At 32.7% G+C, this 121,346-nt stretch overlaps 12 protein-coding genes, 2 non-coding genes and 1 pseudogene across 26 annotated transcripts; 4 read left to right on the plus strand and 11 right to left on the minus strand.

Moving 5' to 3' along the window:
* Positions 1-5,822: 5,822 nt before the first annotated feature.
* On the minus strand, positions 5,823-7,742 carry LOC7454532 (uncharacterized). Its single transcript, XM_024582050.2, has 2 exons — positions 6,663-7,742; positions 5,823-6,257 (listed from the first exon to the last, which is right to left on the minus strand). Exon 1 carries the CDS (start codon positions 7,689-7,691, stop codon positions 6,729-6,731), a length of 963 nt encoding a protein of 320 aa, XP_024437818.2. The 5' UTR covers positions 7,692-7,742; the 3' UTR covers positions 5,823-6,257; positions 6,663-6,728.
* An 11,255-nt stretch (positions 7,743-18,997) lies between these two features.
* LOC18103804 (malate synthase, glyoxysomal-like) lies at positions 18,998-21,301 on the minus strand (annotated as a pseudogene).
* Positions 21,302-21,745: 444 nt separating this feature from the next.
* LOC7484460 (cyclin-dependent kinase G1) lies at positions 21,746-26,783 on the plus strand. Of its 8 annotated transcripts, none has more exons than XR_008057004.1 (8): positions 21,801-23,710; positions 23,825-23,960; positions 24,065-24,153; positions 24,259-24,370; positions 24,473-24,579; positions 24,717-25,111; positions 25,735-26,358; positions 26,459-26,783. XR_008057004.1 is itself a non-coding variant. In XM_024582499.2 (6 exons), the coding sequence occupies exons 1-6, from the start codon at positions 22,257-22,259 to the stop codon at positions 24,877-24,879; spliced, it is 2,061 nt and encodes a 686-aa protein (XP_024438267.2). In that variant the 5' UTR covers positions 21,801-22,256; the 3' UTR covers positions 24,880-25,158. The 8 variants fall into 8 exon arrangements, 1 of the variants encoding a protein (XP_024438267.2); XR_002977083.2 differs by having other exon boundaries at positions 25,735-25,840; positions 25,920-26,783; XR_002977085.2 differs by having other exon boundaries at positions 25,735-25,840; positions 25,970-26,783.
* A 1,230-nt stretch (positions 26,784-28,013) lies between these two features.
* LOC7484461 (uncharacterized) lies at positions 28,014-32,024 on the minus strand. 2 transcript variants are annotated; one of them, XM_052446112.1, is made up of 5 exons: positions 31,595-31,742; positions 31,410-31,482; positions 30,007-30,438; positions 29,300-29,606; positions 28,014-28,526 (listed from the first exon to the last, which is right to left on the minus strand). In XM_052446112.1, exons 2-5 carry the CDS (start codon positions 31,446-31,448, stop codon positions 28,384-28,386), a joined length of 921 nt encoding a protein of 306 aa, XP_052302072.1. In that variant the 5' UTR covers positions 31,449-31,482; positions 31,595-31,742; the 3' UTR covers positions 28,014-28,383. The 2 variants fall into 2 exon arrangements, with proteins under 2 accessions (XP_052302072.1, XP_002318706.4); XM_002318670.4 differs by having other exon boundaries at positions 31,410-32,024.
* A 3,002-nt stretch (positions 32,025-35,026) lies between these two features.
* On the minus strand, positions 35,027-35,098 carry TRNAK-UUU (transfer RNA lysine (anticodon UUU)). Its single transcript has one exon. It is a non-coding gene; the product is annotated as a tRNA-Lys (tRNA).
* A 1,335-nt stretch (positions 35,099-36,433) lies between these two features.
* Positions 36,434-36,505, minus strand: TRNAK-UUU (transfer RNA lysine (anticodon UUU)). The gene has a single exon. It is a non-coding gene; the product is annotated as a tRNA-Lys (tRNA).
* Positions 36,506-38,375: 1,870 nt separating this feature from the next.
* LOC7454535 (4-coumarate--CoA ligase-like 9) lies at positions 38,376-42,921 on the minus strand. The gene is made up of 6 exons (XM_002318672.4): positions 41,794-42,921; positions 40,829-41,018; positions 40,375-40,520; positions 40,197-40,264; positions 39,384-39,486; positions 38,376-38,815 (listed from the first exon to the last, which is right to left on the minus strand). The coding sequence occupies exons 1-6, from the start codon at positions 42,811-42,813 to the stop codon at positions 38,690-38,692; spliced, it is 1,653 nt and encodes a 550-aa protein (XP_002318708.4). The 5' UTR covers positions 42,814-42,921; the 3' UTR covers positions 38,376-38,689.
* A 7,145-nt stretch (positions 42,922-50,066) lies between these two features.
* On the minus strand, positions 50,067-55,099 carry LOC18103805 (4-coumarate--CoA ligase-like 9). Its single transcript, XM_006376832.3, has 6 exons — positions 53,957-55,099; positions 53,648-53,834; positions 52,909-53,054; positions 52,721-52,788; positions 51,124-51,226; positions 50,067-50,204 (listed from the first exon to the last, which is right to left on the minus strand). The coding sequence occupies exons 1-6, from the start codon at positions 55,001-55,003 to the stop codon at positions 50,079-50,081; spliced, it is 1,677 nt and encodes a 558-aa protein (XP_006376894.1). The 5' UTR covers positions 55,004-55,099; the 3' UTR covers positions 50,067-50,078.
* Positions 55,100-60,937: 5,838 nt separating this feature from the next.
* On the minus strand, positions 60,938-65,371 carry LOC7454537 (4-coumarate--CoA ligase-like 9). The gene is made up of 6 exons (XM_002318674.4): positions 64,325-65,371; positions 64,012-64,198; positions 63,277-63,422; positions 63,089-63,156; positions 62,237-62,339; positions 60,938-61,213 (listed from the first exon to the last, which is right to left on the minus strand). Exons 1-6 carry the CDS (start codon positions 65,369-65,371, stop codon positions 61,088-61,090), a joined length of 1,677 nt encoding a protein of 558 aa, XP_002318710.4. The 3' UTR covers positions 60,938-61,087.
* Positions 65,372-70,441: 5,070 nt separating this feature from the next.
* On the plus strand, positions 70,442-76,284 carry LOC7454539 (uncharacterized). 4 transcript variants are annotated; one of them, XM_024582171.2, is made up of 12 exons: positions 70,442-70,730; positions 70,821-70,933; positions 71,180-71,209; positions 71,332-71,459; positions 71,566-71,745; positions 71,840-71,930; positions 72,028-72,135; positions 72,541-72,694; positions 74,178-74,267; positions 74,401-74,456; positions 75,133-75,190; positions 75,885-76,284. In XM_024582171.2, exons 1-12 carry the CDS (start codon positions 70,649-70,651, stop codon positions 76,094-76,096), a joined length of 1,302 nt encoding a protein of 433 aa, XP_024437939.2. In that variant the 5' UTR covers positions 70,442-70,648; the 3' UTR covers positions 76,097-76,284. The 4 variants fall into 4 exon arrangements, with proteins under 4 accessions (XP_024437939.2, XP_024437940.2, XP_024437941.2 ...); XM_024582172.2 differs by having other exon boundaries at positions 70,444-70,730; positions 71,843-71,930; XM_024582173.2 differs by having other exon boundaries at positions 70,446-70,730; positions 71,840-71,906.
* Positions 76,285-77,030: 746 nt separating this feature from the next.
* Positions 77,031-78,734, minus strand: LOC127904063 (mitochondrial pyruvate carrier 1). Its single transcript, XM_052445740.1, has 5 exons — positions 78,568-78,734; positions 78,029-78,153; positions 77,849-77,903; positions 77,633-77,768; positions 77,031-77,222 (listed from the first exon to the last, which is right to left on the minus strand). The coding sequence occupies exons 2-5, from the start codon at positions 78,122-78,124 to the stop codon at positions 77,180-77,182; spliced, it is 330 nt and encodes a 109-aa protein (XP_052301700.1). The 5' UTR covers positions 78,125-78,153; positions 78,568-78,734; the 3' UTR covers positions 77,031-77,179.
* A 7,414-nt stretch (positions 78,735-86,148) lies between these two features.
* LOC7454541 (probable aspartyl aminopeptidase) lies at positions 86,149-91,179 on the plus strand. The gene is made up of 11 exons (XM_002318083.4): positions 86,149-86,378; positions 86,524-86,659; positions 86,778-86,856; positions 86,984-87,186; positions 87,340-87,412; positions 88,102-88,221; positions 88,358-88,513; positions 89,371-89,544; positions 90,038-90,112; positions 90,186-90,326; positions 90,828-91,179. Exons 1-11 carry the CDS (start codon positions 86,297-86,299, stop codon positions 91,047-91,049), a joined length of 1,461 nt encoding a protein of 486 aa, XP_002318119.4. The 5' UTR covers positions 86,149-86,296; the 3' UTR covers positions 91,050-91,179.
* A 504-nt stretch (positions 91,180-91,683) lies between these two features.
* LOC7484463 (adenylate kinase 4) lies at positions 91,684-95,675 on the minus strand. Its single transcript, XM_002318678.4, has 6 exons — positions 95,486-95,675; positions 94,174-94,319; positions 93,945-94,064; positions 93,620-93,787; positions 92,895-92,984; positions 91,684-91,987 (listed from the first exon to the last, which is right to left on the minus strand). The coding sequence occupies exons 1-6, from the start codon at positions 95,598-95,600 to the stop codon at positions 91,886-91,888; spliced, it is 741 nt and encodes a 246-aa protein (XP_002318714.1). The 5' UTR covers positions 95,601-95,675; the 3' UTR covers positions 91,684-91,885.
* Positions 95,676-102,161: 6,486 nt separating this feature from the next.
* On the minus strand, positions 102,162-105,880 carry LOC7454542 (nucleolar protein 56). Its single transcript, XM_024582940.2, has 8 exons — positions 105,499-105,880; positions 104,636-104,850; positions 104,360-104,517; positions 104,077-104,264; positions 103,738-103,990; positions 103,405-103,553; positions 103,181-103,315; positions 102,162-102,905 (listed from the first exon to the last, which is right to left on the minus strand). The coding sequence occupies exons 1-8, from the start codon at positions 105,701-105,703 to the stop codon at positions 102,553-102,555; spliced, it is 1,656 nt and encodes a 551-aa protein (XP_024438708.1). The 5' UTR covers positions 105,704-105,880; the 3' UTR covers positions 102,162-102,552.
* Positions 105,881-107,787: 1,907 nt separating this feature from the next.
* On the plus strand, positions 107,788-113,319 carry LOC7454543 (GDP-Man:Man(3)GlcNAc(2)-PP-Dol alpha-1,2-mannosyltransferase). Of its 2 annotated transcripts, none has more exons than XM_002318084.4 (7): positions 107,788-108,252; positions 108,425-108,711; positions 111,020-111,206; positions 111,283-111,351; positions 111,469-111,662; positions 112,518-112,627; positions 112,809-113,319. In XM_002318084.4, exons 1-7 carry the CDS (start codon positions 107,944-107,946, stop codon positions 113,051-113,053), a joined length of 1,401 nt encoding a protein of 466 aa, XP_002318120.4. In that variant the 5' UTR covers positions 107,788-107,943; the 3' UTR covers positions 113,054-113,319. The 2 variants fall into 2 exon arrangements, with proteins under 2 accessions (XP_002318120.4, XP_024437587.2); XM_024581819.2 differs by having other exon boundaries at positions 108,178-108,305.
* Positions 113,320-121,346: the final 8,027 nt, after the last annotated feature.

Genomic DNA, 121,346 nt, shown 5'->3' on the forward strand with positions numbered 1-121,346 from the left:
AATTATTCCTCAGTTGACTTGATAATAACAAAAATATCATTCTAAGAATATTAAAATAGCTGCCGATTTTAATTTTTTTACTTTCAAAAGTACATTTCTCTTTTCACTTTACTTTTGAAATGAAAAAAATATTTATTTGTAAAAAAATATCAATTCCTCTAACAAACTGTCTAAACCTTGGGATAGATCATGAACACCTTTACGTTAAAAGAAGGGTTTATTAAAAAGAAATGGAAGTTTTTTAGCACCAAAAGAAAATATAATAGACAACAATGAAGTTGTGATTCTAGAAATTGTATGATTCGCATGCCCTTTAGATTTCAACTAAATTGCATGCTTGTAATATGCTGCGAGGGGACAAAGTTGTAAAAGAAAATTTATGCAAGTCTCAGAGAATTGTTTATTATTGTTACTAAACATGAAAATAAAGTTGTTTGAATTTATTTTTTTCCCCTTCTTGATTTGATCATTTTGAAGCTAAATTCCACAAGATAAAGTTTTTCATTGAATTAGAAAGATAAATTTAAAGTGAGAGGAAAACAATATATATATATATATATATATATATATATATATATAATGCATAGCCAATTTTAAAGTTTTTAGATTTTTCATATTGATTTAAAAGTTTATATTACTAAACATGAAAATAAGTTTTGGTTTTTCTCTCCATTTAATTTTAAAATTTTTGATAAAAATAATTAATTTAAAATGTTGTAAAAAAATAATTTATCAAAATTTTGGATTAATTAAAAATATATTTTAGATATTGTTTGACTAAATGCCATTTGAATTTTACTTTGATTTTTTTTTATAATAAGAGCACAACAATCTTTTTATAGTATTAGAAGTTTTTTTTAGGGACCATCATTGTTTTTTAAAAAATTTATGCAGTTGCTTTCCTTGCTACTTTTTAGTAATAATAGTATATGTTTTTATTATTATATAATTAAATAATATTGTTTTAGAAAAATAATATTATTAAACCAAATCGGTCCATAACTCAAAACAGAAGGCCAAAAAGGGTTTAATTGAAAAAAATATAAAATTGATAGATAAAATTTTAAAAAGAAAAAAAACCTCCAACTTAGTACATTAATCTTGAAATATCTGGATCTAATTTCAGTTTAAAATTAAATTGTTTATAACGTTTAGAAATTATCTCGATTTTATTTAATCGACTTGACAGAAAAAAGTGTGATTTGGGCTATATAAAAAATTCAACATGACTTTCTTTAAATATTAAAATAATAATATATTTGAATCCTTAGCCGTGTCAATCCAGAGCTAGTTTTGATAGACCATGATACTCGGAGCAAGGTATCCGACCGTGGGCTACTTGCTCCAATGACATTAGAAGTAGACCATCAGCTGGATTTTAATGGACCAAAGGCCCAACCCATAAATCGTCAGCGCTGCTGTTTCATAAGAAGCCCACGCGAATCAATCCCGGTAAGCGTCCACAAACTGCCCGCTCATGGAGCTCTTCAGAGTTCAGATTTAAAAAACCTAAGTACATTTGAAAAATGTATTAAGTACTTGTCAGGCATGGGCCAGGCCGACCAACATGTTTGGTTGGATTCACAAACATCACATCTGTAGTCCAGCCATATCAAGGATGTCTCCATTATTAGCTCCTTCACTGTTCATGTGAGCTGGCTTCCATCTTTTTTTTTAAAAAAAAATTTATCTTTCATTCTTATCTTTTAATATTTCATTAATTTAAATTTAAATTTCATAATTTATTTAATTTATAATGTTATTATAATCTCAAACAGACAATCCCAACATTTGATTGATTATCAATTTTATAAGTATCTATTTTTATTGTCATATCATTAAGTAAGAAATAATTTTAAAAAATTGTTAAACCTAATGATGTCCATGATTTAACTCGTGGGTTAAACCGTGAAACCTGAGTTGATCTAATATGTTGTCATCTTAATATTAAAAAAAACGATATCATCTTGAATTTCTTTTTAAAAAATACAAACAATGTTTTTTATTAGTCGTCCATGTTGTCTTCAGGTTTTTCAAGTTAATTGGGTCACGTTGGAGTAACAATCATAAGGGTTAATTTTAAATCCATGTTAAGCAAGGATTCGGGTCTAGAGGTTTGAAGATTAGCCTGTTGAGTTGAGCCCTTTTTTTTTCCTTTTCTTTTGTAAAAGAATTCCATCTTCCAATTCTTTTTCATTTTTTTTTAATTTTATCCTTCAATATTTGGTTGTTTTTGAATTGATCTTCATAATTTATTTTAATTTCTTTCCACAAGGTTATCATAATCTCAATCAAACATCTTGGTATCTGATTGATACTCAATTTTATGAATGTTTATTTTTGTTAATATATTATTAAGTAAAAAATAGTTTTAAAAACAAAGATGTTAAACCTAATGGAGTCTATAATTTAATTCACAAGTTTAACGGGTTAAACTCTGAAACTCAAGTTGATCTAATATATATCTACTCAATTTTAGAAAAAAAAATATTATCTTGAAATTTTTTTAAAAAGTCAAACAACGTTTTTTATAGATCATCATAATTGCTTTTGGAGCTATTAAATTAATTATATTATGTCAAGACAACTTCCATACGAGTTAGTTTTAAACTCGGTTAGATGCATAAGTGTATATTTAATATTATGTTGCAATATACTCTTTAGAAGTACTTTTCATTTAAATAGATGTTAAAATATATATTTTTTCTTTCAACTCACACATAAATAATTTCAACATAAAAACAAAAACTATGTGGTCGTGTCACCAATCCAAAAGCAATCATTCTGCAAAATGTTCTTCGTATGCCTGAGTGTAACGTCATCCTGGCCGTCAATATCCATGAGTCACATTTAAAATTGCGTGATACCATCATTGTCAGTACACTTCTTTAGCTTGCTCAAGTTTAATTCCAAAACGATCAAACTTCAGAGGGAAAAAAAACCAATGTTACTGCCCTGCGTGCATCGATTGCTTCAGGAGAGACAGCTTGCAGAAGACAGAGACAGTTGTAGCGTAGACACTACTGCCTACGGCTCTTCGTCTCGGTATTCTCTTTGGTTTTGCGATTTAGTTATATTTTAAAAAAAAATTATATATTTTTTTTATTTTAAATTAATTTTTTAATATATTTTTTAATTATTTTCATGAGCTATACCATAAAAAAATTCAATTTGATGTGTTTTTTAGCAGAAATATTTTTTAAAACTACAAGAGAATTGACCTAATATGATTTGACCGACTTGGCAAATTTAAAACAAACTAAATAATTGATATATAATATAGTTTGACTAGTAAAAAATAATCAAGATGACAAATTTATTTAAATATTAAAACAAAAAAATTATTATATCGACTCGGATTAACTCGATGAACCTGTCAAAGCTGCTACTCAGGTCATGAAACCCTGATAACTTAAAAAAAATAAATAAAAAAATTTATTAAATCTAATTCTCAATCAACCCAATACTAAAGAATGTAATTCAAAACAAAATATAAAACTCAGTTGTCAATTAACCCAATGTTGAATAATGAAATTAAAAAAATGACATAAAAATCAAACAAGTCAACTAACAAAATTCGTTATTTGGGTCGTGAAACCGAGATAATCTCATATAATGCAAACAAAAAAAATATGAAGCACAATTCCTAATTGGTCTAAAATTGAATAATAAAATTGAAAAAAACATCAACAAAAAAAGAATAAAAAAACTCAAGTCAACCGGTCTAACTTGTGACCTGAGTCATAAAATCTTGATAACCCCATATAAAGCAAATAAAAAAAATTATTACGAAGCCCGATTCTCAATTCAATCAATGTTGAAGGATTAAATCGAGAAAAAAAATAGAAAATGACAATAAAATGACATGAGTCAACATTGGTTAACATATCAAACTTAGGTTAGGAAACCAAGTAACTCCATAAAAAGCAAATAAAAAAATAATAAAATTCAATTTTCAATTAACCCAATATTGAAGGATGAAATTGAATCTAGTCAATCTAGTTAACCCGTAAAACTCGCGACTTGGATAATGAGACCGTGATAGCCCCATAGAAAGCAAGTCAAAAAACAACTATGAAGCCAAATTCCTGATCAACTCTATATTGAATGATGAATTTAAGAAAATAATTAATTTAAAAAAAGATAAAAAACTTAACCCGAGTCAACATTATTAACCCGCATAACTAATGATCAGGGTCATGAGATTGAAATAACATCATAGAAAACAAATGAAAACAAGTTATGAAATTCAATACCCAGTAAACCGAATGGTGGAGGATGAAACTAAAAAAAAACTAAGTTTTAAAACTAAAAAAATAATTAAAAAAATGCCCTAAAAAAATTTGAGGAGCAAAATGTAAAAGACTTTTTATTAGATGTTAATTAGGTACGCATCCTATTCTACGTTGCGAGCTACACTTAAAAATTATTTTTTATTACAAAAAATTAAAGTTATGAAAAAAAATTTGGTGCTCAATTACTCATCATTATAATCTTCCTACTTATCTCCATACTTATATATAAATCAAATCAAATAAAATATCATAAAACTAAAAAAAATGTAAGCTTAGAAAAATAAAACAAATGAGTAAACTTGGATGAAATTTCTAAATATAGATTAATCCTCCAAGCTCGTAACTCATGAAATTCTAAACCTGAACTCAATTAAGAATATAAATTTCAAACCAATTTAATGTTGAATGATAAAATCTGTAAAAACAAATATCAATTTAAAAAATCACCAAAGTAAAAAAAAATAACAATTAAAAGAATGAAAATCAAATTTTATAGTAAAAAAAAGTGAAGGAGGATTAAATCACAAAAAAAAATTCATTTATAAAAAATAATTAAAATAAAATAAATAGCAATCAAAAGAATAATGATCAAATTTGATAAATAAAAAAAATTTAAGAGATGATGAAATTAAAAAGATAATCAATTTTATAAGTTATTATAAATAAAACAAATAATAATCAAGAGAACAATGACTAAATCTAAAGGTAAAACAAATTGAATGGCTGCTTTTAGAACTTGAAGTGCAAGCGTGAAAATTAAGGGGGAGAGATTAAATAAGGTGAGAGAAAAGAAAAGGTAGCTGATGTCAAATTGAAGTTCTATTGACCACACGTGCTGTCTAAGAATGAAGGGGTCATCAAAAAGATTTGAACATCGCCTTTTAAAGGGGCGTGTGATTGTCGGGCAACCCTTGTTGTGCCATTCGAATAGCGCGACACCCACCACGCGTTGAGACGTGCAATGCACTTGCTAATTAGTTTTTTTAAAATATTATTTATATCTATATAACCTGAATGAAAAATATAAAAATGCTTTTGGGTATCTAATTCATTTTACCGTGCTTGAAATATTAAGAATATATAAAACACCCTTGAACATCAGTCTTAAATGTTCTGATTTCAAGGATAATATAATTATTTTACCGTGCATCATTAATGTGAAAAGACCAATTTATCCCTCATCAATACAGTAATGAGCAATAGATCCTTATGAAAAAGAACATATTACTCAAATAATAAGTTATTTGGTTTATATTAAAAAAGAGTAAAATAATCATTTTGGTATAGATCATTATAATAGTTTCCCACGTCATTTAGATTTTCTTATAATCATTTAGATGTTCTTATAATTTGATATTGTGGTGGATATTATTATTTTTTTTAAAAAATATCATTTAATTAACCAAATAGCTTTTGTCTTTTAAAACCTAGGTTTTGTACAAACTAAATAGCCTACTTTTTATTAATAAAAACTTATTTTTTATTTATTTTACATTCAAAAATCTATCTTAGAACAATTTAAATGTATAAATTTTTTAAAATCACAACTACAATTACTTTTCTTAAACTTAAATTAACCTTTTAAAATCACAACGGCAAAAACCACTCAATACCAGCACATTAAAGGATAAATTCCAAAATTTCAAATTATTCCCCCGGGTGGACGTGGAGCCCTGTATCCCAGCTCATGTCCTCACCCTTGTCTCCGAGCATCATCTTTTTTCTTCTTTCCGCCCTGTACGAACATCCCCACTCTCTCTCTCTCTCCTCTTGAAAAAGACCACGCCACCCTGGCATCCTCCACCATCATCATCTCTCTCTCTCTAGCTTACTTTTTTACGTCCAAACTATCTCCTATCATACACATGTTAAACAAACGTACGGGAAACCCAATCAAAAGCCGTGCAAGCACCACCTCAAACGCTAGCCCACTTCCAAGCAACTCCCCCGCCTTCTCCCGCTCTGCTACCATGGGAGATCGTAATATACGACAGGCGACAAAGATTTAAACAAGCACAAGAGAATAATTAATGAAATGATTTAAATTAATCTTTTATTACATGAAGCTCTGCTTTCAAAAATGTCTTCCCGACAAATTATACTTGAAGAGCGAACATAAAACACCCAAAGCAAGTAAAGAGAGATATGACATGATAGGAACATGGGGGAACAGTAAAAAGTTCTAAAAAAAGCAAACACTAGGTAAGCTGGACCAACCAAGAATATCCACAATTTTAAGGTTATAATCACCATCATCATCATCATGTCCATGCATGTTAAAGCATCGTTTTAAGGTAATTAACAAAACTAATACATCTACTTAATTAGGTCATAAGATATTGATAATGATAATAATAATATAAACACCTGCACAATCCAACGTAATCACAAGATAGGCGCCAGCTTAGTTTTCTTTGATTTAATTTCTCTTCTTTACCGGCCCAAACAAAGAGCAGTCTTGACGTCCAATCTCCATGCAAAACAACCACTGTCCATTCTCCACACATCACACGGCACCGTAACGATTGAAATCTTCTCCTTCCCATTAACCCTACACGTGTCGTGCTTCTGGTACTGCACCTTAACCCTGCATGTGAAAGCCTTATGACCTGCTATGGTGACCTTCATCGGCACTTTCTCCTTCATCGCCAACCACACAAACACCTGATGATCTCCTCCCTCCCCTTGGCCCACCATCTTCCTATAAGCCTCATTTTCCCACGTCACCCTCCCATAACCGTCAGATATAAACCCTGGGCACGTGTCCTTCTCCATATTAATCTTCTTCTCATCATCTGTACGCCCTAAACCATCCAAATCCACCCACGTGTCAGTTACGCATTCAACTGTAACACACGATCCCACTATATTCACCACTCGTGGCATCACAACCGTCTGATCCGCTGACACACCAAAGCCGACCGTGTTCTGATGGCCAGCTTGATCTTTCACTTTGCCATCAAAACTAAGCCATTTACTTTTTACTGGCTTCGGCGAAACGGAACCCGGAAACACTTCAGTCTTGAGTTCTTTCGTCCCGAAATCTTTCCGATCAGGTGTTTCCGGCAAAAGAGGCAGAGTTACGACAGAATCGACCACCGCCTTATTCTCTTCACCTAAAACCTTTCGTTTTCTATTACCACCACTATTACACTTCTTGCTATTCGTACCCTTGCTGGTATTATTGTACTTTCTCTTGCCTCTTCCAGACCTAGGGCTGACGTCACTCATTTCTGGCGATGACCCACCACCTGAAACAGATGAACCAGAGGTGGCCGTGGCTGGTTTAGGCGCTATTGGCCTGAACCTTAACATGATTCGGTCCACCTTTGACATGCCGTTCTCTCCTCCAACACTTGAATATCTTGCAATACAACACCCTCCTCTACTATCCATCTCTCTCTCTCTCTCCCCTCGCTTTGTTTATCTTAAATGGAGGTACCGAATGCAAGGTGGTGTCGTGGTGGTATTTTATAGGGACTGTGGACACGCATGAAGGAGGAAGACACGTGTGAAGACAGTGAGTTTAACAGCACAGGAAGGGGATTGGTTGGGATTATCAACGTGGCGTTTGTAGGGGTTTCTTTGGGCCCCACTGAATTGGGCCCAGCTTATTATCAAATCAGAAGGCGAGAAGTTTCATGCTCAAGAGCTAAAATAGGGACACGTAAGTTTATTGGGTCTTGTGCATGGACGGGTAAGGTTAAATTTTTTGACCTTAATAAAGTTATTCTAGGAGCAATAGTTTTTTTAGTTGGAGATAGAGAACTCGTGGACCAATGGAGTTTCGATAGAAATGAAAGAGGGAGCGAGACAAGTTTCTATAAATAGTAGGGGAAGATCTTGCCAGGTGCACGGCGGATGTAGACCAGGATCTTGCTGTCGTCTTAGAGAGAGAGAGAGGGAGGGAGAGAGAGAGAATCTACAAATTATAGTTTTAATGATTGACCCGCAGCTGGGCCTTGCGTTGAGCTGATAACTTTAACATAGATAAAAAATAAATTTTTTTATTGGAATTGTTCATCATAGAAAAATGTAAATTTGATATACTCAAATTTTTTATTAATTTCTTTTATTTGAATACCCAGTTATTTTATCCATTTGAGTTATTTTAATTTTGTTACCGTGCTATCTAATATGTTAAATGATAGCATGTTCGTTATTCAATTTTGCTACTGGGTTTAGATTGAAAAAAAAAGAAAATCTTTTTCAGTACCTATGTTTTTATTAGATTTTAAGAGCATCAGTTTTAAAAATTTGAATACATTAACTTTTATTAACAAAACCTATTTTGCATGGAAAAGTATTGTCTAAATAGACGTGATTTATTGTGGATTATAATAGTAAAATTATATTTTTACCCCTAAGAAAAAAATCATTTGAACTAACCTCTAGGGGTAGATTGGTATTTTTATAGGGTTGATCATGTCATTTTGCAATTGTTAAGGGGCATATTTGTCATTTCATAAAATTTTTATACAATAAAATTATTTTAGTATCCTGAAAAGCGAAGCTTACCTTAACTTAACTTAACTATTCGTAGGGGCATTCTTGGTTTTTTACTTTGTTTAAAACACTGCAATAACTCTGTCACCTTTGAAATGAAAATTCTCAAAGCATCTTTGTGGAGATGAATTTGTCATTTTATAATGGTTTTTTTATCAATAGCTATTTGGTTGTGGGGTGATGTTGTCTTTTGACACTTAGAAAAATACGAAAAGTTGTTGACACTTGTTGTGCACCCGTCAACACATCAGCCACTCCATCGTCTTCGTGTGGCAAGTGTGTCTGATTGCTGTGGTGTAAAAATTGTTTCGTCATGTCATTTGATGCGTCTCGATGTTCTCTTCGTTTCTGGGTGGCCCATGTATGAAAATAATATCTGGTTTGACGCCAATTTGATTTTCTTTTTTCCCTTCATTTCTCTCTCATCTGAATCAATTTTCACGTTGTCTATGGAATATATCACAACAACCCTTAAACTTCTTTTCTTTTTAGATTCAATCTCTGTTTTATTTCAAAAAATCACTTCAAATTGGAAAGTTTTTTAATTTTATATTTCTTAAGTTTGTCATCTCTCAAATTTAATCCCTACTCTTTTGAATTTTTTTTGGAATGACCAATAGATTTTATTTGTTTCTTGCAATTTCATCCTCATTCTTTTTTTATTTTCATGTTTGGTCCGATTTCTTTTATTGCTATTTTTTTTCTTCTAATTCTGTCATTCAAAATTAAATTGGTTAAGGATTGAGTTTCTTGCTTTAGCCCAACTCTGGGATTTCATAGGTTGTGATTTTAAAAGATTAACCTTAGTTTGCTTGGTTTTTTCATGTTATTAAATTGGGGTTTATATATATATATATATATATATATATATATATATATATATATATATATATAAAAGAGAGAGAGAGAGAGAGAGAGAGAGAGAGAGAGAGAGAGAGAGAGAGAGAGAGAGAGAGAGAGAGAGAGAGAGATTTGCCCGAGTTTCAAATTTCTTTCACTTATTTGGAAATCCTAGCGTTACCTTAACTTCTGTTCTTTTTAAGGTTGAAAAATTTGTCTCGGCGTTGCGCATACCATTGATATAGGCTTACTCAATTCATTTTTCGTTGTTCCGTTTTATTTTATTTTTCACCTTTTCCTTTCAATATTTGGTTTGTATTAATTGGGCCTTCTATTTTGTTTCGATGTGGGTTCCATAATTTTATCATTGTTTCATATCCACGTTGCGAGTTTCGTAGGGCAATCATGGTCGGTCTGAGTTAATCCAGTGTGTTATCGTTTCAATACCCTTTAAAAAAATATATCGTGCAATGTGTCATCATTTATATATTCGAAAAGTGTTTTGGCCAATATGAATTAAATTTTTAACTTTCTAACATATTTATATATTTTTAGGTTAAAAAAATAATTCTACACGCGGCGAGCATGAGCAAGGAACTAGTTTTTTCTATAATTGTCCTCTTCATGTTAGGTTAGGGAAATGAAAAGAAAAAAGTAACGGCATGTCATTATATCTCCCATTAATTATAACAAGAAAGAGTGGGCCTCGATCACAAAAATTAGAATGAATTAACATGAAGGAAATGAGAAAGTATTATAATTTTTTTAATCAAAAGAATTTTTTTTACAAGTTAATATACATTCATGGGACTTTCTCATTATGGTAGTCAAGAGATCCAGGCCGATTCAATTTTTCCCCCCTCTTTTTTTTTCTTAATAAATGTTATAGACAATTTGACCTTTTAAAATAATTTCTTATCTCCAACAAGGAATTTGAAAAAACTTCGTATTGGATTTGGGCTTTTCATTATTGTGTTTTGAGCTTAAAGTGTTTGGATTTGAATGTAGCCTTTATTCTTGGACTTGATTTCCCCTACAAAACAAATCCCATATAAGAATGAGAGATCATTCGATGCTTAAGTTAGTGAAATGTATAAGAGAAATAATGTATAAGAGAGTATAAAAGGTGAGAGACTATATTTGTGAATGTTGTATTATGTCTAAACTTAATGAATGCTTAAGAGATAATGTATGAAATAGTAAAAAAATGGTTGTGTTCTGTTTGAACTCATTGAATGAATAAGAAAAAAATAAAAAAAGGAAGAGAGTGTATTTGTGAAGTTTGTGTTCGATCTAAACTTATTGAATGAATTTGTGTTGAATAACTTGTTTACCTAGTGACCCGAGATATTTATAAATATTTTTCATGATAGCTTACTTTACGGAGAGTGATTTAATAATCAAGAATAATTATTTTTTTTCCAGATAATTTAAAAAGAGTGAGTTATTGGTAGTTGTATCGGATTATATCATTGGTGAGAAGCTTGACGCTTAAGGGTAATTGTTGTGAAAGATATATTGGCGATCTTTGAGGAGAGACGTCAAGAGGTTGGTGGGAGAATTTTGTGATTGAATGTCATTGATTTTTTCTTGTTGAAAATTTTGTGATGTTGCCATGCGTAACTTAATTAGAACTTCAATATGTCTTCAACGTCTTAAATTGAAAATTTTGTGATTTTTTTTAATCTTGATTTATGCATCGTTAATCTTTTTTACTCTCTCATGCGTGCCTACTTGTTTCCATTGTGATTTATGTGATCATCGTATAGTCTCCTATTTACAGGATAGCGTACGTGGAAGTGGCTTCCATAACCCACCGATTAATTATTCAATTTAAAGTTTTCACTTCATCAATCAATAAACGACAACAACCAAATCCTAGCCAAAGTCGTTTGTATATATAATAGTAATACAAATTAAAATGTTTGGGAAAATGACTTGTTTCTACTGATAGAGAGATGTTGCCACGTCACTGCCCATTTTATTAATTCTTATCTCTAGAAGCAGTCATGTGCAAGTGAAAGTTCCAAAGGAGTGGCCGTACCGTGAGGTTCATACGAGGAAAAACAAAACCCTAAATTTTAGACTCCATTTGTTCTTAAAATATTTTCTTCCATTTTTCATTATAAATCAAAGACTAAATTAAATCAACAAAAAATATATTAGAATAAAGTTATGTATAATAATAATAATAATAAGATTAAAAAATATCGATTTTTTGTCTTTGTAAACTCTCGTAAATTTACCATTTTTTACCTATTGCTTCACCGTTTCATGATATCTAAATTATTACAAGAACACCAACCACTAATTCATTCCTTCAATTGTTGTCAAAGAATCTAGTACCTAGAAATTAGAATCCAAGACAAGAGGAAGGCGAGATGTCATCTCCAATAGCTTCTGAACTAACTTCCTGTAAATCTCAAATCACGTGTAATATCAATGGTCATCATTAGTGTCCTTTTGTTTCTGTATTTTAAATATTTTTTTAAAATATATTTCTTTATGATTTTAATTTATTGATGTTAAAAATAAATTTTAAAAAATAAAAAAATATTATTTTAATACATTCTCAAATAAAAAACACTTTAAAAAATAATCTTTACTACATTCACTCGTCTAATTTCTTGTCCAGCCATTGAAGTCAAAATACATAAACATCAAAATTAATCGATCCATCCCACATATCCCATGATCTAGGAGTGTTCTTCACCTTCTTTTGATGCGAGGGTGAGACCTAGCTAGCTAGCCGCTTCCAACATCGTAATCAGTACATATTGATCATGGAGCTGGATTTCCTTTTCAGAAGGCAATGTCCACCAATAGCATTCAGCCAGGTCATGTCAATCAGTGCTCTTCCCAGTTCCCAGAAAATGTAAAATACAAGGCAATTTTCTTCTCCAGCACCACGTGTCCATGCAAGCACTTGATCTCTTCAAGACTTGAAAAGAACTAAAACCATCCTTGCCAGCCTGCCCGACGACATTTTTTAGGTTGTTGCCCTCTTTGAAAACGGAAGGCGCAAGGAGACAGCCACTAGTTTATTCAATATTTCCGGCACCGCAGATTTCCAGTGGACCCCTAGAAATACCGGAACAATTGTAGCCATCGAGATCGCGATATAACATCCGGTCAAATAATTGTTTGGCATTTTTAAAGATATTGAAATACTTTTTATTTATTTTATTTTTAACATTTCCTCATCCAAATTATTACACAAATATTTAAATAAAATATTACCATGATGTCTACAAACACAATAATAGAATTAAAAGTACAGTAAACTTGTTTATTTTTGTATTTTAAAAGTGTTTTTAAAAAAAATTTAATTTTTATTTTATTTTTTTAGTATTTTTAAATCATTTTAATATATTAACATCAAAAATAATTTTTAAAAATTAAAAATATTATTTTAATATATTTTTAAATAAAAAATATTTTAAAAAATAACATCAATCAAATTTCATATACACGCCCAGCTATCCAAAAATTGACATCCCCAAATCGCGCGGTCTAGATTCGTGAAAAGAAATGTAATAATTGATGGCACAGCATTATTGGTATGGTTGCCTCGTTCCGAGTAATGAGATCTTCATTCTCATGGAATGATTAGTGTCTCAATTGTCACATAAATGTAGCAATGCAACATCAGTATTGTTAGAGTATGATTAGTGTCTCAATTCTCATGGAATGATTACAGTATGTTTGACAGTGTGGTAGGGATTGCTTTTTAAATAATTTTTCGTGCCAAAATACATGCCAATAATATATTTTTTATTTTTTTAAAATTATTTTTGATATCAGCACATCAAAACGATAAAAAATATACAAATCATATTAAATTTTAGTAAAAAAAAAAATTAAATTTTTTGAGAATGCGGTTTGCACCGCGTTCCCAAACGGTTTCTTATATCCCTTGGTCCCCGAATTTTTTATTATAAAAATAACTAAGTTAAAGTATACAAAAAATAGTATAGATCCAATATAATCATGTTTTTTAATATCGTTATTATACATTATCATTATTTTTATTAGTGGTTGTTTATCCATATTTTAAAATATAATTTTTTTGTAAATTAATTAATTTAAATAAGAATTGTCTCGAAATTTTATAAAAATTTAATAATTCAAGATTATAAAGATAAAATAGGGTGATATGACAAGAAAAAGAAATGGGATTTGATTGGCTAATACTCCTAGTGGCATTTTAATTAAAGGGGAAGAGATTTCATTAGATTTCAGGCAGGCAAGATCATCTATATTATTTATCTGTTCTTTTACAATTTCTACCGGTATAATATAGGTCACCTTTCGTAAAGGGTATGCCCTAGCCAAAGCCAGGACAAATGCATAAGAGTCCCTTAACCTTTTTTTTTTTTTTAATCTTTTATTCGTATGGCAAAGAATCAAGAGGTATTGATTTAGGCCGAAAGTCAAATCAATGGGAACATAGTGTTTTCCACCATTTTCTGCTTCCTTTCACAATCTTCTATAAGCTGTATAATATCTAGGTTTCTTCCTTTCCTTTTTTTTTTACCCCTTTTTTTTCTGAAAAAACATCTCATTAAAAAAAATTTATAAAATGCTCAGTCTCTTTTACTATGAATTAGAAGAATGATATAACTGTTTTGCCCTTTCAAAGAAACCTACAACCTTGTTGTCGGGGATAATAAAGTCTTTTCCGTAGGGTTCGTTAGTCATTAGTAGATTGATCAAGGGTAAATCAATCTTTTTAACTTTTTGAAGTATAATGAAATGACTAGATTATTTTTTAAAGCAAAATTTTTCATTTTTTTGAGTATAATAAAATAATTTGATTACCTTTAAAAGCAATAGGTTTTGAATTGACATCTAAGAACTTTTTTGTATTTTTTTATCATGATTTTTTTAAATTATAATCAAGTTGATTAAGAGGCAATTTGCTATTTTAAAAAATATCAAATATCATTTTAAAATTAAAAGTAGATGGCTTGTGCAACGCATGTATTATTCTGGTGATGCATGAGGCGTCACTCGACGGCCTAACACTGCTTTTCTATGATGATGTTGGAAAGGTTTCGACTCACTGTTCTTGATGTTCAGGCGTGTGTATACAGAGATCCAATAGTTGGGCTTCATAAGATTTTTTTTTCTTTCCCTTACCTCGGGTTTTGTGCTCAACCTTTCAAAAATTATATGTATTATATCAGTTTGTATTTGTATCAATTTTGATCATCGTTCTTTTGATTGTTATTTGTTCTGTTTTTAATTCTTTTTGAAGTTGATTTTATTTTTCAATTTCATCCCTCAACATTAAATTTAATTTAATTTTTATATCAAATTCGATCCTCATTTTTTTAATCGTTATTTTTTTATTTTTTTAATTTATTATATTTTTAATTTCATCCCTCGTTATCTTATTTTTTATTTAATTTTTAAACTGAATTTAGTCTTTATTCTTTTATTGCCATTTTTCTTTTTTAATTTGTTTTGTTTTTTAATTTCATCCCTCATTATTATATTTCATTTAATTTAAATAAAAAAAATTAATTTTTATTTTTTAATTGCTATTTATTTATTAATTTTAAATGATTGAGAATTTTCTTTCTGATTTTTTCATGTTTATCTTATATGTGATAATTCTAATCTTATCACTTGTGTGCTCCGCTACTTTCAACATGAAACTCCCAGTGAGGTCATAAATAGCTGTTGAAGAGTCCATAAATCTTCCATCGAGCTTCCTTTGCAAGTGTTCTAGCTATCCAATTTCAATCATCTACGTCATTTAACAAATAACTCTCCTGAAAAAAACCTCAGATTTTCGAGAGATTTTCAACGTCTTCATCATTATCCATGGAAAAACAGACATCAATCGTGTGGCATGTCCCTCAATCCCTTGTTGATTAAAGAAAACAAAGCACAAAAGCACTGCTTTCGTCGATTATTTTATCTTCTTCTTCCAATATTTAGCTTCAAGGTTGGGCCTCCGAGCATGTGCCTCCAATGGGATTTGACCACATCAAGTGCCATTCGAGTATTTTCAAAGCTGATCCCCTTTCTCACGCTTCAAATAAATTAATTTTAGATTAGCTTGTATATACAGGGTTTCTGCCACGTGTATCTAAAGCTGCTAAGCCCTAATAAGTCTAGACAGATTAGGTTCAGGCAACTTTCCCAATCCAAGAAAGGATTCGAAATCTAGAACAACGCTCGAGGCAACGAAAGCGAAATATAACTCCTCTTTGGAGTATCTTCTTATTTGGATGCCATAATGAGCGAGACTTACCTTTGGATTGGACCCATTAATTAATGTATCTTCTCATTCTTTATCTTTGTATCATTTAAAACGAGTCTTGAGTCCTCTGCCTCAATCAGACCGAGCTCTACCTTTTTTTTTTTTTTTTTTTATTAATTTGATATAGTTTTATTTACTGTTCAGAAATAATATTTATTATTTATGAGTAGTGTTTGCTATGCAAAACTTATTTAGAACAAGTCTCGAGTCCTCAAACTTGATTAAATCGAGCTCCTCTCTCTCCCTCTTTTCTCTTCTCCTTGGCTTAATATGACCGGACTATCTTATTTCATCTTGTTTTACTATTTATAATATATTTTTTTGTATGTATATTTTTCTAAATATTTTAAAGATATTTGTCTATATATTCTCGGATTTAAAAAAAAAAAAGAGTCTAAATACTTACATGTATATTTCTCTATAATACAAATAACATAAAATAAAGAACACACATCTTTTCTTCATATATAAAAAAAACTCTATTTTTTTATTTTAAATATTTAACAAATCGTTACTTTAAAAAAATTCAAATAATAACTCAAATAATAACTTAAGATTAAAAGTTTTTATCCCTAAACTTGTTTTACAAATTCCAAAGCTCATCATCCATGGAAAATTAATAATTTTCTTATAAAATTTTTCAACCACTCGATAACAACAGCATGAAAGAATAAGAAGGTGCAAGACTGAGATATTTTTTTTATTGTAGCAAATTAGATCGTTCGTTCAGATTTATTAGACCCATAAACTTGTATCCATCACTGTGACATGGGTTCATCTTAGCAAGTGATAGTTATTATTTTATTTTATTTTATTAATATGAATGTTTATGTACCTCGACTGGTCTCACGGGTCCTGAAGTTAATAACTATGTAAATCTCCTGTGATTTTGAGATTTGTAAAACTCAAACTGGTGATTTTTAAAAAGCAAACATAAAACTTGATTAATTGAGCTACACTATTTATGATTTAAAAATAATTTTATTTCAAGATTAAGGAGATGGCTAGAAAATAAATTTTCATAAACATGAAACCTAAGTTTGGGTATGGAAATGATTGTTGGTTCGGCCATCAACACGTGGGTCGTCCATACAAAAACACATGTCATCAAACAATTGATTGGCTTATTGTGATCCTTTTCAAAATCACATGTGATGAAGACTTTTCAACTTATCCTTTCAGGACACACCCACATGGCAATCATCAAGGACAAAGGAGACGGGTCAAAATTTTGCCATCTCGTGAAGTCCAAATAACCAGTAGTGTATATGAAATAAATACGAATAAAAAAACTTCCAAAAAATAAAATTAATTTAATGTAACAATCTCAATTAGGCAAAAAGAGCCGTTTAAATCATTCATCCATGGCATGGTCAAGCTATGATGAAAACCTAAAGTTTAAATTCCCCAATTCATAAGAGCCTGAAGAAAAATTACAATTACAAAATGTATTAAAAGTGTTAGACATTTTACTATAAGAATTCATGGTAACCATGGTTTTTTTTTTTTTTTCTAATTTCAAACCCAAACTTTATTTTTTCATTTGCAACCTTTAATTGTCTAAACTAATTTATTAAAATTTGCTAAGAAACTAAAAACTTTAACAAAAAAGGATCAAATTGTAAAACAATAAGAAATCTAATGGTCAATCTCAAAATTTCTAGAAAAAATTCTATTTAGTCCGCCTACTTTTTTTTCTTACTCTTCAGTCGTCCCTTTAGTTTTTACAATTTTAATCTTGATTCAATTTTTTTTCCTTAACATTTAAATCTCTGAGTTTGAGATAAGAGATAAAAAGTCATCTAAAAACAATGAAAGTGAGAGAAATTTAATGAATGATCATTTTTCAGTAATGAAACTTACTATTTCTAGGCCAAATAAACCTACCCTAGATTGTCTAGCCACAATTATGATGGATGAATTCTAGGTAGACAAGCTACATATCTTCTACCTCTTTTTTTTTTTTAAAAAAAAGGTGAACGACTTGAGGAAAAAAGTACGAGGAGGCCCGGTCACGTGGACCTCGGTTGGCACACCCATATGCATACTTTTTTTTTTCAATCTTATCTTTCGATGTTGGGTTTTTTTTTACTAATTCTTTATCTCTGTAAAATATTTATAGAAAATCTTGTTAACATAAAATATTTTATAATTAATTTTTAAATTTAATTAATTTATTAAAAAATATTTTAAACTTATAAAATTTTATAAAATATTTTTATAGACAATAATCTAGTCACAATATCATAAAAAATCTCAATAACCACTACACCACCACCAGCATGATCTTTGTTGCCCCAGAACCATCACCATCAAATATTATACTACCACCACCATATTTTTCACATCATTGCTTATTAAAAACTATTTCCATATAAAATGTTTGCAATGTATTTTTCTTATATTAAAGTCACAAATCTCAAAAAATATACATATTATTAAAGATTATAACTATACCTCACTAATTGTTACCACTATGAACGCTCATTGAATAATAATATATTTAATATGCACGAGGATGCATAGATTATAATTTCTTCTTTATATCTAAGATTATATAACAAATAATTACATATTCTTATTTAACTATATTTTATAAATCACATTAAAATTAATAAGATTGTTTTGCACACAAAGTGCAATACATTACTTTTTTTATGTTAGAAATAATTGTGAAAGTGAATTTGAATACGGTCAGAATTGGGCCGAAACAAGCAAATTTCAATAAAATCTGGTGGGCAATTTTTTCAAATAATTCAAGCCCAAACGACGCCCTTGTTCCCAAGCATTCCGTTGGCGGCCTTTTTCTTCATTTCAATTTGTCTTCAAAAGTTAATTATAACTTAGTCTCTGATTTAGCAAAAATAATTAATTAATCTTTATTATTTCATAAATTCTTATTTAATCCTTATGTTTTCACATTTTTTAAAGTTAATTTATTTATTTTTAAAAAATAGAAAAGGTAAAAGAGAAGAAGTAAACAGGATGGAAAATTCAAGAAAAAAAGAAAACATTTAAAAAAACAAAATAATGTTAACTTAAACATGATAATTTACAAGCCGATCATAATCTTCGACTTACACACTTGAACAGAGAATAAAATTAAGAACATGTAAAGTGTATAACTTGAACTGAAACAGATAGGAAATGACCGATCCCAGGAAATGAAAAACAGGCGATGAACCTCATGATTTAGAGGCTAGATGATCCCATAGGGTGATGGATGACGATATTAGTATAAGCATTCAGGGTAAGAAAATCATCTGGTGCTGGTGCAGTGCGTTGGCCTGTGAAAATCCTGCAAGCCTCCCTGTACATTCCCTTTTTGAACTTCTCTTTCCCAACTTCCCTATCAATCCTAGCCATTTCCTCTTCCACCACTTTCCCGAACTGATCATTGTTCACTTTCACTCCGAGGTCGTCTCCGTCTAGTTCCACTCTAAATTTAAGCCATTGCCAGTTCTGAACTCTGCTGATTTCTGCGGTTGCAGCATCTTCCATGAGGTTGTAAAGAGGGACCGAGCCAGTTCCAGTTAGCCATGCTGCTAAGTGCTGGATTCCTACGCGGGTGTTAAGGCGGAGACCTTCCAGTGAACGAGACCCTCCTGGCCTCTGCAAGAGATCTTCCTCAGTTATGGTGGATGCATCTTCACGCTTCATGGAGTGAATTTGGTTTGGTGTGTTTCCCATATTGTTTGAGAAGACTTCCATGCAAGCTGGGATAAGTTCAGGGTGGGCTGCCCATGTTCCATCATATCATGCTCGAACCTCTCTTAGCTTGTCCTTTCGCACAAGTTCTAGTGCCACATTGTTCGCCCCAGTATCGTATCTGATTGGAATCTGAGCTGCCTGTTTAAGAATCAAGAGATTACACATGGATATAAAATTTTAAGTACAAAATTTCTTAAGAGTTGCTGTTGGCAAAGATAAATATGTTTTGAATGATGCAAGAGATCAAGTGGAACATACCATGCCACCCATGGCGTGCACGCCGCCCCTATGGCATGTCCAGATGAAGAGATCAGAGTAGCTCTTCATAAAGTGCTGAGTCATGCCAACTTGAACCCTGTGTGGTAGCAGGCGATCTGGGTGAGCCTGGAATGTCTTGACATAGCTGAAGATGTAATCCCATCTTCCACAATTCAAGCCAACAGAGTGATCCCTTAGCTCGTAGAGGATTTCATTTATTTGGAAGACAGCTGGAAGTGTTTCGATCAGGACAGTGGCCCTGATGCTTCCCCTTTCAATTCCAGCCATCTTCTCCGCTTTCTCAAACACACAGTTCCATATCTTAGCCTCCCTGCCAATAATTTAGATCATAAATAAATGTTTAGTTCAACGTGAAATAACGTGATCGCCATTAGTAATAATATAGCTTCATCAATCGTTGTTCTAAAGCAACATTGCGTAAGGGTTCCTCCAACAAGTGATGACTATGATTGAGGTAAGAGGATAAATTGAAGCTGAAATAATGTTTTGAATTAATTGATGCTTTCTGTGAACTTTCAAAAGGGTTTCGATTTATTCTCAAAATTAAGTGCTGAAAAAACTTCTAAGTTATGATTGCTTGACAGTTTAGCTGCTTTATTATGTCAGATAAAAGATTACCTTGAATGCTCCATCTTTGGGAGATAAAAGAAAGGCCCAAATCCTGCACCCCGAGTCCGACGGAATGCAGCATGGTTGTGGTAGAAGTAAAGGCCAAAGTCCACAAGGCAACCAGTTGCAGGTTCTCCATCAATGAGAATGTGTGCCTCAGGCAGATGCCAACTTCTTGGGCGAACATGTCCAATCACCTTCCCTGATGTACCTTGTAGCTGGATCAAACCCTGGTAAAGCCCCGTCATTGTACCTCCTTTTGGCTTCCTTGCGACACTCCATTGCATACTTGATGCGGTTCCTAAACTCTCTCTGCAGATCAAAAACAAATTGCAAAGCATCCTAGGTAAGGATCTTTGCAAATTCCCCATCATATCTGCCCCTAATTTCAACCCCTTCTGGAGCATCATAGCCAAACTTCTTCACATGGGGCGGTGCATAGTAATTTCCACAAGTTGCAAGTCCCATTACTCTCTCCTGTTTTTCTAGCAACGCTACTCTTCTTTCTCGTTAGTTTTGGCTTTATGCGAGCAAGATTAATCAAACGTGAATAAAATGAAGGATGTGAGGATTGATTATGGTGTTTGTGCCTACCTCGGGAGGTGCAAATTGCTAGAGGAGATGGTGGTGGGATGGAGGCGTAATACAAGCTGAGAAATTGCTGTAATGGCAGGCAGGCATTTGGGCCGATTGGAGGGGATGAACAGAGAGTTCACTAGTTTTAAGCCCAGGAAAACGGATCGAGAAGCTCTGTAAGCCAGCCCCTTCTCTGGGCACAGCAAGCCCGGTGACGTTCTTGAAAGCTAAAGATTTGTAATTAATGACATTTATATAAAGAATGAGTTACTACAACATTAAATCTTATTCTTCATTTATAAAAATGCATAATAATTTTTTTCCCTACAATTACCAAATTTTTATTTATTTAAAATATATTCTAATACACAAAATCCGTCAAATTAATTTTTTAAAATAATAAAAATGTTTCTATAAGAAACTCAAAAATACAAAGTAATATATAAAAAATTATCTTTTAATTTTATTAACAAGATAGAGTCAAAAATAAAATTCTATGATAAGTTTTTATTTAATTACCTCTAGTGGTTCACAATAATAAAATGACAAAAGAAGGGGGGGCATTAGAAATGTAAATATAAAATATTGCAAGGGTCTAAAACATAAAAAAGAAAAAGGAAAGAGACAAGAATCTCCACCGCCCAGGAGTCCACAGAAAAAACGAGTAGCAGCCGACTCAGAAACTATCTATATAAATTATTCCAATTACTGGCGGAGGTCAAACCAGAACACCGCACATAATTGCGTAAACGCGCTTTGGATTCTCTCTCCTCTTTTTTTCCAACTGTTTCTTCGATTCCGATCAACGTTGATTTTGTCTCCGTCTCTCTATATCTCCGGTAAGATCTTTGATTACCCGTGTTTTCTCAAGGAGAGACACCGTCAAAACCAGAAAAACAAAAGAAAAATAATCACGATCTGGGGTTTCGATTTTTTTTCCAATCAATTTCATTTTTTTTTCCAATTAATCGTATACGGTATTTTCCATGTATTTGTTTGATTGCTGAATAGATTTGAAGTACCTAGGTTTTGTTTTGTTTTTTTTAAAGAAAAACAGGAAATTGAATTGAATTAGGGTTTGTGTTTGGGTATCTGGAAAAAGTTGTTTTGTTTGTTTCCTTGTGAATTTTGATTGAGAAGAGTTGTGTGTTGTGGTTGTTGATAATATGGCGGCAGGGCGGCTCGATGTGTCCAGGAGGCGGGGTGGTGGTGGTTATTTTGATGAGGTGAAGCGGGGTGGTGATCGTGGTTTGGTACGGAAAAATGGGTATCATAGTTCAACGATTGTGCCTAGTTTTGATTTTAGACGAAGTGGGTTTAGTTGTAGAGATGAAGAACGACAGTCAGGGGAGCCGTGGCAATTTAATGCCTTCTGTTCCTCGAAGTATGAGGAAGGTGAGATACCAGCAAATGAAGATGGGGTTCAATTGCCCGCAGAGAAGAAAAGGAAGTTTTCTCCTATTGTATGGGATGTTGAGGAGAAAAAAGCGAAGATTTCTTCAAAGAATAGAGTTGTTCAGGGGAGTAGTACTCGGGATTTAAATGTTGTTTCAGACGAGGATGTTGTGAAAAGTCCTGTCAAAGGAGGATTGGAGCTTGTGGTGGACAAGGATTGTGTGGATGGAGGATCAGCTGATGGTATTGGATCTGAGTATCCAGCGCCTTTGTCTCCTTCATTGCATCCAAAGAAAGATGGGGGTTATGACCAAGAGCAGGGACAAGTGGAGGAGGAAGAGCTTCCTGAAGCACGGAATATAGCCATGTCCCGGTGGGCTTCTGATGATGATTCTCCAAGGGATACCACTTTGATTGATGATAAAGGAATGCATGGAGAAATGGTGTACAGGACAGATTTGATTAATAGAGAAGGGTTCCAGAGAGAAGTCTCAGATAGAGATGGATCAAGTTCATCTCTATCGGATGAAAGAGGTTACAGTGGCAGCTCTGCTTCGGAATATGAATTGCAAAATGATGTCATGGACATTGATGATATTAGGGATGAAAATGCCAGTGATAATGAGATGGAGCAAGCCGCTGGTGAAGAGCCCACAGTTACTAACCAAAGGGGGTTTAATATGCTAGAGGGTTGTAGAAGTGTGTTCGAGTATGAAAGACTCAATGAAATCAATGAAGGAACCTATGGTAAAGTGTACAAAGCCAGGGATAAGAAGACTGGAGAATTTGTGGCTTTGAAGAAAGTGAAGATGAATGTCGGAAGAGACAAATACTTGGAAGAGTATGGTTTCCCCTTGACATCTTTGAGGGAGATTAACATTCTTATGTCTTTTGATCACCCTTCAATTGTGAGAGTTAAAGAAGTTGTGATGGGGGACCTTGATAGTGTCTTCATGGTGATGGAGTACATGGAACATGATCTCAAGGGGCTGATGCAAGCGATGAAGCAGCCTTTCAGTACAAGTGAAGTCAAATGCTTAATGCTACAGCTTTTGGAAGGTGTCAAATATCTTCATGATAATTGGGTGCTTCACAGGGATTTGAAGACATCAAACCTTCTTTTCAATAACCAGGGAGAGTTGAAAGTATGTGATTTTGGGATGTCACGCCAGTATGGTAGCCCATTGAAGCCATATACCTCTCTGGTGGTTACTTTGTGGTACAGGTAAGTTGCACTTTACATGCTTAATTTATTTTGTGTTTTGAAGTTCTCTTGTAATTTTCTGGACTGGGATAACTAGAAGTTTTAAGCTTATCTAGTGTTACTTTTACATTGCAGGGCACCAGAACTTCTTCTTGGAGCAAAGAAATACTCTACAGCAGTTGATATGTGGTCAGTGGGTTGCATAATGGCTGAAATGTTGACCAAGGAACCCCTATTCACAGGGAAAGGTGAAATTGATCAGCTTGACAAGGTACTAATCAACTTCTGCTCTGGTACTTTACTCATTTGATTTTATTTTTTGTAAGATTTATTTTCCATAGTTCTTTTCTGATTTGAAAAAAAAAATGATTGCAGATCTTCAAAACTCTTGGCACACCAAACGAGACTATTTGGCCTGGGTTATCAAAATTGCCAGGGGCAAAAGCAAATTTTGTTCAGCAACCGTAAGTATCTGTTTGGTCTACCTTGTCTGTTATTATTTTTTTCCCCTTAAAAATATCTGAATGCTGTTGGCCTGCACACCTTATAGATACTGCTTTCTTTTTCAGGTATAATCAATTACGGAAGAAGTTTCCTTTCACACCTTTCACAGGATCTCCAGTTCTCTCTGACTCAGGATTTGACTTGCTAAACAGACTCCTAACTTATGAGCCAGATAAGGTAATTGTAGTGCATATGTTCCAAGTTGGTTTTTGTTACTGCCCCATGGTTTTTAAAATATATGATTATTATACTAATTGGTGTTGCTTATTGCTAATGCAGCGAATAACAGCAGACGACGCTCTTAATCATCCCTGGTTTAATGAGGTCCCACTATCAAAATCAAAAGAATTCATGCCTACTTTCCCTCCTCAGTATGCAAAGAACAGGTAGCTGATAGACTGGATGACAAGAAGCAGTACACAACTGAGAAAAATTTCGTGAACCTCTTACCTTTTCTTCACTATTTCCCAGAACAGGGCTTCTTGTTGTGTGCCTTTTTCTCAACTTGTACTCTGACTCTTAGGCCTAATCAAAGAACAATGAAGTGTCTAGATTCCAGGAGCATTGGTGAAGGAAGGCAGTACCAGGTGTTATCTGGCACATATTGGTGGATATCATCCTTTGGGATTTACATCCTTTTTTGTAATGATCCTGCAGTCCTTGACCCGCAAGGTCCTGAGTATTGACCTTTTTCTTTGTCTTCCATTGTTTCTGTTCTCTTTTAATCAGCTTGAGTTCAGAATGAGTGTAAATATCTCTCAACTCAGTTATAAATGATTAGATTTATTCATACATATCTTTTCATTTAGTGCTAAACTGTTATTCAATCTATTTTCTTGTATATTCAAACTTTGCTTGCTAGAGAGAACTGATGTAAGGCAATGGATTGGGGCGCTGATATTTCTGGTCACTTGTAAGGTACTGAACCTCCTATTTGTTTGATGATTATGTAATCTGGTTTTATATTTTTGCTTGTTTTGATCCAGATTAAAATTTCCCCCGACATTCGGTTGATTCTACTTTCACGTTGACTCTTTTTATGCTCTCACAAAAGCCAAGACTGTATTTGATATCGTTGCCTTCATTTATTATTCATAGTCAGCTTTCTGCTTTTTAAATTCAGCACATGAAAGCCTGTCCTATTTTACGCTTTTGTGGTTCAGCTTGTCAATGCATTTTCTATCAAGCTCAAGAAGAAGAAAAGTAATGTTAAGCTGCTATAGCATTTTGTTAGGCTCTCATTATTCAATGTAAAAAACATATCTGAGAACCTGTTAAGTTTGTTTGGAAAGTGCTCTTTATAGTGTTAAATCAGGTGCACCTTTTGAGATAATTCTGATGTATATTTGCGAACAAATGATGCATAACTTACATATACGTCCCTGCTTCGCTGATGTGTCATTAGCCTCTGTTGGTTTTTCATGGGTCCACAAGTTCTTTTGGACCTCTGTCAACACGTTTAAAGATTTTTCATTTTTCATTTTTCATTTATATATGTTAGTTCTTTTGATTCTGATCCCTGTAAATTTCCGAGTTACCAGCTTCCTTCAATGATGGCTGCTATAGAATTTGCAACTACTCAGCTACCGTGTTTCTCAAGTTCTTTTGGTTGGATGTTCAGCCGGTATGTGAATAGAATGTGGAAAGGTTAACCCCCTTGCTCTTTTTTTCTACTCCATCCTCGCTTGTTAGTCTGTTCTGGCTGACTTGTATTTCTTGATCCTAGATCATTTTGTACACGCATCCTTTTCTTTGCAAAAATGTGCTCCCGTGCAGGTTTGGAGGAATATCCCCAGCTCCCTCCATACCCACCTGTTCATGCGCGTGGGAGTAGAAGGGGTTTAATGTTGCAGAACATAAAAAGAATTGCACATGCATTTACCTCCCATGTGCTCTGCTTTCCCACTCTACTTCACAAATTCTTGGATTCTTGTCTCTCGATTCTTTGGGCTTTTGAGTTCCAGCAGCGTTTAATATCGAGAAGACTGCCAAACGTGTTGTGGCCTAATGTTTGAGGAAGCAAGCAATATGTGAATGCCCAATTGTTCATTTGGACGTTTCAGTTCAATCTTCTCTGTTTCTTTACCAGGAATAATGTTCTGATCATTTTGTGATGAACACAGCTCAAAAATACTTTGAAATCAATGACATTTATTAATACAGAGGTATTTTTCTCCCGAAACATATGCTTCTTCTGACTTTGAAACACGAGCTTATTTTGCTTCACTTGAACACCAACATGGGGCATGGTTTTGCTTTCGACAGAACAAACATCACAGAAGTGCAGTAGCACCATTTGTCAATGAGTATTCTTGTTCGCGGAGCCATTAAGTAGAGGAGCGATAATCCTGAATGCTCAATGATGTCAAAACTCCTCTTAAGCTCGTTACCTGCGGAGGCCGTATGTAGGGGGAGCGATAAATCTCCAGTCCTGAATGTTCATTCACCTGTTATGCTTTATCAATGGACGAGGGAGTTGTAAAATCGATGTCCCATGTAAATCAGCCATTTATATGGACTGAAGATGTTATGTTATAAAAACTTAGATGATCTTAAATGAGAAATGGGGCCAAAAATTTATATGAACCGATATAGATTTGTTGAGCTAAATCGTTCACTTTTGGAGGCGCTTAGAACTAGGAAATTTTACACTGGAAATCAGGCATCAAGTTGTTTGTCAACTTCAGCAAGCGACCTAATGTTTATACATGGCTGCTAACATGGCAACAATACATCCATCCCAAACATCAAAATATATCTGAATCTAGAAAATATCAATGATCCGACCCTCTTCTCAAATCAGATGGCTCTATTCTTACAAAAAGAACAAGCGACTTCATCTCTAAAACGAAGAAAGTGCTAGTAAGGAAGAATTGGCTCGAGAGTCCCAAGTAAATGATAGTTCCGATAGACCAACGGTTCATTTTCTGATTATCATCTTTGATTGTGTGGTGCAGGCAGCTAAAGAATTTTTATACTTTTGTAGTTAGCATAGATGTCTTATTAGAAGAACGAATCTGAAAAAGGTTATCTATATATTATTATGAGCATTCAATCCAGAGCGTAGAGGGGGAAAACCACTGTTTTCTTTATTTTTAATTAACATCTCCATCCTCTGCATGTTAGCCTGTTCAGTTCCCCCATGTCTTTCTTGTTTGCATATAATTTGTTCAGGCATCGTTTTCTGCTACATTCTCGGGGTTTCCCGAAGAGGAAAAAGGGTTGCCGAACATGAACATGAATTGCACTTATAATTGCCTGGTTTCAGCAATTCACTTCATAAATTCTTTGACTGTTGTTTTTCTCAGTTCCTGTTCAACTTACAGCAGTGTGGATGAAGATCAGTACGCTATCTAAGAAAAAACAAATCGGGGGGTAAGGTGTTACTATTGTCTACTGAACAAGCAACATGTGCAAACGTAATTGTTAAGCTTGTATGTTCCAGTTCAATGTCCTCAACTCTTTTTCTACCGAAAATAATGTTACGTGCCCCTATGATACGTTCAAAATTACTGATATTTGTCCAGACAACTATTTTTCTCAGGAATCATGCTCCATACACATGACTGAAACACTTGGCTATGTTACATCACTTGACACTTGGAACCAGATTTTGCTTTTAACAAAATCCAGTTAACATCATCTAGAAGAGCAACCCCATTCATCATCCATTTATAGGGTATTCTATATATTTCCTGCGGAGACGGTAAATAAGAGCAACAATTCTCCAATCCCAATTGTACAATAATCGAGACAAACACCTTGTAGAGCTGCACAGATGGATCAGAAGTAAAATAAAAGTGCAATGTAAATCAGGCGAGAAAAAAACTGGCTATGATCTTACAATGTTATCATATCATTTGTGATAATCCTGTTCAACTGGAGCAACAAATGAGGAATTTGACTGGGATTTATAGCTGACTGATATCATAAAGAGTTCTTTCGGGGAAAAATAAGGTGCTTGGAACAGAGAAAATTGAAACCTATAAAACAGCATTCAATCTCATTTGTCAACTTTAGTATGCAACCTGATGTTAGAACAAGGTTGCTAACATAGAAATACATCTAAAACAATTACACAAACAACGTATCAGAATCTAGAAAGTACTAATTATGCTGCCCATTGACTCCAGCAAAAAATTGGGTGGAATATGCGAGTTTTATGGGGTATGCTGTGTGAAAAAAAAAATTTACGAATGATAGATGGTTATGGTCTTCCCAAGTACAAAAAGAACCAGCGACATCTCCAAAAAGAAGATAGTGATGATGAGTGTCCGGTCAATTGTCCATCCAAAAACACTAAACCCACCAGGATTGGACTGCAAATACGTCACTGCAAAAGAAAAGGGGGGGTTCAGTTAACTTCACGGTTATTCCAAGGAAGAAATGAAAAGAGCCACAGAAATTGAATGACTTATAGTTTTATTAGATTGATATTCATTTATCTGCTTTTGATATGCCAGATCTTGATTATATGATGCAACCAAGGAGCTAAACTTTTTTCCTCTTTTTGGTAGTTGCCAGAGATGTTTGTTAGAAGAATGAATCTGTTCAAGCTATATAAATAGTTGCATAAGAATCAAAATCATCATTAACTTAAAAGGGTTGTCTCTTGAATGGTCCTATTTGGGAAAACAAAGGTTTGCCACCACATCGGCACCTATTTATTTAACTGCAGAATTGAATGCTATCCCCACTATTCCTGTTTACTATCAGTTCAAGTAGCATCCAAAAGTATAGGCCATGGGAGCCTTTCGTGTTGTGAGAAAAGAAAAAAACACTGCTGGCCTCAGGGAAAGTCTGAAATTTGTTAGGGGTTTAGAGACCAGGGTGTCAAAAGGGTTCTGTGCGGTTGATAAAAATTGATTACTACTAGTTCAAGTAGCATCATAGCAAGAGATTCTTTGCTTGTACATGCGATGGAAGTCTCTATCATGATGAGTCTAGCAGCTACATGCAGCAAGCCTAGGATGAGTGGATCCCCACCACTTAGGATTAGGACGAACTGATTAGTTACTAATATGAAACGTATTTTCATTTGCAGCTACAGTGAAAAAGAGATGACAATTTGAGTGCACAAAACTGATTGTTGATTTAGATACATACCAAAAGCTTGTCTCTTGTGATATGTTGACATATATGAAGCCAACTGGGTAGTAGTTGGCACTGGCACATAGTCAACTGCCTCCAAATCACTTTCTGAATAATTTATGCGCAATAAATGGCCTGTATTGGCAGCCTCCGAGCTTCCACAATTGCTGCTTATTTCCACTTGAGAAGTGTCATCAGAGGCACATGTAACTATAGAATGCCATTTAGCAGCAACTGATCCAGTGCCTTGTGCTCTATGTGTGATTTTTGCAGCAGCATGCAGGCAAATTATTAAACCAACAAGCTCAACTATAGAAGAGATCTGCAACCATCACAAAATTGCAATTTTATAAAGAAACTCAAGTCTAGAATTGCTATGCAAACACGTGGAGATGCTGGTGTATTGTTCAAATATTTTCAGCTAACTTTGAAAGCTGTGAGTTGTATGGTTTAACAATTTGCATTAGAAGGTCTACCTTTCCTTTTCCATCCAAAGTCTTGTACTTCTTTTGTAACTAATTTCATGAGATATTGCTAAAAGGTGATGATTTTGTAACGAGGGATGTTATCTACATATAATGCTTCAATTTAAAGGTAAAGACACAATTAAGCATAACACAAGTTTCTGCAAGAGGTGGAATTTAGAATTGAACAAGTTGCTCCTTATCAAATCTATGGTAAATTGAGAAGGAAAAAGCAACAGCATATTTTTCTGCACTTACCACAAAATCACCACCATTGATGAAATTGATAATTTCACTATTCCATGTAGTTTGAAATAAAGCCACGACCTGACTCGCTGTCACAACCAAGAGCTCAAGAATGAAAAAAATTCGGAACCTATGGCTTATCTTAGATAGATAATGTGTTAGACGAATGTGTTCCTCAATGTACTGTGAAACATCCATATCCCTTTCTAAGAGCTTCCCGTAATTTTCAAAGTGAATCACTTGAAAATTGCATACTAAATTGAATAAAGCACAGCCTGATAAATAGATAGTGATTGAATAGGTCCATGAGACAATCGAAGCTATCAGTATCGCAACAGATTGCCTCCAAGAATGGTGTGGCACATATATAATGCGAACAGCCTCGCGAACAATCTTCAGGAGGAGGAATGGTATCACCCATACTGCCAACAAGCGGAAGAAACCCTGAATATATAGAGTTTTCAAATCAATGGCTTGACATCTATGAATAAAATATATTACAATCACAACTATACAAAAATTTAATGATTATAACAGAGATATTCTAACAGAGGAAGATTTCTTCACTATTTTCTTACCAGGTTATGCAGGAATCAAAACTTCCACTCAAGTGCATGGCATAATACAGATGATTAAAGAAAAGGCAGTTTTAAGCTCTGTCCATTAAATGGACAACATGATATTCTATTCCACGATACTGATTAATCTGAAATTGTAGGAGAAAACATCCCTCTGTTAATGGACTCGAGTATCTTACTCCACAGCACAATTCTTCAATAGACTATTATTGATAGTTTCTTCGATGGATTTGTTTTTGAAACAGTATCTCCATGCAATCAAACGATCCAAAAGGATATTAATAATAAATAAAACAATAAAAAGAGCAGAAGGGAATGACACAAGTACAAATAAAAGGACAAACATTCAACTTTGGTAAACTAAATTTGACAGCATGACTCTTTTTATTGCATGATTATAATTAATCTGAGATTATAGGAAAAGGGATCCGCTGTTAAGGGAATCATGTATCTGATTGTTAATCTGCAACAGAAAATATTATACTTCAATTTTTTTTTTGCTAATTTCTTATTTGGATTTCTTTTTAAAGCATCATCTCCAAGCAATGGGCAAGGAACCAACTCAAAAAGATAGAAATAATAGATAGATAGATAAATTAACAGACAGCACAGTTTGATTTATTGAATGTCAAAACCTGACCCCATTAAAATCACTGCAACTTCTCTACTGCCTTTAATGCTCAAGCCATGACTAGTAATTGCACACATCAAGTATGAATCTTAACAAATCAACCACAACCAAATCAATTACCACAAATTAACAAAAAAAAATCTTAGCTTTGATCACTTAAAAAACTACAACAGATTTAGAAATTAAAATAAAAAGGTTTTCCTTACATTAATCTTCTTCACATATTCATCACGAAACTGCGCCATATGTCCATGATAGCGGTCCACAAAAAGAAACTTCCTGAACCCATACTTCCTCAAGTTATGTGAAATACAAACAAGAGAAATGGCAGCAACCAGACACTGAAACACCAAAACCTGAATCTCAAAGGTACGAATTTGGTACTTCTTACAGTCAGTAGTGCAGTAAGAGAGATAATGGATCATCACAACAGGAAGAGCAATACCAAGAAGCAAAAAAGAGAGCCATGAGAGAGTGAGACTTATAAAGGATTGTTGACAAAAGCCAAAGACCCTTAAAATGGTTTCTAAATGGTTTAGAGATTTTGAGAGATGGGCTTCATCTTCTTGGTCTTCATATATGAGAGGGACTTGTGTTGTTGATACCAAGTCATCTGTTTGCGAGCAAGGAACTGCCATTTCAGAGAGTGAAAGTGACGTTTTTTTTGGTGGGTTTTCTGATTATAGACAGAGGAAAGTCAGAAACCTTAAATGCGCTAAACTAAACTAGTGGATTTTGGTGAGAAAGAGATGGAGACAGTATCTGTCCGAGTCTGAAAGGAGGTCGTGTTCATCTCTAAAATATTGTGTCGGACTGTATTTTATATGATGTAACCAATCTTTGGAAAATCAAGTGTTAGTTTAGTAATTCAGTGAAATATACCTTTTAATATATATTTTTTATGTAAAATATATTAAATATCAACATATTAAAATATTATTCAATTTAATATATTTTACATACAAAAATATTTAAAAAATCAAATAAAACCACAATACAAAACACGTTGTATTATTTATTATATTTATTGTTTGTTATCGAGATGAAAAGAACAAAGATAGAAAAAATAAAGAGTTTTTTATTTTATTTTTCTGCCTGAAATTATAGAGATTTTATCTAAAATTATTTCAGAAACAAGGATTTCTATGTTTTTTTTTTATTTTTATTTTTGATCTTCATAAAAAAACAAGTAAAAAGGCAAAATCTTGAATCCCACTTTCGGTTGCTTTCAGAAGGAGGAAACTCTCGTTTCTTTTTCTTGATTGAAGAAGGCATTGTAGATTCTGAGACCTGCAAAGTATGACAGACAGACAGATATGGCAAACATTTAAAAGCTAATTCCATATCATTTCCCTGAGTTTCGTGTTTTGTGACGAAGACAGCTTGAAAAGAAGAAAAGGAAAGGGTTTTTATTCGGAAGTGGCCCAAAGCTTAAACCAAACGGTCAAGGGATCTGTACAAACTTCAAAAAAAAAAAAAAAAAAAAAAAAAAAAAGCTGTGGAATGCAAAGTTTTTAAACCTGGTATAGTGATCGACTTTGCTCGAGGCTGGAGTAATGGATTTTTTTTGTGGTTACTTGAATTAACTTTAATTTTTTAATAAATTAAAATAATATTGTTTTATTAAAAAAGAAATTAGCGGATTGCAATCGAGTCTTGTCAGGTCAACTTGGTTATCGGGTCACCCGAATTTTTTACTTTTTTTATTTTTTCTTAAACCTAGCCCGGGGTAAGTCGGGTCTTGAGTCAACCCATCGAGCTAGGTCAGGTTTTAGAACTACAGTAAAACGTTGTTATACACAAGCTTATTTGTTTTTATGTTTTAAAAGTATTTTTGAAAAGAATAATTTTTTTTAATGTTTTTATATCATTTTAATGTATTCATGTTAAAATAATTTAAAAAAAATAAAAAATTTACTTTTTAAAAAAAACCTGGAAAATAACTGTTTCTACACATTTCCAAACATTTCCACGTATCATTAAACTACGGTTAAAGGGTTTTATTTATTTATTTATATAGTTTTTTTTTAATTCCTTAAATTTGAAAGTTCATACACTAAAGAATATTAAATTGTTTTTAAATACATCTGAAATTTGGTCTGCATTTGTAGGCCGAAGTTTGCTCTGACAGTTAGGTTTGTGCATCTTTTTAAGCAAGTCTTTCCTGTCTTCTTCGTTGAAAAGGAAAAGGAAAAGGAAAAGAAAAAGACAGGTCACTCCGACGTCGTCCTGACGCTGCAGAACTCGGTAGTGGGCTTATTATTTTGGACATAGTTACGGGTGTTTGGGAGTGTGGTAGTGGTTGCTTTTCAAATAGCTTTTCGTGCCGAAATACATGCCAATGATGTTTTTTTATTTTTTAAAAATCATTTTTGATATCAGCACATCAAAACGATCCAAAAAGTACAAACCGCACTCAATTTTAGCAAAAAAAAAAAAAAAAAAAATTTGAAATTCGCCGAAAAACAGGTTGAACAGCAGAGCCAAACGCTCCTAAGCGATTTCGATGGAATGGAAAGCAAAGTTATTAGTAAACCCGGCCTGTTTCATGACTTTATTTGAAGTAATTGCAACCAAGATTTATGATTATTCTTCTCTATTTTTCATTGCAATTATGTAATAGCTTTTGACTTTTAATCTGTAAAAAAAAATTCATTTCAATTCAAATTTCAAAAGTTTAAAATGCTAGAAATAATTTTATATTGATTTTAATATTTCATCGAGTAAAAAATCTTTTTAATTTAAAATTTACGGATTCAACATTATCTTGTATTTAATTTTTAATTTAATTAAAGAAAATAGGGATGACAAGGTTTGAATTTCAGTTTATATTAATCTTCTTTTAAACTACTATTTTGTGCTGAAATTTTAATCTAATTAGACAAAATAAAGATGGTTTAATCATAAAAAATGGATAGTGTAATTGGAATTGCTTACTATAGCTTGATTTTTTATTTCATTAGAGAGAACAATAATGATTTTACTATAGCTTGATTTTTAATTTCATTAGAAAAAAAAATAATGGTTTTTATAGTAAAGAATAAGAATAGTGAGATTTAAAGTTCTAATAGCTTTGGTGATTAAATTGTTTTTTACTCTAAAAAATATTTTATTCACAAAATGATGAATTAACATTGGTAAGTTGTTTTTGAACAGTTTTGACGTTATAAACTCGACTTTGATTGTAAAATCATGAACTTGATCGATTTTGACCAAATTGACGTGGAACTCAACTTTGACCGTAAATGACACAATTGACCTTGATATATTTTGATAGACTTCGATGAACTAAATTCAACTTTGACTGTAAAATGATGGTTCTAACCAATTTTAATAGAAAACTCGACTTTTAACATGATAGTTCGGTTTTTTCTCTAAATGTTTTTTTGCTAGAAAAATAATTTTTGATCTAGAAACATTGTTTTTTATTTCTTTTTGGTTATGACAACTTGTAACAAATTCACAAAAACCTAAAAGAGTCGGTGTTTTTATTCAACACCGTCTCACAAAATATTATTAATTGCAAAAAAATTGCTTTTGTTTTTTTTTTTTAAAGAATATTTTTAGTCAAATTATATTTTTACCGGTAATGTAGATTACTTTTAGATCACATCGGGTTAAAACTCGCATGGTTTGATTTTTTTTGTTTTCCTAGAAGTTAGCAGCATTTGAATACATCTTTTTCTATGTTGAAAAGTTGTTGGATCCAACCATAGCAGGCAACGATATTGCGAAACTACTAAATTTACCTGGTTTTGACACAAGTACAATAGTTAAACATCAAGAAGAATTAGGGATTAGTGAAAAAAATTAAATACTAGAATGCCCCTGGTGAGGTTCGAACTCACGACTTCTTGCTTAAAAGGCAAATGCACTACCACTGTGCTACAGAAGCTTTTCTATTATAGCTCTCTAGCAAACATTATTTATAACTTTTTAAACCCAAGCCATTGGAAATCACCACCACCAATATACTTCGGTAAACAAGATCGCCTGGTGGGTGCGTGCATTGAATATCTTAATTCTTTCTTTTTATTTTCCCCCTGCTAATTGAGCACAAGGCAGACACCAAACAGTTAATGATGGCAAAAACAATTACCTTTGTTTTTTAAAATATGTTTTTTTTTCTAATTTCATTTATTTAGTTTATTAGAGATTAAATTTCATGATTTGTTGTGATTTGTTTTCTATGTAGTTGTTCAAGTCATATGACTCGTGTCGCATGTTTAACGGAATAACTCGGTTAATTGGAGTTTCTTTTCTTTTTAATTGATATCTTTTTTTTAATTTTATCTTTCAACATTGAGTTTATTAGAAATTAAACTTTATAATTTATTTTGGTTTGTTTTTTATGAGATTATCCTGATTTCATGACTCAGGTCATGAATTTTACGGGTTAACCCGAGTAGACTTGGATAGTTTTATTGTATTTTTTTTAGATTGAATTTTCTTCTTTCAATTTCATCATTCAACAATGAATTGAGATTAGAGTTTCATAATTTATTTTAATTTGTTTTCTACAAGATTATACTAGTCTCATAGCTTAGGCTGTGTAGGTTTGACGGGTAAACCCAAATTGATTTGGGTTGTTTTTTGTGGTTTTTTTTTAATTGATTACTTTTTCAGTTTTATCATTTAACATTGAGTTGATTGAGAATTAAGTTTCATAATTTATTTTAATTTACTTTCTATAAGGTTATTTCGATCTCATAACTCAAGTCATGGATTTGATAAGTTAACCTGGGTTGACTTGAGTTTTTTTTTTCAATTTATTTATTTTATTCAAATTTCATCATTCAACATTAAATTGATTGAGAACTGAGTTTTATAATTTTCTTTAATTTGTTTTGTATGAGATTATCATGGTTTCATGATCCAAGTTATGAATTTGGTAAGTTAACTCATGTTAACTTTGATAAATATAATACATTGTCATCTTAATATTTGAAAAAAATATTATTTTTAATTTAATTTTAATCAAATTATAATTTTACTAGGTGAATTACCTTTTGACCACGTTAGGTTAAAACTCGCATGGTTTGATTTTTTTTTTTTTTACTAGAAGTGAGCAACATTTAAATACATCTTTTTTTATGTTGAAAAGTTGCTGGATCCAACCATAGCAGGCAACGATATTTTGAAACTACTAAATTTACTTGGTTTTGACACAAGTACAATAGATAAACATGAAGAAGAATTAGGGATCGGTGAAAAAAATTAAAAACTAGAATGCCCCTGGTGAGGTTCGAACTCACGACTTCTTGCTTAAAAGGCAAATGCACTACCACTGTGCTACAGAAGCTTTTCTATTATATCTCTCTAGCAAACGTTATTTATAACTTTCTAAACCCAAGCCATTGGAAATCACCACCACCAATATACTTCGGTAAACAAGATCGCCTGGTGGGTGCGTGCATTGAATATCTTAATTCCTTCTTTTTATTTTTCCCCTGCTAATTGAGCACAAGGCAGACACCAAACAGTTAATGGTGGCAATGTCACTGCTATTCATTACTGGAATCAGCAGCATTTGGAACCATCAATGCAGCAAAACTTGAGTTACTTTCTCTGATTGATATATCCCAACTGTTCTGTTGAAAGCTAAAATCTTGTAAGATGGAACAAAACACGATCTTTACAAAGTTTTCCCATTAAATTATGTTAATGTATACTTCAATATTAGATTGTTAGAAATTATGGAAATGTATCAGGAAGACAACTACAGAACAATCAGGAATCAGATTCAAAAAATTTCCAGGTGTGCACAGAATCATATGCAGATTTGAATAAAATGAATTTGTAATTTAAACCACTCCTCCCTCCCTCTCACAACCTCCAAATATATATATATATATATATATATATATATATATATATATATATATATATATATATATATATATATATATATATTGCATCATATCAATGAATTCCTCACCAGATTTTTATGCTGAACGATGCGCGCAGTCCCAGCGAGTTAAATTTCAGATAAATAGCTGAAATTTCAAATAATTTTTATTCAATAAACCATGTTGCCAATAAAAAAACAAAATAGAAAAAAATCAAAAGAATAAAGATCATATTGTATAAATAAAACAATGAAAAAACGCTTATGTAATTTGCTCAAGAGAAGAGAAAGAAAAGGAGGACAGGAGAAAAAATTCTATTGCAGCCACACCGTCTATTCTCCTCCGTCATGCATGCTACCAATAGAAAGCTCTCGATACCGCCACTATGAAAAGTGGTGTTTGACAGTGGAAGGAATCCGCACGTGTTGCTGAAAGAGCATGGACTCCTCACACACATTTGTTCTTTTTAAATATGTTTTATATATATTAAAAGACTCAATCACTCTTTAATAATTACAAAAAAACCAAATAGAAATGAAGAAAACACTCCTAAACCCAAGTAAAAGAAAAACAAAATTGCAAGTGTATTTAAATAATCATATTGTTCAAAAAAAATTTAAAAACCAAAAACACCCCTCGCCCTTGTGTTATGTTTTTAGTTTTTAAATGGTAGATTAGTAATTTAACCGTTCAATAAAAATATGAAGAAACCCGTTTACCCCCAAAGAGATTGGTAATGTCAATTGAATCCCGTAAAAAAACTATTTTACATTTTTACCCCCCAAAACTCAGCCTTTTCCAGTTTTCCTCACAAACATGTAGGGCAAAATTGTTAGTACATTGTTGCGATGCACTGTATACTAAGTCTTGCTCCATGGTGAAAGGTTGATGGAGTTTAGTTTTCTTTCTTTTTAATTAAGACTTACTTTTCTAATCATAATAAGTTTTTCTTTAAAAAACATTACTTATAATATAAAATATATTTATGTGAAATACTTGAATTATTAGAAGTTTTTATGAATATTTATTTTAATTATTTTTAATATTTATTCAATAAACTATGCTGCCAATAAAAAAATAATGTTAAAAAAAAGAGAGTTTTGATAAATAAAAATATATTTTTTCTTCAAAATTTAAATTATTGTCTTTTTTTAATATTTATTATAATTATCATATAATTAAATAAATAAATAAAAACTCGGAAAGCGCCCCTCAGCATCCCGCGATCGTAACCAGTTCTAACCAAGATATCACGTATCCAAGCAGTATCCATGTCTGAATGGACGATGTTATTACCCAAAATGAAAAACAGTATACCATAGGTTCATGAACAATGAACATCAATATTATTATCAGATGTCTGAATTAACAGCATAGTGTCTGCAAAAAAATACCCTGGGGGTGGAATTGTTATTTTACAAGCATGGAAAACCTCATGGGGCCTGAGGTGGGTTCGGACAACATGATATTCAACGAAGAGATCAGCAGACTCCGCCAGAAATCTCCTCAGATCGAGCCTGGATCTATGACTAGCTGATGATGATTGATCCTAGCTTTGGATAGATTATTAGAATTTTGACCTGTATTTCCCTGCTAGACATTTGGCCTTCATGCAATTATTGTTTTCAATAAATGGATCATAATTTAGACGAAGCACCAGAGAGAGCATGATTGACCAGCTCCCGCCTTAGGATCTTTCCTGCGGGAGATTTTGGAATGGCACTGATGAAGTCCACTCGTCTTATCTTCTTGTATGGTGCAACCTGCAAGAAGAAATGATTAGTTTTGAGCATGACATGGTACCATCATAGGGAATCATCCTTAAATGAGAGAGCGTACGTTTGACTGTAATTGTTGGCTATCTGGCTGCTCATTTTTCGGGAAAAAGTCACTCAATGGTTATAATTTACTTCTATCAGGTAACCTGACTAGAAGTGGGGAAGTGATCAGACAACTGAAAAATAAACTGAGAAGGACATCCTACGCCCCAGGGAGGAGAAAATTAAAACATGCCATCTCAAGTCAAATTCAGAATTCTGCAAGTTGTTCTGTAGCCAACCAAGGAAATCAACCACTAGATCTGAATTCCAGAAGCAGAATGTCCTCTTCCAAAGGATCTCTATATTTTAATGGGGATATTGTTCTTTCACATGGCAAATACAAAAATAAGTGATCCCACAAGGCATATTATAAGAGACACCACCTAACCAATTTGTCATTTTATGCAACAACAGGGCAAGATTTAATATGGTAGTGATCCATAGATGCGTGCAAGTATCTGCATCTTAAATTAAGAGGTGCCAAATCATCATGGTTTATCCAGAAGCTTACCTGTTTTGCAATGGAATCCATGATTTGAGCCTCAGTAATATTGCTTCCTGGTTTCCTCACCACATAGGCCATAGGTATTTGCCCCGCCTCTTCATCAGGATACCTGCTCCGAAATAACAAAAACCAAATGATGAGTGTATGGGGATCTTCAGTAGAATCAACCATAAATAAAAAAAATAAAAAAATAAGTAGATTCTGAAAGCAAGAAATTCACTGGAAGAATCTGATACTAAATACATTTCCATAAACATTTACCCTTAACAATAACTAGATTCAATAAATCTGGTAAGTAAAATGATCACCTTATACATTTTAACGGTATCTGTCAAAAGAAAAAAATTGGATTTCCCCAAGAAAAAAGCACTAGAAGAGGAAATTCACAATTTTGATGAATTGAGATATCTTATCTAATCCATGCAGCAAGTTATCAACAAGTACACTCTTTCTGATTGTCATCCTCAACAGAAGAATCTCTCTTGCTTCCTCAATAAATAAAATAAGCTAAGATAAACTTACAAAACCAGCAAAAAGAATTTGAAGCAAGAACAAAAGTACTATATTGCGAAAAATATACACACATAGGATCAAATTTTAAGAAATAGAAAAATAGCATGTGATCCATCCTGTTTCAGGAATGAGCTAATGAATCAAAGAGAACTTCAGACTCATGTCTGTGTGAAATAGCCAGCTGTTTGGTGTTAGAAATTGATGCTGAAATCGATGAAACAAAAGCAACACCCTGCATACACAAGTATAAATATACCAGCATGACATTGCGGCATGAGTAGCAGATGAAACAGCTAGACAACTTACGGAATCACAGCAGCATCAGCAATTTCAGGATTAGACTGAAGTAACTTTTCCAACTCAGCAGGGGGCACCTGAAAATAATCAATCATATGGTGAGATAACAACATTCCAGATAGTTCAAATTAGATTTACAATCCTAATGTCCATTGCAGTCAAGACTATGCTAATATAATCCAATCACCTGAAATGCCTTGTATTTAATCAACTCCTTTAGCCTATCAACAATGTAAAGGAACCCGTCCGAGTCAAAATAACAAAGATCTCCAGTCTTTAACCAACCTTCTGGATGTAAGGTTTCCGCAGTTGCCTTCTCATCTCCTACATAACCTGCACTAACACCATTGCTCTGCTCGTTAAAGAACAAGCTTATTAGACATGGTAATTTATTTGTCTGTCTTTCAATTAACCAGTATATTCAGTGAATACCATGGTGTATATGAACTTCTATCTGTCCCAGATTAGCATCTAAAAAGGGGTAAAATATTTTAACTCTATCCTACACAATGTCCAAAAATTCCACATAAATGCTTGTGAGGTGAGATGCATTTTTCTGTGTCAGGTGGCCTAAAAAAGAGAGTAACAAGGACCGGTTGAAATGCATTAAAATTAACAGCCAATATGTCCATGATCTCTACCTTTCATGACAGTTGGCCCTCGCAACCAAAGCTCCCCTCTCTGGCCAGGACCCAAGGACTCTCCAGTTTCAGGATCAACAATTTTAGCTTCCATATTTTCAGACAGGCGACCGACAGAAGCATGCTGGCTAGTCTCTTCTGGTCCTAGAGTCCTTGATGCCCCTCCTCCAGTCTCAGTCAACCCATATCCCTAAAATTCCAAATACAATGCACAATCCTTATTCAACAACATTTTCAAAATGCAATAATCTTCAAACACTCACACGATCATTTTATTAAACAACCTAGTCAAAACGCAATGTCTTTTCTAAAAAACACTACATTCAACGTCAGAACTGCTCCACTTGGCTTACCATTCAAACTAGCCTCAAACGGGGTCAATAGTTGCATGAATTGTAAATGCTGACCAATACCATTCAATTTCAATGATTCAATAAACTATCAAGCTGTTGAAAATTGACCAAATCCACCATCAACAATAGAACATAAACATTTCTGATTAGTGTCCCCACTAAATTTAATTTACAGAGTTCTAAAATTATATGTTAGTTGGTGCCATCGAAAAAGTGCTTTCTCGGGCTGAAAAAGCTTTCATACCAAAAAGCATTGCATGAGGTTGCTTTTAAATAACTAAGCATTGCATGATAACTTTTCTTGTCCAAATATATACTGATAATATTTTTTTATTTTTTAAAAATTATTTTTGATATCAATATATAAAACGATACAAAACAAATAAAACATATTAATTTTTTTAAAAAAAAAAATTGAATTTTTTGGACGGTTTGCTAGTGATCAGTATATTACTTTGCTCAGCACATGAAATGAAAGTAGAAAACACACCGATGACACTAGTGATCAGGACAATAACATATAGACAGTTATTATTAATTTTAGCAAATATAAGGTTTCCCTTTAGCAATTTAAATCAAAATATATTGATTGAAGTCTCAAAAAGGGATCACCTGTACTATTTCAACGTGTGGAAATTTCTCTTTAAACTTATCAGCAACCTCCTTCCCTAGTGGTGCGCCACCGCAGCCAAGTGATCTTAGCGAACTCAAATCATACTTCTCAGTCAGATCCGATTTCACAAACGCCACAATAAGCGGTGGCGACACCGGCATGTAAGTAACTCTATATTTTTCTACATGTTTCAACATTTGTACGAAATCAAATCTCTCCATCAAGACCAAAGTCTCCCCTCTTGAGAACGCATTTATTGACATAAAGAACCCAAAAACATGAAACAAAGGCAATATAAACAGAGAAACTGGAGGTTGCTCAGGTTGATTCGGTTCGGGTTCTTTCATGTTGTGATGAAAACCGGAGATTAAAGCGATTAAGTTCCGGTGAGTCAATGCCACTCCTTTGACTCGCCCTGTTGTGCCTGAGGAGTAAAGAATAGCCGCAATGTCAGACTGACTCACTTCAACCCGGGGTTGTTTGGCTTGTGGTTTGGGCTGAGTCAACAAGGAGGTGAACTCGGGGGAGTCAATGAGGATGGTGCCAAGAGGGAGGGAAGGAAGCTTGTGGGCAGTTTGGGAGGTGGCAAAGGCGATCTTGGGTTTACAGAGTTGGAATTGGTGAGCCAATTCGGAGTCTGAACTCAGCGGATTGGCGGGAGAGATGATGACACCGAGGTACATAAGAGATAAATAAAGAACGGGGACGTGGAGGGAAGGTGGGCAGAGGATAAAAGCAACGTCCTTGTTGTTTAAAGAGTAGTGGTTCTTGAGAGATGAAGAAAGAGAGTGAATTTGGTCGATGGCTTGAGAGTAAGTTATAGACTCGCCTGTGGAGGGGATGGTGAGGTAGGTGGTGGTAGTGGTGGGGACGGTGGAGGACTGGAGGAGAGAGAGGATGAAATGGGTGATGGAGAGAGGCTGATGGGGTGGTGGAAATGGAGTCGGTGGTCTGAGACTGTGAAAGGTTTTGGTTTGTTGGCAGAAACCAGTTCTTGGGTTGATTGACTCCATTGCCATCTTGATATGGAAGACAAGCAAAATGGAAGAGGAAGAAGAGTTTCAATGCTTGTGTCTCTGTTTCTGTTTCAGTTTCAGTTTGTGTTTGTGTGGTCTTGGCTGAAGGAGGATGGTGGAAACTGTCAGAGATATATTTGGGAGCAGATCTGTCGTTTTCTGTTTTGTATTTGTTTGACTAATGAGTTGATTATTATTATTACTTTTCAAATGAAAGATTTTTTTAAGTTTGTAATGAATATTTTAGGTAGAATTTGCTAACGTGACTCAAATGCTATTCAATACAAATTTAAACTTTTTATATATTTTTAAATTATTTTAATATATTAATATCAAAAATAAATTTTTAAAAATAAAAATATATATTATTTAAATAAATTTTCAAAAAATAATATTTTAAGAAATAATCACTATTATATTACTATATATATTTTTATATTTTCTTAATAGCCTTGTATGGCGGCTGCCTTTCAAGGAAGGGAAGACATTTCTTTTTTCTACTGATTTTTTTTTCTTGTCAATGTCATAACTGTTGTTCATGGAGAGTATAAAGGTTTCTTTTTTTAATGTGACTGTGAAAATTAGTTTTCATAAAAATATTTTTTAATATTTAATAATATTATAGAAAATAAATTGGAAAATATTTTTTAGTATTTGATTATATCATAGAAAATAAATCAAAAAATAACTTATTATTTTTTTATATTTATTAAAAGAACATAAATCAAATCTGATAAATAAAAAAATTTCAAGACGAATAAAATTTTAAAAAATAATCCAATTTTATAAATTATTTTAAATAAAATAAATAGCATCTAAAAGAATGAAGATCAAATCTGACAGATAAAAAGTTAAAAGACGATGAAATTAAAAAAAAATCAATGTCATAAATTATTTTAAGTAAAATAAATAATAATCAAAATAATGGGGATCAAATCTGATAGATAAAGAATTTCAATTAAAAAAATAAGAGAAAAACAAATAACAATCAAAAGAATTAGGATCAAGATTGATATAATAATCAAATTAAATTAAATTCCAAGAGAAAATTGAAAACAAAATAAAAAATTAAAACTAAATATATAACAATAAAAAGATCGAGGATCAAATATGATATAATCAACAAATAATAATATATTTTTGAATTTTTCATAACTTCTAGAAAATATTTTTCTCCAAAAATAAAAAAATCTTTCTTGACTAATTTTTCTTAAGGTAACAAGCTAAATTTTCTTTGTCTGTAAAATATTTTCTATTGACTAATTTTTCTTAAGGTAACAAGCACAAAAATGTTTAGCAAATAATTTTCAGGAAACTACTTTTCATAAAACAGACAGGGTTTTAGAGTGTGTTTGACAACAGATATAGAGTATCTTTGTAAAAATATTTTTCAAATGAAAAATATATTAAAATGATATTCTTTTAATTTTTATATTAGTACTTTAAAACTATTAAACAAATCCTAGAAAAATATTATTTTAATACATCTTTTAACAAAAAATACTTTAAAAAATATTTTACAAAATGGATTGAACAATAAAAACAAACACACCCTCATTATTCCATTGTTTGGGTTTTAAATGTTGCTTTCTCTAAATAGTTTTGCAATATTAATGTTTTTTTCAACAATCTCTTGAACATTTTTATAATAAGATCATATGGATTGGTGCTGAGGATTTTATCAAGTCTTTTATTTTGTGTGTTTTTTTTTTATTTTTATCATTTTATTTTTATCCCTAATAGCATGAGAATGTTTTCTTTTTAATCTTGTGTTGATAATTTAGTGCTTTTTATAGTGTTTTTTTTTTAATATTTTTTTGGTTTTTGTACTCAGTTTTTCATATATTTTTTAGATTAGGTTTCTTAAATTTTTATTTATGGTTTCATACATTTTTACATGTTATATGTATTTCATTATTTACAATCATTGTTGTTAGATTTGCATGCATTTTTTCTTCAATAAATATGCCATATTATTTTTTTAGGTTGATTGAATTGAAACTTATGATATTTTATGTTTTTGTGTGAGTTTACTTTTTGGCAGTTCTATACTTTTACTATTTATTTTGGATTTGTTTTTTGCTGTGCATGCAATATTTTGACTATTATTATGCATTTCTTTTTATTTTGGTTCATTTAACTTTAAATTATTGTCTTATGTTTTTGTGTGCTCATACTTTATAATAGATTTATATTTGAAATATATAATTTGGCAAACTTTTCATTATAGTCTATATCCTCATTAATTTTTTGAAATATTTGTTTATCTTTATTTGGTAAGATAATATTATGTTGATATATTATGTTAAAGACAATCATTTGCATAGATATTGCTACCTTTTGTTCATAGTTTTAAAATCCAGCCTGGCCTGGCGGGTCGATTCGGGGCTGGAATCAGGTCGGGTTGAAGAAAAAACAGGGGAAGGAAAAACTCGGTGTAACCCGGCGACCTGGCCAAAAACCCGGTTGCAACCTGTTGACTTTTTTTTTTACTAAAACGACATCGTTTTGATTTTAAAAAAAAATTGACCCGGGCGACCCGATCAAAACCCGGGTCTTGGACCGGGCCGGGTCTAAAAACTATGCTTTTATTATTCCTTTTTTTTTTCATATAATAGAATATGATATTGATAGTTCCCTTTTTTATGATATAATATTATGTTTATCTTGTCATTAAATATAAATATTTTAGTAAACTTTAGATTATATTATTTATACCTTTTTATCAATAATTATAGCTTGAAAAATATTTTTTAAGAGTATTGTATGTACATTTATATTTAATTTCTTTAAATACGTTTTAGGTTTCAAAGCATTGTAAAAAACAAAAAAAACAAAGCCAAACACACACTATACATACATTGTATAAAGGAAGAACACATTTTTTTTGTTTTTGTCTAATAACTCTATCATCGCAATTAATTAAATAAATCTTTTTTCATTGAGTCATCTATATTCATGTATCGTCAAGTTCTTAGCACACACGTTCACCAAAACAAGAATATTATCATCAACAATTCATATATCATTTGATATAATAATTTAAACTTAAAAATTTACTAAGTTTATTTAAAAAATTTCAAGGTCAAGCTAACTCTACTAGAACTGTGACATCATGTAAAGCAAGTGTCAAGTGAATATAAAAACAAAATAAGAGTATTGTTATGAAACTCAATATAGTAGTTTAAATTTGAAAAAATTTGATTTGATTATTTGCTTAGCCTGAGTTTTAAATTAAATCGTAAGAGAGTTACTCTAATATTTTTTTTTCCACTAGATAGGTCCAAGAAAAGAAATCAATCCAATGTTGGAGAATAAAATTAAATAAACACTCTATATTAAATGATGAAATGATAAAAAAACAATAAATAAAAAAAGAGGGTCAAAAAATTCAAAGAAAATAAAAACCTCATAATAAAGGATGAGATTGAAAAAAAAACTAAAAGATAAAAAAAAAGCCAAAAAACTTTTATTATATTATAAACAGTACAAAAACTTATTTACCATCAACCCAATATTGAAATGTAAAATTAAATAAAAAAACCTATATCAAAGGATAGAATTAAAAAAAAAAAAAATAGGCCAAATAACCCAAAGAAAAAAAAAACCCCAAAAATAAAAAAAAAAAAGCCAAAAAAACCCTAAATAGCCAATACAAAATCTCAAAGGCTTGTTACAACATAGCCTAGGCATGTGGGCTCGAGGGAGGCCTATGAGCCAAGTTTTTTTTTTTGAAAGATAAATAACAAAATTAATAATACTATAATCCAGGGGTTTTGTGGTCTTTTATCATAGGTTTTTTTGTTTAATTTCAACTTAATCTAGGGAAATTTTTGTATTTTAATAATTTTTAAATATTAGAAAGACAACCTTGCTAGCGAGCGTCATGCATGCACCAAAAGGTAGGCAACCCTCGTGCCTTTCAAGAAAGAGTCGTTTGGTTACTAAACAATACCATTTGGTCACTAAACAATATTACCTTTCACGATGGTGTTTGAAATATCTTGATGCCTCCTACATAATGAAACATGGTGTGTGCTAAACTCACCTTCGGTTTGGTAGCACTTGCCAGACCCAGATGGTGCCTAGATCTGATAGGCCAATGGGGTGGACCATCGTTAGATGCAACAACTTTTGGGTCTGGCTTTGGCCAGACCCAGCGCGCCTTTATGGAGGCGTATTTGGTGTAGGCGCGTGCCAAACTAACGCGCTAAAAAATACGAGAAACTTATATTTATATATTTTTTAAAAAATATATATATACATAAAAATATAATAATGATAAAATCGATTCATCAATCATCATGGTCAATCTTCCCGGATATCCCTGGCATTTGACAAACATTTTGAGGAAAATCTCCACCAAGAAAAGGATGATCCGTTGGCCCATGTTCATAATAGAACTCTACCTTATCTATTAACTTCAACAAACCAACAATGATAGTGTCATTCATTATGCACTACTGTGAGAAATAAGGTCTTACATCATGACAAAGCAAAAGAATCATTATAATACAAAAAATACACATCTTTTTTACCAAATTCAACATTAATATTCAGTAAATCTGGATCAGTATCATGTTTTTCATACATAGCCTCATCCACATACTCAACCAACAAACCCAATTGACCTTTTCACAGTTCCACCCATGTGGAATATAAATTTCTTCTTCGACATATATATGCTAGAAAAAACATATTTAAAAATAAGGAACCTAAGACCAGTCACATGTTTTTGAAGGTCATAGGACTATAATATCTTGTAAAGTTAATAATAACTTTTGCTATGCATGTGGAAGCTGTGACCTTTCACATTCAGGACCATTGATTATTTGATAAACAAATGAAAGAAAATTGACAATGAAGGGCGAATTAAATTATCACCTTTTCACGAATATTCATTCATTATTTCTTTTCTCACGATTCACAACATAATGAATGAGAGTAATGGAGCTCACAACTTTAAGCTAACCTTTATTTCTCATGTTTCAACTGATATTCTCAAAGTTTTTCTCCTAGGGTTAGGTTTGTTCTTCATGATCTTGAGTGTGAGAGATGAGAGAATGTGAGAAGATTTTGGGTGCTGTGAGTTATATATGACGGTGTAGAGAGAGTAATGAGTTAAACGCTTCCACATCCAATGGAGCTCTTTAGCTATAATTATAGAGAGCATGGATATATATTTTCATCTGGAGCATTCTTTCCTCAAATGCCTCTCTATGTACTCAAGCTTTGTGAACAGTACTCACAATACACATAGCGAATACTGTCGCACTATCTGGAATTCATCAAAGATCATGCATCGCAAGGAAGTGAAAGGAAAAACAGTTAGCATTGAAGTCCAGTCCTGGCACAACATAGCAAGATGTAACGAGTATTTAGTTAATGTCCTGGAGATGGAGCAATCTGGAGCATGTCATGGCCCAAGGTGCCATGCATGCATGGCAAGGAATATCATGGGAACAATGAAGTCGATACGGCAACAGGCCTCGTATGCTAACCAAAACCATATACACAGTATGGACGACTCTGCAAATCCAGTCTCCTTGAAAAGCAAATGACTTACTGAGCTTGCAATATCAATGAAGCTTCTGTTTTATTATTTCCATGCAGAAACTTGAGCCAATACAAAGTTTGTGAAGGGTTCATAAATGTGTGCCCTATAATCTGTTGTGTAATAAAGACTTCAAGCATTGAAGTTTTTGTGCCCTAAGTGCAATTTTCATTAAGCCTTGTCTCAAAGGTATGGGTTAAAATGACTATAGTTTGATGGTTAGTGAATATGTATTTTACGAACACCATTTTTAGATAGAAATGAAGAACATATTTATCTTATAGAGACAAGTATCAATTATCAACACTAGTAAGGGTACAGTATGCCAAAATAAACAAATAAAAAATGTACTAAAAAAAACCTATGACAACTACAATGAAAATAAAAAGAAATTGTATTTGAGCATGCATTAAGTTCTTTAATTTAATGCATCTTTGATCAACCATTCAACTAGTGATGAATTAATTTTTAAAAGCTTTTTACTAAATAAAATAGTTAATTCTCAATATATATTCCTTTAAATGTATACCTTTTTTAAATTTCTATTATAATAAAATAATTAATTAAGAAAATGAATTTTAAAAATGATTAAAAGTAATTTATTTTTTAAAAAAATACATTAAGGACTCTTACTTTAGAGAAGATATTTTTTTAGAGAGCTTAATTTCTAAAATGACTTTCTAACTATTTTAGTTATATAAAAAAACAGAGAACATGAATGTGAATGATCGTAAAGGAGAATTCATCGAAATAATTTTATTTTTAAAAATTTATTTTTAACACATTACATCAAAATAATTTAAAAACATTAAAAAAATAATTTGAAGCAAATAAAAAAATAAAAAAAATTCAATTTTTTTAAAATATTTTTGAAACACAAATTAGATTGTTAATTCATTTATGAAGCCTTATACAATCTAATCAATGAAGCGAGAAATTAAATCATTTAAAACCTAACTTGGAATAAAACTTGAGTTACAAGTTAATGGTTAATTCAGATCAATCCAAATTAACCCTAATTTTTTTAAATGAATTAAATGATATTGTGTTAACCTAATTTTCTTTCATAAAAAACTCAATGGTTTAAGAGTTGATTTTTGATTAGTCAATCTTGAGCCAACTGAATCAATGAATTAATCCAAATTTTTTCTTGGATTAATTAGATATTTTTTTAATTTTTAATTTAATTTTAGATCAATATAGATTAAATCGTATAACTAGTTAGGATATCAGATTATGCTTACTTATGGTAGTGGCATCGCAATCCCTAGGATTCTATAACTAAATTCAAATGAAAGCTGACAACAAATGAGGCATGAGATGTTCATAGCGAAGATTTGATATTTAAATAAATGAAATGTAAATCACTTAAATTCATCCATTTTTATTTAATTTTTTATTTATTGAAAGTGGTCCACCCGCCGTTTCAACCATTGATGTTGCTATAAGACCGACTTTTTATCAGTGTGTTTATTTTTTGCGGTGATATTATGCTTTTGAAAATGTAAATTAATTTTTTTGAAATTTTTTAGATTATTTTAATATTCTGATTTTAAAAATAAATTTAAAAAAATAAAGAAATTATTTTAATATGTTTTTAAATATAAAATATTTTAAAAGTAATCACTTTATCTCACTGTTTTACATATTATTATGTAAGTAACTGTTACGAAATCAACATAGAAAATTTTTTGCAGCTCCCAAAAGTAATAAATTATGATTTACAGAGAGCACCGGAGAGAGCATGATTGACGAGCTCCCGCCTCAAGATCTTTCCGGCAGGAGATCTGGGGATCGCATCAGTAAAAGCCACTCGTCTTATCTTCTTGTATGGTGCAACCTGTGGAAATAAATTATAGACCTCAAGTGAGTGCATATTCCACATGACTAGACAAAATTTGTCATTTTATGCAACATGAGGACAAGAAAAAATTCATATGTGATGTGGTAATCTTTGATTTCCTTATTTTTATAAAGATAAAATCTTAAATAAAAAGAATTAGTTGATAGAAATTTAATTTTTATTTTATAAGGTATCAAATTTTTGTTTAGCAAGAATTCTTTAACAATTATTTATTTTGTGTATTTTTCACTATCATGTACGATACAAAATGAAAAATAATTTTAGACTATTATTTTATTTACTTTTATTATTTTTAAACTTTAGTTTAATTAGTTTGTGCTTTATTTAAATTGGGTGCGTGTTTGACCAATTAATATTACAGTTTTATTTTCAAGAGTAGAAATACTCTTTGTAAGAATAAAATATTAAAACTTGATAAAATTATTGTTGCTGAATTTATTTCGCTTGTGTAAGAGAGATTCTCATATTTTTTTAGTTCTCTAACGAACTAAATTGATTTATCGAAAATTAATTGGCTCCATAGCGTTTTCCTTAGACTTCTCATTTGCAAATTGGTATTCGTAGGGTGAAGATTTTTGCTTCAATAGTATTGATGTATTGAGATATGTTTTAATTATATCACACTCCTACCAGACTTATCTCAGTTTTTCTGAATTCAAAATCAATCTTGGGTGTGGTGGGTTGCGTGAATACATTATTATAAGTTTGCAATAATCCATGTATTGCCTTAAAGTACATGCTTCTTAAATTAAAACGGGGCTAAATTATTGTTTCTATCATTTTATGCAACGAGAGCAAGATTTTGTGCGGACTTGATCCATAGATCTGCCTTCTAAGTGCATGCATCTTAATATGAAAGAGGGAAAAATAATGAAACTTAAAGCTAGAAGCTTGCCTGTTTTGCAATGGAATCCATGATTTGAGCCTCGGTAATACTGCTTCCTGGTTTCCTCACCACATAGGCCACGGGGATTTGCCCTGCCTCTTCATCAGGATACCTGCTCCAAGATACCAAAACCAATGAAACGAGTGGATCTGTATCTTCAAAAACAATGACACTAAATACACCTTCCATCTATCATTAGCACTTAAATTATCGAGCTACAAATTTTACTGCTGCTATCTCCATATCAGTCAAGAAAAGAAAACCTGGACTGATCCACCATTACACGCAGTTCAATGGCCAGAAGAATCTCAGTTTAATTCAGAAATTCCATCAGTCGAAGTGTTTTTGTGTAATACCACCACTAGCAAACTATCCATTAATGATTTCAAAAAGTAAAGTCTCTCATTGTCATTCCCAACAGAAGAATCTCTCTTGCTTCCTCAATAAACGAGCTAAGAATATCTTCTCCCCAGTTCACTAAACTGCCGAAAAGCAACACAAGATCAAGAATACCAGACATGCATGCTGCCTACTTTCTATAATACAGGTATAGTGAAAGGGAAGGGGAGTTTATACAGTGTCTTTACTGTAGCACCATACTCATTTTATTGTGGACTAGAAGACTAAAATGACTATTTTGTTCCTAAATCAAATAAAATTTGGCCCGGCGTAATATATAGACTCCTTTTGCTTTTTAATAAACATTAAACATACTAAAAAACTCTTAGAGACAAAAAAAAAAAAAAAAAATATGGTGCTACAGTATATGAGGCTTTTTAATTTTTTAATTTTACTTAAAAAAGCATTTAAGTAATCTCACTATTCATCCAAGATTGAAAAATCAAAACCTAACTCATGAGTTTTGCGGGTTAACTCGGATAGCCTTATCATTTATTACCTAGATTACATGTCTATCATACTACTTTAAGTTGAATCGGGTTTTTTTAATTTTTTTTTATCTAATTTCATACTTACATGTCTATCACACTATCTTAAAAAATAATTATATGTTTGCTATTGTTGTCCATTCTTTTAACATGCATCTAATTAAAACAAAACCAACTTATTAAACTTGATTTCTCTTATTTCTTTGAAATGTGCTTCCAACACTTGCACATCAATTTTTACAGAGAAAAAATCCAGAGAGAAAAAATCCAGACTCACGGTATAGCGCGGGCCTTGCCTAGTCTTATACTATCCTATATATATATATATATATATATATATATAAAATACCGACCTCTAAGCAATACTAAAAATAGAACAGTTGGCCTAAAATTCTCTAACAAGTTTCATTTTTGAAACATGTTGGATCTCACATGCTACCCCTCTCCCTCTCCCTCTCCCTCTCTTGACATATGATTCTATGCGCATCGGTTTCTTGTCTATGCATCAATACAACTTATATCTCAAAGAAACGAAAAAAATGAGCTATTCAATCAAAAGAGAGCTCTGGGGATATGTTTGTTTGAAAGAGAGATTAATTTGTTGTCAGCAACTGCTACATTGCAGAAACATATGACGCGTAATTAAACAACATTTCGCATGCTTATGTTATTTTACCAACATGAAGTTCTCAGCACGAGAAGCAGAAGAGACAACTTACGGAATTACAGCAGCATCGGCAATCTCAGGATTGGACAGCAGCAATTGTTCCAACTCAAAAGGGGGCACCTACAAGTTATCAAAGATGTGACAAGACAACAATATTTCTAACATTAGAATGAGATTTACGATCCTAACATTTATTGAAGTCAATATTATACCGGAAAGGGCATCGGATAATTCGATCACCTGATATGCCTTGTACTTTATCAATTCCTTTAGCCTATCAACAATGTAGAGGAAGCCCTCGGAGTCAAACAAACAAAGATCCCCGGTCTTTAACCACCCTTCTGAATCCAAGGTTTCGGCAGTTGCCTTCTCATCTCCTACATAACCTGTACTAAAACCATCATTTTTAGCATCAAGAACAGAATATTAGAGAATTCTACTAGGAAGAAGATGCATGCTGAGGTATTTATGCGGCCAAACTAAGATTTTCCACAGTATAGACTATTGATTTCCTAGTCATGGAACATTCTTCCCCTTTCAGATAACCTGCAGCACATTTCAATATTAATACCCTGATGCAAATATGCATTGCGATTTGCCTAGAAGGTATCTCTGGTCCATCCCAAACAATGTCAAAGCAGTTGCATACATGGCAGGTGGCTTAAGAAAAGCTGAGAAGGGTTGTATGAATGCATGCCAGGTTCCAATTAAAAAATCAAACGACAAAGCAGCAAAGAACCACTAAGGCTATATGCAATGGTACACGATGCATATTCTTATTAATTGAGGCAGATTCAAAGTATGTCAGCAAAACGCTGACATATTGCTCTTTGTAGTGTACGTAAAACCACAGCGAAACGCTGTACTGTTGGTGTGCAGTCCAGTATACTGCAGCTCTTTCGTTTTCCACACCAAAAGAATAACACTTCGAAACACATTAAAGAAGAAAGGTAACAACCAACAAGTCAATGTTCCCTACCTTTCATAATGGATGGCCCTCGCAACCAAAGCTCCCCTCTCTTGCCAGGACCAAAGGCCTCTCCAGTTAGAGGATCAACGATTTTGGCTTCCATATTTCCAAACAACCGACCAACAGAAGCATGCTGGTTACATTCTTCAGGTCCTATTATCCTAGATACAGCTCCAGCCTCCGTTAATCCATACCCCTTAATCTCAAGTATAAGACACGATCATTAATTACTCAACAACATTAATGTTGCTATACATTAACTTTGTGAAAAATGAAAATCCTGCATTCAGTTAAAAGGAAGGATAAAAAAAGGCTTGCCTGCATTATTTCAGCCTGTGGAAATTTCCTTTCGAATTTTTCTGCAACCTCTTTACTCAATGGCGCGCCACCGCAACTAAACCTCCGCAATGAACTCAAATCATACTTGTTAGTCAAATCCGATTTCAGTAATGTCAGGATAATGGTTGGCGACACAGGCATGTCACTCACTCTATATCTCTCTACAACCTTCAACACTTGCTCAAAATCAAACCTCTCCGTCAAAACCAACGTCTTCCCCCACCGAAATTCATTTATCAACAAAAAGAAGCCAAAAACATGAAACAAAGGCAGCGTAAGCAACGAAACCGCATGTGGGTCAAGTTCTACAGAGCTCATTTGAAAAGCCGCGATTGAAGCTATTACGTTCCTGTGAGTCAATGACACGCCTTTGACTCTCCCAGTTGTTCCCGAGGAATATAGGATCGCTGCCATGTCGGATTGACTCACTTCAACGTGGTTGGTAGCACTGTCTCGTTTGGAGATTTGAGTCAACAAGGAGATGAACTCAGGGGAGTCAATGAGGATTGTGCCAAGGGGAAAAGATGGAAGCTTGTGGGCAGTTTGGGAAGTAGCAAATGCGATCTTGGGTTTGCTGAGTTGGATTTGGTGAGTCAGCTCGGAGTTCGAACTTAGGGGGTTGGCAGGAGAGATAGTGACACCAAGGTAAAGAAGAGAGAGATAAATAATGGGGACGTGGAGAGAGGGCGGGCAGAGGATAAAAGAGACATCGTTCTTGTTTAAATTGTAGAGACTCTTGAGAGATGAAGAAAGAGAGTAAATCTGGTTGATGGATTGAGAGTAAGTGAGAGATTGACCTGTGGAGGGCATGATAAGGTAGTTTTTTTGGGTGGTTGGGATGGCAGAGGAGTGGAGGAGAGAAAGGATGAATTGGGTTATGGAGAGAGGTTGATGCGGTGGTGGTGGAGTAGCAGGTGGTATCAGACTTTGAAAGGTTTTACTTTCCAAGCAGTAACCACCTTTTGTAATATTGATTGCATGGGTGGTCATGGTGGTTTCTTGTGCCGGCACCGACTTTGTGGCCATAATTGGATGAAGACGGTGGCAACGAGAGGGAAGGAAGGGGATGATGAAAGGGGGGAGTGAATACAGTTATTGAGATGATCAACAATGGGAGAGCTTTATTGTGGGTGATTAACATATTTTAACAATTTAAATATTATAGAAAAAAATAATATAGATTATCAGATTGAAAAACCTACACAACTTTTAAATTAAAAAACAGATCTCAAGTATCGCGATACCTACTCATTATTTAAAAATTTTCAGAGTCAAGCTAGCTCTAATCAAACTGTGACATCATGTAAAGCAAGTGTTAAATGAATATAAAAACAAAAAAAGAGTATTGTTATGAAACTCAATACAATAGTTTAAATTTGACTTGACTTGATTACTAAGTATGAGTTTTAAATTAAATCATATGAAAATTATTATAATATTATTTTTTTCATTAGGTAGGTCCAAAAAATAAAATCAACCCAATGCTAGAAAATAAAATTAAATAAATATTTTATATTAAATGATGAAATGAAAAAAAAAACAATAAATAAAAAAAGAGGTAAAAAAACTTAAAGAAAATAAAAACCCCGTAATAAAGGATGGGATTGGAAAGAAAAACCAAAAGATAAAAAAAAGCCAAAAAACTTTTATTATATTATAAACAATACAAAAATTTATTTATCATCAACCCGATATTGAAATATAAAATTAAATAAAAACCTTATATTAAAGGATAGAATTGAAAAATAAATAGACTAAATAACCTAAAGAAAAAAAAACCCACATTAATGGATAAAAAAACCCCAAAGATAAAAAAGGCCAAAAAAACCTAAATAGCCAATACAAAAACTCAAAGGCTTGTTACAACAAAGCCTAGGCATGTGAGCTCGAGGGAGGTCTAATAGCCTAGTTTTTTTTTTTATATATAAAAAAATAGAGACAGATAAGCAAAATAATACTATCATCTAGGGGTTTTGTGGTCTTTTCATTATAGTTTTTTTTTTGTTTAATTTCAACTTAATTTAGGGAAATTTTGTATTTTAATAATTGTTAAATATTAAAAAGAAAACCTTGCTAGCAAGCGTCATGCACGCACCAAAAGGTAGGTGGCCCTCGTGCCTTTCAAGAAAGAGTCGATCGGTCATTAAACACCGTTTTTCATGATGATGTTTGAAATGTCTTGACGCCTCCTATATAATGGGACATGGTGTGTGCTAAACTCATTTTCGGTTTGGCAACACTTGCCAGACCCAGATTATGTCTGAATCTGATAGGCCAATGAGGTGGACCAGTGCCAGACGCAACAACTTTTGGGTCTGGCTTTGATCAGACCGAGCGCACCTTCATAGGGGCGTATTTGGTGTAGGCACGTGCCAACCTAACGCGCCCGAAAATAAGAGAAACTTATACCTATATATTTTTTCTTGATCCAATATTTTAATACACACACACACATAAAAATATAATGATAAAATATATATACATCAATCACTATGGTCAATTTTCCCAGATATCCCTGGCATTTGACAAACATTTTGAGGAAAATCCCCACCAAGCAAAGGATGATCATTAGTAGACCCATGTTCATAATAGAACTCTACCTTATCTATTAACTTCAACAAACCAACAATGCTAGTGTCATTATGCACTATTGTGAAAAATAAGGTCTTATTACATCATGACAAAGCAAAAGAATCATTATAATACATAAAATACACATATTTTTTACCAAATTCAACATTAATATTCAGTAATTAAGGTCCTAAAACACAATAAATTTGGATCAGTATCATGTTTCTCATACACAGCCCCATCCACATACTCAACCAATAGACCCAATTGACCTTTTCACAGTTCCACCCATGTGGAATATAAATTTCTTCGACATATATATGCTAGAAAAAACATATTTAAAAAATAAGGAACCTAAGACCAGTCACATGTTTTTGAAGGTCCTAGGACTATAATATCTTGTAAAGTTAATAATAACCTTTTCTATTCATGTGGAAGCTGTGACCTTTCACATTCGGGACCATTGGTTATTTGATAAACAAATGTAAGGAAATTGACAATGGATGGCGAATTAGATTCTCACCTTTTCACGAATATTCATTCATTGTTTCTCTTCTCAAGATTCACAACATAGTGAATGAGAGTAATGGAGCTCACAACTTTAAGCTAACCTTCATTTCTCATGTTTCAACTGATATTCTCAAAGTTTTTCTCCCAGGGTTAGGTTTTCTTCTTCATGATCTTGAGTGTGAGAGATGAGAGAATGTGAGAAGATTAATTTTGGGTGTGCTGTGAGTTATATATGATAGTGTAGAGAGAGTAATGAGTTAAAACGCTTCCACATCCAATGGAGCTCTTTAGCTATAATTATAGAGAGCATGGATATATATTTTCACCTGGAGCATTCTTTCCTCAAATGCCTCTCTACGTACTCAAGCTTTGTGAATAGTACTCGCTATACACATACCGAGTACTGTTGCACTATCTGGAATTCATCAAAGATCATACATCGCAAGGAAGTGAAAGGAAAAACAGTTAGCATTAAAGTCCAGTCCTGGCACAGCATAACAAGATGTAACGAGTCTGTAGTTAATGTCCTAGAGATGGAGCAATCTGGAGCATGTCATGGCCCAAGGTGCCATGCATGCATGGCAAGGAATATCATGGGAACAGTGAAGTCGATACCGCAACAGGCCTCGTATGCTAACCAAAACCATATACACAGTATGGACGACTCTACAAATCCAGTGTCTTTGAAAAAGCAGATGACTTACTGAGCTTGCAATATCAATGAAGCTTCTGTTTTATTATTTTCATGCAGAAACTTGAGCCAATACATAGTTTGTGAAGGGTTTATAAATGTGTGCCCTATAATTTGTTGTGTAATAAAGACTTCAAGCATTGAAGTTTTTGTGCCCTAAATGCAATTTTCATTAAGCCTTGTCTCAAAGGTATGGGTTAAAATGACTATAGTTTGATGGTTAGTGAATATGCATTTTACGAACACCATTTTTAGATAGAAACGAAGAAGAAATGAAGAAATGATCAAGAACATATTTATCTTAGAGAGACATGTATCAATTATCAACACTAGTATGAGTTCAGTATGCCAAAATAAACAAATAAAAAATGTACTAAGAAAAAACCAATGACAACTACAATGGAAAAAAATATATATTTGAGCATGCATTAAGTTCTTTAATTTAATGCATGTTTGATCAACCATTTAACTAGTGATGAATTAATTTTTAAAAGCTTTTTACTAAATAAAATAGTTAATTTTCAATATTCCTTTAAATGAATACCTTTTTAATTTCTATTATAATAAAATAATTAATTAAAAATATGAATTTTAAAAATGATTAAAAGTAGTTTATTTTAAAAAAAATACATTAAGGACTCTTACTTCACTTAAGAGAATATGGATTTTTTTAGAGAGCTGAATTTCTAAAATAAATTTCTAGCTATTTTTTTCTTGTTTTTGATTTCTTTTTTTAAGGACCAGTAATTATTTTATTTAAATTTAGATGAAATCTAAAAAAAAAAAACAACATAGTGAATGGAGGGCGAATTAGATTATCACCTTTTCACGAATATTCATTCATTGTTTCTCTTCTCACGATTCACAACATAGTGAATGAGAGTAATGGAGCTCACAACTTTAAGCTAACCTTCATTTCTCGTGTTTCAACTGATATTCTCAAAGTTTTTCTCCCAGGGTTAGGTTTTCTTCTTCATGATCTTGAGTGTGAGAGATGAGAGAATGTGAGAAGATTTTGGGTGCTGTGAGTTATATATGACGGTGTAGAGAGAGTAATGAGTTAAACGCTTCCACATCCAAAGGAGCTCTTTAGCTATAATTATAGAGAGCATGGATATATATTTTCACCTGGAGCATTCTTTCCTCAAATGCCTCTCTACATACTCAAGCTTTGTGAACAGTACTCGCAATACACATAGTGAATACTGTCGCACTATCTGGAATTCATCAAAGATCATGCATCGCAAGAAAGTGAAAGGAAAAACAGTTAGCATTGAAGTCCAGTCCTGGCACAGCATAGCAAGATGTAACGTGTCTGTACTTAATGTCCTGGAGATGGAGCAATATGTAGCATGTCATGGCCCAAGGTGCCATGCATGCGTGGCAAGGAATATCATGGGAACAGTGAAGTCGATATTGCAACAGGCCTCGTATGCTAACCAAAACCATATACACAGTATGGACGACTCTGCAAATCCAGTCTTCTTGAAAAGTAGATGACTTACTGAGCTTGCAATATCAATGAAGCTTCTGTTTTATTATTTCCATGTAGAAACTTGAGCCCATACAGAGTTTGTGAAGGGTTCATAAATGTGTGCCCTATATTCTGTTCTGTAATAAAGACTTCAAGCATTAAAGTTTTTGTGCCCTAAGTGCAGTTTTCATTAAGCCCTGTCTCAAAAGTATGTGTTAAAATGACTATAGTTTGATGGTTAGTGAATATGTATTTTGCGAACACCATTTTTAGATAGAAATGAAGAACATATTTATTTTATAGAGACATGTATCAATTATCAACACTAGTATGAGTTCAGTATGCCAAAATAAACAAATAAAAAATGTACTAAAAAGAAACCTATGACAACTACAATGAAAAAAAAAATTGTATTTGAGCATGCATTAAGTTCTTTAATTTAATGCATCTTTGATCCACATTCAACTAGTGAAGAATTAATTTTTAAATTTTTTTTACTAAATAAAATAGTTCATTTTCAATATTCCTTTAAATGTATACCTTTTTCAAATTTCAATTATAATAAAATTATTAATTAAAAAAATGAATTTAAAAAAATGATTAAAAGTAATTTATTTTAAAAAAACACATTAAGAACTCTTACTTAAGAGAATATGAATTTTTTTAGAGAGCTTAATTTCTATTCTAGCTATTTTAGTTATATATAAAAAATAGAGAACATGAATATAAATGATCGCAAGGAGGTTTTATACCTATAAAAAATATTTTGTTTTATTTTTTTTAATTTCTTTTTTCAAAGACCAGTAATTATTTCTTCAAATTTAGATGAAATCTCAAAAAAAAAAATTTCTCATAGCAAAATAATTCCCACATCTTAATTCGGTAAGGTATGGTAATTCTAAAAAAAATATTATTATAATGAATTTTTAAATGAAAAATATTTTGAAAAACAACTACTATCATAACATCAAATAAGTTCTAAATTGACCAGAATCACAATACAATGCTAGTTTTTAAATATCTTTTCAAAAAACATTTCACTTGAGTATTTATCAAAATAATATTTTTTTGAAAAAAATTATTTTTAACATCAACATATCAAAATGATTTAAAAACATAAAAAAATAACTTGAAGTAAATAAAAAAATTCAATATTTTTCAAAAATATTTTTAAAACACAAAAATAAAATTATACTGTTAATTTATTTATGAAGCCTTAATTTAATCTAATCAATGAAACAAGAAATTAAATCCTTTAAAACCTGATTTGGGGTTGATGTGGAATAAAACTCAGGTTATAGGTTAGAAGAGTTTGATCCAGTTCAATCCAAGCCAACTTTAATTTTTTTTAAATGATTTAAATGATATTATCTCAACCCAATTTTCTTTGAAAAACAAAAAAAAAAAACCCTCAATGGCTTAAGGGTCAAGTTTTGATTCGTCAATCTTGGATCAACTGTATTACACTATTACTGAGTTAACTCGAGTTTCTCCTTCAATCAACAAGATATTTTTTATTTAAGTTAAATCAGTCTTAAGTTGACCGCAGAACTGGTCAGTACTTCCAATTATGCTCACCGTCACCGATGGTAGTGGCGTCCCAATCCCTAGGTGGCATAATGATGCATTCTTTGATCTATAACTCTCGAAAGCTGACGACAAATGAGGCATGAGATGTTCATAGCCGAGATTTGATATTTAAATAAATGAAATGTAAATCACTTAAATTCATCCATTTTTATTTAATTTTTTATTTATTGAGAGTGGGACCCACCATTTTCAGTTACACCTTCTCCTATGATTTATATTTATAAGAGAAGAAGAATGTTCTCATGGAGGAGGGATGTTTTTTTAAACAAATAAATTATAATTTACAGAGAGCACCGGAGAGAGCATGATTGATGAGCTCCCGCCTCAAGATCTTTCCGGCAGGAGATCTGGGGACCGCATCAGTAAAAGCCACTCGTCGTATCTTCTTGTATGGTGCAACCTGTGGAAATAAATTAGAGGCCTCAAGTGAGTGCATATTCCACCTAACTTGAATGGACAAACCAACTACTCTCATTTTATGCAACATGGGACAAGATAAAATTGATACGTAACAGGGACATGCAAGCTAGATCAAACACTTATATTAATAATAATAATAATAAAAATCATATGTAATGTGATTCTCACTTCGCCTTTTTATTATTGCGTTTTAAATATTTTTACAAGGAATCCATTATTTTTATAAAGATTTTATATTAAATAAAAAGAATTAATTGATCAAAAATTTAATTTTTATTTTATAAGGTATCAAGTTTTTGTTTAGCAAGAATTCTTTAATAGTTATTTATTTTGAATATTTTCCACAATCATGTGCAATAAAGAGTTAAAAGTAATTTTAGATTATTATTTTATTTATTTTTATTACTTATAAATTTTATTGTAATTAATTTGTGCTTTATTTAAATTGGATGCATGTTTGACCCACTAGTATTAAAGTTTTATTTTCAAGAATAGAAATACTCTGTGTAAGAATAAAATATTAAAACTTGATAATATTATTTTTGCTGAATTTATTCAGCTTGTGTGAGAGAGATTCTCACATTTTTTAGTTCTCTAATGAACTAAATTGATTTATCGAAGATTAATTGGTTTCATGACGTCTTTCTTAACTTCTCGTTTGCAAATTGATATTTGTAGGATGGAAGTTGTTACTTCAATAGTATTGGTGTCTTGAGACATGTTTTAATTATATCACACTTTTATTAGACTTATCTCATTCCAGGATTCGTTGTTATTCTTGTTGTGGGTTGCACGACCACAAGATCACGAGTTTATAATAATGCATTTATTGCCTTAAAAGTACTTGCTTCTTAAATTAAAACGGGGCTAAATTATTGTTTCTATCATTTTATGCAACGAGAGCAAGATTTTGTGTGGACTTGATCCATAGATCTGCCTTCTAAGTGCATGCATCTTAATATGAAAGAGGGAAAAATGATGAAACTTAAAGCTAGAAGCTTGCCTGTTTTGCAATGGAATCCATGATTTGAGCCTCAGTAATATTGCTTCCTGGTTTCCTCACCACATAGGCCATGGGAATTTGCCCTGCCTCTTCATCAGGATACCTGCTCCAAGATACCAAACCCAATGAAACGAGTGGATCTGTATCTTCAAAAACAAACCAATTATGATGAAACAAACGAAATTGTGAAGGCAGGCTATTCACTGCAATAACAATGACACTAAATACACCTTCCATCTATCATTAGCACTTAAATTATCGAGCTACAAATTTTTATAGCTGGTATCTCCATATCAGTCAAGAAAAGAAAACCTGGACTGATCCACCATTACACGCAGTTCAATGGCCAGAAGAATCTCAGTTTAATTCAGAAATTTCATCAGTCGAAGAGTTTTTGTGTAATACCACCACTAGCAAACTATCCATTGATTTCAAAAAGTAAAGTCTCTCATTGTCATTCCCAACAGAAGAATCTCTTTTGCTTCCTCAATAAACGAGCTAAGAATATCTTCTCCCCAGTTCACTAAACTACCAAAAAGCAAAACAAGATCAAGAATACCAAACATGTTGCATCTCACATGCTACCTCTCTCTTTCTCTCTCCATATGATTCTTTGCGCATCGGTTTCTTGTCTATGCATCAATACAACTTATATCTCAAAGAAACGAAAAAAATGAGCTATGTATTCAATCAAAAGAGAGCTTTGGGGATATGTTTGTTTGAAAGAGAGAATAAATTGTTGTCGGCAACTGCTACAATGCAGAAACATATGACGCGTAATTAAACAACATTTCGCATGCTTATTATACCATCATGAAGTTCTCAGCACGAGAAGCAGAAGAGACAACTTACGGAATTACAGCAGCATCGGCAATCTCAGGATTAGACAGCAGCAATTGTTCCAACTCAACAGGGGGCACCTACAAGTTATCAAAGATGTGACAAGACAACAATATTTCTAGCATTAGAATGAGATTTACGATCCTAACATTTATTGAAGTCAATATTATACCGGAAAGGGCATCGGATAATTCGATCACCTGATATGCCTTGTACTTTATCAATTCCTTCAGCCTATCAACAATGTAGAGGAAGCCCTCGGAGTCAAAGAAACAAAGATCCCCTGTCTTTAACCACCCTTCTGAATCCAAGGTTTCGGCAGTTGCCTTCTCATCTCCTACATAACCTGTACTAAAACCATCATTTTTAGCATCAAGAACAGAATATTAGAGAATTCTACTAGGAAGAAGATGCATGCTGAGGTATTTATGCGGCCAAACTAAGATTTTCCACAGTATAGACTATTGATTTCCTAGTCATGGAACATTCTTCCCCTTTCAGATAACCTGCAGCACATTTCAATATTAATACCCTGATGCAAATATGCATTGCGATTTGCCTAGAAGGTATCTCTGGTCCATCCCAAACAATGTCAAAGCAGTTGCATACATGGCAGGTGGCTTAAGAAAAGCTGAGAAGGGTTGTATGAATGCATGCCAGGTTCCAATTAAAAAATCAAACGACAAAGCAGCAAAGAACCATTAAGGCTATATGCAATGGTACAAGATGCATATTCTTATTAATTGAGGCAGATTCAAAGTATGTCAGCAAAACGCTGACATATTGCTCTTTGTAGTGTAAAACCACAGCGAAACGCTGTACTGTTGGAGTGCAGTCCAGTATACTGCAGCTCTTTTGTTTTCCACACCAAAAGAATAACACTTCGAAACACATTAAAGAAGAAAGTTAACAACCAACAAGTCAATGTTCACTACCTTTCATAATGGATGGCCCTCGCAACCAAAGCTCCCCTCTCTTGCCAGGACCAAAGGCCTCTCCAGTTAGAGGATCAACAATTTTGGCTTCCATATTTCCACACAACCGACCAACAGAAGCATGCCGGTTACATTCTTCAGGTCCTATTATCCTAGATACAGCTCCAGCCTCCGTTAATCCATACCCCTAAATCTCAAGTATAAGACACGATCATTAATTACTCAACAACATTAATGTTGCTATACATTAACTTTGTGAAAAATGAAAATCCTGCATTCAGTTAAAATTAAGGAAGGATAAAAAAAGGCTTGCCTGCATTATTTCAGCCTGTGGAAATTTCCTTTTGAATTTTTCTGCAACCTCCTTGCTCAATGGCGCGCCACCGCAACTGAACCTCCGCAATGAACTCAAATCATACTTGTTAGTCAAATCCGATTTCAGTAATGTCAGGATAATGGTTGGCGACACAGGCATGTCACTCACTCTATATCTCTCTACAACCTTCAACACTTGCTCAAAATCAAACCTCTCCGTCAAAACCAACGTCTTCCCCCACCGAAATTCATTTATCAACAAAAAGAAGCCAAAAACATGAAACAAAGGCAGCGTAAGCAACGAAACCGCATGTGGGTCAAGTTCTGCAGAGCTCTTTTGAAAAGCCGCGATTGGAGCTATTACGTTCCTGTGAGTCAATGACACGCCTTTGACTCTCCCAGTTGTTCCCGAGGAATATAGGATCGCTGCCATGTCGGATTGACTCACTTCAACGTGGTTGGTAGCACAGTCTCGTTTGGAGATTTGAGTCAACAAGGAGATGAACTCAGGGGAGTCAATGAGGATTGTGCCAAGGGGAAAAGAGGGAAGCTTGTGGGCAGTTTGGGAAGTAGCAAATGCGATCTTGGGTTTGCTGAGTTGGATTTGGTGAGTCAGCTCGGAGTTCGAACTTAGGGGGTTGGCAGGAGAGATGGTGACACCAAGGTAAAGAAGAGAGAGATAAATAATGGGGACGTGGAGAGAGGGCGGGCAGAGGATAAAAGAGACATCGTTCTTGTTTAAATTGTAGAGACTCTTGAGAGATGAAGAAAGAGAGTAAATCTGGTTGATGGCTTCAGAGTAAGTGAGAGATTGACGTGTGGAAGGCATGATAAGGAAGTTTTTTTGGGTGGTTGGGATGGCAGAGGAGTGGAGGAGAGAAAGGATGAATTGGGTTATGGAGAGAGGTTGATGCGGTGGTGGTGGAGTAGCAGGTGGTCTAAGACTTTGAAAGGTTTTACTTTCCAAGCAGTAACCACCTTTTGTAATATTGATTGCATGGGTGGTCATGGTGGTTTCTTGTGCCAGCACTGACTTTGTGGCCATAATTGGATGAAGACGGTGGCAACGAGAGGGTAGGAAGGGGATGATGAAAGGTGGGAGTGAATACAGTCATGGAGATGATCAACAATGGGGGAGCATTATTGTGGGTGATTAACATATTTTAACAATTTAAATATTATAGAAAAAAATAAATATAGATTATCGAAAAACCTACCCAACTTTTACATTAAAAAACAAGATCTCAAGGATCGCGATACCTACTCATATATATATATATATATATATATATATATATATATAAATGCTGGCAACAATATGGTGTCCCTTCAGGCTCTTAGAACATCATGACGTGCCTATTTAATTTAACGCGAATAAGCATAATTATTAAACCCGGTTTGGGGTTGATCTGGCCACGGAACCGGATCTCGGGTTTTATGAGTCAATCTGGGTCAACTCAAGTCAACCCGGATTAACACGAAAAAAATTAAAAAAAATTAAAATTTTAATATTTCATATAAAAAAATCCATGTAAATATAGATTATACATATTATGAAGTTTAAAAGAATATTTTAAAAAGTTTTTTATCCCACATTGAAAAAACATAACTTTTTTCTTAGAAACATAGAGTATATATACTAATAGGTTTCAAATCCCACATTGAAAAAACATAACTTTTTTCATGAGAATATGGAGTATATATATGAAAGGGTTTCAAATCCCACATTGAAAAGATACTATATTATCCTTTTAGGTTGAATTATTTAAACCAAAAGGTTTTTTATCCCATATCGAAAAAACATAACTTTTTTAATGGGAACATGGAGTATATATATATAAGGGTTTCAAATCTCACATTGAAAAGATACTATGTTATCCTTTTAAGTTGAAATATTTAAACCAAAGGTTTTTTTATCTCACATTGAAAAAACATGACTTTTTTCTTGGGAACATAGAGTATATATACCAATGGGTTTCAAATCCCACATTTGAAAAAAAAAACCGCGTCTCGTCCGGGTTCACCCGGGTTTGTCCGGGCTATTACCACAGCCGATCTTTTACTAAACCCGGACCGGTCCAATTACCGGATTGACCCGTCGGGCCGGATTTAATAACAGTGCGAAGTAGGTGAAGTGTAGTAACCCGCTAGTATTTGTTCGAGAGCATCTCTAATGCAGATGATAAATGGAAAGCTAATAATAATAATAAAATATTATTTTATTTTTTAATATTTATTTTATATAAAAGTGCTAATTTACTAATTTTTTTTATAAAAATATTATTTCTACGTATATTGTAAATATGTTAAAATATTGTTCGTTATTTATTAGTTTTTTTTTCCTTTTGATGTTTTTAAATCAATGATTTTTTTTAATTTTTTATAAGATTATTCTAGTCTTATAATTTATGTCATAAATTTAACAAGTTTATCTAGATTGATTCGAGTTATTTTTTTTTTGTGTTTTTTAACTGATTTTTTTAATTTTATCTTTTAATATTAAGTTGATTGAAAATTATCTAGGTTGTTTTTAAACTCGTCAAGTTAATCAGATCATATTGAGTTGTTAAAATAATTATATATCAAATATATTAAAATAGAATTGCTTTTCAAAATGAATTTTTATTATTAGAGTGCACATATATATATAACATTACATGCTTATTATTAAAACTAACTTCATTTTATTAATAGAAAAGCTAAAAAATATGGAGAAATTAATGTTCATCCACACCCATTGTAATCCACAGTATATTACCTTTTCTTTTCTTTTTTTACTTTTTTTAAAAATTTTGTTATTATTTTTTAAAAATTTGTTTTTGTTTTTTTTTTAATATTGATGTAATTAAAAATTAAGTTTTGTAATTTATTTCTTTTCAATTTACCTTTTTACAGGGTTAAAATGGTTTATCTATTTGCTAGGGTAACCTAAGTTGTTCCAGTTTACAAGTTTGGTGGGATTTTTTTCTTTTTAATTGAACTTGACTTTGTTATCGTTAATCCCGTATAATTAAAAACAATAGTTTCAAGAAAAAAAACCATTATACATAAAGTTAAAATATGTGGGGAAAGTACTGTAGCTTTCTTTACATGTTACTGTGGATTGCTACGGTACTTTCTTCTTCTTCTTTTTTCCTAAATTATCTTTGTTAATTTTACTTTTTTAATATTGAGCTGATTAAAAAATTAGCTTTGTAATTTTTTCCTTTAAAATATTGTGGATTGCTATAGTGTAGGGAAAGTACTATAACTTTCCTCACATGTTACTGTGAATTGCTACAGTACTTTCTTTTTTTTCCCTACAATACTTTCACCTTCTTCTTCTTTTTTTTTTTTTTGTTTTTTTATGATTTTTTTTCTAAAATTATCTTTGTCGATTTTATTTTTAATATTGAGCTGGTTAAGAATTATAGTTACAATATGTGAGGAAAACACTGTAACTTTCCTTGCAAATTACTATGGATTGCTACAATGTTTTTTTTCACATGGTTTTTCTTTTGTTTTTTTATGTTTTTTTTTCTAAAATTGTGTTTGTCAATTTTATTTTTTAAATATTAAGCTGGTTAAGAATTACAATTACAAGTAAATATTTTTTTTTTCCCGTCATAAAATATTAGCTCCATTATATTTTTAATTTTTATTATTTATTTAGTATTGATTTACAATTATAACACTATCAAATATATTTGTTTTATAAAAAGGTGATACTACACGGAGATCGACTAAAATATGTAGACATATTCCTAGAGAAATAGAGTGCTTCAATTAAATATAGTAAATAATAGTTGGTTAGTTGATTTCCCTCACCTAAAAAGGTCTGTTTAACTCACCTCTGTTATAATTTTCATTGTTGGTAGTGTGAATGCTATCTCTTCTGTGGTTTCAATCTTAGATCAGTTTTACTTGTTATCTGATCTTATATTTAATCCTTCAAAATGCGAACTTTTTTGTTCTGGTGTAAGAATGGAAGATGCAGCACAAATTCAGAATAATTATGGGTTTCTCCTGTATCTCCTGCGTTGCGTCTCCATGGGAGCCCTTCATACAAGTTTGCGGAAAACTGCCTGTCAAGTACCTAGAGGTCCTCTAATAACAGGAAAGCTCACAATACATGATTGCATGCCTTCATTGGATAAAATCTCTAGTAGAATTCAGCATTGGGCAACAAAACTCTTATTCTTTGCAGGAAGACAACAACTAGTATCATCAGTGATCTTTAGTCTTCAAAATTACTGGTGTACCATTTTTATTCTTCCATCTCAAGTTATAAAATCTATTGAGAGTAAATGCAATAACTTTCTCTGGAAAGGAAAAGATACATCTGCTGTAGGTGCAAAAGTTGCTTGAGAATTAGTTACATTGCCAAAACAGGGAGGGGGCCTTGGAATTAAAAAGTTGAAAGAGTGGAGTTGTGCTTGTGCAATGAGAAATCTATGGTGTCTCCCTCTAAAATCTGGTTCATTATGGGTTGCTTAGTGTTGGGAATATTTAATTAAGAATAGGAGTTTATGGAGCTTAAATGCCCCTAATGACTGCACCTGGAACTGGAGGAAGATGCTGAAACTTAGACATATGATGTGGGACTCTGTTGATTACTCTATTGGCTATTGGAAGCTCACCTTTCTATGGTGGGATAAATGGCATCCTCAAGGTGCTCTGATTAAGAGATATGAGCAGGAAATTACTGTTGGAACTGGACTCCCTTTAAAATGTGATTAAAGGTCAAGATGTTGAGGATTGCATTACATGCAGAGAAGCTGTTGATGGGGGATTTTCATGTCGAAGTGCCTGAATCTGGTGAGAAAGAAAAGAAATAATGTAGCCTGGCATAAGCTCCTTTGGGGACCATTGCATGTTCCCAGATGTAGCTGTATTGCTTGGCTCTGTTTCTTGAACAGGTTATTTCCCCAAATCAAGACAGCTGAAACGGGGAAGGAATATAGACACAACTTGCTCTCTATTTCAACAAGCTCCAGAAGATAGGGATCACTTATTCTTCTCTTGTAGTTTCACCAAGAAAATATGGCAGTGTATTTTAAAGAAAAGTGGAATTTGCAGGCTGGCGATCGGCAGGAAGAGTTGGATTGTGCCATTTCTTTTCTACAGAAGAAATGCATTCTTTCTGTCCTGCTAAGAATTCTCCGGTGCTCCTGCGTTTATCAAATTTGGAAAGAAAGGAACATGAGAGCGCATGGTTTTGATGGGACTGTTGCCAGTGTCATTGTGAATAGAATTGAATTTCCAGCTTTGATAAGCTTAGACTTTACAAAACAAAAATCTACAGGAAGCTATCGTAAATCTCAAATATGATGGCTCTATGCAAGAGCTGGAACTTTCAGTAGCTTGCTTTTGATCGTATTGAGGTGTTTGTATATCCTTCAGTAATTTGTTTTTTTTTGTTGTATTGTGGAGTTTGTATATCGTACAAACCTTGTAAGCAATCTGCTTTGGTTGGTTATAATTAATGAAAATTCATTCATTAAAAAAAAATTCCACTTATCCATTCTTTGATTAAGTTTTTCAACATATAGCTACAATTTTAATTAGTTTTTTTCGGAACTAGACATGATGGGGCTCGTGTAACTAGTAATATTATGTTTTAAATATATATTTTTTTATGTATGAATTAAAAATTTAATTATAAATATGATTTATAAAATTTTATGTTATTGTAGTTTATTCTACTATTTTAAAACTCGATTTGAGCCTACCTGATGAGTTGAGTCATGGCTTAAGCGACAAGGGGATTAGGCCGGACAACAAAATTAGAAGGAGAATTAATATTGTTTGACTTAGTTAAAATTTCAGATTGACCCACAAGTTATAATTTGTTAGTTTTTTTTTTAAATGATATCATTTTAATGTTTTTATAAAATAAAAAAAATTAAGTTGACTTAAATTAAATTAAACCAACCTACCTAACTTGTGAATTGATATTTATTCCTGCTAAACCTTGAATCTGGTTTAAAAACTATAGTTTATTTATGAAAGTTTATTAATTTTATGTTATAATTTTTTAGAATGTGAATATTTGTGATTTTTAATGATAAATGTTTTACAAGGAAGTAGGAACAACCTTAGTATTCTAGATTGGAGGCGGTACACACAAAAGTCATCCCGTTCGGATTCATCGCCATACGATGACAACAAATCAACATGAAAATTAAGGGACTGATTTGAACGTTAAGGAAAGTAAAGGGGTACTAAAACCAAAATATTCAGACAAAACAAGAACCAGGGGTTTAGGGTTTTGTATCCTCTGTATCTCCCTCTCTCCCTGTCTCTGTTTTTATTGACAAGTGAAACTGAATATTGCAAAACAATGCCGCGAACTACGACACTAGAGTGCCCAGGTTGCCCTCCACTTCGAGCTCTAACTTTTGATTCTCTGGGTCTTATCAAAGGTAAATACATTACCAATTCTCTTTAACAACCCAATGAAGCAAATCGCTGTTTGCGTTTCTTATTGTTTTGATATTTGGTTTTGATTGTAGTGATTGAGTCTCGTGGTGAAAGAGGAACACCTCAGGTTGTAGAGAGATGGGGTGATCCTGTTTCCTCCAAATGCGTGCTTGCTGCTTCCTTTGATGACCGTAAAAAAGACCCTGTATGTGTTGCTCTTCCTTTCTTTCTTTCTCTATTACTTTTTTGAGCTGAAACTTGTAAATCTATGCCATTTTCTATGTTTTGATTTCTGGGTTTTTCTTTTCTTTTTCTTTTTTTGCGGAGTTAATGTGTCATAGACTCATAGCCATGCTTGTAGTACATGTGTGGTGGACATACTGATGTTGCATGCATTTATTAAACGTGGTATAAAAACTGCCTTACTAGGGTGTAATTTTGTTTCTTGCAGTTATTGGCTGTTGCAAGAAGAAATAGAGAGGTAAGTTAATTGTATTACATTCTGAATGTTGACGATGGAGTGCAGTTTAGTTTTTGGTTCTTGATGGTAGTTCTGGTGTCACTTGAGCGTTGCTTAGTTATGCTATAGTTAATGTAATACAGGTTGAAGTAGTCAACCCGCTTAATGGGGAGATTCATGTCGTGTTTTCTAATGTTGGTGAGGATGGTGTTCAACCTGAAGATGATGCTATTTCTGGTTTGCATTTATTCAGGAGAGAGAGGTCATCTGGGTAAGCTCTACCGTTTCTTTTTTCAGAGTAATAATTTGAAGTTTATGGTTATTTCTACTTATGACTACCAGCAGTTACTGAGCTTCGTTGTGTTGGTTATGTGCAGGTCATGTACTTTGCTTACATGTACATCAAAAGGAAATGCAAGCGTGAGGTCTATTGGGGTTGATAAATTGACTGCTGATAGTGCCAGTATTAGTGTAACAAAGACATGGAAAGTTTGTGGTTCTGGTAATGTCTTATGTTCTAAAGTGGATGGAAGTGAAAACTATGCGGTGTTTGGAGGGTGAGTACACCCATCTGTGTGACCATACCATATAGGATTTAGACTTGGAAACTTATGTTCATTAGTGGCATGATGGCTTTTTTGTTTTCCAAAGCAGGAAAGGTGTTGAAGTTAATCTATGGGACCTTGAGAATTCTACTAAAATTTGGACTGCCAAACCCGTGAGCCATATTAGTATATTACTAGTTAACTATTCTAAATCAAGATGAAAAAATATTTTTCTATTTACAAGTAATTTTTTACTTGGCCTTAGGTCAATTTCATTGTTTTTGCTTTGTGCAGCCTCCTAAAAATAGCCTTGGGATATTTACCCCGACTTGGTTTACATGCACGACATTCCTGAGTAATGATGATCACCATAAATTTGTGGCTGGCACCAATAGTCATCAGGTAATCCTTCCATAGAAAATACTCTCATGGGAAAATTTATTGCAGCATGGAAGAGTTTGTAGTTAAGTATTTTATCTAGATATCCACAATGCACACCTAGTAGCTGCTCCAGGAAAATGCTTGCTTCTAAAATAGTCAATACCCATCCTTTCTTTCGTTTGCAACTTTGCATGCTTATGTGGAACCAATGTTGGTTGTTGGCTGTGATTACTGCAAAAACTGGTGATATAGTTAGAAATGGAGTGGTTTAGAGATAACTTTCCATGAATTGATAGTTTCTGTTTTTCCAGAATCATATGATGTGGAATTGCAGTCGCACGTAATCACAGGCATTTGCTAACAGCTGAAGAGGTTTCCAGATGGCCTTAAATTTATATAACTTGATAATTGCTGTTTACCTAACAGGTCCATTTGTATGATATTTCTGCTCAGCGCAGACCTGTTCTATCATTTGATTTCAGAGAGACTGCTATTAAGGCCGTTACTGAAGATCAAGATGGCCATACTATATATATAGGAAATGGATCCGGTGACCTTGCTTCATTCGACATGCGAACTGGTACATGCATCTATTTTGACTAGAATATGCAATCAATACTTTACACTCTAATTCCTGTTTAATTTTGTTCTGCATTCTGCATGTGATTGTAATATAAAAAATTCACTTGAGTAGGTATTAACTCTTTTAAGATTATCCTATAGTTTCTTGTGAATGGACCAAATTTCTGTTCAGATGAAATATGTACTTTGTTTACTGGTGGCAATGATTTTTTGGTGTAGTCCAGTTTTTGAATTTGTAAGTCAAGGATCTAAATAGGAGGTTGGCATTTCAATAAGGGCTGTGATTCAAATAATTTGATCTGACTTAGCAACAAAGTGAGTAAGGCCTTTGCAATGGACTGTGTTTGCCTGACCTTAAGCTTTGCAATGTGTCTGTGTTGGAGTCAGTGGCCTGAAGTAGGCTTAGAGAGATAAATTTACAATTATCTTTTAGTGTGATAAATTTACAATTATTTTTTTGCCTTGTCCCATCCTTTTTAATTCTATGAAACACATATGGATCAAATGGTCAGAGGATAAGTATATAAGTTAAGATTTAGAATCTGACTTGCCCTTTCCAGCGTTGTGGAAATTATTTTTGAACTGAGCAGTGTGGAAATTATGGTATTTAATGGAGTTATTTTTTAGTGATATGTTAGCTGGGAATATTTTCTTTATTGAACTCATACATAACTTGGCATTTCCTCATGAAATGTGGAAATCTGACTCCAGACACTATGTAGTTCATACAAACTGGCATTATTTAATTCAAGTTTCTGCTGCATATAGCAAGAGAATTTTCTGTTAGGTTAATATTTAAGCTTCTTATGTGTTGGTTCCATCTGTTTGTTTGGAGGGTTTTACAGCTGTCTTTACCATGTTTGCTAGCATAAAAATCACACATAAGGAGGATACATAATCATGCTTAGATCTATAGTTGATGATTTTGTACAGATATTTTATTTAGTTTCAAAAATGAGGAACTTCTGAATGAATACCATAATATGGTTCTTTTATATAATTATTCTTAATATAATCTGAAAAGTATCAGTGGAATTCCATCTTAGACCAGTTTGCTCAGCACCTTCAAATGGCTTCCCAATGTATCATAATCAAATCAAGCAGTCTTGAACCATTTTATGAGTTATATATCACACTATTTTTGGCTATTGACTAGTTAGGAACCGGACTAACCCAGGAGCATGCAGGTCCTCCATCCTGTATACAGCAGTCAAATGATTAGGCTGTTTCAATTTATTATTTTAGTATGGTCACTTGTCTTCTTATGGCTGAAATCCACTAATCAGATCATCTTATTCTCTGTTTTGATACATCTGTATACAATGTTAACTATTTAGTAGTTGTGAATTGGGCTAAATTTTGTTGCTTGGCAATCCAATATCAGTGCCTACCTGCTGCTCCTGTCCTTGATTATTTTTTCTTCTGAATGTTCTCTTCTTCCCTATGATTCTTTTAACATTGGATCTATCTTTTTCTTCCAGGAAAGCTGTTAGGATGTTTTATAGGGAAGTGTTCTGGAAGTATTAGATCCATTGCCAGGCACCCAGAGCTCCCTGTGATAGCATCATGCGGTGAGTATATAGAACAATTTTGCTTTATCTTTGTCAGACATATATTTGACTTGGTTCTCTGTGCCATTAAATTAGCAGCTTCCTAGTTCTGGGGCCAAAATGTTTTCTTGACTTATTGCTTTCTTTTTCTTAGGTTTGGATAGCTATTTGCGGCTGTGGGATATAAAGACTCGTCAACTTCTTTCAGCGGTATTTTCCTGGACTTCATTTCTGTGAAGATATCGAGTCTAATATACTTTACACCTCTTTATTTATTTATTTCCTTTTTTCAACTTGGAATGACATTATATTAGACTTAATGCTGTTTTTTTCAATTCCTTCTTATCTCAGTGTTGTTCCTAATGTTGGAACTACAGAAGTTGGAAATATTCCAATGACACTGAGGATAAGAGTGTTGCTTACGGCTTAATTTGTTATAAGTACTTGATTTATTACTGATTAATATTGCTGTAGTTATGCAATATTATCTTTTTCAATACCTCACTGGGAATCAGGGTACATTTTTTCAACCTAATAACTTACAATACATGAATGCTCTAATTGGAGTTGACTTGTCAGTTTTTCATGTCTCTTTAACATTTTATCAACTGACATGATGTCATCACAACTACTGTTAGTTGATTGAATGTTCTATAAAGTGAGTTTCATTAGATGAAAGTTGAAACTCCCATGTATACAGTGCTGAAATAATGGTTTGGGGTATTTGGTTCAAAAATCAATCCTGCCAGTGTAAGATTGCGTGTGGTGCTGTCATAAGTTTTGATGTCTGGGTGGAGGTTTATTTTTGAATGAGCATGTGGGAATTATGATAATATTTATTTTTGATATTCCAGTCATTTAATCAAACTATAATTATGTGGTGCAGGTTTTCTTGAAGCAGCACCTTACAAATGTTGTTTTTGATTCAAACTTTGTTGACAAAGGTTGGTTTTCCCTTTCTTTGCACAGCTTCGGGTAGTATTTTTTTTATGCCACCCCATAGTACTTGAATATCAAGACCCTCGGTAAACTTGAGTGTTTGGACAAAAACTTGTCTGGATGGTAACTGTGATAAGGGATAAATTATTGGCCCAAAATAACTAAATGTGTTGATGGCATTCATTTTCTTCCAGCAGTTTTAGGTTTTCACGTATGGTGCTAGTCGAAATTCTTTATGAATCCGATGGATGAGTGCGATGCATAAAAAAAAAAACAAGAGAGCCTATGTTGCTTGTTCAGTGGCTTCAATTTAATGATTTCTAATAATTGATGTTGCTCTGCAAAAGAATGAAGGTAATAATTGTCAAGGCTTTCTTGGGAATGCCATTAAGATGAGCTTCTTGATACTCGAGAGAGTCTCTAGGAATATGATAGGCTTTTTCACGATGGTCATTTGGGACCCTTGGTGCTAAGAGATCACAGTTCTCCCTTGGAGACGATGGATGGATACTTGAAACGAGTATGCCGTTTAAACTAGATCGATCCCAACATCAGGCTAGAGCTTTGTCTTTCTAATAGTGCTATGATATGTTTTTCTTTATTGCCAAATGCTAACATCAGGTAAGAGCTTTGTCTGCATCAATGATTTTTCTTGTGTAGATTTTCTACTGATTATCGCCGTCCCTATTGTGCTTGCAGAAGTTGCAGCAACAGCACAGAATGCCAATGAGATCCAAACTACCGAGGTCCAAACTGAAGATGAGATGGGAACATTGCGTGTAAAAAGAAAGAAGGCATCTAAAGAAAAAAGGGAGAAAAAGAAGAAATCTGAAGAAAGTAAAGAAACCATCGTGTTAAAATCCAAGAAAAAGAGCCGGAAGCACAAAAGAGAGATTTGTGATGACTCCTGAGATTAGCATAAAGAGCTGGGATTTTATGTTTAGGGAATGTTTGAGATTGCAGTTGTGCTGTTTTTTTTATTTGTTTTAGCTTCAAATTAATAAAAAAAAAAATTGAATCTTTTTAATGTATTGATGTGAAAAATATAAATGCTTTTCTTTATAAAAAAAAAATTAATATACTTTTAAATAAAATAAAATCATTGTGATTCACATTCTCAACATGACACTTGAAAAAGACTGGCAGCAGCATATAGCAGGCTGCATGGCATCTCTCGAGTGAAATGGCAAAACAAAACCCTTGTAATCTTTGCTCAAGGCTTTTATAGTATGAATTCTCACTCATTATTCTTTACGTAGAGGATTCGTTATGATTAATTAATTTCTTTTTTTTTCCAAACCATTGCAGTTTGTATGATCTTTTCTCAAAAAAAAAAAATCTAAATAATATTTTTTATTTTTTAAAAATTATTTTTAACATTATCAACACATTAAAATAATCTAAAAATATTAAAAAAATATTAATTCGAAATAAAATAAAAATTAAATAAAAATTAAATTTTTTAAAAAACATTTTTAAAAAATAAAATCCGCTGCTAAAGGGTAATATCTTGAGCAAAGTGCTTCATCGGCAGGAATCGATCATGGCTGGTTCCGGGATAAGAGTTACACTATTTCCATAGTGAATAAACGATGAAACAAAAACAGGCAAGGGGTAGAACCCAATAGGTCCAAGAATATATTGCTCCACCGGAGATATCACCGGTTTAAAATCTTTCAAAATGTTCAATTGCTGGAACTACATAGATCCAGTGTGAGATAACCTTGCTAATTAACGGTTTAGCACTTGTAAATGATTTATGACCGTGATTTTATTATCCCTCCCAACCAGTGCATCATAGACAACAGGACAAATCTGCACCACGGCTTGTGGGGTAAAAACCAATGAAGAGAAACAAGATGCTGCATTATTATACGTGTTGAGCTCAGATGAAATTTGATCCAACGGATTGTAAATAAGAAATTCCATGATTTTTCTGCAGAAATCACAATAAAAACAACTGGAAACGGGGCAGTAAAAGCACTTGCATCAAGTTACTGAGATTTAGCCTCCTCCTTTTTCTCCGGTGACAAGTACCTAAGAAAAGGAATAAAGAAACTTGACTAAGCAGATCAACGAACAACTGGCAGCAGAATATTCAAAGTCCTATTGCATCATCTGATGTTAATTTAAGAAAATCTTTTATTTAAATAAAAATACTGTCAACTGTTTGAAGGGATAATCAATGTCTGATGGACTAGCAAATGTCTTGGCTAATTATTAGAGACTTGGACACGGATTTTGAATCCACTTCTTGAGAAAAATGGTAAGGCCAGAAGAAAGGAAAAAACAATTTACTTTCCTAAATCTTCCAACAACATTCTTGAGAATAATGATGGAATAGTTTTCGTTTTTTCTAACATTATTCCAAGCAACCAGAACAGAGGAATACATATTGCAATTAAGAACAGATTAATTCAACACAAATCACAAGTGAAGTTACTCACCCCTGACCCCTTGCCCAACGAGAGAATTGATAGAGCTGCACAGTCTCGTTTGAAGCGTGGCATACTAGAAGTAGATAGTTACGAGGCTGTACCATCCATGCAAACCTCATGAACAATGCTGAATACACACACATAGCTGAAGCAACAATAACAAAGATCAGAACCTCAACCATCAGCACTAGAAATCAAACAAAATCAACATCAGAATTGTTTTACCTCCTGTCATATTTCCAGAAATCATTTCTGGAGGTTTTTTCATATCCACTAACCCCTGTTGAATAGATTAGATACGATCACAATAAGTCACAGAGCATGAAATTAAAATCATGCAGCAACACAGCATATAAAAAAGAAAATACATATAATCCAAACTGAAAATAAATTATTAGAACATACAGCAACAACGAAACCCCAGTTGGCAACAGGTCCCCAGAAGTGAGATGTCTTGGGACCAACAGGACTGTTCAAAAATGCTCTGAAGGTAGACGCCATTGCCAACAACTGAATCCTCTTGAATACCTCTGCAAAAATCGAACATAAAACGAATCCAGAGTCGGAGATAATTACACATGTTGTCAAGTCAAAATCAATCGGATAAAAAACCCAAATTCTACTCCCCTAAATAAAGTTAAAAATATCACCAAAATTACATAAAAATACAAGAGATTAAGAAAATACATATGTAACATAATTTTTCTTCGGGCTAATTCATGAATTCCACTTTAATACCTTAAATCAGATTGTCTTTTAATCTCAATATAAAATCATAATTTGGCATAAATCAGACAACAACCCATGATTAAGAAACATCATAAAACGAAATAACTAACAAACATCATCATACGCCGACAAATTGGAGATTAATCATTAATTAATTAATAAATAAATCTTATAAATGTATTTTAAATTATAAGAGTGAGCATTAAAAAGCGTACCAGAGAGACGATCGCCGAAGAAGATCGGAGAAAAAATCCGAGGGAGAGAGGGGGAGGGGTTTTGGGATTGGCGTTGAAGAGGAAAGAGGAGAATAATTGGGAGTTAAGTGAGGGATTGGAGGACTTGTCGTTCGTCAAGTTGCGTCCCTGTCACTTGATATCATTGCAGCTGACGTGTCTTTTTAAGTTGGGAAAAGATCGGTTGACAACATGTTGTAAATAAATAGTTCAGACAACATGTTGTTTTTAATAGTTCGGTTGAATCATGCTTCTAAAAAAAATTAAATTAATATTTTTTTAATTATTTTAATATATTAATGTTAATAATAAATTTTACAAAATAAAAAAAATATTATTTTAATATATTTCCAAGCAAAATAAAAATAATATTTATCATACTCTCAAATAAAAATTTGAAATTATAATAAAGGTTACTTTTCATAATGTTTTTTATTAAAAAAATATATTTTATTTTTCAAAATTCATTCTTCACATTAATATATTAAAATAATTTAAAAACACATAAAAATTTTAAAATATAAAAATTAGATAGCTTGTGGAACCTAATAAAAAATAGGTGATGAGCGGAAAATTTTGTAGAAAAGAGGAATTGGCAATAACGAAGACTTCCACAAAAATTCGGCATCATCAAAAATAATATTTGGGGTGTTGCATTGTATTAGAAGCAACTAGGTTTTTTACCGGTGGTATGTTAATTTTTTTTCAACCTTAAAAAAAATATAAAAATGCTAGGAAGTAATAAATTTGATATATATTACACAAGATATTTTTAAAATACTTAAATTGTGCTTATTTAATAAAAAAGAATTAAGAAGGTAGCACATTATATCGACCCAGATCAACCATGATTAATATTTTTAACTCGTGATCCAAGACATGAGATGGTAATAACCTCATGGAATCTATATCGAAACAAATTAAAAAGTCTAATTCTAATGAACCAAATATTAAAGGTTGAAAATGAAAAAAAAAGTCAATTAATTTTTTTTTGACAAAAGTGACTCGAATAAACCTATATTAATGGCCGATACTACGTCGTGGACTTAGATAACTTTTTCTGAACACAAAGAAGAAAAAAGTTAAGATAACACTAGAGTTTTCAAAGAAGCAAAAAAAATTGAGATTTTGGTCATTGAGTCTATTGGATTTAATAAGCTTGGTTAATTTAATAATATTAAAAATACAATCATAATTTAATGATATGAAAAATAAAGTGAACTCAGACAAATCTCCTAAACTGGGGTTAATCACCCAAATTTATGACCCATGAAATTCTAGACTTGGACTCGATTAAGAAGCTCGATTCCCAATTAAATTGATGTTGATGGATGAAATTGAAAAAATAATCATTAAAAAAAATTATCAAAAAAAAATAATAGCAATAAAAAAATAATGATCAGACCTAATAAGAAAAAAAATCAAGGAAAATGAAATTATAAAAAAAATTAAAATTAAAAATCATCTCAATTTAAAAAATATAACAATAAAAAAATTATTGACTGAATTTAAAAGATGAAAAAGTTAAAAAAAAGATGAAATTAAAAATAATTTTTAAATTAAAATTAAAAATTAAAATTAAAAAAACATGGACCGAAGGGAAAGCAAATTGAATGGCTGCCATAAAGTTTTTTTTTAGGGAAAACATGCAAATTAAAAACATGCACCACTTAAAAAGGTAGCTAGGAATCGCTGAAATGAATTGGAAAACACCTAAGAAGGTTATTTTTGGCCACTGTAAGTTGTTGCACGCACCGTCTAAAGATGGCATGGCAGCTCACATGCGCGCGCGCACACTAGCTACTTTATATATATATATATATATATATATATATATATATATATATATATATATATATATATTAAAATACTAAATTGCCATAAAATCCACCTAATAATACAACAAATGTGAAAGTAAAAAAAAGCAGCCAAAGCCCTGTTTTAAATATTTTAAATTTAAGGGTAACATGGTAATTTTATTGTGCTACAAAGTGCAATTCCAAAAAATCCTTTACAAGGCAGATGAATGAAGAGCGATATATGGACCTTCAATCCTGGTTCTTATCGCAAACCTGTTCCCAAGCTCCTATATGGGTGCCGCAAATCTCAGCGCATGGAATGCAACCTGCAATTCACAGGACATTTCCATCAAAAGAAAAGTGTGGCAGTTTTCGTGGTATTTATAATTTGGAAATTCTCTGTTACCTTGCATCGCAGCTTCTGCAGATCGAGTGGAAGATTCTTGGAAAGTTTGGAGTCTAATTCTTTTAGGATAAGCAGACTTTCTTCATTCAGATACATAAACCATTGAGAAAGTAAAAGAAAAGAAAATTTTCTCTCTACTGGGAGTCTGAAGAAGCGTTAGAAAACAACCTCAAAGGCATCCTGAGAGATGGTTCCTCTACCATCTTACAATTTCAGCTGTGGTAGATACAGATTCATGTTAAACTTGAAAATGCACAAAATCTCGGCATATATTCGAGCATAAACTTCTGATTCAGCCTTTTAAGCTCATAGCTGTTTCTAATGGGACCAAAATGCACAAACAATTAGCATCTATTCTAACAGAAACTTCTGGTTCAGCTTCTTAAAAATATAGCTGTTTCTAATTGGAAACTCAGCTATCATGATTTAATGCAATGATAAAAGACTGAGCATTTGTTAAGAAAAGAAAAGCGCACCAAGAGTTATACTCTGCCCTTAGCACTCTGCAAAACCTGGCACGGATCCAATTTGGTGAGACATCATAAGGAATTTGGTTTTCTATGGACTGCTTTGACATCAAATGTTCGGAGGGAAGGGATGATACAATTTGTACATCAGCTCGTAAAACTCTCTTGAAATGCTCAGCATTGAAAATCTCCGAGAATTCACCGAGATCTTGGAAAACATACAGGATCATAGGAAAACTCAAACATTTTTTATTCGTAAGAGTTCATTCCATTGACAGACATAACTGGCAGGCCTAGAACTTAATACCCAAATAGCTCTGATAGTCATTAATTGTTACAGATTCCAAATCATCATTTATCACAGAAATACATTCACAGGGATATAGAGATTCTTTTGAAGAAAAGAAAACACAGCCCAGATACTTGATTTTTGATAGAATTACATAAAAAAGTGCTCCAGTGAAAAACTTCAAGAAATAACAGTCACATAATCAACAAAGAAAGCAGGTGATCATCGATTTCTCATTAAAGTCAGAAATTATCAACGTCCCAAGGACCTATATAACACAGAGAAATCTTGAACATTCTTTAAAGTTACCTCTCATCACCCCAAATTGGATTAACCTTCAAAACGGGCGCAACCAAAGCTGCTTCAAGATTTCTTGCAATAACAACAGCATAAACAATCTGATTCCTCCGATGGTTCAGTCCCCCTGAGGCTACCACCACCAAGAACAACCTCCTCTCCTTCGCAATTCTCGCAGATGCCTTTCGATACTTGAGACTAAAATGCAAGTATGGCTTGTACCCTTCTCCATCTGGTTGCCCCCAGAAACCTCTCTCCTCTTTTGACACATTGCCAGTAACTGGCAGCAGTGGTAATGGCGCCATTAAACTCTTTGCCATTCTTGGCTCGTCCTCCACATTCTTGGGAACAAAAGAAGGAAGGGTGATCTAAAGCATTGATGAAATGGACATAGAAGGGAATGAAAGTGAATCTTGAGAAATGGGTGTGAAGCAAAAAATGGAAACTCCTAAGAGAGTGAAGGAAACAAGAAGTGAAATTAAGCATAGAATTGGTGGTGCTAAGAGTCTGTTATAGTTTCTTGGGTCTTTTTTAGGAGAGAAAAGAATAGGAGTGAATGGAGAGGCAGATAGCGAGTGATAAACTGGTGATGGGGTCAATGTACAGAATGGATTCCTGATGTTTCTTGATTTCCCCGTTCAAGCTTTAATTTTCTTGTGTTTCTTTGCAACTTGGAATTTTTCTTCTTTGTGTGAGTTATTTCTTTGATTCTTGAATCAGACACTGGCGAGGGAAAACTGAGGTGAGAAGACTAAGATGCCTCCTGTTTATTGTGGGATTGAGGATACCAGGAAAGGGTCTTTTGGGCATTCTATTATTGGGTGGTTAGATTCAGTTGATTTTCGCGGGCAAATTAGGGCTACAGCAGTAGAGTCTATTAGATTTTTTTACACGCAGCCGAAACACTTTAAAAAAAAAACTTAAATGATTACACGTTCAACGATTTTTTTTAAAATGATAATATTTCATATTTTTTCGGGTCAATCATAATTAATTGAGAAACTCATGTTAATTTTTTAAATTTGGATTAATATTTCAAAATTATTACTCGGGAAATCTCATACTCGGGGTTAATCAAGAAGATCAATTTCCAATTAATTTAATGTTGAAGGATAAAATTAAAAACAATAATCAATCTAAAAAAACTTGTCAGAGCATAAAAATAGCAATAAAAAAATAAAGATCAAATTTGATAGGAAAAAAATAAAAGAGAATGAAATCACAAAAAGAAATTAATTTTATAAATCACAAGAAAAAAATAGCAATAAAAAAACAAGAATCAAATTTGAAAGATAAAAAAAATTAAAAATAATTTCCAGTTTGAAATAATGTTTTCAAATAAAAAAACTGTAATTAAGCTAGCAAGGAATGAATTTATTAGAAAAAAAAAAAATTGAAGGGCTGATGTAATTTTTTCAAGAAAATAACATGAAAATTGAGGCGAAAAAGATTTAAAAAATAAAAATAATCAATCACTAAACCAAATGAAATTACCATGCATATGCCATTTAGGATGAAAATGGATGTCATGAAGAATCAAATGATGCAGCGATAGCACACTTCGACCACTAGAGTTTGCCTAAAGACAATAGACATTGTTTTTCTTTTATATTTTATTTTGAAAAAGACAAAAGTTCCCTCAAGATTAAATGATAAACAAAAAAAAAACATTTTAAAATTACTTATAAGACCTTAAAGTCAAAGTTAATAATTTTTTATGATAAGAACAATATCACATTGTTTATAGTTTTTTTTTTTAACTTTTAAGCCAATATAATAATTTTACTGTTATAAAAATTAGAAATTACAATGCTTCCCTCGAATAAATAAAGAATGATAATTTAACCTCTTGAAAAGATCTTTTTACCCTTTAAATCTAATTCATCTGATTTTTTTTAATTAAGGGAAAAACTATAATTTTATTGTTATAATTCACAGGAAACATGACATATCTATGATGTTTTTCCCCCATATTTCAGGTTTTGTAATAAAAGAAGCTAAATACGAATAGGAAGCCCAACTGCTTGTCAATTCCTCCAAGCTGTGCATATGTGACGGTTGCTAAGTCTATAGTTCATACTCGTTTTGAACCTGATTCTTTTTTTTTTTTCAATAATTAGGTTATATAACATGGATAATTCTCTTCTTCATTCCACTTATTTTCCATACTGAATAGATTATTAAATATATTTAAGATACGGTATCGTTTCATTATTACTTTTGATGAAGGGTAGTGGAAAAATAGGTGCTGTAATTACAAAATATAGGCTATGTATTTTACTATAGCAATCCATATTCATCATGAGTTTTTTTTTTTTTTTCAATTGCAGTCTTCTATACACAAATTAAAGATAAATTTCTTTAAAATAATTTAAAAAAAATATTAAAAGAGAACTAAAGTTAAAATAAAGAGAAAAATACAGGTAAAATAGATGGTGGCCTTGCAATTGTTTGTAAAGTTTATTTTAGACCCCCATCTTTTTAAGTTACTAGGTTAATCGGTCCTTATAATTTTTAAAAATTATATTTTAATACCAAACTTTATTATCCTCTCTTTCTAATCCTTTTTTGTGTGGAAGAGAAAGAGTGAATCGCTGGATTCCAGATTAGAGAGATAAAGTTGTCATTGAGAAAGATTTTGGAGGCCAAAACAAATGATTTTGTGTCAAATAGTTTTATATGACGAGGAGAGTTGAGATTATATTTTTATGTTTTACCTTGAAAATGCCTACAAGAATATATCTAAGCTCTAGAAAATTTTGGTTTCGGAGAGGTTTTTTGTGCTTGGAGGCCATTGATTGATTTAATATGGTTCCTTAGGTGTTTACTATGAGTTTTGGGTCATCACGAGTTAAAAATAAATTTTTGAGTAAAAAACAACCATTGTTTTTCTAGCCACTGGCTGGTGAATATGACGTCCACCCCATAAACTAAAAAATATTAAAGCCCCATGTGTGGTCAAGGTTGTTAAAATCACGTTTTCACTTGTAAAATCGTTCGATTTTACGATCCGTTTTTACGATCCGAGTTTGTATTGCATTTTCCGTGCCGTGTCAAAATCGTGATTTTAACAACCTTGCATGCGGTCCTTTTATGAGTGGGCCAAGTGCTAGGCCTGACATACTAGTCCCGACAACGCTTGATCTCGTTCATTTCTTCTTCTTTTTTTGTTTTTTTTATTAATGCCTTTTTTTATATGTCATTTGTAAAATAATTTCTAAATTTATGTTTTAATTAATAGTAATTATTTCCGGCATGTTTAATTTTTTAAAGGTTAGTATAATTCATCTATAATGTTTTTTTATATATTTTTTATATAGATTAAATATGTATTTTTTATATATATGCAATCTTGCAAGTATTTTGTTTCTTTTATTTTATTAAACAAATTTTGTGTGTGTCGATTTATATTACAAATTGATTTTAATAAACAAATTCATTAAACATAACCAGGTAAGTTACCCGTGCTGCGATATTAAATATCTTGATCTATATTGCTCTCTCAAATTTTTTGAATTACATTTTTATTTATCGTTCATGATTTTTTTTATAAAATTTATTTATGAAATTATTCATGATTTATTTTATTGAACGCGTGCATAAGTTTTTCGATTTATATTAATTGTTTTTTTCATGTAGAAAAATGTGTTGAAAAATTCTACATGCTCAGATTTTTATCATGTATTGGTGTTTTCAATTTAATCCTTATTCTTAAGATTTTTTTTTTGTTCCTTAACCTTTTTATAAAAGTTTTATTATTTGTAATTTCACTTTTCAATCCAAGTTGGTAGTATATTATTTTTATAAAACCAACTTATTTAGTTGGTCAGAACTACAACTCGAGTTATTGAATTTCTCATTTAAAAAAAAATACTTGCAATGCCTAAATATTTTAATAAAAAAATAATATGGATCCTTAGATAAGCGCCATATCAGCCTAGTGTATAACAAAAACTGGATGGAAATTCACTATTTACCTCCTTGTCAAAAAGCATTATTTACTAAAATATTTTTTTTAACAATTTTATTTTTTAATATTAGACTTATTAAAAATTAAACTTTATAATTTATTTTATATAAATTTATTATGATTTTATTACTTAAATTGTGAAATTAACATGTTAACTCTGATAATTAGCGCATAACAATTGTCTAGAATTACTTTACTGAGATATGGAGAACGTTTTTATCTTAGTGTGAAAGCAAAGCGAATAATATGTGGTTAAAGCGAATAATATTTGGTTAAAGGCATATAATATATCCCTTCCTTCCTTCCTTCCTAAGTATATTATTCTCATCTTTTCACAAACCTTTGTTCATTCACTCATGTCTCTCATGACGTTTGGGTCGTGACAGTTTTTATTCCACAACCCCATATATACCACAACTACACACACACACACACACAAACCGCTCAGCACTCAGCACAAACGTTAAGAAAAAGCAATCTGAAATGCAAAAAATGCAAGAGAACTCCGTTGCTTCTGAACTCATCAACTTCTTAAACGCTTCTCCAACCGCTTTTCACGCCGTCGGTAACTATCTTAACAACTAACTAACACTATCAGTTTTCTTTTTCATATATATATATATGTATGTATGTATGTATGTATGCATATATATATCTATATGTATGTATGTATATGTATGTATGATTGATTGATGGATGGATATTGATAGAGGAGGCAAAGAGGAGACTGAGAAATGCGGGATACGAGCAAGTTTCAGAGAGACAAGATTGGGATTTGGAAGCTGGAAAGCGTTATTTCTTCACTAGGAATCACTCTACTATCGTTGCTTTCGCTATTGGTAACAAGTATGCCTTCTTCAACGATTTTAAATCATAGTAAATTTAATCATTTTTCAGCAGCAGCAACTTCATTTGGTTGTTTAGAAATTAAATATTGCTGATATTTTGGAATCATGCTTGTTAGATTTGAAGCTGGGAATGGATTTTATATAGTTGGTGCCCATACAGATAGTCCTTGTCTCAAGTTGAAGCCAGTTTCCAAGGTGATACTTTTACTGATTTTTTTTTTTTTTGAGTTGTTGAAGTGTTGAGAAAGAAATATTGGGTTTTGTGTAAAACTTTTGTGTGATTCTTCGGTTTAAGTTTTTTGGGAATGGATGGACTGGTCAGGTTACGAAAGGTGGGTATTTGAAGGTTGGAGTCCAAACATATGGAAGTGGTTTGTGGCATACATGGTTCGATCGTGACTTGACAGTAGCAGGAAGGGTGATTGTAAAAGAAGAAAAGGATGGTTCAGTTTCCTACTCCCATCGGCTAGTTAGAATTGAGGAACCCATTTTGCGTGTCCCTACCATCGCAATTCACTTAGACAGGTTTTGTTGCATGATAAATTGTTTTGTTTACTTGTTTCTTGTTGTTTTGTCGATGCTATTAATGCATGGGATTCTCATAGTTTTTGGATTTGGTAGTCTCATTTTTATCGTGCTTGGTGTTATGACATTTAATTTTTGCTATGTGCTGAACAGGAATGTTAACAGTGATGGATTCAAGGTGAACACAGAGACTCAACTTCTTCCTGTCTTGGCAACATCAATTAAGGTAATCTTTGAATCTCACACACTTGACATCATTTGGTTGTTTGCACACTTGTATTTATGGGTTTATTCTAGTTGCTATGATTGCCTTTTATGTTATGTTTCTCGCTGTTAAGAAAAATAAGGATGAAACAAATTTCTTAGTTCTAAGCATAATGATTCTATAAAATAGGTGTTGACCATGATCTTGCAGAATCCTTTGGACTTATCAAATCTTAGAAAAAGATGGGCTGCAACTTATCATAAAGAATCTTAGCACCAACCTTAAAAATAAACTGTGTCCTACACTACAAAGGATGTTTTTGCTTAAGTTAGTGGCTAGAAATAAATTATTTTCAACCAATTTTTTCTTCGTGTCTTTGAAGAACTATCAATTTCTGAGGCACTCTAGAATGTGTCTTTGTGTCTTCTTAATATGGACCAGATCTATATGTGCATTTAAAGATTAGACAGTAAGAGAGACTTCATTTACTTTTTGTGCACAAAGATTACTGCTTGACAACTATTTCTGCCTTACAAACAGAAGTTATCTGTGTGCTCAGTTTTCAGGTTCCAAGTATTAATGCTAGAGCACTACTAAGCGTGCAATATCTGATAACTTTATTGTGAGAAAGTAGATATTTCTCTAGAATACTAGTGTATGGGATGAAGTCTCGATATTGTTCCAATGTATTAACAAACTTGTTTTCACAGACAGAGCTCAATAAAGCAGTTGCTGAAAGTGGTCCAGTTAAGAGTGAAGAAATTCAAGTTGATGGGAAGAAATCTGATATAGGAATGATTAACTCAAAGCATCACTCACTTGTACTTGAGGTTAGTAAGTTCTGATGCAAGAATATATTTTCTCCTTCATCTTTTCTTTTATTTTTGTGTTTTATATTTTTTTTTTATTTTGGCAATTTTAATTTGCATCATCGGTTGTTCTGTTATTTTCTTTCTTGTCTTCTAGATGATTGCTAATCAGATTGGGTGCAAAGTAGACGATATATGTGACTTTGAATTACAAGTATGTGATACTCAACCAAGTGTAATAGCTGGAGCTGCAAAGGAATTTATTTTCTCTGGAAGGCTCGATAACCTCTGCAGCTCATTCTGCTCTCTGAAGGTATTACGTGTTATGGATTTCTTAGATCTGAAATCTTGTTGGTTTGTATGATACCTTGTCCTGTACACCGGTCCCATTATCACCGCATTGTCTTTCTGTTACCTGACTACAAGGTTTGCTGTAGTTCTATTGAACACACAATGCCATTTCATGTCAGATATAAGATATCATGTTGGTTTATGTAATATCATGTCCCAAGCCCCAGGTTTTCTATCTTCTGACTATAAATTTTTCTGATGCCATCTGTTCTACTAAGCACACAACCTATTGTGTTCTCTCTTGTGTCGTGAGTGAAACAAATTCAAAGTTGTCATTTTGATGATCCTCGTTTGTGCTGAGAATTAGGCATTGGTTTGAATTCATTGTTGGACAAAGCCAAGTGATTGTGTGGAGTTTCATTTTTCATTTGAAGTTTGGAAACTAGGTTTGTCGTATTTGAGTTTAAGCTTCTTTTCTATTCTGGAAATTAATATCGGTTCACAGTGAAAATAAGGATTTTCACTTAAGATAGTGTGATTAAGTTTGAATTTGATGTTCAAAGTTCTTTGAGTTTAAGCTATGTTGTATTTATATTGGTGGAAGTAATTTTTTCCACTACCATTTTCTTTCCTAGGGTGGGTGAGATAATGAAGTAAAATTTTGGTTAAGATCAGAACTGGAAATTGTCTGAACCATTTGGATCATTTACCAGTCATGTTGACAACCTACTTTAGTTTCATGTCATCCAGCAGCAAAATAACTCCAATTATCCCATGCACTTCATTTATGTTTATTTTCACTTTTGCACAAGAGAAAAACTGGTCTTGACACTCCAACAGAAACTTATTATCATTTCTGCTATTTCAATTTAATTACAGGCACTGATAGATGCAACATCTACTGAAAGTGACCTTAAGGATGAGAGTGGTGTTAGGATGGTGGCGTTGTTTGACCATGAAGAGGTAGGATCTGATTCAGCACAAGGAGCCGGGTCTCCTGTCATGCTAGATGCTCTATCACGAATCACAAGCTCCTTTGATTCAGATTCCAAGGTGCGTTATTATCTGATTATGACTTCTTCTTCAAGAATGAAATTAGTTATAGTTTCAATTTTGGTCAAGTTATGAACCTGAGTTTATCTTCTAAATGATATAGGCTTATAAGAAACAGTTTTAGTTTCTATTTTGTTGGAACTTGTTTTATTCATGCATCTTAATTAGGAGTTTAAGACACAAAGTTGAGCATGATCACCAGCATATTAGTGTTTATTTCGTGTTTCACTTGTCTGATAAATTTAGATAAGTTTGCAATAGTAAAATGATAATTGTAAATTTCTCACCTAACATTGGTGAGTTACGAGGATGTTAGTCCATTCCCATAGGGAGGGCTATTACATCAGCCGGGCTTATGGGTTTGACCCACATGGGTATGTGGAGGAGCAAAAACTGGGGATGCTTGGTCTGAGGGAGTGGGATAATGGTCTTGAAATTAAATCATAGTTCCATTCATGAACATAATTGTTTCTTTTCTTTGATTTCTTTTCAGCTGCTTCCAAAGGCTATTCAGATGAGTTACCTTGTATCTGCTGACATGGCACATGCTCTCCATCCTAATTATATGGTACTTTGCCTTGTTGTTCATTCAGGTGGTTTATCCTTTCAGACTGTTCTAATATGGGATATGTCGTTTCTAGGACAAACATGAAGATAATCATCAGCCCAAGCTGCATGGTGGGCTTGTAATCAAACACAACGCGAATCAGCGCTACGCAACAAATGCAGTCACTTCCTTTTTATTTAGGGAGATAGCGACAAAGCATAACCTTCCCACCCAGGTCAGTTCTCTCCCGACTTGAATTTTATGATTGTTACAGCTATAACAAACAGAATTCCTGGTAAAGTAATGTTATCATTTGATTGAGTTGAATTATTTTAATTTCTATAAGAACTGGACAAGCATAATACTGTCCAATTTGTTCTCCATCATTTCTCCTTTCAAAACAATGTGATTTCAAGCATTGATGACGATTTGATACTCAAAGTGACGGGAAAAAATGGCACCAGATACATTCCACGCTGATTTTTTAGAACAAAGAATTGTTTCCTGAATATTTGGGCACTCAGGGAATGAGATACTGTTACAAATCAAAACACAACATATTGTAGCTTTGACTTGTACTATCATTCTTCTCTTGGCATTTTGAATCTTCCAATCTTCGTCACCATTGACACAGAAGACATAGCCAGTGAAATGGAGATTATATGTTGCAGCGTAGGTAGTAGCAGTTCAGTATTTGGTAGATGAATTGATTATCCTGAAATCACTGTAAATGCAGGATTTTGTGGTCCGCAATGACATGGCCTGTGGTTCAACTATTGGTCCAATACTAGCAAGCGGTGTTGGGATTCGTACTGTTGATGTTGGTGCTCCACAACTATCGATGCACAGTATAAGAGAGATGTGTGCTGTTGATGATGTCAAGCACTCCTATGAGCATTTCAAGGCATTTTTCCAAGAGTTCTCTGATCTGGATGCTAAGATTACAGTAGATATGTAGGTCACTGCACCTCATCTTTGCTGGAATTTACCATCTTTAAATTCATAAAATAACTGTTGTGCCTAAATGCTAAAGTCTACTTCCATGTGTAGTAAATGATAAATAAATCGCTGGATCAGATTGCGTTTTTTCCCCCCATGTTTGTGACTGGCAGGGGTGTCGTACTTTCAGTTAACGATTGGAATATCTACTCGTTGTGTGTTTTGATACAGGAATAACATTTGAAAGAGTATGCTTCTGCATGTGGTAGCTTTAAGAGGAAAGTATCATGCAGAAGCTTTAGGAGCACTTTCAGGCTGAGCAAACCCATTTGGCTTTATCTCGGTAAATAACTAATTTAGGGTTTCACCTCCTAAACCCAAACACTCATCCCAACTCTGAAGGCTACTTGTATTTATTAGCCTCTTCGGCAAGGGTGATTACAAAAGCTTGAGCAATACTTGGAGAAGTATAGGGCCAAAAAGATTGGAAGCAGGGTGGTGGCAAGTGGCAGCGTTTTCAGAGAATGGGAGGCAGCAAAAGAGGTGGCCAAAATTGACAACGATGAATCCACTGTTTTGCCGCGACAAAAAAACCCAGCTGCATAAAAGCATCTCCACTGATAAAACGAACAGTAATAAAGGAGAGAAAAACATAAGCCAACCCTGTAGCATCTTTTATTTTGTACGTGTACTCGGTTATTTCCTCAGTGACAAAAGGCTGCTGGCAATTCGCAAATAAAATAAAAGGAAAGCAAAATGATCAGCGTATGTGACAACATGTTTGATACATATGAAAACAAAATCCGCTGAATTCCCAGGGGAAATAATATGTTACGAGTCCAAAGGGCCCCAATTTCATGAGGAAAGCACTTTCTGAACCTCAGCTGTAACGTCCTTTGGCGATTTCTCTGCATGAAGCTCTGCAACAGCACCCTTGTTCTTATAATAACCAATAACCTGCATTCCAAGCATCCAGAACACCATCAGATTTCAGTAGGGCACTAACTAAGAGGACAATAATATACAGTGTGCGGCAAGACACAGGCAGGATTAACAATGGAGAAGAAATCTAGATGCTAAAACCAAAGAGGTGATTCAAGTGGGCTCCATAACCATCCAGAGACTTGGTAATCATCATTACTCAATGACTTAATATAAGCAGCCATACTATAAGGTGATATTTCCAAAAAAACCTAAATGAAATCCAGCAGGACTTGTGTTATTCTAATGGCAAGATTCATTTCCATAAGAGAACTTTAAACTATCACAATACCATGTGTAAGAGGAGGCCCTAGGATGAATGGCCACAAGCACAAGTTGCAGTGAAAAACACAACGGCATATTACCATGTGATGCCTGGAGACTTGACACTTGATAGAATTGAGTGAGAACATTTTTTATCGTGTTCATAAAAGATAGCTTGTGAACAGACCAGCCAAGAAGACCTTTCTGTGCTTATAAATTAAATACCGAAGGCCCAAGAAGATAGTTGTCCTAAGTAGGGAGAAGTAAACCCTGGTTCGAGTACTCTCGCGTCCATGGCTTAAAGGCATTTTTCTCTTGCCCCCTACCGACATGTAGTGCCACCACTTAAATACTATAACAGGAGTTGGATCCTTGTCCATTTTTCCATGGGTGACTAGATAATTGAATCCAACACTGTGGTGTCACCAAAGGTAATGAAATAAAGCTTACTAGTTAGGAATAGATTCCTTTTTGACTAGGCTTCTTGTAATCAGCTAGGAATCAATCGTTTTACTTTAAAAATCTACATCTCCACAAGCCATTCTTTCCTTACCCAAAGCAGGGACTTCTTTAGCAAGAAATGCATCATTTTCACATGGATAAAAAGCAAAAAGCATACCGGTTCAGTTTGCCTGTGAAATGCCTCTAGCCTTGACTTAAGAACAGCTGCAGTATCATCTTTGCGTTGAATCAAAGGTTCTCCAGTTACCTTCAAGAAACCAAAAGAAAGAAGCAAGTCCGTGAACATATATTGCAACAGCAGTGATGCAGCAAGCACAGTTTGTAGATTAATAATCTATCCACAAAAACAACACACCCCAAATATGTGGTGCCAAATAGCTTCCCTGCAAACAATTTTCAATTAGCTCTCAAAAAGTACCCAATTCCACAATTTTGGTTGAGATGGATAACCAATGGCTAGATCACCTCCTCTTAACATAATCAACTCCTTATCAAACTTAGAATGAAAATTAACAGTTTTAAAAACTGCAGTTGATTTTCAAATATTCTGTTGTTTGAATATATTTTTTTTGAATAACCTGTCCAATGGCAGTCTACAAATATACAACCAGAACACTGCCACTCAGCCCAAGTATTGACAATCGTTAATATGTAAGAATAACATCAAGTGCAGGAGATCACAATTACTAAGGACTGTTCACAATTGATGTTACAGACTAGCATATTTGGAAAATATTCAATTCTATAAAAAACAATGTGCACTCATTAACCAGTTTATTTGTCGCTACATTCTCCCAGCATCAATATATGCACTTCAAAATCCAATTAAATAAAATGTGAAAACAAAAACATGTAAAAGAAGGATCATTCATGTTTCCTTACATCATCAACACCAGGAACCTTGGGAGGTGCAAATTTTGTATGGTAGGTTCTGCCACTGGAAGGATGGATCCACCGGCCAGTGATCCTCTCCTCCAAAATTGCATCATCAATTGCAAAATTAAGCACCTTGTCAATTTTAGCTCCCTGCTTTTGAAGCATTTCATCAAGCTGCACATAAAAAGTAAGCAATTCATGGTTAGAAGCATTTACAAAAAAAACCAATTGAAAATATCCAATGCTAGAAACATATAAACACACCCATTGTTGATGAATATATTTATTCACATTCATACAAGCACACAATTAGATATTGATAGTTTGGCACCTTCTCTGCTTGGACCACAGTCCTAGGAAATCCATCTAGAATGAAACCTTTCTGACATGAAGGTTTCTTCATTGCTTCATCTATGATCCCAACAACCAAGTCGTCGGAAACAAGTTCCCCCTGAGAAAACCATATGAAACTCTTCCATTAGCTAAATCCAGTAGAAACTATGAAAAAGAAAGAACACCAAAGAAGAACCAGGGAACATAAAAATAGTTGAAATTTCAACCTTGTCCATTGCCTCCTTAGCCTTAATCCCAAGAGGGGTTTTAGCAGCAACAGCAGCTCGCAACATGTCACCAGTAGCCAAGTGGCATAGACAGTACTCATCCTTAATGATTGGTGATTGAGTACCTTTTCCTGATCCAGGAGGGCCTGCCAATCACAAAACTAAGAGATTACTTGCAGTGATGGAAGCTTTCTGACAGAAGCTATGGTTTAATTGACTGATTGGTTGCTAACAAAAATACTGAAATCAGTAGAAAGTTTTCACCAAATAATTTGAATAAGCAAACATGCATTTGTTACAAAATGAGAATGTATTGAGGTGGTCAATTACAGGGGTATTAAGCAGTACCGACAGTATTCTCCAATATAAAGATCTTGGATCTGAAGTTATCAGTCTAACCATAAAATCAAGGTAGAATATTAATCCTAGCAAAACCGCAACAGCAGAGGTAGCATGCTAAAGGGGCTGAAACGAAAAATAAAAAGTGAAAACCATCGTACATATTGAACTCAAAAACCAAATATTCCAGCCAAGAAATCATTCCTTTACCTGATTAAAAGGTAAACAGTCAGGTAATACAATGAATACATATATATTTGTGTTCGGTGTGTTTTGCATTGGTGAACTCTGTAAATTCAAAAAGAAGTATTTCAATATACTTTTTTAGAAACAGCCCCCTTTTAACAAGAAATGTCAAATTCCATCTAGTGGGTCTCAGAGCATGAACTGTTTAAAACACAAATGGCCCTAAACGCTGTGGATTTTCTTCCTATCATGTAACGTTATCATCCTTGAATTCAAATTTGAAAACAGCAGTCAAAGATTGCCAAAACCTGCTTGACGAAACAAAGCGGGCACAAAGTAATTTAATAAAACTAATTTCTAGTTGTGCATTCTCCAAACACTGCATCTCGATATAACTAAAAGCACAAAAGCCTCAACAAATCACTCTCACGTTTAAAATTGCCACCGTGAAGTAGATTTCCTTTACTTTCTTCTCAAATTCCCAGCTCTATGAACAAGCAAAAACCAAAACCCATTTCACAACTAAAGCCACAGAAACAAAAGCTCTATTCTTTTTTTTCTTTTTCCTCAATTACCTCAACAACAAACCAAAAAATACAAACAGAAAAATTGAAACATCTTAACAAAAAAGAAAAAAAAAAAGAATTCCCGGATCTGAATGCCCCACGAAATTAAAAACCAAAAAAGACCAAAACTTTAGGCATTGCAGTTCATGCCACATAAACAAAACACGGTATTGTGTGGAGAGAGGGGGGGAACGAAGAGAAGTGTAGAAAATGATACAAACCGATGAGAATGAGACGCTTGTCGGGTTTGGAGGAGCACTTCATGCGACGGAGGAGCTCAGTCATGAGATTCACTGATGGAACATCTTCCAAGTTCGCAGCTGCACTGCTTGCCATTATTTTCTTCCTCTAGCAGGGAGAGAGCAGGGTTTTTTTTTTTTTTTGGCTTTTAATTTTAATGAAACAGAGAGGGGGGAGAACCGGGCGAGAAGGATTTATTTATAGCCAGACGAGTGCGGGTGCGGGTGCGGGTGCGGGTGCGGGTGTGAAAGCGTGAAAGGTAGGTAACCGTTCGGACCTTCCAATGCTTCAAATTCAAGCAGTTCTGGTCTGCGCTTACCACCTCCTTAATTACTCTTATACCCCTTTAAGAAAAAAAAAACCCTCAATTTAGTCCTTTAACATATTACCTCATGAGTTTCAAGCATTTTGATTTTATTAATTTTGCCTAATTAATATTAGACTACACTATCCCTCTTTTCATCGGTTGTTTACATTCGTCAATGTTACGCTAGATTAAAAAAAATAATTCTAAAAAAATATTCAGGAATTATTAAAATATTTTAAAAAGAAAAAAAAATTGTGAAGTTATAGACCCGGCCCAATAAATTATTTCCATTTAATTATATGATAAAAAAAAAATAATAATAAATGAACAAATTTTTTATAAAAAAAATGATTATAACAACCTGAACAAAAAGAACATTTGTCGAGTTGAAAACAATCATAAAATTCAATTCCTAAAAAACCTAGTACAGAATGACAAAATTAGAAAAAAATAAAAATAAAATGATAAAAAAAATAGATTCGTGTTAACCCGAGATAACATGTCAAACTCGTGACTTGATCAACTCCATTGGAAAAAAAAACAATAAGGTTCGATTCCCAACAATTAAAATGTAGAAGGATGAAATCAAAAAAAAAATCAATTAACAAAAAAAACACCAATAAGCCTGGGCAAGTCCACTAAGGTTCGTGAGTTGAATTATATGAACGAGATAATCTAATAGGAATAAAAAAAAAAAACATGAAGCCTAAATTGAAAAAAATCAATAAAAAAAAAAAACATCAGTAAGCCTGGGCAAGTCCACTAAGGTTCGTGAGTTGAATTATATGAACGAGATAATCTAATAGAAATAAAAAAAACATGAAGCCTAATTTTCACAAACCAACCAAGTGTTGCAAGACGAAACCAACAAAAACATATTTAAATTATGACCCTAAAAAATTCAAGTCAACCTTGGCCAACTCTAGATCCGTGACTTAAGTCATAAGACCGGGTTAACCCCACATAAAAGAAGGAAAAGAAAATCACAAAGCTCAATTTCTAACCAAAGTAAAAAAAAAAGATCTAAAAGAAAGATCAATGTCAACCCGGATTAACCTTTCACAATCGTGATTTATGTCATGAGGCCGAGATCACCCCACATGAAAACAAATCACAAAACCCAATTATGAACCAATTAAATATTGAAAGATAAATTAAAAAAATCTATTTTAAAAAAGAACCCAAAGCAAAAAAAAAAAAAAATAGCAATCAAAAGAATAAGGATTAAAATTGATATAAATACAAATCGACAAGACAACTATAATTTTTAGTTGGACCAAGACAAATTAGGAGGAAGAAGGAGAAAAGTGGAGGAGAAGAAAAAAATATTGTCACCACCTAACTACCAACGGGCTACTAACACACATTGCCCCCGATGAAAAGAAAGTGAAAATGACGTGACGTGACACTTCAGTTGACATATAAATTACTGGTTCTGGGCATCAAAGGAGGTCACACGCTCCACTTGATCACGACGGGCCTCCTTCACATGTTGGTGTGTACCGTCCACATGCCACTTTAGTTGGCTTGCTCATCTATTATAGTTCAATTTATTTTTTTAGTTTCAATTTTGGTTTCATAAAGCCTAATAGTTTTACATCAACGCAATTTTATTTTATTTTGTCAAGTCATGCATCAATCGAGACCCAAACTTTTCTTGAGATATTGTGAGAAACTCGTATCTAGTTAAACAAAACAAACTGCAAAGTCAAATATCAAATAAAGTCAATGTAAATGAATTATATATATATATATATATATATATATATATATATATATATATATATATATATATATATATATAAAGTTGAGAGATAAAAAAAACACAAACTCTTCCTCCGACCGAACAAATTAGTCCCTAATATTAGCAAAAAGAAAAGGGACTGAATATTTTTCTGGGCCTCAAATTTGATCCTCTAAACTCTGATTTTTTTAAATCAATGAAATTGAGTTTATTTTGTAAAATTAAGCATCAACCGAGCAACGAAATGTTTTTCCAACACCCCTGACATAACAAATTAGTCCTTGATATTAGCTTAAAAAAATGGATTGAATATTTTTCTAAGCCTCAAACTCAATCCTCTAAACTCTAATTATTTTAAATCAATGAAATTAAATTTTATTTTGCAAAATTGAGTATCAACTATACCGATGACAGAACAGTTCTTTGATACCCCAAGATACTTATACGCAAGTATGGAATACAAATCAACAAGATCAATCAGAAATCAAAACAATATTGGAGAATTAAATAAGAAGAATAAAAATTGAGAAACCAAAGTGTAAAAATGTTTCTTCTCACATGCTGTGGTGTATTACTAATCCCTTTTAGGTTTTTGTTAATATTAATGTTAAAATATTTAATCCAATTGACGTGTGATTTGCAAATGTTCATTAAATATAAAGTCACTAATCTCGAATGAATGGAGAAGTGCAATTGTCTAATTTCAATTCCAATTGGAGCAAAATTGATTGTGGAGCAATAAATTATTAAGGGCTAAAGTTAGGTTTTCCTTTTTCTTTTTAATATCGTCGATTTTTTTTATTTTCTTAAATACATTTTGTGTTTAATAAGAGAATTCTTCCAGTTTTAACAGAAAAATGTTGATACGGTAATTTAAATATCTTCTGTCCATAGAAATGTTGACCGTTTGCGCGATGCAAGATTTTTTTAAAATATAAATAATTTTTTAGCCATCTTTATTTGTTCTTATTTGGTTTAGAAATTTTATTTTATTTATTTAAAAACAATATTTTTCCTGTTTTTATTTTTCACTCAACATTATTAAGGTTTTTTATTTTTTATATAAAGGATTGTAATAGGTTTTTGGTAAATGAAACCGAGATGAATAAAAATCGAATCTTTTAGGTGTTTTTCTATAGTTAAAATTTTGATTTGTAATAAACCTTATTAGTTTTATTAGTTTTGGAGAGTTTTAAGATGTGACAAATCTCGTTGATCTTTTACTAAATTATGTATTATTTTTAATATTCTAAAATCATGCAATGTCTTATTACTTGTATTAAAAATATGTAATGTTTTTTCATTCGTTCAATAAAATTAACTAATCTTAACCTTAAGTTAAAGAATCAATAATCTCAACAATTAAAAAAAAAAAAAAGAGGAGGAGAATTCACTCTTTATCTTTTCACAAAGTTTTGTTCATTTATTTTTTTTTAATTTTACCATTCAATATTAAATTTATTAAAAATTGAGTATCATAGATTATTTTTATTTTTATTTTTTTAATAAAAATATCTTAGTTTCATGATCAAGATCACAAGTCTGGCGCGTTAATTGAGGTTAACTCAAGTTATTATTATCATTTTTTTAATTGATTTTTTCTCAATTTCATCATACAACATTGGATTGATTGAGAATTGAACTTTATAATTTATTTTAATTAGCTTTCTACAGTCTCAACTCTCACGATCCAGGTTACTGGTTTGGCAGATTGACTCGGGTTTTTTTTTGTAATTAAATTATATTTTATTTTCATCTTTTAACATTGAGTTAATTAAAAATTGGGCCTTATAATTTGTATCACAAAAAAAAATTCATGTAAAAACTTTGATTTTCATTATAAATATCATTAAGCCAAACCTGAAAATTTTTGTATGCAATTAAATAAAAAAAATGATTAATCTAAAAAAATCATGTAAAAACTTTATAATAAAATATAAATTTTATTTTCATTAAATATTCATGATCACAATTTAAAAAAAAAATTGCATGTTTGGTTCATATATAGTAATTAAAGAAATCATTGCTTATATTACCATAAAAAGCTATAATTTTATTTGAAAATAAAGGCAAAATTGAATAACATTTAATAAAATATAATTTTAATCATTGTATTTATAATGAATTTTAATTAAAATTTCAAAAAAAAACTAAAAAATTGTATAAAATAAGTCAAGGTGCCTAGGTTCGGAAGTGTGGACCAGCACACCTAACCTAATATAAAGCAACGTCATCTTTAAATATGGTGAATAATATGTTGCCAACTCTATTTTAATTTTTTTTTAATAAAATAAATGACACATTATATACCAATAAAGATTTAATTTTTTCACCTGAAAATACTAAGAAACACCTTAAGAACCTCAACAAATCTATGTTGGTTTGACAAATTCAAACACTCTTTAATCACTAAAAATATCAAAATTAAATAAAAAAAAACTCACGAGTGTAATTTACTTTTCTCAATAAGATAAAAGTTTCAAAACACTTCAATGATTATCAAAATAAACCTAATGACACTAAGATCTTTTTTTCTTTTGTTTTGTTGTAAGAATGTGGTTAACTAGAAAAGTTTTATTCTCTTAAACTCATAGACTGAAATGTACAAAAAAAAAATAAAGTTTAGGATCTAAACGTAAAATTCTAAAACTAAAGGGAACAAAATTAAGTAAAGGAAAAACTTTCAAACAAATTTGCAAAATTCATGTTGTTTTTTCTTTGTTTTTATTTTTTTTTATTACAAATGTAAATTTTATTACATTAAGTTGGCCTCCAATTATATTTTGAAATTTGATCAAATATTTGATTTTTAAAAACTATATATAAAGAAGAAATCTTGACACATAAAATATCACAAACATTACATGAAATGATGAAATTATAAGAAAATAAAGCTTGATAATCAAAAAAAAATTTTAAAAATTATTCAATGCACAGTGAATTATCAGAAAATTTTATGGTACTATATCTGTAATTAGCAACATCATATTAGTTATTTAATAGGGATTTTTTTGTAGAAAAGAACATGTACAAGTAGAAAAAAAATTAAAATTCATGACCCACGGACAATAATAAAAATATTTCTAACTAATATTTTACTTTTTTATTTGTATTTATCAATTTTTATAAAATAAACACTAATTACAGCTTAATTAACATAAAATATCTTTGAAACGTCATTGTCTTTTAGTTTTGTTGTGTAATGTGTGATATTATCCACCAACTTTTGCAATCAAATCAAGTCTCTCTCTCTCTCTCTCTCTCTCTCTCTCTCTCTCTCTCTCTCTTAAAGTTAACTTTGAATGCCAATATTAATTTTTCAAGTTAACTTTGGATGCCAATAAGGCACTGCCATTCTAAATGTGTTTTTTTGGTATTATTAGCTTTGTCAACTAAGAAATAAAAATGTGATATTTGTGTTTAATATAATGAATTAAAAATATATTAATTGATAAATAAAAAAAATGAACGCAAACTTAAACTTAAATGGAAAGTTAGTTTTTCTAGTAAAAAATAAAAGATAAATAGATATAAATAAAAATATATTACCTCGTCTGTCCCTTTAGTTTTATGCATTTTCTTTTGTTTATTTTGGAGATTTACTATGGTTGCTAAGTAGATATAAGTATCAATTTATAAATAAATCATGTACATACAATTGATCCATCTTATTTTTTTTTTTAAATAGTTAAACTAAATAATTTTTTAAAAAATAGGATAGGTGATATTAATTTAAAATTAAAAGAAGAAAAGGGCAACAGCAGAAAGAGCTGCAACAACCACCTCGATAACAACCTTCGGAAAAAGAAGGAAGACTATTACGGACTCATCCGCCTTGAGACAGAGGGGGAATCAACTAAACGGGGCTTAGCTGAAAGCTTCCTTGTTGGATTCGTTGGTCTTACAGAACGACAATTGCTCAAATACGTTCGTATCGCCGCAAAAGCCAAAGGGTCAACAGGTCAGGTTTTACTACAATTACTTGAAATGCGTTTGGATAACATCCTTTTTCGATTAGGTATGGCGTCAACTATTCCTCGAGCCCGTCAATTAGTTAACCATAGACATATTTTAGTTAATGGTCGTAAAAAAACAAAACAAATAAAAAAAAAAAGGGGGCAGACGGTTTTGAGTCGTGATTGAGATCTATTTTTATATAATTTTATAGTAATTAAAATAAATATTCATAACAATTCCAAATATCTTTATTCTTGGGTAAAATTATATTTTTTCTGTCCAAATTTTGTTTTTGTATTCATGCATTTTTATTTTATTTTTTTATCTTTTTATCTTTCTTTCAAATATGGTTATTAAGATAACATTCGAAAAATTGTATGGTTATGCCATAACATTTAAATAAAATAATAGTTTTTATAGTAATATTAGTAATTGTTTTATTAATAATTATATATGAATCTAATATGCAAAAAATTCAAAAAGTTGGCTAAAAAATACATGAGAATAAAATGTTTATTTTGTTATTTTCAATTTGTAATATAGTTTTTTCAAATTTATCATTCTTTTATTTTATTTTTTCATATAGTCATGTAAAAAATATTAACATGATTTTTTTTTTAAAAAAAAGATGGACTACTTGACATCCACGTAGACAAATAACATGTCATCCAATCTTCCATGACTGAAAAATCAAGGTCCAACCAAAATTCAATTCTCAACATTGTTTCACCTATGGTAAACCTTCAAGGTAAGTATGGAGTTGATAAGCTCTCTCAGCTTAATACTATTGAAATATATCTCCAAGGCCGCAACATATTGGCTGATCATGGATATCATCATCCTACACCAACAATACAGATCTTCAAGGGACTAAAAACCAATATGATCCGGATTAGTAAACACAACCAAAAATAGGGCTATAATTCCATATTTCTTGAAATTCAAGACTTGATCTTAACACAATTTGTGGAGAGATCAATGAAAAATGGGCCACTTCCAGACAATTAACGGCAACTTATCATGAACAGTTAGCAAGCTCACTACACTTCACCTTTTGACTTCTTTTTTTTCTTTTTCATGCCACTAGCATCTTGCAGCTCCTCTGTATCTTGGTCTTTACTCTTCTTCGTCTTCTTCTTCTTGGCAGTACCATCCTGCTCATCGGCATCAACCCTGTCAGTACCATTTGACTTCTCGACAGCCTGCTCCTGTTCCAATTTTCTCTTCTCCTTTTTCCTTTTCTTCTCTGATTTAGCATCCTCTGCAGCACCTCCATTTACCGTTGGTTTGTCCTCAGCCTCGCCATTCTCTGCAGTATCAGATTTTGATTTCTTTTTCTTACTTTTCTTTGCTGAAGCAACAGCCGGTGCCTCTTCAATTTCCATAGCAGTATCTAGAGAATCCAAGACAACCAATTAAAAAAACAAATTAAACCATTGGCATCAAGAACTGAAAACTGTAAACGCAAAACCAGCAAGAACACAATGAGTTAAACCAGCCGCTTTAAGAAAATCATCATGCAGGAAGACACAAGGGTTGCTCATCAAATAATGTTAGCATGTTAACAAAGCAACTGAAGATGCTAAAATATAACTTCCAGCAGAAACTAAAAAATCTTGAATGTATAAAAAAATTAGGAAACAACATCGATTTCACTCGGGTGCACACCTTTATTTTCAGCACTTCCAATTGCAGCTTTCATCACATCAATGTTTTTACGCGGTGCAACACCCTTGTCATAGAAATCCAATCTCTCTTCAACTTGTTCTCTTAATTTCTCCCCAAAAACAGTTGTACTACTCTCTGCGACACAACAAGATGCAAAAATAAGTTAATTATAGAGTTGAGTGTTGAAAATAATTAAACAATTTATCAAGAAGTTTGAAATTTACCAGCAAAACAATCAATGCGAGATGCGATAGAACATTTATTTGCAAGATAGCGAGCCATGCGTCCCTTGTTGCGAGCAGATGCTCGACCAATAAAAGATGAATGGAAAATCAAACCATATTTTGGTGTGTTTCCTCGGGTTTTCAGTGCCCTAAAGAACAAAACAAAAAAGGTTAAGGTTTGGAACTCATGATATATATATGGAAGAATCTATTAGGGGAAACAAAACAGGTAGAATAAAGATCTTCTAGATGAGATACTCAATAGGACATGAGTACCAGAGGGAGACAGTCTATGTATTCTCAGAATTATATAATGCAGTGATGGAAAAACACCTGAATAGTGCCTTTTCTGCACCAAGGATCTGAAGGGTGGAAGAAGGGCACTTGGCCAGATTTGTGAGACTGCCAGCATGAGATATCAGACGAGCACCAACCATTTCACCAATCAAGGAAGCCAAATTGGGTGCAATATCATTCATTTTAGTAACTAGATACTCATGGAGCTTCTTCCTGTACTCAGAGAGGTCCATTACCCTCTGAGCAAATTGCTGGACATTAATCAAGTCAATGGGAGACAAATCTTGACCTGCAAAGGGGAAAGAAAAAATTGAGCGGAATAAAAAGACAAGATTAAAATTTGGTCAACATAAGAAATACAAATAGAAATTCTACCCATTGATGCTTTGGCAGCTTCTACAACCTCCTTTGCTTTATCTTCATCTCCAAGTATGTCGGTTAGTGCTGGGAGTTTGTCTTCAGACAACTTGGACTTGTCATCAATGAACTTTGCAAGTTTGGCATAGATATAGTTGTCATTGACGATCTTCACTAATTCAGGGAAATGCCAAGAATACCATTCTCTGCGGTAAGTTAAAGTATTAAAGGAGCTGCAGCTAGGTAGATGCAAATTCCAAGTAATGCAGGCAACACGTTAGTGTAAAAATCAATCACAAACCTGACTCTCATTGCGAATGAATTGACATCCTTATCAAGAGTATCAAGAAGGAAGATTGCTTGAATAACCATATTGTCAACTCGGTTGACATTGAACTTCACTTTTGCTCTGCTGTAACTGTGTCCCAGACCAAGTTGGGCTTTCTCCAAGTCACCAGGCTGTAGAAAGGGATTGGAGATGGAGAGAATAAATTGTGAGAAACATACCTCGTGGAAACAAACAACAGGAAAACTTGAAAAGAAGAAAAGAAAAGCATGCATCAGAAAAAATGCAAACCTTCAAGTCCTTGATGAACCTTTCAAAATGTAACCTTACACCACGAAGAAGCTCATGTACGAACTCATTACTTTGGCAAGGAATTTTAGTCACCTCAAAGATATGTGACCCAATCTTAGGCTCAGCAACTCCCAAACTAAACTTCGCCTTCTTTCCCTCCTTGACTTTTGGGAGGTTAAGCTCCAAAAAGTTCCTCAGTTCATCAGTCATGATCCCTGCATACAAAAACCAATAACAAACCAGGCATGAGCTAACAACAAACATTTAGAGAGAGAACCAGATAGAGCTAATCCCATCTCTAATATCTGCCGCTTTATATCTTGGATAACATAAAACGAACAATTCATCCAACACAACAGCAACAAAGTTAATTACTCTTACTAATGACTACCGAACAGGTCATTTTCTACGACATGCATTGATTTCTTTCTTTAACACAGTCTCGCCAACCCCCCAACCAACCAAGACAGACGGGACCTTTGCAGAAGTTTAGCACACTATAAAGCCATAAGGAACTAAAAGGCAAACTTTTTAAAAAAAAGCAAGGCAAGCACAACTAGCAGAAAGCATCTCTGTTCCTCAGCTCATAAAGCGTTAAGTGACCACTAAAGCAACCGGAAAAACAGCTGACACAAGAATAATAAAGTCCATCAAAAAGCAGGGGCATGCATGACCAAGTTAATTACTACACTTCAAAAAAATCAAAGGCATTAAACCTTTCTCATTGTTTTCAAGTTATTTTTAAACAACAAAACCCGTCAACGAAAAATCAGACAAACTGAAAATACTAATCACTTCAAGAAACCAATTGACACAGACAAAAAATTATGAACAAAGGGGTCTTTGAACAAAAAATACTATACCTTCAGAAACAGAGTTACACTGATTGAGAGCATCTAAAGCAGACTCGAACGGGTGAAAAGCAGTGAGCTGCACTACCTTACCAAACCGGTTAAGATCCGAAACCGAGTTCCTAACAGCCTCAGTGTTTTGTCCAATTTCATCAAGACCATTGGCGACGAAAAGACTGTATCCCGATGATGTCTCGTACAACAAAAACAAAGCCATTGTGAAAAGAGTAATGTGTGGTCGAGGTGGAGGTGGAGGTGGAGGTGGCTTTGTGGTTAGTGTAGGGTTTTATATGTTTTAGGGTTTATGGCGAGGCATAGCTTAGTTGGATACATACAAGTGTTAGAGAGGAGAGGAGAAGGGGAGGAGAGGGAGAGGTTTTAAAAAGGCAAATTAGGGTTGATGGTGGTGATGGGTCGGGCCTGATGAAAAACAGGTTAACTTAGGTGGTGTGGATTTTTTTGCAGGATATTATTTGTTTTAAATTTTTTATAATTTTGATAAATGGAAACAAATTAAAAATATAAATTTCTTTACGATGTCGTTTTTTATAATTTCAAAAATGACAAGATATGTTTTGAAAATGGTTGTTATTGTCAAAAAGAAATTTTAATAAAACAAAGATTTTTAAATCCAAAGTTGTATCAATAACAACAATCTAATTACTAAAAAACAAAATGCAAGTTTAAATATCAAAGCTAAATTGAAATGGTTGTAGTGCCAAATTTTTTTTTGCAAGTGGTCGAGTTACGATGAAAGATAGAGAACATCATTGTTTGACCACATTCAAACAATAAAAAATATCAATTTTGATATTAATGAGTTTCATTCGACAAGAAAAGTTCCATAAATATTATTTTGAACCTTAAAATTTGAAAAAGTAGATAGGGTTAGAGAGAGAAAAGTTTTAACTAATTTGATTTTGTATTTTTTAATTGTTTTTTGATTTTTGATTTTTGTGGTTGATGAATTGGTTTGTTAATATTATAATGATATTTATTGAGTGTTTTTAGATAAAAATAAATTAAAAAATATATTTTTATTCCAAAAAAACCACGACCTTAATTTTCCGACTATTGTAATGGTAGTTAAAATTGAAGCAATAAAGGATGCATTGTTTGCCCTTTTTTCAGCAAAAATAGTTGCATGTCCCTTAAAAAAAAAAGTTCAGGTAGCACAAGTCTTGGTTGAGAGGCCCGCTGCACATGGGCTTTTTAAAAAGGCCCATACTTTTTGGGTCATGCAGGCTCGGCTCGAGCACTTAATCTGTTTTTTTTTAATATTTTTATATAATATAATTAAATAAAAAAATATTATTTTTAAAAAATAATTTATGTTTTCTTTCCACCATTTCTTGCTCCTATTTTATAGCCATAACTATATTCAAGAATACAAATTCTATGTTGAAGCATTTAGTTCGAGAAAAAGAGTCCTTGAATTTTGACCACCATCATGTATTCTAAATGGTAAATATTAAATATATTATCTTACCTCAAAATAATTATACATGTCAAAAATAAAAATACTTCTACTTCCAATAAAGAATTTTTTATGCATATCTAAATACAAAATATATGTAATAATAATATGTAAATACAACTCTATATATTCCCGAATAAAAAAAGAATAAAACATTAGTATAATTCCTTGGAAATAGGTTACTCCATTTTTATATGGGTAAAATAGATTTATTGTCCTTCAAGTTTTAAAAATTAGTTATATTTGCTTTTTTAGTTCAATTTTGAGCATAAGAGGCCTTGTATTTTTAGTTATTGGCCATACATGTCCAGCTCTGCCCATGGCTGGTTTTAACTTGAATTTGCATTTTTCAAATAAAATTTTTAAGTATAATTTTTATATCTTGAATAATAATATTTTTAATATATACCCTCTCCTTTATGGTTGTTTATACGCTATATTTTTTTAAATTATTTTTTTAATTGTTTTAATATGATGGTATAAATAATAAATTTTAAAAAATAAAAAAGTATTTTCAAAACAACAATAAGACAAATAATACCAAGCTAGTTTGACAAATAATATGATTATTTTTGCGTTTCAAAAATGTTTTTAAAAAAATTTGAATTTTTTTAATTTTTTTTACTTTAAATTAATAATTTTTTATATCTTTAAATTATTTTGATATTCTAATATTAAAAATAATTTTTTAAAATTAAAAAATATTATTTTAATATATTTCAAAATAAAAAATATTTTAAAAAATAATTCCTACTAACCTTTAAAATATCCCAAACTATCCCATACTCGAGACTCATTAGTCAAAAGATGACATAAAATATTTGATCTTGCTAAGAAAACAAGAATTTCAAGGGATAGGTTAAACAGCAGGCAGGCAGGCAGGCTAGGAGGGCGCGCGCACCTGACCGAACGAAAGAATACGCAACAAAAGTAAAAGAAAACCTTCATTGATCTTCTATTCATCAATACATTAATTGATAATGGAAAATACACTTCTCCTTGTAATTTTCTCCCTACTTACTTCTCTATTAACCTTTATCTTAACAATCACGTCCCGCGAGATAATCAATGGCAGAAGGACCCGACAGAGGGCTGTCGGTTTCTTCCATCCATACACAAACGATGGTGGCGGTGGAGAAAGAGTGTTATGGTGTGCCGTGAAAGCAATTCAAGAAGAAAGTCCTGATCTTGACTGTGTTATTTACACAGGAGACCATGATTCCTCTTCAGAAAGCTTGATGTCTCGTGCCCTTGATCGATTTGGTGTCCAATTACTTACCCCTCCAAAGGTACCAACATCAAATCTCTCAAGGACCCTCTATTCACTAGATGAAAACTTAATGTGGGTTGATTTTAATTTTTGCAATTTCTGTCTGTTTGATATTACCCTTTGTTTATAAGATGATAACTTAACGTGGGCTGGTTTTAATTTTTGTTATTTTGTGTCATGGGATGCTGTAGGTGGTGCATTTGTATAAAAGGAAGTGGATCGAAGAAACTAGTTATCCTCGGTTTACTATGATTGGTCAAAGCTTTGGATCAGTTTACTTAAGTTGGGAGGCTTTGTGCAAGTTTACTCCTTTGTATTATTTTGATACTAGCGGATATGCTTTCACATACCCAGTTGCTAGATTGTTTGGTTGCAAAGTTATTTGTTACACGCATTACCCTACGATCAGTTTGGATATGATTTCTCGTGTTCGTGATCGGAGCTCCATGTACAATAACGATGCTTCAATTGCCAGGAGGTGAGGTTCTTTTGCAAATTAAAATTTTGATTGATTTATTTGTATGCTTGTTTAGATAATTCTTCCAACGTTAGTTTAAAGCACTGTTTATCCAAGTAATCAAATGCTTGTTTTGAAGGCTTTCCCTGCACCTTTATTTTTTTTATTATTTTTTTTGAATGATCAGTGAAGATATTGTTTTTGGTGTAAGTGAGAGGCAGAGATTTGCTAACATTCTGCATTTCTTTTTTCAAAATCCTCATTGCTCGATCAAGGAATGCAAGTACATGGACGTTTAGTAGAAACCACATTTGGGTATGATTTGATGTCAAGTAACGATCTTATGGCTATGTATGGAATAAGTGCAAGAGTGGATGTTTCTAGTGACTTGTTTGCTGAAGTGCTTGTTAGAAATATTGTTTCAGTGATAGGGAGGCAGAAAGACTTTTCAGTGAAATGTCCATGCCAAGTGTGACTTCATGAACCCTTATGATCACTGGCTGTGGAAAGCATGGTCTAGGTAATGAGGCAATTCATCTGTTTGACGAATTGCTTTAGATAGCACCAAGCTTGCTGTTTACTTGGCTGTGTTTTTAGCATGTAGCCTTTCAGGATTAGTTGAAAAAGTCAAGAATACTTCTCAAGGTTATTTTGTGACCATAGGATCAATGTAAGACTAGAGCATTATGGATGCATGGTGGCCAAGCCAGGTGCTTAAATAAGAATCTCATTGAATCACACTTTGAAGCCGAATGTAGGGATATGGAAGACATTGCTAAGCACTTGTAGAGTACATGGGGACTTGGAATTAGGGAGAGAATTAGGTGATATTTGTTTTTTGAGATTAGACAGTGATAGTCTTGTGAACTATGTGATGAGCCCAATTTTTATTAATGGAATGAATGTGAGAGAATAAGGGAATCGGTGTGGACTAAGAGGTTAATGAAAGAGACAGGATGTAGAGATTGGCAATGAGGTCTGCCTTTTTGTGACTTAGATTTGTGCAAATTAAATAGTGATCTGTGTTGGGATATTGCTTTGAGATCTGTCAAAATTTAGCTTTGGTTTGATGGCTTAGTGTGTGGATCGAACCACTATTTATCCACATTTATTGTTAAATGCTTGTTTAAAGGCTTCCCCTGTACCTCCAAGTTAATTTTAGCTCACCTAATATTTCTCTATTCTTGATTGATGATTGCTGGAAGTTACACTGTGTGTGTTAGGGAAAGAAAGGAAACTAATTTTGGGGAAACTTACGTGTTTATTTAACTCAATAATCTTATGAAAAAAAATCTCTTCAGTTAGATGTGGCTGCTACCAGTGGCAGCTCTTTTGTATAATGATTGGAAGTTTGTTTGAAGCTTAACAATGCAGAAGACAAGGCCCACCTTCTTTGTGTAGCTGCCGTTTTGATTTGGTAATTGTAGAAGCATACCCACAATGTTGTTTCCAATGATATTCAACCAAATCCTCAATTGGCTGTCTATCTGGCATGAATTCATGTACTGGAATTCAAGCTTGTTGCAGAATCTTCTCCTAGCACTGGCTGTTCTGTCCCAAAGTATCATATAATATTTTAGTCATCAGGATTCTAGTTGGATACCTCGAGCATATGGCAAGTTGAAGTGCAAAGTGGGTGCATTCTAGAATGGTTGTACAAAGTTTGGTGGTTTAGGTATTATTATCTTTCAAGATTTTGAAGGTCACTTTCTTGCAAAAAAATAAAATAAAATTCTGACCTTATATGCTACTTGTGAAAGTCTTGGAAGTTATGGTCATCAAGGAAGCTTTCAGTGGTTCAAGGTGTTAGAGTTAGCTGAATTTGTGATAGAAACATATTGTTAGGAGCGAATTTAGACATTCTCAAGGGAGGACCTCTGGCTTTGGATATTGAGGTTATTTTGCTTGATGATTTACCGTTTCCCAGGAAGTTCAAGTGGGCTTTCTTTCGATATATTCACAGAACTTGTAACAAGGGTGCTAGCTTTTATGAAGGCTGCTTGTTTTTTGGCTAGGGAAGCTAGCTTGTGGGCATTTGATGACATTTCTGATTCGAGTTCTTTATGTATTCACCAATGTTCTGTTGGAGGACATGACTGCACTCTTGTATCTGCTGGAAGTTTTTTTTTGCTCAATGAATCTGTTAGCTGAATTCCCAGAGTAGGAAAAAAGGCAAATAAGGAAAGCTTTTCTCACAAAATATTATTTTTTATTGAAACAAAATAGAGAACTTATTGGCTCTGGTGGTCTTTCAGATTTATGTCCATGCAACTTCATATGCACGTGTCCTTATTTTTATAAAGTCAAACAAATATTTCTCTTTTGGCAGTGGTTGGCTATCATGGTGCAAGATCATCTACTATACACTGTTTAGTTGGATGTATGGATTTGTAGGCTCTTGTGCACACCTTGCAATGGTGAACTCTTCATGGACCCAGTCTCATATTGAAAAGCTTTGGAGAATTCCAAGTCGTATTAAGCGAGTGTATCCTCCTTGTGACACATCAGGGCTTCAGGTTTGTGATATTGTGTCATTGCTCCTCATGTCAGTATCTCTTTACTTTGGGTTCTAAAAAGTTGAAGTCCAAACAGGTGCTTCCTTTGGAAAGACCGGCCACAACTCCGATATTTATTTCTGTGGCTCAGTTTCGTCCTGAGAAGGTGGGCATACTTACATAAACCTAGTGAGCACAAGGTTATGCAGTTTTGGTAGCTCGTTCCTTGGGCCTTTATGGGCATTCATTGTTAGTCTCTTACAGCTTGTGTTTGATGTCTCAGGCCCACCCTCTTCAACTCGAGGCCTTTTCATTGGCCATCAGGAGGTTAGATGCAGACATGCCGAGACCTATACTCCAGTTTGTTGGTAGTTGCAGAAACAAATTTGATGAGGATAGGCTGCAGAAGTTGCAGGACAAAGCAGTTGAACTGAATGTAGATGGGGATGTACAATTCTACAAGAATGTGATGTATAGGTTGGTGCAAGCATTTTATAATCTGGATCCTTATTGCTCTCATTTTCTCTTATTGAAAGCTGAAGAGCTAGATATTTGTGTGCACATGTGTGTGTATGTATATGTTGGCAAGCGCGTGCGCGCACACACTCAGCATCTGACCGTGTCTGTATTGTATTTTTGTAATTTTTTTCTTAAAAAAGAAAAACCACTGGAAGGATGTGATGTGGAGCATACATTCCATCTGTGGAAGAAGATGATTAATCTGTTCTGGTTCAGCTTGTTGATCAATTTGATATTTATTTTATTGGCTCACTGGTAAAAGAATGCCTTTTGTAGGGTTTTCTTTACTTTTTACTGTTCATTCCTTGATTCTGACCATGGCAGTATTCTTGTATGCTATCACCAACTTGATAGGAAATTTGATTTGGCTGTGGAATTGCAAGTCGTACCACTGCCTTATTGTTATCCAACTCATCATTTTTTATGGAGATAGTGATGCTTTGGTCAAGAAAACTTGATGAGAGTCTTAGAAGGTGATGGAGGACAAAAGAAAAAGGAGGAAGCTGTGCTAATTGATATAATGAATCGTTAAGTTTAAGATTTTTTTTCTTTGTAGTTAGTAATTTGTAGTTGGTTGCCCACCTAAGATTTCAGGTTGGTTTCATTTTAGGTTTCTCCTGATAAAGGTATTCACTATTTCTTTCCCCTTTGGTGATATCCTCTGTCTTTGGGTGTTTTTGGGGCATTTTTCTCATGAATCTGTCATATATTTAGATTCTTTTATTGCATTCAGTTTTTACCTAAAGAAATAGAAAGGGAAGAAAACCCTACTGTCTAGATTTATATCAGCACTTTAACCCTGGCAATTTACAGGGACTTGGTGAGACTTTTGGGAGGTGCAGTAGCAGGAATGCATTCTATGGTAGATGAACACTTCGGCATTAGTGTTGTGGAGTATATGGCTGCAGGCGCCGTGCCAATTGGTGGGCATTTCAATTATTTTTTTGTTTAAATGTTGATACTTCTCTTTTCCATTAGAGAATGCTTTGCTTTTTCTGAGATGAAATGAATGTTCAAATGATTTTTCAACGAATGACTACATCCATTTATTTTGATGTAGAAATGGGTTGGTTTACAGTGATATTCTAACTCTCCTCTCTTCAGCTCATAATTCTGCTGGGCCAAAAATGGACATTGTTCTAGAAGAAGATGGGCAGCAAACGGGATTTCTTGCCCAGAATGTAGATGAGTATGCAGAAGCCGTCCTCAAAGTTTTAAGGATGCCAGAAACTGAGAGACTCAAGATCGCTGCAGCTGCGAGGAAACGTGCAGGCAGATTTTCTGAGCAAAGATTTTATGAAGATTTAAAAGCTGCAATTCAACCCATATTAAACCATGTTTCCAGATGATGATTAGCAACATTTATAGTATAGAACAGAGGAGCATTGGTGGTGTTAAATTAACTCTAATTTATAGCCACAACCATCCATGCTTAACACTGGCCTTTTGCACTAACGGTGTCAAATCTTGGGATAGAAAAATCTTTTGGTGCATGGCAAGCTCACCGGAGGAGCATTAATCATATCAAATGACCTGTTGTTCTTCAGTCCTGTATATCTGCTGTTCTCTACCAGAAACATTAATAAATAGACAAAATTGAATACTGATTTCCACACACATTGATCATATCAAATGACCTGTTGAATTTGTTATTATTGATTTGTTTTCCGCTTCATGAATGTAGTGCTGCTACTCTTGTATTTGACTAATATGGGGGACCTTATGGACACAATCAGGTTCAGTTTTCGTCTAAGATTGCTCTTCCCTCCTTGGGCATTCTTTGGCTCCACCATGAAAAACTTCCTAGGGCGTAATATAGCATAGAGAATTGTAGCAAAATGAGGGTAAGCCTAGGCTAAGAAAGAGTTTGAAAATAGCATGGAATGGATCAGGGAATCCTAGTTTTTTCTCTCTCAAATATTTAGATGTCAATTGCTGGTTTTTTCCCTTCATATTTTGATTCTTTCGATGACTCGGTGTCTTGAATTGTTGGTAACCTTATCGTTCCTACGCTTTTGGTTCTTTTTACACAGATTCTAAGCCCATGGATGCAATTGCCGAGTTAATGCTATGGAAAAAGATGAGCATCTTTATGTAGTCTATGACTGTTCATATCTACGTGCAAAAGTCTTCTTCTTCTTCTTCTTCTTTAATGCATGAATTTCTGTACTATTTTTTTAGAGTTTAAATTACTATACTGATATAAATCATTGTCCTAACTAGTGTTAATCATGGAAAGGGGGTAGACTGGTCCCCCAAGTTACAATTTTTCAACCTCTGATCTGATTGCTGGGGTTTTTTTTTGGCTAAAATATCAAAAGCTAGGGCAATTGGTCTTTACTCATAGCAGCATTATATGATTCAGTTGCCTGTATTATTCCATAAAGACACATCATGATACTGATAAGTGAAACATGAAATGGTAGGCCCTTCTTTTATGCCAGAATAAATGGTCGTCTGTGATATTGACTTGTTTTTTTTTTTTAAAATAAATTTTGTTTTTAATTATTTTTTTAAATATTTTTAAATTGTTTTAATGTACTGATTTTAAAAAACATTATTTTTATATATTTTAAAATCAAAAACACTTTAAAAAATAAATCATTTCATCCTAAATTCATTTTAAATAAGTATAACTGCAATCTACTATTAGTAATGGTGATCAATTTCGATTCGATTCGATTTTTATATAAAAAAAATAACTAAACCGAAATTTTTTTTATAAAAAAACCAAAACCAGTTCAAACCGGCCGGTTTTGGTTTGGTTCTGTTCGGTTTTTTAGGATAAAAACTTATTCAAACTGGTTTGGCTCGGTTTTTTCCAATTTGGCTTGGTTTTTTTTGTTTGGGTTTGGTTCGGTTTTTTCGGTTTTAGACTTATAAAACTAAAACCATCGGTTTTTCAATTTTCTTGATTTTTCAGTTTTTTCTCTCTCCCCTGACCATCAGTGACCAAAGGATACTTTATCATGAAAATAAAGACCTAATTATTCTTTTTTTTACCATGTAATATAGTAATAAAACATAAAATATCACAGTGCAAGTCTCTATTTTCAAAACCCAATAAATATGAAAATGACAGCTTAAAAAAAAAAAAAAAAGACAGCCAGCAATAACGAGAGAAGATTGTCGTTGCAGTTTTACGTACGTGAAAAAATCTGAAGTGATTATTAATCACTGAAGGAATGGACTCCACTAACGATCCTCCCATGATTATCAGAGAGTATCAACTTTTGTTTTTTTCAAATGAGACAAAACCTTGATAAGCAGGATATAAAATCTGACAAGGCTATGATTTCTCATTTATTACATTATAAATGATATCTACTTTGATTAATTTTATGTAATTTAAAATTTAAAATTATATAATTTTAATAGTTCTTTAACTTAATAATTTCTAAAAAATAAATTTAAAATCTAAGTAGTTAAATTATACTTTCAAAATTTAAATGGAATGTACAGTATGAAGCTAACTTGTTGTCTGTTCCGGTGCCGGTGGTTAACTGTGCCCTCAAGATTAGGGTTAGAGAATAGGAAGAGAGGGGTCAGTAATCAACAATTTATTACAGATGTGATGGGGCAAGTCCCCAGTCCAGTCATTGCTGCTTTTATTAAGCTATCATGGCATGGCATGGCCTCCTGATTTTATACATGTGGGGTATGGTTTTCAAACCATCTTTCTTCTTTGAGGTAGAAACTTGATTTCAGGTATATTTTTTTTATTTTAAGATAATATCTTTTTATTTTTTAAAATTTATTTTTAAAATTTGTATATCAAAATTATAAAAATAAATAAATTTAAAATAAATTAATAAATAAAAAATTTAAAACACTGTTAAATTACAATAACAAAAGGTTATGATCTTGAATGGCATGATGATACATGATTAGTTGCTCATTCACCATGTGTGACAAAAAGGATAAATCAATGCAAGGTTGTTGCTGAATCAATTATTGAAGCAGCATTGCTTGCTATCAAGGCATTGTTAGATTTTTCAGTACAAAAATGTTTTGAAAAAAAAAAGTATTTTTATATTATTTTATATATTGATATTAAAAATAAAAAATATATTATTTTAATGTATTTGTAAGTGAAAAATATTTTTAAAAACTAATCATTATCGCAATATTAAACGAACTCGAAATCGAAATGGAAGAAGATTCAAAATATGAATGCTCTTTGAAAACTAGGATTTGTAGGAGAATTAAGTTTGTTTGAAATGGAGACCGTTCCAGGCTGCTTATTAATTTGCTTCCTATGAACACAGATAATGCAAAGAAAAGCTGTCTTTAATTTGAAGCAACCTTGACATTTTACAAGAAGACAGGTTTTCTTATCCTCTAACCTTAAAAGTCTGCCAATCATGGGAAAGATTCCAATAGAAGATGCCGACTCTACACCGACACCATTGCAGCCAACTAGCTAGATCCATAACAGAATTGCATGGGCAATTCTGTTATGGATTTATATTTCAGGCAGGCAGCTACATCCTGTCTCTGATCACAGGTTCCAGGGACTTGCAACGGCATTACTCTTCAGCCCTCAAATTGAGGATTTTTTTTTAAAATAAATTAAAAGTGTTGGTAGAATAACAGTTTTTGAAAAAAATTTCTAAAATAGTATATTTTTATATTGTTGCGTTTTTGAAACATGATCCTAAGCTTAACAAGATAATTTTTACGCTTCAAAATAACGATATTTAAACATGTCGTGCTTTTGAAGCGTAACAACTGCTAACTGGTCGGCCAGTTAGATATAGTTGTATAACCGGTCGATCGTTTCGCTCAAAAACCATAATTTTATGAATTTTTTCTTTCAAATATGTTTTTGAGTAAAAATATATATATTTGTCCAACTTGTACACTAAAAAACAGACTCCAATTAAAATATTTAAAAGTTGTTATTCACATAGTAGTTCTCACAGGTGATTCTGAGCATTCAAGTGTGGGTCTGACATAACTAGATGAGGATTTGCCTTGGAAAAATTACATGGATGACCTAAAAGATATATTTATGGATCAATGAGACATGTCTAGGCCTAGAAGGAGGTATGGTCGCGTCATAACAGAATGATAGCTCAAAAAAACCATAACTTTTGTTTCAACTATTGGATCGCTAGATTTCAAAAATCTTACCCTTGGGCCTAGTTTAACAAACCAGTCGACTAGTTAGTCCTAAATTTAAATAGATGTCGCGATTCCCAACCGCGACATCCCAAAGTGTGCTATTTTGACAAAACTTTTTACTTTAGTGTTATTTTACCTTTTATTTGCATTTTAAATGCTAATTGCCCAATTTATCCTCAAATTAGGGAGTGTTTTGGTAACTTAGCACGGTTAAAAAAATGTTTTTAGTAAAATAACACAAGTGAAAAAATATTTAGGGATCTAGCACAATTGAGAGAATTGTAATTGACATTTATGACGCACGAGTCACAATACCATCTATGACTTCATTATCGCAAATACCATATGCGACTTGCATGTCGCAGATGCCAATTGTGACTTGCGTGTTGCAGATAGGATATGTGACTCCTGTAACAGACTTATCCTAAAAAAATATTTTCTGTCATTAACTCCCTGGTCAGAAAAACAAAATTTAAAACAATCCAAATAACCAATTTTCTAGCATCAAAACACAATTTACATAAGTAGCACATAACATATTCAATCATAAGTAACAAATTTAGACCAACGACTAACATAACATAATATTTTATTAAAATCAAACTTACTATACTTCTATTCATAATTATCATAACATACAATAACATGTAATTATATCTAATAATCATCTTAGCTCGTAAAAGAGCCTAGAGCACTTGTGTACAGGTCGAAGCATCACCCTAACTCGTCCAACTCGAGGATGAGTCCGTAATATCCATGTAGGTGTGAGGAGGACCAATATCATCCTAGCTTGTGGATCGACCCGGGTCATTTGTGGATGGGCTTGGGACACACGTGGACGGATTAACATCCCCAACACTCTCACGATAAGCAATCTCATCTTTCACTAATGTTACTTCAAGACATTGCCTATTTTTATTTAGGTTCAGCGTCTAGCTAAGCTCTGATTGCATCATCAGTTTCCATCAACTCATATAAAATGTCAAAATCCTATTTAGAAAAAGTTGTACACATCATATGCGACATATTTTCAACGAAATATTTTTGAATTTTGTGTTGAAGTTACTCACAAAGTATCGTGAACAACATCGATGTTATCCAATAGGCTCGAGAAAATTAGTGTGTGGACACCTTTCAATTTTGAAATTTCCCATGAATTAGGTATTTGGTGATACCTCCTACACAAATATCATCTACAAACTAGTTTTTGAACACACAATAACTGAGCATAGGTTTTTATTGAACGATGGACCTTATACTACTACATTAACACATTCAGACTTGTCTTTGAATATTTTTTCAACCTCCAATTCATCAACTGATAATCTCAAATGCTTATGACTATCTGCCCAATCATTGTATCCATATTGGTAATTCTCACTAACAACCTCAAATTTAGAAGCAAAAGGTGTCATGTATTGATTAACAGGCTCAATTAACTTAACATTCCTTATCTTCCTCATTTTCCCCTTTAACCACAACTCTATCAATGTGACACTCTGACACGACCAAAAGATTGATGTCTTCTCCCAAGTGCAGGAGTGTCGAAGTAATAAATAACCCGGCAAGACCGGGGTCGAACCACAGGGAGGTTAATTGTATAAATTATAGACAACAACAACAACAACAATAACAACAATAATAATAATAGTGAAGAAGAAGAGGAAGAAGTTGATGAGGACTTTGAGATGGAAGATTAACGTAAGGATTAAACAATGATAACAACAAATGTCAAGGTTAGAGGATCCACTAATGGTATTTCAAACAAGTATAGTATAAACTCTTATTATTCAATTGGAAACCACACACAAAGGAGGTTCCAATCAGATTATAAATTGTTAACGTGATTACATTAGTTATCTTATTCGAATAATGCTAATACTTGTAAATGTTGTCAGGCATTCATGATTATAACTTATGTTAACAACAAATCAAGTTCCTTTCATAGCTCAGGTGTCGGTTATACCATACAATATGGGCTATGAAAGTGCCAAGTATTTGTTGTACCAAGTGTTATACAACATAAATCTAGATTAACCATTTAACAAGCAAAGTATTAAAAGTGAACAAGATAACAAATATAAAGCATGTTAGTATCCAACATTAAGGTCCATGTTAAGTTTATATTATACTTATTCTTACACCATTAGTGTACCCTTTTCACCTTGACATAATTAACTTAGCAACACATAATGAAAGAAAGAAACATAAATAAACAAGGAAAGGAAATGAAAAGCATAAGCAAGAAATTAATATAAGCAAAACTTAAGCATTACAAAATATAAAGAGAGAGCAAGAGCATGATCTTGATCTGAACACCAAGATGCCTAAATACATGGCAAATGCCTCCTTTTATAGGCCAAAATTCGAAACTATTGATTTGTTGACTAATTGATGAGTGGGTGGCCACATCTTGACTTGGTGACAATTCTTATCTTCTTGTCTGCCAAAAACGTCATTGATGACGTCATAATTTGAACAAACTTAAATCATGAAAGTTCTAGGGAATTGTCTCATCTTTCCAGGATAAAAATTTGAGATCATTTGGACTTCTATAACTCGAGATATGGGCTGAACACTGAACAGTGTCTGGGTTGTAGGACAGATTCGGGCTTCTTCATTGTTGCTACAATTTGGACTCGAAAACGGCCTTATTAAATCTTGGGCTCCGCATGAAAGTTGTAGGCCTATGTCTTACCTTTCCATCCATATAAAGTAGACCTAAATCCGAGATCTACAGCTCCAGATATAGCCCGATTACCGAACAATGTTCCAGTTTGGACTGCACCAACATCTCTTTTCTAAGTTTGGCCATCTCTTTGTCCTTTCAATTTCAGTACTTCAACTCATCAATCAATTCTTTCATTTATGTGATAGGCCTGCATTTAAGATGAACATTTACCATAAATTAAAGGTATCTTATATTATTAGATACGTTATTATAAAACATGCTTTAGTTAAGGAGTTATTGATACTTCAAGTGCAAAATAATGATATAAAACCTTGATAAAAATGCACTTTTAAGTACTAATCACACTCATTTTCGTCATCATTTGGTTCAGATTGTTTATAGCAATATGAAGCATATTTCATACCCACTTGAGGTTTTATATTAATAATTTCTTGCATCGATATTTGTCGACTAGCATTACGACCTAACCTGAATAGACCAGCTGCTCGCGATGCTTGTGTGATTCTCTAGGAGTTACTTGAAAACCAGGTTAACTTCATGTGAGAAGAGTTTTCTCGTTTAGGTCTACTATTCAAGTAAAGCTCCAACATATTAATTCCATCAATCCCCGCAAACCCAAATATGGAATTCACACTCTCATCAATATAGATTGGTACATCGACATAACGAGCTTGACTAACCCCGATTTATAACATCCTCAAAGTAATTTTAACTTCTATTTCAAACATATTTAGCCAAGTCGATCACATAACATTCTCGATAACTTGTTAAGGGACATGTCTGATGTAGCAGTTAGGAATTCATATCTTCCTCTATTATAAATGATACCATTATCGGTATTGACAATGATACCATCATAAAAGCATAATATTTCTAGATTATCATATATTTTGTCGAACAACACAACAAAACACAATTCTAATTTATTAATATATTAGGGTTAATTAAAGTGCATTATTTATCAACAAAACCATAATATTAATTTAATCGGTTAAAACCTAAATTCATCAAATTAATCGGCAAACATCTACATTCATCAAATTCTGTTATCATAACAAAATTATCAATCAAATTCATTTATTTCATAGCTAATATTATTATTTTATATGCAATTCAGTATAATTCATAATTTAATCTAAATCAACACTAACTCTTTCATTACATAATTTTGTTAATTCACAATCAACAACAACAAAAAAACATTGATTATTTATGAAAATAACCTAATTATCAACTTCTAATATATCTAATTAACCTAATCCATAATTTAATCTAATTCAACACTAACTATTCAAAAACATAATTTATTAACTCACAATCAACAACAACCTAAAATCATCAATTATTTAATAAAATAACATAATAATATCCAATTAATAACTTAAATTATATGTAATTAACCTAATTTCTAATTCAAAACCTTAACATTCAATAAAATCAAATTAACACACATTAAACATAAATTACATCAAATTAATTGAGAGAAAGTGTTCCATATACCTCTAAATATGGAATGTGGGTGGTGAGGGTGACTAGTGGTGGTTGTTTTGGGCGGAAAAATAAAGATCCATCACAGGTAGAGAGAGAGATGGCCGCCGATCTAGAGCTAGAGAGAGAGAGATGAGTCATGTAGTGCTGCTGTGTGGGGGTGATCATTTTTTGTTCGGTTATATTTTTATCTATAAAAATAACCAAAACAAAAATTTGTAAAATATATAAAAAATCTAAAACTGATTCCAACTAACCGGTTTCAGTTCGGTTTTATTCGGTTTGGTTTGATTATTTTATATTAAAAACTAAAAATTATATTGTTTTTTGGGCTT

This window comes from Populus trichocarpa, chromosome 12, assembly GCF_000002775.5.
Source record: "Populus trichocarpa isolate Nisqually-1 chromosome 12, P.trichocarpa_v4.1, whole genome shotgun sequence".
In the NCBI taxonomy this organism is placed as follows: domain Eukaryota; kingdom Viridiplantae; phylum Streptophyta; class Magnoliopsida; order Malpighiales; family Salicaceae; genus Populus; species Populus trichocarpa.

Bases quoted from the DNA above. Each gene is read 5' to 3' on its own strand.
- LOC7454532 (XM_024582050.2), bottom strand. From the start codon at position 7,691: ATGGATAGTAGAGGAGGGTGTTGTATTGCAAGATATTCAAGTGTTGGA.
- LOC7484460 (XM_024582499.2), top strand. From the start codon at position 22,257: ATGGCGGCAGGGCGGCTCGATGTGTCCAGGAGGCGGGGTGGTGGTGGT. The intron at 23,711-23,824 runs GTAAGTTGCACT...TTTACATTGCAG, and splicing joins GTGGTTACTTTGTGGTACAG to GGCACCAGAACTTCTTCTTG. The intron at 24,580-24,716 runs GTAGCTGATAGA...TCTGACTCTTAG, and splicing joins CCTCAGTATGCAAAGAACAG to GCCTAATCAAAGAACAATGA.
- LOC7484461 (XM_002318670.4), bottom strand. From the start codon at position 31,841: ATGGCAGTTCCTTGCTCGCAAACAGATGACTTGGTATCAACAACACAA. The intron at 30,439-31,409 runs GTAAGGAAAACC...CTATATATTCAG, and splicing joins AATATGTGAAGAAGATTAAT to GGTTTCTTCCGCTTGTTGGC. The intron at 28,527-29,299 runs GTATGTATCTAA...TTTCTTTTGCAG, and splicing joins TCACAAGAGACAAGCTTTTG to TGACGTATTTGCAGTCCAAT.
- LOC7454535 (XM_002318672.4), bottom strand. From the start codon at position 42,813: ATGGCAATGGAGTCAATCAACCCAAGAACTGGTTTCTGCCAACAAACC. The intron at 40,521-40,828 runs GTAGAGATCATG...GTGTTAGTGCAG, and splicing joins AGGGCCAACTGTCATGAAAG to GTTATGTAGGAGATGAGAAG. The intron at 38,816-39,383 runs GTAAGCTTCTGG...TTCTTCTTGCAG, and splicing joins TGGATTCCATTGCAAAACAG to GTTGCACCATACAAGAAGAT.
- LOC18103805 (XM_006376832.3), bottom strand. From the start codon at position 55,003: ATGGCCACAAAGTCGGTGCCGGCACAAGAAACCACCATGACCACCCAT. The intron at 53,835-53,956 runs GCAAGCCTTTTT...CTTGAGATTAAG, and splicing joins CACAGGCTGAAATAATGCAG to GGGTATGGATTAACGGAGGC. The intron at 53,055-53,647 runs GTAGGGAACATT...GTTTTAGTACAG, and splicing joins AGGGCCATCCATTATGAAAG to GTTATGTAGGAGATGAGAAG.
- LOC7454537 (XM_002318674.4), bottom strand. From the start codon at position 65,371: ATGGCCACAAAGTCAGTGCTGGCACAAGAAACCACCATGACCACCCAT. The intron at 64,199-64,324 runs GCAAGCCTTTTT...CTTGAGATTTAG, and splicing joins CACAGGCTGAAATAATGCAG to GGGTATGGATTAACGGAGGC. The intron at 61,214-62,236 runs GCAAGCTTCTAG...TTATTTCCACAG, and splicing joins TGGATTCCATTGCAAAACAG to GTTGCACCATACAAGAAGAT.
- LOC7454539 (XM_024582171.2), top strand. From the start codon at position 70,649: ATGCCGCGAACTACGACACTAGAGTGCCCAGGTTGCCCTCCACTTCGA. The intron at 70,934-71,179 runs GTATGTGTTGCT...TGTTTCTTGCAG, and splicing joins ATGACCGTAAAAAAGACCCT to TTATTGGCTGTTGCAAGAAG. The intron at 72,136-72,540 runs GTAATCCTTCCA...TTTACCTAACAG, and splicing joins CTGGCACCAATAGTCATCAG to GTCCATTTGTATGATATTTC.
- LOC127904063 (XM_052445740.1), bottom strand. From the start codon at position 78,124: ATGGCGTCTACCTTCAGAGCATTTTTGAACAGTCCTGTTGGTCCCAAG. The intron at 77,904-78,028 runs GTATGTTCTAAT...TCTATTCAACAG, and splicing joins ACTGGGGTTTCGTTGTTGCT to GGGTTAGTGGATATGAAAAA. The intron at 77,223-77,632 runs GTGAGTAACTTC...TCCTTTTCTTAG, and splicing joins CGTTGGGCAAGGGGTCAGGG to GTACTTGTCACCGGAGAAAA.
- LOC7454541 (XM_002318083.4), top strand. From the start codon at position 86,297: ATGCAAAAAATGCAAGAGAACTCCGTTGCTTCTGAACTCATCAACTTC. The intron at 86,857-86,983 runs GTGATACTTTTA...TGGACTGGTCAG, and splicing joins AGTTGAAGCCAGTTTCCAAG to GTTACGAAAGGTGGGTATTT. The intron at 89,545-90,037 runs GTGCGTTATTAT...ATTTCTTTTCAG, and splicing joins CCTTTGATTCAGATTCCAAG to CTGCTTCCAAAGGCTATTCA.
- LOC7484463 (XM_002318678.4), bottom strand. From the start codon at position 95,600: ATGGCAAGCAGTGCAGCTGCGAACTTGGAAGATGTTCCATCAGTGAAT. The intron at 93,788-93,944 runs GTGCCAAACTAT...TTTTATGTGCAG, and splicing joins CTGTGGTCCAAGCAGAGAAG to CTTGATGAAATGCTTCAAAA. The intron at 91,988-92,894 runs GTATGCTTTTTG...CTTGGAATGCAG, and splicing joins TTCACAGGCAAACTGAACCG to GTTATTGGTTATTATAAGAA.
- LOC7454542 (XM_024582940.2), bottom strand. From the start codon at position 105,703: ATGGCTTTGTTTTTGTTGTACGAGACATCATCGGGATACAGTCTTTTC. The intron at 104,518-104,635 runs GTTTGCATTTTT...CCCTTTCTACAG, and splicing joins GGTTCATCAAGGACTTGAAG to CCTGGTGACTTGGAGAAAGC. The intron at 102,906-103,180 runs GTGTGCACCCGA...TGGATTCTCTAG, and splicing joins TGGAAGTGCTGAAAATAAAG to ATACTGCTATGGAAATTGAA.
- LOC7454543 (XM_002318084.4), top strand. From the start codon at position 107,944: ATGGAAAATACACTTCTCCTTGTAATTTTCTCCCTACTTACTTCTCTA. The intron at 108,712-111,019 runs GTGAGGTTCTTT...CTCTTTTGGCAG, and splicing joins GATGCTTCAATTGCCAGGAG to TGGTTGGCTATCATGGTGCA. The intron at 111,352-111,468 runs GTGGGCATACTT...TTGATGTCTCAG, and splicing joins CTCAGTTTCGTCCTGAGAAG to GCCCACCCTCTTCAACTCGA.